We start from the raw sequence: 144179 nt of genomic DNA, 5'->3' as shown, positions 1-144179 counted from the left end.
GATAGTGACCAATGACTTTCTTGGTAGGCTACTGTTTACTGCTAATTTTTTATTTTTTGTTACAAGCCGTGTTTCGTTAAAGCCTATTTATTTTTGTTACAAGCCGTGTTTCGTTAAAGCCTGTGTAAAGTTAATTTGTTTCAATGTACCGGTAGGCACCTGCGGCTTATAGACATGTGCCGCTTATTTATGTTCAAAATAATATTATTTTTTTAATTCAGTGGGTGCGGCTTATATTCAGGTGCGCTTAATAGTCCGGAAATTACGGCACATGGTTTTACAGTGTTTTCCACTAGTGCCGGATGTCGGCTAAACAGACGATTACAGATCGGCTACCTTTTCCACTTAAATTAACTAGGCTACTTTTCAAATCACTAGTCCCAAAAAAAGTAATTCATGCACTCTCCCGCTAGAATGAACGATATGCATCTTATAGCAATCTATTAATTAGACAGGCGACTGTCAGCCACAAAGCGAGCGATGACAGGGGGAAACTGCTGGTTTGACAGTCTGCTGTCTGTCCCGCCTCCCTGTTACTGTGGGCAGTGTGACTGGTTGGTTGCAGTCAAATGTCTTTACATGGAGGGGGAGAGCTCCTTCTTAGTCTCTGTAACCATGTTTCCATCCAGTTTTTATGCGAGTAAAGTCATACCATATATAAAACATAAACACATCAATTGTGATGGAAACAGGAAGTTTCGGTACATTTTTGTAAATGCTGACAGATCATTTGTTCGTTCGACATGGTGGGATCTTTTTGTGCTGGTAAAATTAATTATATGGAAAATAATGGCAAATATTGATATAATAACCATCATATCGAAGTTAACTTGGAGTCACGCAATGATATGGTGTGTGGTCCTTCCACTACGACTCAGGAAACCATGCAGTTTATTAGGTTACAGATGAAATAAGTGATGATGAACTTCACAGGGTGGTGAAAGTGCACGGTGATGAGCTTGATGCTCCTTTCTAATAAATATCGAGGGTCTTATTCTGGTGACATGATGATCGATGCTCGACTGCCATTTGGCAAAAACAAATATTCTTGCTCTTATCCATAATAATGTCATCATGTTGACTAGCCTACCCGCACTGTGTGTGCAAACTGTTAGCTAGAGCGCAAGTGCCAAGACCAGTGTAGGCCCATTTGCTAACAAAACATTTTTTTTTTGTGACAAAACTAATCGCTAGAGTTTAAAATGCAATGGAAACACATAGAATTTTAGATTTTTATTCCGTACATGAAAACTTAAGCAAAAAAGAAAATGTTGTGTGCTCTGTCATCACGCGCTGATTTTCTATCAGCAACAAGTCAGTTTGGTGGAAACACACCAGTGGTGATACAACGCACATATTTCCTTAATGAGGATTTTTGAATATTCACATAGAGAAATCTGGCTTGTGAGTGAATTTCAGGGCTCTAGTGCGACCGTTTCACTCGCATTACGTGGCTAAAAATAGAGACGTGCAAACCACAAAAGTAAAGTATGAGCACATGTGCGAGTTGTGATTTATAGCAAAATAAAATCCTGCCGTAGCTATTTTTTAAGTATTTCAGAAGTTTTTTTTTCATAGCTGGTCACTAATCACACAAAGAACCATATAAATTCTGAATGATTTCTATGCAAAGAACTACATAGAGGCCCATATATTCCAACTCGCGCCAGAGCCGTAACTACAATTTTTTTAAATAATAAAAATATATATATATTTTATGAACTCAGTCAGGTAGTTAGAATAGTCGAATACACCAGGTGACATTTCGAAACGTAAATGCCAGGGATGCAAACTGGTGAGGGCCCAAAAAGGTGACACCTTTTTTTTGTTGCATTGAAACATTCCAAATATCCCTGGTAGGGGAGATAAAATGAAATAAAAAATATCAGCTTTAAAATGCTACTTTCTAGTGGCTTAGGCTGGATCCCTTTTTGAAATGCAGATTTGAACTAATTAAACAACAAAGAATATGATCTACATGATCAGTCTGTGTGTGTAAAATAAAAAGTGGTTCATGTGAACTCACAGCTAAAAAAATATAAGGAAAGGAATCCAATGTTATTTGTTGCCTAGCCTTTACTGCAAATGACACAAGTCTTGAGAAAAAACACAATACACTAATATAGCAGTTAGCCATGACAGCCTTTATAATAGAACGCTTGTGACCACACACATCTAAATATTGGACTTGGGAAAAATACATCTTAAAGTAGAACTAGAATGAAACAGGCATTCTATGTTTGCTCTATTATAGTGGCCACTATAGTAGACATTGATCAAGTGCACAAAGAAAAATAACATTCACTGAGTACAACGTTTAATAATCCCCCCTCACTCACAAACAAGTGTTCCAGTATGTCAAGTTCAACACAACAAAACAATATCTTTGGGCTAGACTGCACATTATTACATTGTACACGCTCTGCCTGTGGACATCTGTTCTACAATGTGACAGCAGCAGAGCATGAGACCTGTTGTTGGTATAATTGATCTCTTTAAGGCAGAGAGTACACCTGGCATACCCCTTTTTATCCACTGTATTGAAAAAGTGAGAAAGAGGAAAAGTGTGTGGTGTTCCTTCACCTCTATAGCGGCATCCAGTTTATTAAGGCAGGCCCAGGTCCAGCTACACTTCATCCCTGAATCCACTTGTTTAACAAGCAACGCCTCATTTTCACCTAATTCTCTCATTCTGAAAATTAACCACATACTGTAGAGGGAAAATATTACTTCATAGATAGTAGTTAGTTCATTAGCTCATGAACTAACTAACATTTCACACAGATTGCCAGGGTCCAGTAAGCAACTAACGTTATAACTTGAGGAATGGCAAGGAGTCGTATAGCAGTTAATACTATAGTGAATTGGTTAGGTTACTAACGTTAGCTCATCTGATGTTGTCACGTTAACTAGCTGTCTGACTTAATTAGCCAGCTAATTTTCACACCATGAACTCAATTATTTGATCAGCTAAGTTGGCTAATGTTGCTCAACAGTTCTCTGGCTAGCTAACGGATAATTTGATCCAGCTAGCAAGATACTTAACAATGCTAACAATTCTTGTTTCACCACACTTGCTCCCTCACTTCAAAATTTCCAAATGTCAGTTGTTTTTCGGGTTACAGCTCATGAAGTATGCTTCATCACCTTCTCACCCCCCGTCGTCAGGCTTCTCACCTACCTCTTCATTATCGTTCAGGGGACGCGGTGCTGTAACTGGCAAACTGCCTTTCCACTCTCAGCTGTCTTTCCAGAGTGCACGCTGATGCTGTACCTAGCAAGTTGTATGTCTCTTCTCTCTTCAGTCGCGTGCTGCATTCTGTTATGTGAACGATTGGCTGAGCCTTGGATACAGCCAGTATTGCTCCAAACGCACATCACTCGTTCGCTTACTGCCAATAGTGATCCAAAGACAGGTTAAACGAGACAGGTTAAAGAAGGATTTTTAAGCCTTGAGACATGGATTGTGTATGTGTGCTTTTACAAAATGTTATGCTGTTTTGAAATGAAACACAATACCTTGCTCTTGTTAAAGCTTTAAGAATTGAGCCACTGACCTCATTTCAAGATGGCTGCTACCTACATTCCGGTTAGGGTTGTGAAGCATAAAAAAAATAAACACGTTGATACACACCGCTGATACACACCGAAAGCCGGTGACCTGCCACTGACAACCGACCCAGACATCACCGGCCCCCATGCGCTTCTCTATCGCTCTTCACATTCAACGAGAGACAGACAACAATATAGTTGTGCGGGTGGGCTGGTGGGGGCGTCCGCGGCCATGGAGGGAGCATCTAAGTCCCCGGCAGAGGCGGGAAATGTTTGTTCCTTTGGACTGTTGGCGTGCAGCAGTGAAAATTTGTTTGAATCTGCTGGGGACTCGCGTGCTATTAAATTTATAATCTGCCACGTTTGTTGTTGTCACGGGTAAATGTCCGATGGATACCTCAATTTGTGAAAAATGTATTGAACTTGATGCAGCTAAAGAAAGGGATATTACTCTACATGAAGAAATAAAACATTTGACCAGGCGTCTTGAACTGAATAAGGATTCTATGAGACTATAAGCACCTTTAAATGCTTCCTATCAAAACATCCAACAGGATGATAATGGGGCCTTCCTGGAATATGAGCTTTGGAGCACCTTAAATAAAATTTTGGGCAAAAAGGCAAACTCTGCTCCCTCATTCATTGAATCAGATGGCTCATCACAAAACCCACTGATATTGCCAACTACTTTTATGATTTTTTCATTGGCAAGATTAGAAAACTTAGGCATGACATGCCATTAACAAACGCTGACACTGCACATCCAAGTATATCTGACCAAATTATAAAAGACAAGCATTGTAATTTTGAATTCCGTAAAGTAAGTGTGGAAGATGTGAAACAATTATTGTTGTCTATCACCAATGACAAACCACTGGGGTCTGACAATTTGGATAGAAAATTAGGATAATAGGGGACGATATTGCCACTTATATCTTCAATTTAAGCCTACCATAAAGTGTGTGCTCTCAGGCCTGGTGTCAGTCGTTGCTAGGAGTGGTGGTAGGAGTCAGGCGCAGAGAGCAGAGGTGAGGAACTGTGTGTTTATTCAATAAAAACACAACACGATCGACGCCAACACAACGGGCGTGAAAAATGCAAAGTGCCCAAACAACAGGTGCACAGCATGCATGAAAATAGAACAGTAGTAGATCGCCAGCACATCCAAATACAAAACACAACCTGACGCTAAATAATCCCGCACAACACTGGGCGGGCTAACCCGGCTTAAATAACCAAAATCAAAAGACAAATGAGGAACAGGTGCAACCAATAAGACAAACCAAACGAAAAAGAAAAAAGGATCAGCGGCGGCTAGTAGGTCGGCGACGACGACCGCCGAGCGCCGCCCGAGCAGGCAGGGGAGCCACCTTCGGTGGGATTCGTGACACCTGGAGGGAAGCAAAAGTTATTCCCCTACCTAACAATAGTAAAGCCCCCTTAACTGGCTCAAACAGCCGCCCAATCAGTCTGTAACCCTTTGGAAACTTTTGGAAAAAATAGTGTTTGACCAGATACAATGCTATTTTATAGTAAACAAATTGACAACAGACTTTCAGCATGCTTATAGGGAAGGACATTCAACAAGCACTTACCCAAATATACTGATGATTGGCTGAGAGAAATTGATGATACAAAGATTGTGCTGTGTTGTTAGACTTCAGTGCGGCTTTTGACGTTATCGATCATAGTCTGTGGCTGGAAAAACTCATGTGTTATGGCTTTACACCCCCTGTTATATTGTGGATAAAGAGTTACCTGTCTAACAGAACTCAGAGGGTGTTCTTTAATGGAAGTCTCTCCAACAAAATCCAGGTAGAATCAGGAATTCCCCAGGGAAGCTGTCTAGGCCTCTTTCAATCTTTACTAACAACATGCCACTGGCTTTGAGTAAAGCCAGTGTGTCTATGTATGCAGATGACTCAACACTATACATGTCAGCTACCACAGCGACACTTAACAAAGAGCTGCAGTTAGTTTCAGAAATGTGTGGCAAGGAATAAGTTAGTCCTAATATTTCAAAAACTAAAAGCATTGTATTTGGGACAAATCAGTCACTACTAAACCCTAAACCTCAACTAAATCTTGTAATGATTAATGTGGAAATTGAGCAAGTTGAGGAGACTAAACAGCTTGGAGTAACCCTGGATTGCAACTGTCATGGTCAAAACATATTGATACAACAGTAACGAGGAAGGGGAGAAGTCTGTCTATAATAAAGAGCTGCTCTGCATTCGTAACAGCACTATCAACAAGGTAGGTCCTACAGGCCCTAATTTTGTTGCACCTGGACTACAGTTTTTAGAAAAATTGCAATTGGTACAGAACAGGGCAGCACGGCTGGCCCTTGGATGTTCACAGAGAGCTAACATGAATAATATGCATGTACATTTCTCCTGGCTCAAAGTGGAGGAGAGATTGACTTTATCACTACTTGTATTTGTGAGAGGTATTGACATGTTAAATGCACCGAGCTGTCTGTTTGAACTACTGGCACACAGCTCGGACACCCATGCATACCCCACAAGACATGCCACCAGAGGTCTCTTCACAGTCCCCAAGTCCAGAACAGACAATGGGAGGCGCACAGTACTACATAGAGCCATGACAACATGGAACTCTATTCCACATTAAGTAACTGATGCAAGCAGTAAAATTAGATTTCAAAAACAGATAAAAATACACCTTATAGAACAGCGGGGACTGTGAAGCAACACAAACATAGGAACAGACACATGCATACAAACACACAATAACATACTGTCAGAAGAATTTTCTATCCCAATGATAATAACTAACAATCAATAAGCTTTGACTAATCCCCAAGGTTTGTAAGACACTGGGTTAATAATAATTAGGCAAAGACTCAGCTTCTGCAAAATGGTCTGTACAGTTTATTCAGAGAACGTTCTGAAGTCCATTATACAAAGACATTCATTTTATGCTCACCCCCTACTTACGCACATACAGTGGGGGGAAAAAGTATTTAGTCAGCCACCAATTGTGCAAGTTCTCCCAATTAAAAAGATGAGAGAGGCCTGTAATTTTCATCAGAGGTACATGTCAGCTATGACAGACAAAATGAGAAAAAAAAATCCAGAAAATCACATTGTAGGATTTGTTATGAATTTATTTGCAAATTATGGTGGAAAATAAGTATTTGGTCACCTACAAACAAGCAAGATTTCTGGCTCTCACAGACCTGTAACTTCTTCTTTAAGAGGCTCCTCTGTCCTCCACTTGTTACCTGTATTAATGGCACCTGTTTGAACTTGTTATCAGTATAAAAGACACCTGTCCACAACCTCAAACAGTCACACTCCAAACTCCACTATGGCCAAGACCAAAGAGCTGTCAAAGGACACCAGAAACAAAATTGTAGACCTGCACCAGGCTGGGAAGACTGAATCTGCAATAGGTAAGCAGCTTGGTTTGAAGAAATCAACTGTGGGAGCAATTATTAGGAAATGGAAGACATACAAGACCACTGATAATCTCCCTCGATCTGGGGCTCCACGAAAGATCTCACCCCGGGGGGTCAAAATTATCACAAAAACGGTGAGCAAAAATCCCAGAACCACACGGGGGGACCTAGTGAATGACCTGCAGAGAGCTGGGACCAAAGTAACAAAGCCTACCATCAGTAACACACTACGCCGCCAGGGACTCAAATCCTGCAGTGCCAGATGTGTCCCCCTGCTTAAGCCAGTACATGTCCAGGCCCGTCTGAAGATTGCTAGAGAGCATTTGGATGATCCAGAAGAGGATTGGGAGAATGTCATATGGTCAGATGAAACCAAAATATAACTTTTTGGTAAAAACTAAACTCGTCGTGTTTGGAGGACAAAGAATGCTGAGTTGCATCCAAAGAACACCATACCTACTGTGAAGCATGGGGGTGGAAACATCATGCTTTGGGGCTGTTTTTCTGCAAAGGGACCAGGACGACTGATCCGTGTAAAGGAAAGAATGAGTGGGGCCATGTATCGTGAGATTTTGAGTGAAAACCTCCTTCCATCAGCAAGGGCATTGAAGATGAAACATGGCTGGGTCTTTCAGCATGACAATGATCCCAAACACACCGCCCGGGCAACAAAGGAGTGGCTTCGTAAGAAGCATTTCAAGGTCCTGGAGTGGCCTAGCCAGTCTCCAGATCTCAACCCCATAGAAAATCTTTGGAGGGAGTTGAAAGTCAGTGTTGCCCAGCGACAGCCCCAAAACATCACTGCTCTAGAGGAGATCTGCATGGCGGAATGGGCCAAAATACCAGCAACAGTGTGTGAAAACCTTGTGAAGACTTACAGAAAACGTTTGACCTGTGTCATTGCCAACAAAGGGTATATAACAAAGTATTGAGATAGACTTTTATTATTGACCAAATACTTATTTTCCATCATAATTTGCAAATAAATTCATTAAAAATCCTACAATGTGATTTTCTGGATTTTTTTTCTCATTTTGTCTGTCATTGTTGAAGTGTACCTATGATGAAAATTACAGGCCTCTCTCATCTTTTTAAGTGGGAGAACTTGCACAATTGGTGGCTGACTAAATACTTTTTTCCCCCACTGTACCTCCACACAAACAGTAATGTCCTACACACATACATACACACGAACAGTAGGTGAGTTGTATCCCTCTCCAGAGTTCTCACCACTGTTAATCACTACCCAGCGCTGTCTGTTCCTTTCCCCCGAGATTAGAGGAACCTTGAGAGTTACTCCCTTTCTCCTCATAAGTTTCTCAAAGTTTCTCGCTAGGTCGGGTCAAACACAGTCTAATTGTTCTCGTTATTTTCTTAGGCACACTAATACACACATTTCTCTTCCTCCCGGGTCTCTCCTAGACCTTATGGGACTTACGTTTAGTACTTTAATTATTCATTATACATGCTACATAACTAACTAATTACTAATTAGTTACGTTTCAGGGCTGGATTCTTTAATCATTTACCTTTAAACCAATTATTCCCTTATCACATACCCACTATACGGAGATGTACACATGTATTTTGTGTTATATAGTTGAAGTCGGAAGTTTACATACACATAGGTTGGAGTCATTAAAACTCGTTTTTCAACCACTCCACAAATTTCTTGTTAACAAACATAGTTTTGGCAAGTTGGTTAGGACATCTACTTTCAACATGAGACAAGTACTTTTTCCAACAATTGTTTACAGACAGATTATTTCATTTATAATTCACTCTATCACAATTCCAGTGGGTCAGAAGTTTACATACATAAAGTTGACTGTGCCTTTAAACAGCTTGGAAAATTCCAGAAAATTACATCATGGCTTTAGAAGCCTCTGATAGGCTAATTGACATCATTTGAGTCAATTGGAGGTATACCTGTGGATGTATTTCAGGCCTACCTTCAAACTCAGTGCCTCTTTGCTTGAAATCATGGGAAAATCTAAAGAAATCAGCCAAGAAACAAAATTGTAGACCTCCACAAGTCTGGTTCATCCTTGGGAGCAATTTCCAAACACCTGAAGATACCACGTTCATCTGTACAAACAATAGTACGCAAGTATAAACACCATGGGACCACGCAGCCGTCATACCACTCAGGAAGGAGACGCATTCTGTCTCCTAGAGATTAACGTACTTTGGTGGGAAAAGTGCAAATCAAACCCAGAACAGCAGCAAAGGACCTTGTGAAGATGCTGGAGGAAACAGGTACAAAATTATCTATATCCACAGTATGTCGACATAACCTGAAAGGTTGCTCAGCAAGGAAGAAGCCACTGCACATGGGGACAAAGATTGTACTTTTTGGAGAAATGTCCTCTGGTCTGATGAAACGAAAATAGAACTGTTTGGCCATAATGACCATCGTTATGTTTGGAGGAAAAAGAGAGAGGCATGCAAATATTTCAGGGTACATTGTACTTTATCAGAGAGGAAGAGGTCGAAGTGAGAGGGATAACTATCGTTATTTTCGCTCCCAAGCGAGGAGTTTTGAGGCAGTGTTGAATTTGGTTAGCAAATAAATAATGACTTATTTGCTACGTGTGGGTTATTTGATCGAATAGAAGTTTTGTGATGCTTAGGTTGTTATGAGTGTACTGACATCCCGGAAACCTTTCGAAAAAATACTTTATATTTGTCAACAGTGTGCGCAACTAGTTAACTGAAGTCAGGTGCAGGAGAGCAGAGATGAGTGAACAGGCACACTTTATTTGGCAGAAGGAAAACAGTCGGCAGGAGTCGTGACAATATTGGAGTTGTGCCAATATTTTTATCATAAAAACACCTTCCCGTGTGTGCCAAAATGTATTTTTGTGCTGCTAAAACGTGCTCCTTGTAATAATGTCAGCATAAAGCCCTGAATGTGCTCCTTGTAATAATGTCAGCATAAAGCCCTGAATGTGCTCCTTGTAATAATGTCAGCGTTAAGCCCTGAATGTGCTCCTTGTAATAATGTCAGTGTAAAGTGCTGAATTTTGCACGTCCCATGTAATGTAGTCTAAGTGATAACAATGAGGCAAAATCCAGCCTTATTATTGTTCTGGGATATTCATTTATTTTCTTTAGCATGTTTCATACAGCAGCCACATGTCATTTATTTTTCAAGATCATTTGGGTCGTGGGCTATTTAAATACTTTTCTGTTTTGAAGAACAAACATCAAACATTGGGACAATTCATATCTTGCAGTAAAAGACTAAATAAGATCTTCATCTCAAGAGAAGACAGGTTAAACGTTAAAAAGGTTTAATGTTATTTTATGTAGAAAATAGTTCTGATCATACAGGCCTAGATGATATCCAAAACAACTAACAATACACTCAATTTAAACATTTTCAGTAATTAAAACTGTAAAGTCATGTCCTTCTACACACAATACCACAACTAATTCCAATCTGGGAGGTACATTTGATGAAGTATTCAATAATCTTGCTGTGTATTTCAGATGGAATCAAGGCATTAGAATGAACTAGATGCCACCAAAATATAGGTTGACCGCCAACATTTTTCAAACCCTGCTCGGGGAGGCCTGACTGGCTACTTTTTCTATTTGGCTGGCTATTCCAGGTATTTGTTGAAAAAAAACTGTTTTTAACTTATTTACAGGTATTGAATTATAAAACAAAAGATGGCAAACAAAGGATACAAACATTTCAACAAATTCATACCCGAGACTCCCAGAACAGAATTTGACAGTGAACGCAGACGATTCCGAGGAGAATTTAACTTTTCAAACAATGGAGAAGGGCAGAAATATTATCCTGGCTCAACATAAACCATTGACTCAGCTAGCTCCCTGTCGATGTATTTAAATCTGAACTGTCTGACAGTATGACTGTTGTTCTGACAGTATCTGTCCCTCTAGAACATTCCACTAGAAATATGTTTCTATCCAGTTCCACACAGGCCCGTTGGCCCATCAGGACTGAGATCTTCCAGCAGTGAAAGAGAAAAGAGCAGAGCTCCACCACTGACACAGATTTACAGTCTAGAGAAAGAACTCTGACTCTCTAAACATCTGTCCCACAAAGTAATCCCTGTCTACTATGCCTCCAAAACAGTCTGTAGGCCAGGAACATCACCAGAGACACTGACCACTGATCAGTCTAATCCCTGTCTACTATGCCTCCAAAACAGTCTGTAGGCCAGGAACATCACCAGACAGAGACACTGACCACTGATCAGTCTAATCCCTGTCTACTATGCCTCCAAAACAGTCTGTAGGCCAGGAACATCACCAGACAGAGACACTGACCACTGATCAGTCTAATCCCTGTCTACTATGCCTCCAAAACAGTCTGTAGCCCAGGAACATAACCAGACAGAGACACTGACCACTGATCAGTCTAAAGCCTGATGTCCATGGACTAATTGAAAAGGCACACTATAAGACCGACCTTAACAGTGCTGTGCCGGCTTGGATATTTTATTTTCGTATTGTCCTTTCAGCACGGTTCCAGAAACTATGGTGGATACATATCCAGGCCAGACCAGTGCAGCTCTACTGTGTGAATCAAACACAAGATTTAGTTTGGGAGAGATAAGACATCAGAGAGATACCCACTAACGTCTGTTTTAGCCATAGAGGTAGAATGACTGGAGCAATGCCCCTCAGACCATCGCAATGTGACAGGATCACTCATGGGAACACTCAATATGGCCGCCGGTCCATCCATCACAGAACATCGACTGGAATGGGATTCCCCATTGTAGTAAACATATTTCTATGGTTTTAGTTGTGTTTAGCTCGCCCATTAAAACAAAATCTTATTTTTTATCCTAGATAAAATTGAGGGAAACAGAATAATGAATCCTGGGTTTGGACTAATTTCCATTGAAATAAGAGTGGTTGCATGTGTCTGTTGTTTACAATGTCTGTAGCATGTTTAACTGGCCATCTTAATTTGAAAAAGACACAAGCTGTTTATTAATGATGGTGTTTCTCAATAGGTCCCAACAGGTTTATCATAACAGGTTATAACTGCTCAATTAGACATGTTTGATCACAATAAGTTGGTCATTGTTTAGAAGTGAACACAGGAAAACTCCAAACGTGAAGTAGGATGTGAATTCAGGAAAAAACTTCAGCTGTAACGAGAAAGTAATCATAACCAACTGAAATGACGTGGCGACGTTTTCCTTTCCTTCAGCTACAGACCAAACCGACACATCCGTTCACGTGTGTATTCATATACACATTCACACAAATAAAACACTGTATCATCGACATATACAATTAATGTCCTCTATATTATATCGCAGATATAAATGGACGTTATGGTATTGGTGCATAAATCCATTTGGTTCTGTTTCCGAGCTAAATCCTAACTTGAAATCTGGCCACACAAGAGGTTTTACTTTTTATTTTTCAGACGTGTGATTAAGTACATGGATGTAGTATGCTGTGCAGGAGAATGGACAAGTTGGGACAGACATCTGAAGTGGTACCCTATTTCCTATATAGTGCACTACCTTTGGCTCTATAGGGAATTGGGACGTGGCCCAGGTCAGGAGTGTACTAGTGTGGTCAGGTCCAGGTTCATGTTGTAGATGATAGAGAACTCTCTAGAGAGGAGCTGGTGGAGACCCATGCCGTCGTGGTAGTAGACCCAGCGCTCTCCTGTCCAGTCATAACGCTTCGGACCACTGGAGGACACAGAAAGGGGGATATGAGGCTAGGGTTGAAAACACCTAAATAGCTATGAAAAACACCTGAATCGCTATGAACTGACTGGTCAAACATTTACTAGCACATAAATGCATGAACTATTTTCAATCAAATGTATGTAATAGTGAATCAAATGTATGTAATATATTATACTGAACAAAAATATAAAACGCAACATGCTACAATTTTAAAGATTTTGCTGAGTTACAGTTCATATAAAGGAAATCAGTCAATTGAAATAAATTCATTAGGCCATAATCTATGGATTTCACATGACTAGGAATTCAGATATGCATCTGTTGGTCACCCTTAAAAAAATGGGCCTCAGGATCTCGTCACAGTATCTCTGTGCATTCAAATTGCCATCGATAAAATGCAATTCTGTTTGTTGTCCGTAGCTTATGCCTGTCCATACCATAACCTCACCATATTGCAAACTGTTCACAAGAGCTCGCCCACACGACGCCATACACGTGGTCTGCGGTCGGGAGGCCGGTTGGGACATGCTGCCAAATTCTCAAAAACGACATTGGAGGCAGCTTATGATAGAGAAATGAATATTCAGTTCTCTCTAGCAAAAGCTCTGGTGAACATTCCAGCATGCCAATAGCACGCTCTAAAAACTTGAGACATCTGTGGCATTGTGTTGTGTGACAAAACTGCACATTTTAGACTAGCTTTTTATTGTCCCCAGCACAAGGTGCACCTGTGTAATGATCATGCTGTTTAATCAGCTTCTTGATATGCCACACCTGTCAGGTGGATGGGTTATCTTAGCAAAGAATAAATCCTCAATAACAGGGAAGTAAACAAATTTGAGAGAAATAAGCTTATTGTGCATATGAAAAATGTCTGGGATCTTTTATTTCTTTACCATTGGGCCATCAGCACTCTATACTCCTCTGTTAACTGGTCAGGTCTGTGTGCCTGTCGCTAGACCCACTGGTTGACGCTTATTTATAAAACCCTCTTAGGCCTCACTCCCCATTATCTGAGATACCTACTGCAGCCCTCATCCTCCACTGCAGCCCTCATCCTCCACATACAACATCCATTCTGCCAGTCACATTCTGTTAAAGGTCCCCAGAGCACACACATCCCTGGGTCGCTCCTCTTTTCAGTTCGCTGCAGCTAGCGACTGGAACGAGCTGCAACAAACACTCAAACTGGACAGTTTCATTTCCATCTCTTCATTCAAAGACTCAATCATGGACACTCTTACTGACAGTTGTGGCTGCTTTACGTGATGCATTGTTGTCTCTACCTTCTTGCCCTTTGTTCTGTTGTCTGAGCACAATGATGTTTGTATCATGTTTTGTGCTGCTGCCATGTTGTATTGTCATGTGTTGCTGCTATGCTATGTTGTCGTCTTACGTTTCTCTTTAAGTAGTGTTGTGGTGTCTCTTGTCATGATGCGTGTTTTGTCCTATATTTTCAATCCCAGCCCCCGTCCCTACAGGAGGTCTTTTGGTAGGCCGTCATTTTAAATAACAACTTGCATAGTTAAATAAGTTTAAATAAAATAAAAATGTATTTATTCCAGCTCATGAAACATGGGACCAACACTTTACATGTTGAGTTTTTATTTTTGTCAGTGTAAATAAAAAGTTTATAAATGTATGTAATACATGAAATAAAAAGTATGTAATGGAGGTGGTGTGTGTATATGTATTTTAACTACCAAATCAATTCAATCAAGCATTGTACACAGCAGAAATAAGCGTCCTGTCCAACACAGACCTGGTAGGAGATGACAGCCAGATCTGTTTGTTAGGAGTCTGTTTGTTGATGACGTATGTTCCATGGTCTCCGCCCACCTTCACTGTCAACACACCACTCTGGAGGGAGGGAGAGAAGAAAACATCAACTGTTGAACTTGACTTAATGTCTATGGCTCATTCTTTCTCTAACTTATTCTAAAAGACAAGTAAGCCTTGTCTGATCTAGAATGATCCATAGGCTCCTGCCCTATCTCCTGCTGATTCTGTGGCATGAGACAACTTGATGTACAAGTACTGTACACCCCCTGGACAGGACGATAGTCTTTAAAGACAAGTCATCCCTCAGATACCTGACCACTGTTATAGTACAAAAAAAGAAGCTTGTTCAGTCTACCTACTATAGCAGCATGTACATATTGGTTATTCAGCCAGACAGGATGCAGAGCAGAGCGTGGCTGGCAGATAGATATACAGCAGTAACACCGCTGTCCTAACACGGCGGCAGCCTGCCAGGACAGCGTCTGAACGCTTCAAATCCTGAAATAATCACAGGAATTCCAGTAACTGCTCTACACAGACACACACACCACCAGCCTCACTGATTAAATTAGGTTATATTTCTTTAAATGAATGCCACTGCTGTTTGATGGGATTTGCCCAGCCACAACCCTCTCTTCCATGTCCTCTCCATCTCCTCCCTTCACCACTACTCTGCTCTTCCTCTAAAATATATCATTTTTCCATGTCCTCTCCCTCCTCTTCATCTCCTCCCTTCACCACTACTCTGCTCTTCCTCTAAAATATATAATTTTTCCATTCCTCTACATTCTTCTCACCCTCCTCTCTCCAAAACCCTCCTCTCATTTCCTCTTTCAAAATCCTTCCTCTCCTCTCCTCTCCCCAGGCCAGAGTTGACCTCTAGGTTGCAGCGCTGCACTATTGGCTCATTAACAGGCGTTAATGAATATGTCCCACTCATTAAGGAGATTAAACAGAGTGTTGTGTATCTGGGTTGTCATGGTAGAAATAATCCTATTTCTATAGGCGTTACAGAGAGGGTGGTGGACTGCATTCTATAATGGAGCATGAAGGATTCAATGAGAGAGGATTCCAAAATGGGCTGTTGAGGATTCCATAGTGACATGTCAGGGATATTGTACTGTAAGCCCCTCAAATGGCCTCCTCTTTCAAGGATGAGATGAACAGCCTTGTGATGTCCTCCTAGTCAAACACACCATCTATAGTAATTGAATTCAAGTGCTGCATGACATCAGTGGCGGTCAGTGTCGTTTAAGACGAGGGAGGACCATTTTTTTCATGAGCATGACCTTATTTCTATTACAGCATATTGGATGACTGTCATTCATATTCCATTCACCCAGCTCAATGTAACATCGATAGGTTTAGGCTACTACATGATACTAGAAGGACTTCCGGGTTTGGAGGGGGTAGTCGCACTTCGCTTCGCTCCACAGGTAATATTACATTTCGTTACATTACAACGGTTTGATTTGTTTGATCTGAGCAATTTATTCTTAGCTAGCTACATAGCCGTCTTTGTATCAAAGATAATTGTGTAGTTTAGAGTAATTATCGAGGTTAGCTAGCCAGCCAGCTGTTTTCGGCCTCCTAACTTAGTCAACACTGCTAGCTAGCCAACTAGCCAACTTCTACCGACTAGCAGCACTGTAGAAACTATTACATTACAACGGAACGACTTGATTAGTGTAGTGCTAGCTAGCTACATAGCTGTCTTTGCTGTATTTGTATCTAAGATAATTGTGTAGTTTAGAGTAATTTATCGAGGTTAGCTAGCCAGCCGCGCCGCGACGCCGTTGTCCAGACTTAGTCAACACACCTAGTCTTCATCAAACCCACTGCTAGCTAGCCAACCTTTACTGACTAGCAGCACTGTAGAAACTAATACACTACAACGGAACGATTTGACTAGTGCAGTGTTAGTTGTCTTTGTCATAGTTTGATAACTGTGTAGTTTAGAGTAATTATGGAGGTTAGCTAGCCAGCTATTTTTCGTCGCCCGCGACGCCATAATTGCTTTTGTATCATGATAAGGTGTAGTACTGAAACTATCGAGGTTACCTAGCCAGCACACATTCAAACAAAGTCAACAACGCAGCCACTGCTAGCTAGCCTACTTCACCAGCCAGCAGTACTGTATCATCTTCGTCATTTTAGTCAATAACATTTTTGCAACGTAAGCTTAACTTTCTGTACATTGGAGAAGTGTAGTCCACTTGTCATTCCAATCTCCTTTGCATTAGCGTAGCCTCTTCTGTAGCCTGTCAACTATGTGTCTGTCTATCCCTGTTCTCTCCCCTCTGCACAGGCCACACAAACGCTTCACACCGCGTGGCCGCTGCCACTCTAACCTGGTGGTCCCAGCGCGCACGACCCACGTGGAGTTCCAGGTCTCCGGCAGCCTCTGGAACTGCCGGTCTGCGGCCAACAACGCAGAGTTCATCTCAGCCTATGCTACCCTCCAGCACCTCGACTTCTTGGCACTGACGGAAACATGGATTACCACAGATAACACTGCTACTCCTACTGCTCTCTCCTCGTCCGCCCACGTGTTCTCGCATACCCCGAGAGCATCTGGCCAGCGGGGTGGTGGCACTGGAATCCTCATCTCTCCCAAGTGGACATTCTCTCTTTCTCCCCTGACCCATCTGTCTATCTCCTCATTTGAATTCCATGCTGTCACAGTTACCAGCCCTTTCAAGCTTAACATCCTTATCATTTATCGCCCTCCAGGTTCCCTTGGAGAGTTCATCAATGACCTTGACGTCTTGATAAGTTCCTTTCCTGAGGATGGCTCACCTCTCACAGTTCTGGGTGACTTTAACCTCCCCACGTCTACCTTTGACTCATTCCTCTCTGCCTCCTTCTTTCCACTCCTCTCCTCTTTTGACCTCACCCTCTCACCTTCTCCCCCTACTCACAAGGCAGGCAATACGCTTGACCTCATCTTTACTAGATGCTGTTCGTCCACTAATCTCATTGCAACTCCCCTCCAAGTCTCCGACCACTACCTTGTATCCTTTTCCCTCTCGCTCTCATCCAACACTTCTCACTCTGCCCCTACTCGGATGGTATTGCGCCGTCCCAACCTTCGCTCTCTCTCTCCCGCTACTCTCTCCTCTTCCATCCTATCATCTCTTCCCTCTGCTCAAACCTTCTCCAACCTATCCCCTGATTCTGCCTCCTCAACCCTCCTCTCCTCCCTTTCTGCATCCTTTGATTCTCTATGTCCCCTATCCTCCAGGCCGGCTCGGTCCTCCCCTCCTGCTCCGTGGCTCGACGACTCATTGCGAGCTCACAGAACAGGGCTCCGGGCAGCCGAGCGGAAATGGAGGAAAACTCGCCTCCCTGCGGACCTGGCATCCTTTCACTCCCTCCTCTCTACATTTTCCTCTTCTGTCTCTGCTGCTAAAGCCACTTTCTACCACTCTAAATTCCAAGCATCTGCCTCTAACCCTAGGAAGCTCTTTGCCACCTTCTCCTCCCTCCTGAATCCTCCTCCCCCCCCCCCCCCCCTCCTCCCTCTCTGCGGATGACTTCGTCAACCATTTTGAACAGAAGGTCGACGACATCCGAGCCTCGTTTGCTCAGTCAAATGACACCGCTGGTCCTGCTCACAATGCCCTACCCTGTGCTTTGACCTCTTTCTCCCCTCTCTCTCCAGATGAAATCTCGCGTCTTGTGACGGCCGGCCGCCCAACAACCTGTCCGCTTGACCCTATCCCCTCCTCTCTTCTCCAGACCATTTCCGGAAACCTTATCCCTTACCTCACCTCGCTCATCAACTCATCCTTGACCGCTGGCTACGTCCCTCCCGTCTTCAAGAGAGAGAGTTGCACCCCTTCTGAAAAAACCTACACTCGATCCCTCCGATGTCAACAACTACAGACCAGTATCCCTTCTTTCTTTTCTCTCCAAAACTCTTGAACGTGCCGTCCTTGGCCAGCTCTCCTGCTATCTCTCTCAGAATGACCTTCTCGATCCAAATCAGTCAGGTTTCAAGACTGGTCATTCAACTGAGACTGCTCTTCTGTGTCACGGAGGCTCTCCGCACTGCTAAAGCTAACTCTCTCTCCTCTGCTCTCATCCTCCTAGACCTATCTGCTGCCTTTGATACGGTGAACCATCAGAACCTCCTCTCCAACCTCTCCGAGTTGGGCATCTCCGGCGCGGCCCACGCTTGGATTGCGTCCTACCTGACAGGTCGCTCCTACCAGGTGGCGTGGCGAGAATCTGTCTCCGCACCACGTGCTCTCACCACTGGTGTCCCCCAGGGCTCTGTTCTAGGCCCTCTCCTATTCTCGCTATTCACCAAGTCACTTGGCTCGGTCATATCCTCACATGGTCTCTCCTACCATTGCTATGCAGACGACACACAATTAATCTTCTCCTTTCCCCCTTCTGATAACCAGGTGGCGAATCGCATCTCTGCATGTCTGGCAGACATATCAGTGTGGATGACGGATCACCACCTCAAGCTGAACCTCGGCAAGACGGAGCTGCTCTTCCTCCCGGGGAAGGACTGCCCATTCCATGATCTCGCCATCACGGTTGACAACTCCATTGTGTCCTCCTCCCAGAGTGCTAAGAACCTTGGAGTCACCCTGGACAACACCCTGTCGTTCTCTACTAACATCAAGGCGGTGACCCGATCCTGTAGGTTCATGCTCTACAACATTCGCAGAGTACGACCCTGCCTCACACAGGAAGCGGCGCAGGTCCTAATCCAGGCACTTGTCATCTCCCGTCTGGATTACTGCAACTCGCTGTTGGCTGGGCTCCCTGCCTGTGCCATTAAACCCCTACAACTCATCCAGAACGCCGCAGCCCGTCTGGTGTTCAATCTTCCCAAGTTCTCTCACGTCACCCCGCTCCTCCGCTCTCTCCACTGGCTTCCTGTTGAAGCTCGCATCCGCTACAAGACCATGGTGCTTGCCTACGGAGCTGTGAAGGGAACGGCACCTCCGTACCTTCAGGCTCTGATCAGGCCCTACACCCAAACAAGGGCACTGCGTTCATCCACCTCTGGCCTGCTCGCCCCCCTACCTCTGAGGAAGCACAGTTCCCGCTCAGCCCAGTCAAAACTGTTCGCTGCTCTGGCACCCCAATGGTGGAACAAGCTCCCTCACGACGCCAGGACAGCGGAGTCAATCACCACCTTCCGGAGACACCTGAAACCCCACCTCTTTAAGGAATACCTAGGATAGGATAAAGTAATCCTTCTACCCCCCCCCCCCCCCCTAAAGATTTAGATGCACTATTGTAAAGTGGTTGTTCCACTGGATATCATAAGGTGAATCCACCAATTTGTAAGTCGCTCTGGATAAGAGCGTCTGCTAAATGACTTAAATGTAAATGTAGAATTTTCCCTGTACCCATCATGAGGTTGCTACAACCTGGCCTATGAATGAAAGTTTACAACGTAGGTAAACACAGTTTGAGAGACATGAGGTGACAGACAGTGACATTCAACAGTGCCTTGCACACTCTTGCCTGCATCTAGCTGATATAGGGTGTAATCAGTTGTCCAACAGTTGAAAACGAGAGTTTCTTTTGGACAAATCCAGGTATGTTTATCCCCGTTTTGTTCCGTTTAAGTAATGTTTTTTTCCCCCCCAACAGAATCGGCGGAATGAATACACCCCTGGTCACAAGTAAACAGTTCACTCTCATAACAGCCACGTTGTATTCCTTCTCTTCCCTTGTGGACTTCAATGCACAATACATCAGCTATATGTGACCAGCCTACATTGTTGTCACTTTTTTAGCTGAAGTAACATAATACTCAGCATAGCTAATAGAACTAACATGTTACTAAACCCGCTACAATCATGCAGTAACGTTAGTGTACAGTCAGTAAGCACAAACCCCTAGTACTGAGTGTGTACACTCAGTACGAGGGGCTCGTGTGTACACTCAGTACGAGGGGCTCGTGTGTACACTCAGTACGAGGGGCTCGTGTGTACACTCAGTACGAGGGGCTCGTGTGTACACTCAGTACGAGGGGTTAGTTTATTTCTTTCTACGCACCAACCTATTGGCAACAGGGACCTTGATCCAGGAGGGGATTGCATGTCTCTAGATAATCGTTGTGATCGGAGGATAGCTGTGAGGGTTATCGAATCAAGATGAACTTCTCAAGGTCATTAATGATAAAATGTTCATATTTGAAGATGGCAGAAAGGCTAGTCTCTTTGGTACACGACAAGCAGTGGAATGTTAACTAAAGAGACTGGTACTCAGGCTAGAAGGGCTCTGCTGTAACCAAGACGACAAGCAGTGGAATGTTAACTAAAGAGACTGGTACTCAGGCTAGAAGGGCTCTGCTGTAACCAAGACGACAAGCAGTGGAATGTTAACTAAAGAGACTGGTACTCAGGCTAGAAGGGCTCTGCTGTAACCAAGACGACAAGCAGTGGAATGTTAACTAAAGAGACTGGTACTCAGGCTAGAAGGGCTCTGCTGTAACCAAGACGACAAGCAGTGGAATGTTAACTAAAGAGACTGGTACTCAGGCTAGAAGGGCTCTGCTGTAACCAAGACGACAAGCAGTGGAATGTTAACTAAAGAGACTGGTACTCAGGCTAGAAGGGCTCTGCTGTAACCAAGACGACAAGCAGTGGAATGTTAACTAAAGAGACTGGTACTCAGGCTAGAAGGGCTCTGCTGTAACCAAGATGCTTGATATTGACATCTAGCCACTTAGCTAGAAATTTCTCAAACCAATGCATAGCTGGAGCTGGATATCATTTATCTTAGATTTCTTATTGTTACACTTAACTCATATTTAGTTAAAAGCAGTGGCGTAGCCCGCACTCCCACAGACCCTGGGTACCCCCAACCCAAACAAATTGTTGGATTTTATAAAAATGTTCAAATGGTAATTGAAAATCATACTATTAAATCACCTCACATGAGAGAGAGAGAGAGAGAGAGAAACACAGAGACAGAGAGACAGAGAGACAGAGAGAACTATAGATATTTGTGGAGAATTTAACCCAGAGGAAATGTAACAGTACCAACAAACACAGCTGTGGGACTGACAGGCATGCCAGTCCAGTGTGTGACAACGTAGCCAGTGAGCTGGTGTTAGGAGGAGACTGGGAGTGAGTGTGTCAGTCTCCTCCTAACCAGCTCAATGTCTACATTGTCACACACTGGACTGCATGCCTGTCAGTCCCACAGCTGAGTTTGTCCTCTCCAGAGCTTATACAACCCCCTCCCCAAGTGAAATAGATCAACAAAACTGAACAGTAAACATTACACTCACAAAAGTGGCTATGTACAAAAGGACAAATCAATCTACTTACAGGGCATTTGGAAAGTACTCAGACCCCTTGTCCACATTGTTATGTTACAGCCTTATTCTAAAATGTATAAAATAAAAACACAATACCCCATAATGACAAAGCGAAAATATGTTATCTTTGCAAATTCATGAAAAATAAAAAACAAATACCTTATTTACATAAGTTCAGACCATTTACTTTGTGACTGTAAATTGAGCTCAGGTGCATCCTGTTTCCATTCATCATCCTTGATGTTTCTACAACTTGATTGGTGTCCACCTGTGGTAAATTCCATTGATTGGATATGATTTGGAAAGACACACCTGTCTATATAAGGTCCCACAGTTGACAGTGCATGTCAGAGCAAAAACCAAGCCATGAGGTCGAAGGAATTGTGCGTAGAGCTCCGAGACAGGATTGTGTCGAGGCACAGATCTGGGGAAGGGTACCAAAACATTTCTGCAGCACTGAAGGTCCCCAAGAACACAGTGGTCTCCATCATTCTTAAATGGAAGAAGTTTGGAACCACCAGACTCCTCCTAGAGCTGGCCGCCCAGCCAAACTGAGCAGTCAGTGGAGAAGGGCCTTGGTCAGGGAAGTTACCAACAACCCGATGGTAACTCTGACAGAGCTCCAGAGTTCCTCAGTGGAGATGTTTGTCCTTCTGGAAGGTTCTCCCATCTCTGCAGCACTCCACCAATCAGGCCTTTATGATAGAGGCCAGAAGGAAGCCACTCCTCAGTAAAAGGCACGACAGCCCGCTTAGAGTTTGCCAAAAGGCACCTAAAGGACTGACTGTGAGAAACAAGATTCTCTGGTCTGATGAAACCAAGATTGAAGTCTTTGGCCTAAATGCAAAGTGTCACGTCTGGAGGAAACCTGGCACCATCCCTACAGTGAAGCATGTTGGTGGCAGCATCATGCTGTGGGGATGTTTTTCAGCGGCAGGGACTGGGAGACTAGTCAGGATCGAGGGAAAGATGAACAGAGCAAAGTACAGAGAGAGATCCTTGATGAAAACCTGCTCGAGAGCGCTCAGGACCTCAGACTGGGGCGAAGGTTCACCTTCCAACACGACAACGACCCTAAGCACACAGCAAAAACAATGCAGGAGTGGCTTCGGGACAAGTTTCTGAATGTCCTTGAGTGGCCCAGCCAGAGCCCGATCCAGAACCCGATCAAACATCTCTGGAGAAACCTGAAAATAGCTGTGCAGCGACACTCCCCATCCAACCTGACAGAGCTTGAGAGGATCTGCAGAGAATAATGGGAGAAACTCCCCAAATACAGATGTGCCAAGCTTTTAGCGTCACACCCAAGAAGACTCAAGGCTGTAATTGCTGTCAAAGTGTAATGTAAAGGTGATTCAACAAAGTACTGGGTAAAGGGTCTGAATACTTATGTAAATGATATATACATTTATATATTTTTTTTTTATACATTTGCAAAAATGTCTAAAAACCTGTTTTTGCTTTGTCATTATGGGGTATTGTGTGTAGATTGAGGGGGGACGATTTAATCCATTTTAGAATAAGGCTGTAACGTAACAAAATGTGGAAAAAGTCAAGGGGTCTGAATACTTTCTGATTGCACTGTAAATATGGGTTGTATTTACAATGGTGCTTGTTCTTTACTGGTTGCCCTTTTCTTGTGGCAACAGGTTACAAATCTGCTGTGATGGCACACCGTGGTATTTCACCCAATAGATAGGGGAGTTTATCAAAATTTGATTCGTTTTCAAATTGTGGGTCTGTGTAATCTGAGAGAAATATGCGTCTCGAATATGGTCATACGATTTGGCAGGAAGTGCAGCTCAGTTTCCACCTCATTTTGTGGGCAGTGTGCACATAGCCTGTCTTCTCTCGAGAGTTGGGTCTACCTACAGAGGCCTCTCTCAATAGCAAGGCTCACTGAGTCTGTACATAGTCAAAGCTTTCCTGAATGTTGAGTCAGTCACAGTGGTCAGGTATTCTGCCACTGTGTACTGTTTAGGGCCAAATAGGATTCCAGTTTTCTATGTTTTTGGAAAATTCTTTCTAATGTGTTAAGTAATTATATATTTTTCTCTCATTATTTGGTTGGGTCTAATTGTGTTGCTGTCCTGGGGCTCTGTGGGGTGTGTTTGTGTTCATGAACAGAGCCCCAGGACCAGCTTTCTTAGGGGGCTCTTCTCCAGGTTAATTTCTCTGTAAGGGAAAGGTGGATACCTAGTCAGTTGTACAACTGAATGCATTCAACTGAAATGCGTCTCCCGCATTTAACCCAACCCCTCTGAATCGGAGAGGTGTGGGGGGCTGACATAATCAACATCCAAGTCTTCGGCGCCCAGGGAACAGTGGGTTAACTGCCTTGCTCAGGGGCAGAATGACAGATTTTTAGCTTGTCAGCTCGGGGATTCGACATGTCGGTTACTGGCCCAACACTCTAACCACTGCTCTGTAGGTGATGACTTTGTTATGGAAGGTTTAGGAATCGCTTCCTTTTAGGTGGTTGTAGAATTGAATGGCTCTTTTTTGGATTTTGATAATTAATTAATTAGAGGGTATCGGCCTTATTCTGCTCTGCATGCATTATTTGGCATTTTACATTGATATACAGTATGTGGCTGTTTTTGCAGCATAATATTTAGAAAATGTAATTTTGGGGTTTAGAAAAATGTCTGCTAAATGCTAACTCCCATTCGTATAAGCTGGTAGCGTAGCTAGCAAACAGAAATAGATGGATGTAGTCAGTCGTTTTTAACTAATGCAGTTGATTGGTGACGAAAACATGAACATGTATTGAGGTTGACATCTATACAGCATTATACTCCGGTTTTTATCCCAACATAGTGTTAAGTACACGTATATACAGTAGCCTAAATGTAGACTAATTTTGATGTCCGTCAATGAGGAGATTCGGGATCTATTACCCCACCCGGGGGATGCGTGGGTGACAATTGTTTCGGTCGAATTCCATCGACCTCTTTACCTCTAACACACTGGATTCATAAACTGTACTGGTAGAGGCAAGATGTCCCCTAGAAGCAGTGATGTCGACAAACACACATCAGCAGTCTGCCAGCCAGACAGTTCTCTGGGCATCAATACATCCTCTAGCTGTCTGGTACAGCACTGACCCAGGTCAAGAGGTCAGCTCATTATCACCATGGACACACTTTTTTCCCCCATAATGTCAGACCAATTTACTCCCATGGATACACACACACACACACACACACACACACACACACACACACACACACACCCACCCCCCCCCTCAGTGTATTGACGTGGTGTTTAGTGCCCTGGGCATGTCTGATGATTTGAGGACACTACAATCATTATTTCCTCCCGTGACCTTTGCCCTCAGGAAGTAATTGGCCTGCACGTAACAGCACCGTCGCCATCCTATCCTACAGCTCTAATGACTCATGGATCCCTAACAGACATACACTCATCATCATCCACAACTAGACACACAGACCCAGGACGACTCATCATCCACAACTAGACACACAGACCCAGGACGACTCATCATCCACAACTAGACACACAGACCCAGGACGACTCATCATCCACAACTAGACACACAGACCCAGGACGACTCATCATCCACTAGACACACAGACCCAGGACGACTCATCATTCACAAATATTATTTTCTGATGAAGAACTCTGGATAAATGCTGCAAATAGGATTGTCCAACTTCCAATGCAATGACATGCGAGTCAACAGCTACCCCTAGTGGACAAAAGAGAGGAGTACAGAAACAGAGAAACTGGTACAGTATGTACAGTATTTCCCTGGACTTACAGAGAAGACAACGTCATACTCTGACCATTTGTCATTTAGTAGATGATCTTACAATTAGTATACAATCAGAAGCCTACTACTTAGAGAGAAGACAACGTGATGTGTACTGACAGAGAAGAAGACAACGTGATGTGTACTGACAGAGAAGAAGACAACGTGATGTGTACTGACAGAGAAGAAGACAACGTGATGTGTACTGACAGAGAAGAAGACAACGTGATGTGTACTGACAGAGAAGAGAACATCAAACTCCGGCCCTGCTAGTGGTCCATCCATCAGATCCTCAAAGTAGTCAGCCAACGAATCCAGAGTCTCATCTGCCAGCTTCTCATAGGCTGCCTCGCTGATCTCACTGGAGAGAGATAAACACACTGGTTCAAAATGAGGGTCAACAACCACAGAGGCTGAATTTGATATGAACTGCATTTGACATGAGAACCGAATGTCCACTGACAAAGTGAGTTAGCCCATCCACAAAGTGAGTTAGCCCATCCACAAAGTGAGTTAGCCCATCCACAAAGTGAAGGAAATAGAATATAGCCTACTGTAGGCCTACTTATTGTAGTAGAGATAAATACTGCAGTTACAAAATCCTTCCTGTTGCCATGAGGAGCTCGATGGTGATAGTACACTTTGCTAGCACTTGCTAGCACTCCTCTAGTCTCCCATAGTACCTTTACCTTATCTGAACAGCGTTTTCCTCTGCATGTACTGATGAAGTGACATGTAGGACTCTCCTCTGTTCTCCTCCTGGTCTGCTATCAAGCCACTGTGACAGAAATACACAGATAGGGATATCATTGCATTGTATAGTAAAATTCTGTGGCAAATCATTTTTTATCAGTATGCTATCATAGTTCCCTAGACCACCAGACAGCTGGCAGTCACCAACCCTGGTACTGGATCTTGCACAGCGTGTGCAGGGTTTTGTTCCTGCCCAGCATTACCAACATCTGTTCAACCACTGGCTTGATGATTAGTTTGTTTAATCGTGTTATTAGCGCTGGCGGGAACAAAAAGCCCACTCACCCTGTTGCTCTCCAGGACCAGAGTTGATGACCACTACCCAAGGTGATAGACACCTGGCTGGCTTCTCCCTAGTCACCAAATGTGGCGAGGCCTTCAAAGTGTAAGCAATGCCACTCACATTTACATAAAAATCTTAAAAAAGGAATGTCTCTTGTCTGTTACAAATGTTGAATCTTACTCTGCCAATTAGTAAGTACATTTACCTTTGATGAACACAGGGCACTCCACGATATCACAGGCTTAAATGTGTCATTTGGTGCAGACCGAGTTCTCAGACAGCGAGAGTTTCCCAGGTGCTAAAAATGAGAGAAGGCCATATCTGTTATTGCATAGTGTATGCATGATTCGGCTGATAAACAACACCCGTATATTTAAAGGTGTTATATTTTGGGGGGGGACATTGTAATTTCAGAAAATGTCCATACATCTGCAGCAATAGTGAAATAATAGTGTTTCACAGTATTACTTAACCACCAGTGTTGTGATATTCGCCTATTGATTTCTCCCACCGGTGCAGCATCCATGTCAAAACAGGAAAGGTCTCCTCACTTTGTTCACTCAATTTCAGTTTATGTGAGAAAATAAGCGCTGAATAGTGTAGGGGGGTCATTATACCATCTAAATATTTTTCCAATAATAACAAATATTGTCTTTACAGCTGTTTGAAGAAGGTGGAACAAAACCGAAAGTAAAATCACAAGTCATTCAAAACAAATCTTACTTTCGGTTTTGTTCCACCAACTTCAAACTGCTGTAAATATTAGATACTTTTGTTAATGAAAAAATATTTCTCAGCTATTTATATATGTTACAATGATTCCCTTCACTATTCAGTGATTGTTTTCTCATATAAACTTAAATTGAGCGAACAGTGTAGAATCTTAGGAAATGACTAGGCGAATATCACAACACTGTAAGTAACTTAATACTGTGAAACACTATTATTCCACTATTACTGAAGATATTATGGACATTTTCTGAAATTACAATACTAAATCCCCCACCCCCCCCCCAAATCCTGTGGCACCTTTAAAAGTCGGTAACTAAGTTTACTTTCCTGTCGATATTTTTGTCTTAAAATTTGAAAATGTCCAACAGCATAAGGACGAACTAACTAGACAAACAGTAACGTTAAGTTTCAATTAGATTTGATTCAACATTCTGCCAAAAGTAAATCTCCCATTTTCGGCCATCTATTTAGCGGCTATAATCCTGCTAGCTAACGTTAGCTGTTACACGATGATTTCAAAACATAGCTAGCGGCGTGGCAAACATTACCTCATTAGACAGATATCTGCTCCCTTGTACACATGTCGTCGTTCTCTGCTCTATTCTATAGCTCTGGTCGCGTATGAATTGATAAATACATCGCTTTTTAATGGATAACCTCTGCATTTTTCGCCTTTCAGTGCTGCTGATCTTGTTATCAACTTGATTGTTTATGTCTGTTCGGGAACCTTCTACTCATGCCTGTTTTAGCGGTTTACCACAGCCAAAAAGTCATAAACCCTGTCTATTTCTTCAATTTCTCTTCCTAAAATGTGATTTTTAACCCTAACCTTAACAACCTGCTAACCTTATGCGTAACATTATCCTTAAATTATGACCAAAAAGCACATGTTTGTTTCATTGCATTTTTGTGATTATAGCCAACATTGACTTTGTGGCTCTGGTAACTAGTGTTAAACGTATTTGGCTACACCGTTATGACGCATGACCGCCACCTGCCAGGCTGGAGTGGGATGGCACATTAGACAACTTTCTCATTTCTTACCGTAGGCACCGAAATAGCAGGGCCCGGGTTCCCAAAAGCATCTAAGGATGTTTTCACACTTGGTTCCTTTCAGACAATTTTGGTGAACTCAGTGCGGTTCGCATATTTTTTTGGGGGGGGTGCATTGTGAACACTCCAAAACAACTCAAACCCCTCGAAAGAGCCCCCGAAGTGAGACCATATCGAGGGGTGGTCTGAGTTCGGTTCGTTTCAATTCCGTGGTCCGATTCACCTTTTTAGGACAATGTAAAGGAAAAACTCCCCAGGTTCATTTGTCATTATTACCGCACCACACACTGCAACACCGTTCCCCCTGCTATAAACCATCACATTGGTGCCACATAAGAGAGATGATGTGCAGGTTCACAGAAAATAAAATGTGTGCTGTTTTTGGATATTGATTAGCGATTGTCAAAGTCACATAGAAATTCCAAAATGTTTGGAGTTTTTAGTTCAGATTATTTGTTTGCAATATGTGATCTATAGGCTGAGAGATCTTCATCAGCTGTGTAATGATTGTGTGGTTTGTATAGTGTGTGATGAGAATCATAACATAGGGTACGAAATCTATTCTAGCTCTTAAAAGGGCAGTACCTACTTTGTGTGTTCAATTTTCAATTACAGCATTATTTATTCTGCAGTTATTCTATTGCTGTTTATTCTGTTTTCAACCAAATGTACATGTTAATAGTGTCTTCTGATTACAATTATTATGTCTCATATTTGAACTAAATTAAATATTTATTCTGCAGTTATTTTATTGCTATTTATTCTGTTACCAATCAAATGTACATGTTAAAAGTATATTTTCATTACAATTATTATGTCTAATATTTGAACTAAATACAATCTATTAGCTTCCAAACTATAAATAGGTATATCTAGCTGTCTGATAACACATTCTGATTGAATGGCTTGTCCTGCAATTTGTAAAAACCCAGAATGAATGTTGGAAAAAGATCTTGGTTCCTTTCTAAACATAGCAAAATCAATACAAAGAGGACTCGGTCCACAAAATAGGTGAAGTGAACTGGTTGAAGAGTTGAGTCCTCATTCAAAGGCTAGGGCAGTGTGAATACAAAGATAACTGAGTTCTTTTTTTTTTAAAGAGGACTGTGATTGTAACCGTGGTTTTGGGACATATAGATTTAACGATGCTCCAACGAAGGTTCTAAGGGTGTTTTCCACATATAGTCCTCTTTAAAAGAACCTAAAGTTGCACCACATTAAACGATAATTACAGTATACGCTGCATAGGCCTACAGTATATACTTCAATCATATTGAAATCAATTTCATGTTCGATCAATTAAGTTATATTTTGATCACTGCTAATTGTAATAATTGCGTTACACATCTAATTTCATGATGTATAACGCAATTATTTGCCAAATGTGTGATTTTGTGCATTATTTCGAGTAAAACCTTAGAATAAGCCACCTTAATATATGCAGCCATACAGGTAAGGGGCTCGATATCTCTCTAGGAGCTGATCCTTTGTTAGTATTGTGGAATAATTCTAATGTTAAGGTAAGATTTGAATGGGGAACTGATCCGAGAGTAGCACAACCTTTCTCTCAAACCTATCAGTATCGCAGCATGGTCTCATAAACTAGACATAACATAGTAAACGAAAATGAGTATGATATGTTAGGTTTGGTATGTTTACATAAAACAGATGGTTTAGGTGGGTGGCAACCCGAAGGTTCCGAGGTCCAATCTCATGACGGACACTACTTTTTTAGATACTTTGCAAGTACTTAGCATGTGTCACACCCTGACCTGAGAGAGACGTTTTATTTCTCTATTTGGTTAGGGCAGGGTGCGGGGTGGGCAGTCTATGTGGTATATTTCTATGTTGTCTTTTTCTTTGATTGGCCTAGTATGGTTTCCAATCAGATGCAGCTGTCTATCATTGTCTCTGATTGGGAATCCTACTTAGGCAGCCCTTTTTTCCCCTCCTTCAGTTGTTCCCTCCTTCAGTTGTGGGATCTTGTTTTTGTACAGCTCAGTTAGCCTGCAGAACGTGATGTTCGTTTTCTGTTGTTTGTTTTGTTTTAGTGTTCTGAGTTAAATAAAGATAATAATGAGCACTTACCACGCTGCACCTTGGTCTACTCCTTTCGACGACGAACGTCATAGCATGTTAGCTAACCCTTCCCCTAACCTTAACCCTTTTAGCTAAACCTAATCCTAACCTTTACCCTTTAACCTAAGTCCTAAAGTTATCCCTAACCCCTAGCCGAGCTAACGTTAGCCAGCTAGCTAACGTTAGCCACGTATTCACCTAGCTATAATTCGTAACACATCATACGTTTTTAAAATTCATAACATATCATACATTTTGCAAATATGTAACATTTTGAAATTCGTAACATATTTTACATTTTGAAAATTTGTAACAAAAAATACAAATTATATTTTGTAACATATCATACAAAATGGGTGATGGACAACGACAAATTAATACATACCATACGAAACGTAACATATGATACTAAATGGACTGTCTCAGATTTGTGTAAACTTCACTAGGCACTTGTCTATGGTGTCAATGCTGCAACCTGGTCTCAGAGCATTTCATATTATTCTTTATGTTTTTATTTTACCTTTATTTAACTAGACATATTCTTATTTTGAATGACAGCCTAGGAACAGTGGGTTACTAAACACAATTACAACTTCTTCATATCACAGGACTCTGTCACTGCGTTGAATTTGCCAGACAAATCCAAGATAATTTACTGCATCAGCGATTTTGTATCAGGGGCAGAACGACAAATGTTTTCCTTGTCAGTACAAGGCTGTCTCCTTGTACCTGCAGATTGAGCTAAGGGCCTCTCATTATCGAAAACAAATTTCTCATCATTTGTTTATTGCTTTTTCGGACTTTTGCTGTACCAATCATTTTTGCTTTGTTAGTTGTGGAAATTGTGGTATATGGTAAAATTGTGGTATATGGTATAATTGTGGTAAATGCATAATATCTGATCATTATAACATAACAATAATAATGAAATAGATTAATTCAGATCCTAATCTTAGTGATCTAAGAATATTTTTGCTGTTGTTGTGAAGTGCCAGTTTCGTGAGAACTGTTTATATGGCATAGACAAATAGCATGTGATGTCTAGACTTTCACAAAAAACAGTATGCTGTAACACCACTTTAACCACATCCTGCCCGTAGGCGCATTTTGTTTCTTGTAAACCCATGTGACGTCTTATTTTTAAGTAGGCCAGCCAACCTGGAAAAAGTGCTTGAAAACACATTGCTCGTTACAGGCTGTAATCAAATAATAAAAGGGTAATAAAAAAAAAAACATTTAAGGCCATTTTCAAGGGGTCAAAGGTGAATTCTGGAGAAAATGGGCAAAAGTCCAATTAGAAATATCCTGAAATGTTAAATGATCTGGATTATCAAAACATAAACACTAAGACTGAGGAATGGATGCATTAATAGTGACGTTTCATACAGTTATTATGCTTTAAAAGGGGAAATCCGAAGTCAAAACAATAACAAAGTGTACTCTCGCCCCTGTTTCAGTAAAAAGCTGAAGGATAAACGCTGGAGAAATGTAACCACTCTCAAATTCATAGACAGAGCTATGGATGCAAGGAATGACCATCCATGATACATTTTACCAGGGCTAGCTTTCGCCAGTTGATGTACCGTTAGTGTCACGTCCTGGCCAGTATAAGGGTTAATTGTTATTGTAGTTTGGTCAGGACGTGGCAGAGGGTATTTGTTTTATGTGGTTCAGGGTGGTGTGTTAGTTAGGAGGGCGTTTGATTTATTATTTCCGGGTTTTGAGTTATGGTCTATGTTTATGTATTTCTATGTGTAGTCTAGTGAGTGTGTTTCTATGTTGAGTTAATTGGGGTGGACTTCCAATTGAAGGCAGCTGTTTGGTGTTGCCTTTGATTGGAAGTCCTATATTAGTTGGGTGTGTTTGTCTGTGTATTTGTGGGAGATTGTTTTTGCACTGCGTATGTATAGCCTGCAAAACTGTCATTTGTTGTGCTTATTGTTTTCTTGTTTTTTCGTGTTCAATGTTCGTTAATAAATTAAGAAAATGAACACCAACTCTGCTGCATATTGGTCCACCTTTTCAGATGACGATTTCGCTATATCGTCCTCAGACGAAGAAAGTGGTGACAGTTAGAGAGAGAGCTGGTCAAAAGTTGCCTAATGTTAGCTATTAATAATAGTATAATGTAATGTAATATAATGTTAGCTAATATATATGCTAGATATCGTTTGAAGAGACTTGCACTTTCTCTTGAGCAATTTTTATAGCCTACCTTTTAGGAGTGGAAAGATTTTCAAAAGAAATATGGGCGCTCAAAATATAGGCCTATTTCTAGGCAATGTAGTAAAGTATAGCCTAATCATAGACCTATTTAGGAAGTACATTTCCTTGTAAAGATAATGTATAAATATACACCAAGGTAGTTCTTTGTCATGCCTCATTTTAGGAGGATCAGATGGTGACAGGAGTCTCAGCAGGGACAGGCAGCCAGGGAAAGACCAGTCTGTGACAGAGGTGAGGTGAATTTTTGAAGATACAACACTTTATTCTCTCTGTGCAGCAAACACTGGACAAGCCAGATGCTATTTTAAGGCAGTCTGACAAACCTCCACAGTTGATTTCCAAACTGTATCAAGGGTTGATATAGGCTTTTTCCAATGACACAAAACATGTCAAACAAAAATGTGAGGAAGACCTGGTAGATGCTATTGATGATGAATGGATACAGATATGTTTAAATGCCCAGTCATGTTCATATCATCTCAGACATAAATTACTGCAGTTGAAGGCCGTCCATAGAACATCCTATATGCCAGTGAAACTGAATTACATGCACTCAGAGACGTCATTCCTATGCTGGAGGTGTAAAACACAAAAGGGGCTGAATTCTGGTAAAGAGTATATTATTTTACCTCAGCATGTTCTCCCTTCTCTCTGTTTGCTTGGAAATGTTGATACTGGAGACTTATCTGAAGAAACTGTGTATCCAAGCATTTATAGCGACTAAGAAATCCATTGCCATTAATTGGAAGGATGGTTATCCCCCCACAATGCCATTATCTATCACTAGATTTGATTCATTACCAGATTTAAGGGTATACTGGGCAACTTTCATAAGGTCTGGATGCCTTATATGGAATACAGTACGGCTAAAGGAGTCTGTATTGAAAACATGCCTACGTCAGGGGAGATACCTATTTAGGCAATCCCTAGCTGCTGGGCTGCTCAGTCCTGGCTCTGGGGTTCTACCGTCCTGTGGGTTGTCGCATATTGGATTGTGTAAAAATGCAGGAAATTATGTTCAGATGGCCTAAAAAATTATTGGGGAGGAGCCCCAGACCCCCCGCCAGGTTATTCCCCCCCCACTTCTAAAACTAAAACTAAAGTGGCGCCCCTGCATTTTACCCCTTAAAAATTACAGTTTTAATATCTCTGGCCCAGAAAGTCAAATTGTTCTGAGAATCTTGGTTCAGTGGGGTCTCTCAGTTTTCCCACAAGGTCTATGTCTTCTGAGAATGGTCCTTAGTGGCACTACATAACACAACTGTAGTTGAAAACATCAGCATTTTCATCATTTCTGTATATTTGCATGTCTTAAAGGGGCAATCAGTTGCTACATCCATTGTTGGATTTCTATGAAATATATGATATGAACCCATTGATTCTTGAAGAATATAACTTATAAATGCGCTTAGTTTATGAGCTTAGTTTAACTTTCGTAACCCATCAGAACCCAAAATATAAGCTTGAATTACTCCAATGTTTGTAAACAAAGTAAATGTATTCAACCAAACTATAGCCTGAAAACATGGTTAACACTATAATTTTTATATCATGGATGGTCAGTCCTCGCATCCATACCACTGTCAATAAATTTAAGAGTGATTACATTTCTCCAGCCCTATCCCTTAACTTTTTATAGACACAGTGTCGGGGGTCACTATTTGTGTTATTGTTTCAACTGCAGATTGGCCCTTTAATATCAACAATTTTATAAAATTGTCAGTATTGTAATACTTACAAAATCAAATGCCTGTGCTAAGATCTGAACAGCGGTTTCGTGGAGGATTCTATCCAAAATACATCAAGGTATGATCATGAACATGACCAAAGTCATCGGATACTGTGGAATAAATGACATCAAGCTTTTAGTGTTTATGAGCAACAGTACAGACTATATATCCCTAAGTTACATAATCGATCTAGCTACTGTACTCAATGAATTAGGAATTCGCTATAAACCAAATAATTATCTCATTGTTTTCTTTTAAGAGGTAGCAATACTACCACGAGGAACATTATAAAATATAAATCTGAAATAAATATCACTTTGAGGATATATTCAGTGAAAATGATCAAAATGTTTATGTTAACTGTGTCTACATGTGGTTCCTTACATATGATATTAAAACTTTTATGTATGGCCGGTCATAATGACAATATCACGGTAACGGAATTACACTGAGACTCTGAATTTTTTCACTTTAAATGTATGCCAAACAAAACACATTGATATCAAAGTGTAAACAAACCGTGCAACTCTTTGACTACTGAAATTACTTTGAAAAATGTAGACAAAACATTTCACTAAAACACATTTACTGGAAGAACTGCAGATACAACGTTTTTTTTTATACGACCACGTTTTCCAAAAACACGAATTGAACTACAGCAAGTGAAGTGGATTTACACCCGGTAACAGAATTGTGGTAACTGAATTACATCATGGCATATAGTAAAGTATAGTTCAGTACAGTAGAGTACAGAACAACACAGTACATTATACTGTACTCTACCGAACTATACTCTACTCCAGTGGTTTTCAACTGGTGTGCCTTGAGGAACTCTCAGGTGTGCCGTGAAACCTTTCCTAATCTTGATACTATTTTGGAACACTAACGTATAAACATGCCCTGTGGAATGCACGTTGCATTTTGACCGGGAGCAGCTGTGCCGCTCAGATAATACATTGAATGTCACATGGTTACATATCGTTGTTTCAATTTGAGGGGTGGGCATCACGAACAAAGTCATTTGTATAATTTTACTTCACCTGTGAGAACCGTTTGCACAGACAAGTCTGATTAGGTTTAGCTGTACCACACGCTCTGCCCGATAAACAAAACAGAGCATTGCTTTGTGTCTGCGGTTGCACATTTTACAATGCAGAAAACCCCTAGTCTCAAACCTTTCAAACCAAATGACCTATTTTACCAGAGTTACACTTTCTCTCTGAGTGGATTTGCGTGACGCTCTTAAAGGTGTACGCGCAAATTCATCATAATGAGTAAGGAACTATGTTTGCACAAACAATGTTTGCGTACTCCTCTGCTCTAATCTAATCTACTCAAAGTTTAAAAAAAAAACTATTTAATCTATAAAAAAAAACGTTTGTCACAGAATTTAAATGATTCAGATGAGAGGATCAGATGAGATGGAGGCCATTATCACAAAATAAATGAATAGGGACATTTTAGAGGATTTTTTTTTATCCCATTAAGGTGTGCCACGGTTCATAAAATGTTGTGAACCACTACTCTACTCTACTCTACTCTACTCTACTCTACTCTACTCTACTCTACTCTACTCTACTCTACTCTACTTTAATGTAATGTTCTGATTCAGAGGGGTTGGGTTAAAACCTCTTGACGGTCGCCTAGGATAGGGGGCGCCATAGCGCATTTTGAAAAAGAATTGTGCCCATTTTAAACGGCCTACTACTCAAACTCAGAAGCTAGGATATGCATATAATTAATACTTGTGGATAGAAAACACCCCAAAGTTTCTAAAACTGTTTGAATGGTGTCTGTTAGTATAACAGAACTCATATGGCAGTCAAAACCCCGAGACAGATCGAAACAGGAAGTGGAATTCTGAATTGCGGACTCAACTTCATCACACCGTGAGGTATGGTTCATTGAGCACTTCCTATTGCTTCCACTATATGTCCCCAGTCTTTACAAAGTGATTTGAGTCTCCTACTGTGAAAACTGACAGAATGACACGCTGTGGAACGTGGTCACACGGAGAGGGCCATCACCATTATGATGCCGGCGCCCCTGGCTACCCTCCCCTTTCGAAACGTTTATAAAGACAATGCAATCGTCCCCCTTGAATCTTATTGGAGCTCTGGTTGAAAAAGGCCCTAAAGATTTATGTTATACAACATTTTACATGTTTGAACGAACCTAAATAAGAAAAAAATGCATTTTGTTGAAAGAATAGTCCCGCGGCCACAGAGCTTTTGGTGCAGTCTTCGACCACCCGCCCGAGGGTAGAGCGGCGGGTGAGTGCCTCTTCCATCTGAGGCAGGAGACGAGGAGCGCCCAGGAGTTCTTCCTGGAGTTTAGGACCCTGGCTGCCAGCGCGGGATGGAACGACAGGGCCCTGATCGACCATTACCGCTGCAGTCTGCGCAAGGACGTCCGTCAGGAGTTGGCCTGCAGAGACACCGCCCTCACGTTTGACCAGCTGGTGGACCTGTCCATCCGGCTGGACAACCTGCTGGCTACCCGCGGACGTTCAGATCGAGGTCTGGGGGTTCCATCCCCCCGCACCCCCTCTCCGATACCTATGGAGCTGGGAGGGGCGGTGCGCAGGGAGACCGGAGGGGGTTCCAGCTCGTGCACCATCTGTGGCTGCAGAGGTGACACTGCCAGTCGGTGCTGGGTTGGTTCCTCTGGGTATCGAGGCAGCAGGCAGGGCGCTCTGGCGTCACCCCAGGTGAGCCGGCAACATTCTCACCCAGAGCCCTCTGTTGCTCATATGTTTGTCTATGTCACTTTTTATGAGTTTGCCCGCATTCCCAGCATAAGGCACTCGTCGATTCAGGCGCGGCTGGGAACTTTATAAATAGATCGTTCGCCCATAGTTTAGGGATCCCCATTGTTCCCGTGGCTGTGCCCTTCCCCGTTCACGCCTTAGATAGTCGACCATTAGGGTCAGGTTTGATCAGGGAGGCCACCGCTCCTCTGGGCATGGTGATGCAGGTGGGGCACAAAGAGAGAATTAGTCTCTTCCTTATTAACTCTCCTGCATTTCCCGTGATGCTGGGCCTACCCTGGTTAGTTTGTCATGACCCCACTGTTTCTTGGCCACAGAGGGCTCTCACGGGGTGGTCATGGGAGTGCTCTGGGAGGTGGTTAGGGGTTTCCGTTGGTGCTACTACGGTGGAAAGTCCAGACCAAGTCTCCACCGTGCGCATTCCCCCTGAATATGCCGATTTGGCTCTCGCCTTCTCTAAAAAGAAGGCGACTCAATTATAAATCTCCTGGTAGACGCTGCACTTCCCAGGAGTCACATGTATCCCCTCTCACAGGCGGAGAAGGAGGCTATGGAAACATATGTCTCCGAATCCCTGCGTCAAGGGTACACTTCACCCATCTCCTCGAGTTTCTTTTTTGTGAAGAAGAAGGAGGGAGGTCTGCGCCCATGTATTGACTATCGGGGTCTGAACCAGCTCACTGTGAGGTATAGTTACCCGCTACCACTCATAGCCACAATTATTGAGTCAATGCACGGGACGCGCTTCTTCACCAAACTAGATCTCAGGAGCGCTTACAACCTGGTGCATATCCGAGAGGGAGACGAGTGGAAGACGGCTTTCAGTACCATCTCAGGGCACTATGAGTACCTCGTCATGCCGTACGGGTTGATGAATGCGCCATCAGTCTTCCAAGCCGTTGTAGATGAGATTTTCAGGGACCTGCACGGGCAGGGTGTAGTGGTATATATTGATGACATTCTGATATACTCCGCTACACGCGCCGAGCATGTGTCCCTGGTGCGCAGGGTGCTTGGTCACCTGTTGGAGCATGACCTGTACGTCAAGGCTGAGAAATGCTTGTTTTTCCAGCAATCCGTCTCCTTCCTAGGGTATCACATTTCCACCTCAGGGGTGGAGATGGAGAGTGACCGCATTTCAGCTGTGTGTAATTGGCCGACTCCCACCACGGTAAAGGAGGTGCAGCGGATCTTAGGGTTTGCCAACTACTACCGGAGGTTTATCCGAGGTTTTGGTCAGGTAGCGGCTCCCATTACCTCACTGCTGAAGGGGGGCCCGGTGCGTTTGCAGTGGTCGGCTGAGGCGGACAGGGCTTTTAGTCACCTGACGGCTCTGTTTACCTCGGCTCCCGTGCTGGCCCATCCGGATCCCTCTTTGGCGTTCATAGTGGAGGTGGACGCGTCCGAGGCTGGGATAGGAGCGGTGCTCTCTCAGCGCTCGGGTACGCCACCGAAGCTCCGCCCCTGTGCCTTCTTCTCAAAGAAGCTCAGCCCGGCGGAGCGAAACTATGACTTGGGGGACCGGGAGCTGTTGGCTGTCGTCAAGGCCTTGAAGGCATGGAGATATTGGCTTGAGGGGGCTTGACACCCTTTTCTCATCTGGACTGACCACCGCAATCTGGAGTACATCCGGGAAGCGAGGAGACTGAACCCTCGCCAGGCAAGGTGGGCCATGTTTTTCACCCGTTTTGTGTTTACCCTTTCCTACAGACCAGGTTCCCAGAACGTAAAGGCAGACGCATTGTCCCAGCTGTATGACACAGAGGAGCGGCCCATGGATCCCACTCCCATACTCCCCGCTTCCTGCCTGGTGGCGCCGGTAGTGTGGGAGCTGGACACGGACATAGAGCAGGCGTTAAGTGCAGAGCCCGCTCCCGTCCAGTGTTCCGCTGGGAGTCTGTACGTCCTGTCTGCTGTTCGTGACCGGTTGATCTACTGGGCCCTCACGTCACCCTCCTCTGGTCATCCTGGGATCGGTCGGACAGTGCGCTGTTTGAGCGGGAGGTACTGGTGGCCTACCTTGGCTAAGGACGTGAGGGTTTACGTTTCCTCCTGCTCGGTGTACACCCAGTGTAAGGCTCCTAGGCACCTGCCCAGAGGTAAGCTACACCCCTTACCCGTTCCACAGCGGCCTTGGTCGCACCTGTAGGTGGATTTTCTGACTGATCTTCCACTCTCACAGGGTAACACCGCAATCCTGGTCGTTGTGGATCGGTTCTCTAAGATCTGTCGTCTCCTCCCTCTGCCCGGTCTCCCTACGGCCCTACAGACTGCGGAGGCCTTGTTTACACATGTCTTCCGGCACTACGGGGTGCCTGAGGATATAGTGTCTGATCGGGGTCCCCAGTTCATGTCTAGGGTCTGGAAGGCGTTCATGGAACGTCTGGGGGTCTCGATCAGCCTTACTTCAGGGTTTCACCCCGAGAGTAATGGGCAGGTGGAGAGAGTGAACCAGGATGTGGGTAGGTTTCTGCGGTCCTATTCCCGGAATTCGTGCCCTGGGCTGAGATGGCACAGAACTCGTTCCGCCACTCCTCCACTAACCTCTCTGCCTTCCAGTACGTACTAGGGTACCAGCCGGTTCTGGCACCTTGGCATCAGAGTCAGACCGAGGTTCCTGCGGTGGACGACTGGTTCAGGCGCGTGGAGGAGACATGGGAAGCCGTCCGTGTCCACCTTCAGCAGGCCGTGACGTGCCAAAAGAAGAACGCAGATCGCCACCGCAGTGAGACCCCAATGTTCGCACCGGGGGACCGGGTCTGGCTCTCGACCCGAAACCTGCCCCTCCGCCTGCCCTGCCGAAAGCTGGGTCCGCGGTTTGTGGGGCCATTTAAAGTCCTGTGGAGAGTGAACGAGGTTTGTTACAGGTTACAGCTTCCACCCGATTACCGTATTAACCCCTCGTTCCATGTGTCTCTCCTCAGGCCGGTGGTGGCTGGCCCGGAGTCTGAGGTGCGGGAGGTTCCGCAGCCCCTCTGGGGGGGGGGGGCGTACTCCGTTCGCTCCATCCTGGATTTGAGACGTCGGGCGAGGGGCCTTCAGTATCTCGTGGAGTGGGAGGGGTACGGTCCGGAGGAGAATGTGCTGGGTTCCGGTGGAGGATGTGTTGGATCCTTCCATGCTGCAGGAGTTCCACCGTCTTCGTCCAGATCGCCCTGCGCCTCGCCCTCCGGGTCGTCCCCGAGGCCGGTGTCGACTCGCTGCTGGAGCCGCGCAACAAGGGGGGGGTACTGTCACGACTTCTGCCGAAGTCGATGCACCTCCTTGTTCGGGTGGTGCTCGGTGATCGACGTCACCGGTCCTCTAGCCATCATTGATCCATTTTTCATTTTCCATTGGTTTTGTCTTGTCTTCCTACACACCTGGTTCCAATCCCATTAATTACATGCTGTGTATTTAACCCTCTGTTTCCCTTCATGTCCTTGTCGGAGGTTGTTTGTGGTTATGTGTTAGTGTATTTTGTATAGGTGTGCGACGGGTATGTTTATCCATGTTTATTTTTATGTACGTTGGTTTCTTGGAGTTTGTTTTATATAAATTAAACTACTCCAGTTCCACCAAGTTGGTTTCTCCTGCGCCTGACTTCCCTGCCACCTACACACACCACAATGACACTATCAGGTGGAGAGTTGAGGAGTGATAGAATGTGGCCAGGTTGGGAATTTAGCCATGACACCGGCTTGAACACCCCTACTCTTACAATAAGTGCCATGGGATTTTGAATGACCACAGAGTCAGGACACCCATTTTAATGTCCCATCCGAAAGACGACACCCTACGCAGGGCCTATGTCCCCATATATACTCAAGGTTTGAAATGATTATTTATTAGCCAAGTATTATATATTTTTGGGCTTCTTGCGTCAATTTGCAGTCAAACATTTTTTTTTATTATGTTCCAGCCCCCTGAACATCCACTCAAGAAAAAATTGCTCCGTGGCTGATCCCTGGCCTAGACAATCCAATCCGCCAATCATGGCTGTGAATGAAAATATACTTAAATTCGTATCAACACGCCCACACAATAGAACTGAGTATTTCAATGGAAAAAAGAGGCTCAGGGAAATAAATGATAAAAAATATACACTGAGTATACCAAATATTAGAAACACCTGACTAATATTGAGTTGCCGTCGAAATAAGGTTGAAAAGAAGCCCATAGCCCTACCTACTGTAAAATATGGTGGTGAATCTTCGATGTTATGGGGCTATTTTGCTTCCACTGGTCCTGGGGCCTTTGTGGTCAACGCCATCATGAACTTTACACAGTAACGTTACCAGGACGTTTAAGCCAAAAAACTGGTTGCCTCTGCCAGGAGGCTGAAACTGGCCGCAACTGAATCTTCCAGCAAGACAATAACCCGAGGCATACATCAAAATCCACAAAAAAATAAATATTTGGAGCACAAAATCAAAATTTGTACAGTCTCTGGACTTCAACCCCATTGAAAATCTGTGACTTTAATTGAAGAGGACAGTCCATAAACGCAGATGAAGGATATCAAAGATCTGGAAAGATTCTGTATGGAGGAATGGTCTAAGATCCCTCCCAATGTGTTCTCCAATCTGATAAAACATTTTAGAGAAAGGCTCTGCAACGCTGCTGTGTTTTTCACGCTCAACAGTTTCCCATGTTTATCAAGAATGGTCCACCACCCAAAGAACATCCAGCCAGCTTAAACACAACTGTGGGAAGCATTGGAGTCAACATGGGCCAGCATCCCTGTGGAACGCTTTCGGCAGCTTGTATAGTCCATGCCCTGATGAATTGAGGCTGTTCTGAGGGTAAAAGGGGGATGAAACTCAATATGAGGAAGGTGTTCCTAATGTTTGGTATAGTCAGTGTATGCATAACAGGCCAACACTTAATAAAAAGGTTTCAAAAGGGTTCTTCAGCTGTCCCCATAGGAGAGCCCTTTTTGGTACCATGTAGAACCCTCTGTAGAAAGGCTTCTACATGATACCCAAAAGGGTTCTACCTGCAACCAAAAAGGGTTTTTCAATGGGGACAGCCCAAGAACCCTTTAAGGTTCTAGATAGCACCTTTTTTTTCTAAGAGTGTATGGGCAGGATGTGGTTAAGACATTTTGGGGGGTATAAACCTACCCTAAGGATAAGAAGTCACATGGTTTGCAATAAACAAAATGTGGGCAGGATGTGTTAAAGAAAAAAAAAAATTTAAAGGTAGAGTTGGCAATGCAAGATGTAAACAGCAACATCAGGACGATTTCTGTAACAGTTAAGAGCGTTGAAGGCCGAGGCTAAACTTCTCAGCTGTTTAGGTCTACAGCCTATAGCTCCCACGTGGTAGCAGCGTGTACCACCCTGCGCACAGTCCCGCGCAGATACTCCGTGGTCCTGCTTTACACTCATCTGAATATCTGCGATGCTGCTCGTGGCAACATCATATCGCTGAGTCTCAGTGTAAGTTATACAACATTTTAATATGCTTCTCGGTGTTACTCTGTTTAACGTTGAACGTTATCCCCTATCAGGATAGAGGATAGAGATTTTACCTTTGTGAACATCTGTGGGTGAATTGTTAATCTTTCTGCCGAATTAGAAGGCCCATCACAGTGTTTGCTTTGATGTGATATTATTGCACATCGGACCTGGGCGGAAAATAGTGGTATTTTGCAGTTTATTCAATTTTTTTTTTTTTACATAGTTGAGGTAGTTTCATGTGAAGGATAAACTAAAGGCAATGTTCCCTTTGATATTCAAATACAGAAAAAAATATAGATTTTAACATATTTTGAATACTTCTCAGAAAAACAAATACAAATACGTTTTTTTATATATGCAAATTGACACCCCTTTATATATAATAACACCTTGTAAAAAATAATTAATAATAGGTTAGTAAATAGTTTATTCATCATTTATTAATCATTACTCCCACATTTGTAGATGTTAGTAAGCTAGTTATTCACACATTTCTAAACAACTTTTAAAGCTGAGATCCGCGGTAGTGGTAAACAGAGCCATGGCTGCCCCACCACAGTCACTATTGTTTTGTTGTTGAGCTCAGGAATGTTTTTTAAAATGTATTTATCAGTACATAGTATTGTGCTCATCTATCGTGCGTACAATGACGCCCGCGGCGGGGGATGTTAATTGTTTTCAGTAACTTCTCTGTTGTTGTAATATTGCACTTTAAGCACTTTTTGATTGCAAATAGTTTTGAATGTCTATGATATCATATAGTGCTTGAAGAAATATTGCTCGTAACAGGCTCTGTCATCCGTGCTAAATCAAACATTGATGTGGTGATACACATTTAATCATACATGTTTATTCTGTGTATTTGTATGTAATAATGAACAACAAATCTTCAATAAATTGATTTGACGTTGCCATTTTACAAGTACATGTATTTAAGTATACTGTACATTCAGATGTTAGTCATATATTTAGTGAATATGGCCGAAATCTATCATTACCTAAAAAATGTTAACATTGACTGCATTTACACTCGTCCCCCTAGTAACTCTGCCCCACAATGTCAGATCCTCACAGGGTAGTGCTTATTATTCAGAAGTGTCCTTCTGAATAGTTAGAGGGGACTTACATTGTCTGAGAAATGTATTTTCATGTTGTCAAAATCTTTGACTATCCTATTTGGGTGCTTGTACATTTTACCCCTTAAATATGACATTAGGCCTACAGTTTTCACATCTCTGGCCTAAAAAGTCAAATTCCTATGAGGTAAAGTTCTCCTGGTTCAGTAGTGTCTCTTCCAGTTTCCTCAGAGGGCTGATGGGGAATATGCTTTGACTTAAAGCATTATGCAAAATGTAAAGTAAATATAAATATGTTTATTCCACAGTCTAATTATGTATGACATGTTTGAATGGAGATTGTGTTTTTACCCTTTTATTCTAGTTTCTGTGGCTTGAAGCATGACTACATCATAGGGAGAACATTTTTGTTTCTGCTTCCTTAGAGGGAAGTCAGTGACACCGTAGAGAGAAGAGAGAAGGAGACGGATGCCCATTGACCATGGCTTCCCATCCAGAGGGGGAAAAAAGTAAGTTCATCCTACAACTACTTGAAGTGAATAATAACAATAACGCAGGTTCCATAGATTTTTCATTGTAATGCTCATTAAATTATAATTTTTTTGTTGACAGTGAATCACTGCCCAGAGGCTTCCAAACTCAACCCAGGTAAATGTCAGCCGTCACTTGATTGATGTAATCTTCATCCCTGACAACTCTGAACCTGTACAGAAGTTTCTCAAGTCTTTTGTCAGGCTAATGCAATGCTGTATGGTGCAATGATGTATAAACATATGCTCCCGAGTGGCGCAGTGGTCTAAGGCACTGCATATCAGTGTTAGAGGCATCACTACAGTCCCTGATTCGATTCCAGGCTGTATCACAACCGTCCGGGATTGGGAGTCCCATAGGGAGGCGCACAATTGGCTCAGCGTCGTTAGGGTTTTGGCCAGGGTAGGCCGTCATTGTAAATAAGAATTTGTTCTTAACTGACTTGCCTAGTTAAATAAAGGTTACATTTAAAAAAAAGTATAAATTAAAAAACATTAGAACGATTCTAGCTAGCTAGGCAAATGCACCAAATGCTGCTACACAAGCAGAGCCTACAATGGATGGGAAATCAACCTAATCCACACATACGTACTTGCCAGTTAATAGTACACTCTTATTTAATATCAGTCAAATATTAAATGAATGGTGGCCAATATGTAATGAAAGAGAGATGTTATGAAGCTGTGTTTTTGTGCTGTAATGCATGAAGCAGGCTGCTATTTACGTGGACTACATATCCTTACCACATTTATTACACATCTATACTGCCCTACCAGGCAAAAAAAGGCAGTCACTAACTCATTTTCGACCAAATGAGCAATGTCATTTTTGCTACATTAAATACATGCTTAATCATGTGGACAAGTATCCCGCCTCTATTGTGTTTTGAAGAAAACGGGGGTCATGTTAGCAGTAACTGCATAAAGTAACTGTGAAACCAAGGTAAATAAAAACCATATTTATCAGTTCCACGCTATGGGCAGTTACTGCCTTTTTGCTTGGTAGGGCAGTATAAGCGTCACATGAGCGTGTTATATCAGGTCCCAGCCGCATTATTACAGGTTAATGAAATACATCCATAGCATATCTATAGCGCATTCATGTCATGCTATGAAAGCGCTTATTTAGATATCTTAACACTGTAAATGCATTATTGCAATGACAGGGTAGTGTCATCAATGACATCGTAGTGTCATCAATGACATCGTAGTGTCATCATTATGGCTGTTCTCAAAAGTGTGCTTCTGCCATACCAGTGTTAGTGAATATGCCAAAAGGCCAAACCACATATTGAAAATTGTGCTGATATATATCCTGTACCAACCCCATTTCCCCCACCTGCTGGTATAGGCCCGTGACTTACCTTCTGCTTCTGAAATACACACTTTTGAGAATAGCCATAATGACGACACCGCTGTCATTGTAATGATGCATCGATTAAGATACCTAAATAAGCGCTTGGGACCTGTTATAACACATTCATGAGACGCTTATAGATGTGTATTAAATGCATAATGGATATGTAGTTAAAGTAAATCCCTACTGAATATACAGTACTTGGCAAAAACAAATGTAGACATTAATATCTATATCTTCTGTATCTTCTATATCTTCCAAAAATGTTTTAAACAATGGAGGAGGAGTACAAATATGGTGGAGCAGGGCTTCAAAACAGCACCCTCTGTCAGTGATCTAGTGTTTATATACATCAATGACAACTTCACTGAGTTTCACTGTTCTTATTTTAGGTCCTCTGAAGACATTACTCCACAAACTTGGTCTGGAAAAACAATATCCTAATAAACTGACTCTTAGATCTTTGCTTGAGATCAACAAGGACAGTATATCTGATGACGCTGTTGACTCACTCAAAGCAGTACCATGGTACTTTCTGAAGAAGCTATTGATTGTCAATGCAAAATGTAGGAGTTGCACATGTTTACCTGAGAATGAAAGTAGCATTGAGCTTGATAGTGATCATAATACAGAGGATAATGAGGTAAATCTTCTAGATCTCATCACTGCACTCTTCCTCTGTGCTGACAGTTTCCTGCAGCAGGAAATGGCCCTCAAGATGTCCATGTGTCAGTTTGCTGTGCCACTCCTGCTACCCCAGGGCACTGGCAGTCAGAGCACCCTCATGTTGTGGGCCTTGAGGGGTATCCTTAAAGAGTGGCGTCCACATGCTCTATCAGAGTCAAAAGGGTTTGAGGAAGGTAATATTGTGCTTTTGCAAATGCCTTTAATCTCCTTTGTCAGGCTTCAAGCCTGTAGCATGTCAAAATCGCGGCTTTTGAATCATGTCCTCAGCAATGACCAACAGAATCACAACATCTTCGCTCACAAAGACATGGATGGAGGGGCAGCTCCAAGGACAATCTCAGGTGGCTTGGTAGAGGCTTGCTGGTATCTTCCATGTGGAAACAGAAATGGGGATAACTTTCCGGAACCACTAACCGTTGCTAATTTAAGAGGAGATATTTGTGCTTCACAAGCACAATTTATTTTTTTAACCCAAGTGTCAACAGCCATCTTCGTCTTCCTAGACAGTGTTGATGAAGATGAACGGAAGTTGTTGCTCTCTCTTGGGGACAGGGGATCCAAGCTGTTCCTCGTGGTCAATTCCAAAGGAGAGGTGAGCCGTAATGTCAGGACATCAGTAAAGGAGATAATGGATGCATTCAAACTAAAGTCAAACAGATTACTGATGCAGAGACCAAATGTCAACCGTGCAAGATTCTCACGTCAGATCACCAAAGCCATGAAAGATATTTTGAAGGAATCTACTTCAAAAATAAGCATAGAAAGTATGTCAAACGAAGCTATCGAGCTGGGGCCATTTGTTGATGAATGTAAGACTGAGGCCTCAAAATCAGCAGCTGAGGAGATTCTGAAAGGCATTGGAGAACAGAGCATAGTGGATTACAAGAGGAGCCAACTGCCATTGCAAGGTGAACACTGGAAACAATTAGCTAAGATAGAGAAAGAGGAGTGCAGGTTGAAAGACTCAGGGGAAAACAGACTGGAAGAGTACAGAGCCAAACTGCAGGAGGGTAAACTGAAGATTAGAAGAGAGCAGAACAAGTACAAGACTACCACAGCTATGGCAAGCTTTCTAGGATTCCTGGCGACAACAGATAAAGAGGAAAAGTCCCTATTTCTGAAATGGTTACAGCTCAAGCTGGATATGCGATCACGGAAAGACTTGTCATCTCTGCGCAACAGATTCAAAGAACAGTCTTTGGTGAAGCAAGATAATAAATGTTTGGAAGAGCTAGATCAATGTATTTTGGACTCGTCTCTGGGAATCGAACATTTCATGAGAGAGATGGGACAAATCTATGAGGCATCCAGGCTTGGAAATCCTCAAGCATCAGCAGAACATTGCCCTCTACCTGCCCTGGCAGCTGAGCTGCTGTTGGATGGGCATCCATTTGAGCTTTTAGATGGAGATGCCTCCAACATCCCAGAGAAGTGGGTGACTGATGTCCTGATGGAGCTTCACAGAAAGGTAGGAGAGAAAAGTAAGCTGCTTGTAGTAACTGTATTGGGGGTACAGAGTACAGGGAAATCAACACTGCTCAACACCATGTTTGGTGTGCAATTCCCCGTCAGCAGTGGCAGATGCACAAGGGGAGCATTCATGCTTTTCCTCAGGGTTGGAGAGGACATGAGGAAAGACCTGCGTTGTGACTTCATCCTTCTAATCGACACAGAGGGCCTCAAGTCACCATCTCTAGCACAGCTGGATGAAAGCTGTGAACACGACAATGAGTTGGCAACTCTGGTGATCGGTCTTAGTGATATCACAATCATCAACATTGCCATGGAGAACTCAACAGAGATGAATGACGTTCTGCAGATAGCTGTTCATGCCTTCTTAAGGATGAAAGAAGTTGGGAAAACGCCAGTTTGTCATTTTGTGCACCAAAATGTGGCAGGAGTGTCTGCACACAACAAGAATGTGACGGACAGAAAATATATTCTGGACCGACTCAATGAGATGACACAGATTGCAGCTGAGATGGAGAAGCGGCCCTCTGTGAATAGATTCACTGATGTATTGGATTATGATGCAGACAAAAACAACTGGTATATTCCTGGGCTGTGGCACGGCACACCACCAATGGCACCTGTCAATACAGGTTACAGTGAAGCTGTTTCGGACCTCAAGAAGAACCTTATAGAAGTTCTTAAAACATGCAGATATGAGGAACCTTCACAGATCCCAGAATTCATTGAATGGATGAAGAGTTTGTGGAAAGCTGTGAAATATGAGAACTTCATTTTCAGCTTCAGAAATACTCTAGTTGCTCAAGCGTATGACAACCTCTGGAAAGAAATGACTGAATGGGAGTGGGAAAGCCGAAAGAAAATATATACATGGCAGACAAAGGCAGACCTACAAATATCAAACCTTGAGGTAAACAGCTTTGAAAACCAGGCAGAAATCCAAGACTTGCAGAAATTGGCAGAATCTTTCAAATCTGAGGCATTAAAAATGGTGGCAACTCTGGAGGAAGAGATGACCGAGAAACTGGATGCATACTACAAAAGGAAAGACAGAAATGTATCCCTGATTGAAAAGAACAAAATAGATTTCTTTCATCATATCCGGGATGTTCACAGAGATATCTTAAACACAGAGAATAATAAACTTGACATGGCCTTAAAGCTTAAGATCAGCACAATCGAGGCCGATGATATTCATAGAAAACAGAAAGTCAGGCTTGAACAGAAGGTATTGCAGCTCCTTCAAAACTCCAATGACAGCAAAACCCCACTCTCAGATGAGCAGCTGGAAGATGAGTTTGGGAAGATGTGGAGCCAAGAAGTAGTGAAGATTTCAGGGTTGGAAGAGCAGGACATTCCTTCTTATGTTTTCAAGCAGTTGAGAGGAGATTTCTCTAATCGCAATGTGAATGAGGAGTTTCAAAATGTAGAGACTCTGACAGACTACGGCATGGAGCTTTTCAAGGCCAGAGACAGACACATTTGTACTATGACAAAATTCAAACTGAAAATAATGATGTTTGGAAAAAAAAAAAAGCGAAAGAAAGTTTGCAGAGATTTTCAGAGAGCGTTATTGACACCTGCAGAAGGTTAATCCTAGATTCCACTAAATCCCAAACAGATTACCATGACTCTCTTACAAAAGAAGTTCTTGAGAAGATAAACGAATCTCTGAAAGAAAACTACAAGGACCTAAAAACAAATACAAAGTTTGAGGTTGACCTGAAACTGCACATATGTGGTATTGCCTCAAGGGAATTCCTTCAAATGCACAGGAATTTCCTTCTTCGTAAAGATCCTCAAAAGCGTCTGGAGGAGTCCAGGAATCAGTACTTGTCTGCTTTCATAGACTTATACAGAGAGAGAGACCATTGCCGACGCAAAGCACAGGATTTTGTTCAGCACGGTCTCCGACCAGCGATCTTACAATACATCAATAGGTTCCTTGGGACTGACATTGTAGATGAAATGGTGAAAAGCAGCCACGCAGCAGAGTACAGCTCGCGGTCATCCTTCCAGTACTCTATCCTCAAGGAGCTGCTGGAAAAAGATGACTTCCAGGCCTTTGTCAAATACTTTCACAGGTACGAGATCTATGTTAAAGATTTGATATGCCAGCACATTAAAGAATGCTTTTCAGCTGAGATGTCTTTTGTCATGTTGAAAAACAAGAGGCTGAAGGAGATCTATCAAAAGATAAAGGAGGCCATTGAAAAAGCTAGCCAACCTCTGCCCAATGACACTAAAAGTGTCACAGAGTTTATGAAAAACCTGTGCAAACATCTTGACAAAGACATCTCCATATCCATGGATGCTGTTGAGGTGGTCCTCTTTCAGATAAGTACTACCTGCGATCCTTTCACCACGAGTCTCCACGAGTCACTAAGTGACTTGAAGCAGCAAATGCAAGATGAATTCTCGAAATCCATTGACATCATTGAATCCCTTTACACCCTTCCCATCAAACCTCAGGACGAGCTCTTCATGCGTGTGTCGGGTTGTGCGAAGCAGTGCCCCTTCTGCAAAATGCCGTGTGATGCTGGAGGTAAAGAACACAGACAGCATCACGCAAATGCACATCGACCACAAGCACTGGGCAACTACAGAAGTGATCAGACTCAAGAACTTGTTGAAACACTTTGCACAACTGATGTAAACAGTGAAAAATCATTCATAAATGGAAACACAAACTTGGAGCCTCACCCTTACAAAGACTATCGTACCTATTACCCAGAATGGAACATCCAACCAGACTCAACTGATGAGGCTTCTGACTACTGGAAATATGTCCTGGCGACATACAACGACAGGCTGGCTGTGAAGCTCAATGCCAAGCCAGCTGTGATTCCAGAGGCATGGAAGAGCATCACAAAAGCGCAAGCGTTGGAAGGTTTGAAGGTAGCTTTTAGTATAAAAGTCTAGGTAGTAGCATAATTTGCCACCTGAGTGCAATATGGGCGACGACTTAAATTAGCAAAATCAATGTTCAGAATGTTATGCTGTGTAAATTAAAATCATGTTGTAAGATTTATTCCCTGAACGCTCAGTAGATGTATAATCCGTGTTCCAGGTACATACGGTATCGCCCATGTTTAGACAGATTAGCCTCCCGCTAGAATGACTGTCCCATGTACCTGCCTTATACTCAATGACAGGAAGCTAAATTACTGTAAAAGAATCCCTTTTTTTTAGCTTTGTAACATGCATATCTGTCTCACTGTCCTAGGTAATATCACTGTTCTAGGCAACATTACTGTAAAATAACCTTCCAGATTAAAAATGATTACGCTCTGTACTAGTCTTATCTGTCTCACTGTCCTACGCAACATTACTGTAAAATAACCCTCCAGATTAAAAATGATTACGCTCTGTACTAGTCTTATCTGTCTCACTGTCCTACGCAACATTACTGTAAAATAACCTTCCAGATTAAAAATGATTACACTCTGTACTAGTCTTATCTGTCTCACTGTCCTACGCAACATTACTGTAAAATAACCCTCCAGATTAAAAATGATTACGCTCTGTACTAGTCTTATCTGTCTCACTGTCCTACGCAACATTACTGTAAATTAACCCTCCAGATTAAAAATGATTACACTCTGTACTAGTCTTATCTGTCTCACTGTCCTACGCAACATTACTGTAAATTAACCCTCCAGATTAAAAATGATTACGCTCTGTAATAGTCTAATCTGTCTCACTGTTCTAGGCAACATTACTGTAACATAATTTGAATCATGTTTAACTTACTTTGAATAGGTTAGAGATAATTTTTGGGGGCAAGATGAGAGATTCTTTTGTATTCATTTCTTGTTCATTTAGTCTCTTGCTGTTATGGCCAGTCTCCCACTCTCTCCCATATCTTTAACATAATAAAATAACAATGATGATCTCAGCAGGGACAAAAGGAGGACTTATACATGGATGAATCATTCTAACAAACTGTTAAATAATGTTTCTAAGTAGTTTCTAAACAGAAAGGGTTACAGTAATGGTTTCACTGAAGTGTGGAGCCACCACACTACATCTTAATGAGTCCAAGGTTTGACAGGGATGCCAGGGATTAGTCAATCACAGATGCAACAGAGAATCAGTCATCATTACAACACCTGGAAAGCCTAACAGATGTACTGATGATATGAGAGGAACACCCAGAGCCTTCTATTAGTTAAGCTGAGTTAAAGGAGCAATCTGTAGTTCAAACAATAACAAAGCGGGCACCCTGCCACTGTTTTGGTAAAAATCTGAGGGAAGGGTCTGTAAAAAATGTAACCACTCTCAAATTCATAGACAGAGCTATGGAGGCAAGGACTGACTATCCATGATATCAAAAGTACTGTTTTAATCCCTGTTTTGAGGATATACAGTTTTTGTTTATAGTTACATTTTGGCTTCTGATGGGTGTGACAGTTGATATGAGGCATTTATAAGTTATATTCTTCAATAATCAATGAGTGCTTAAATGCAGTAGTTGGGAACTCATCACTACATAAATGAGAGAAGATTCAACACTGCTGTTAATCATATTCAGTCAATGATTGGTGGGTATGAAGACCATAACAATAACATTGTTAGAGGTTACTTCCTGTAGCGTTTCACCAACCAATAGTAAGTGGTCACGGGGAAGTGGTGAGGGGTAATATGTCAGGAAGGATAAGATTAAATGTCTTGGGTGTACATTTGTCCAGGACATCAGGATTTCAAATGTGGGTCAAGGCACCATGAAAACCTTTTCTGTTCCTGGGACAGAGCATTAATGCATCACAAACAAACGTGAGAAAATAACTTTAAAATAATGTTGCATCATGATACAAGTTAATCTACAGGGTTAATCTGATAAGCATGTGTACCTGCACGTATTCATGGGTAATAACTGGAGGTAAATATTGTCTTACTATTTGGCAAAAACTGACCATTTGTTGCACTATTTTGCCCAATGCGACATAACAGTTTATTAACGCTTTATAATGCATTTACAAATGATTAAATAACTTAATAACGTAATTATAAACCATTTATAAACCCTTTATAAATGGTACCTTATTGTAAAGTGTTACCAATTGAACTACTGTTGGCTATTTAATATAGGCTCAAAACTTTAAATGAATCCAAACACACCAAGACAGTCGTGAAGAGGGCACGACAACGCCTATTCCCCCTTAGAAGAGTGAAAAGATTTGGCATGGGTCCCCAGATCCTCAAAAAGTTCTACAGCTGCACCATCGAGAGCATCCTGACTGGTTGCATCACCGCCAAATATGGCAACTGACCGTAAGGCACTACAGAGGGTAGTGCGTACGGCCCAGTACATCACTGGGGCCAAGCTTCCTGACATCCAGGACCTATATATACACTAGGCGGTGTCAGAGGAAGGCCCAAAAAAATGTCAAAGACTACAGTCACCCAAGTCATAGGTAGGCCGTCATTGTAAATAAGAATTTGTTCTTAACTGACTTGCCTAGTCAAATAAAGGGTAAATGTAAAAAAAATAAAAAAATTAAAAAGTATAGACTTCTCTCTGCTACCGCACGGCAAGCGGTACCGCAGCGCCAAGTCTAGGACCTAAAGGCTCCTTAACAGCTTCTACCCAGAAGCCATAAAACTGCTGAACAATTAATCAAATGGCCACCCAAACTATTTACATTGATCCACCAAGTATAAACTCTGGGGTATGAAGACATGTTCTGTCACGCCCTGATCTGTTTCACCTGATCTTGTGATTGTCTCCACCTCCTCCAGGTGTCGCTTATTTTCCCCAGTGTATTTATCCCTGTGTTTCCTGTCTCTCTGTGCCAGTTCGTCTTGTATGTTTTCAAGTCAACCTGCGTGTTTTCCCGTGCTCCTGTTTTCTATTCTCTTTTTCTAGTCTTCCCGGTTTTGACCCTTGCCTGTTTTTTCTGGACTCTGTACCCGCCTGCCTGACCCTTCTGCCTGCCCTGACATCGAGCCTGTCTGCCACTGTACCTCTTGGACTCAGAATCTGGTTTTGACCTTTTTCCTGTCCACGACCATTCTCTTGCCTACTCCTTTTGGATATAAATGGACACCTAAGACTCTAACCATCTGCCTCCTGTGTCTGCATCTGGGTCTCGCACTGTGTTGTTATGTTTGCTGTTTCTTTTCATGTTCTACTTTGTTCTAGCACTTTGAAAAGGTAAAGTAGGTAATCCCTTTTTAGATAAAAAATCTTAAGGCAGCAAAATGTGAAGACTGTGCAAGAGGTGTGCAGACTTAAACTAGGCACTGTACCTACAAACCTAAGCTTAACAATTCCAATCATTTGACCAGTGTATCCTGTTTCCTTTGTTCTGTATTTTATCGTGGTTTATTATCTAGGCCCAACAGGCTATGGGTATTTTTACATGGCATTTTATCTTTAAATACCCATTTATTTCTGAATGAATGTATGACCTACATCTTCTGTATACTGTCTTTCTGATAGGAACAACTGAAATCCTAAACAGAAGTCACATAATCCATTAAATTAAATCAAATTTTATTAGTCACATGCGCCGAATACAACAGGTGTTTCTGCATAAATTGGTCATAAAATGTTATCTGATCTTCATATAAGTCACAACAATAGACAAACACAGTCTGATTAAACTATTAACACACAAACAATTATAATTTTTCTCGTCTTTATTGAACACACCGTGTACACATTTACAGTGCAGGGTGAAAAAAGAATGTGAACCCTTGGATTTAATAACTGGTTGACCCTCCTTTGGCTTCAATAACCTCAACCAAACGTTTTCTGTGGTTGCGGATCAGACCTGCATAACGGTCAGGAGGAATTTTGGACCATTCCTCTTCACAAAACTGTTTCAGTGCAGCAATATTCTTGGAATGTCTGTGAACTGCTCGCTTGAGGTCATGCCACAGCATCTCAATCGGGTTGAGGTCAGGACTCTAACTGGGCATATTTTCTTCTGTTGAAGCCATTCTGTTGTTGATTTACTTCTGTGTTTTGGGTCATTGTCCTGTTGCATCACCCAACTTCTGTTGAGCTTCAATTGGTGGACAGAAAACCTAACATTCTCCAGCAAAATATCTTGATAAACTTGGGAGTTCATTTTTCCGTCGATGATAGCAAGCTGTCGAGGCCCTGAGGCAGCAAAGCAGCCCCAAACCATGATGCTCCCTCAACCATATTTTACAGTTGGGATGAGGTTTTGATGTTGGTGTGCTGTGCCTTTTTTTCTCCACACATAGTGTTGTGTGTTCCTTCCAAACAACTGTAGTTTCATCTGTCCACAGAATATTTTGCCAGTAGCGCTGTGGAACATCCAGGTGCACTTTTGCAAACTTCAGACGTACAGCAATATTTTTTTTGGACAGCAGTGGCTTCTTCCGTGGTGTCCTGCCATGAACACCATTCTTGTTTAGTGTTTTACGTATCGTAGACTCGTCAACAGAGATTCTAGCATGTTCCAGAGATTTCTGGAGCTGTGCAGCCGTCTTCATCGACCTGGCCAAGGCTTTCAACTCTGTCAATCACCGCATTCTTATCGGCAGACTCAATAGCCTTGGTTTCTCAAATGACTGCCTCGCCTGGTTCACCAACTTCTTCTTAGATAGAGTTTGGTCTGTCAAATCGGAGGGCCTGTTGTCCGGACCTCTGACAGTCTCTATGGGGGTGCCACAGGGTTAAATTCTCGGGCCGACTCTTTTCTCTGTATATATCAATGATGGTTTTAAAAAATAAAATAAAAAACTTTATTTAACCAGGTAAGCTAGTTGAGAACAAGTTCTCATTTACAACTGCGACCTGGCCAAGATAAAGCAAAGCAGTGTGACACAAACAACAACACAGAGTTACACATGGAATAAACAAGCGTACAGTCAATAACACAATAGAAAAAAACTCTTGCTGCTGGTGATTCTCTGATCCACCTCTACGCAGACGACACCATTCTGTATACTTCTGGCCCTTCTTTGGACACTGTGTTACAAACCTCCAGAAAAGCTTCATTGCCATACAACACTCCTTCCATGGCCTCCAACTGCTCTTAAATGCTAGTGAAACTGGCTTCAGGTCATCTATAAGTCTTTGCTAGGTAAAGCCCCACCTTATCTCAACTCACTGGTCACCATAGCAGCACCCACCCGTAGCACGCGCTCCAGCAGGTATAATTCTCTGGTCATCCCCAAAGCCAACACCTCCTTTGGCCGCCTTTCCTTCCAGTTCTCTGCTGCCAATGACTGGAACAAATTGCAAAAGTCACTGAAGCTGAAGACTTACATCTCCCTCACTAACTATAAGCATCAGCTGTCAGAGCAGCTTACCGATCACTGCACCTGTACACAGCCCATCTGTAAATAGCCCACCCAACTACCTCATCCCCATATTGTTATTTTTTATGCTCTTTTGCACCCCAGTATCTCTACTTGCACATCATCATCTGCACATCTATCACTCCAGTATTAATGCTAAATTGTAATTATTTTGCCACTATGGCCTATTTATTGCCTTTCTACATTTGCACACACTGGACATAAATATTTATATTGTGTTATTGACTGTACGTTTGTTTATCCCATGTGTAACTTTGTGTTGTTGTTTTTCTCACACTGCTTTGTTTTATCTTGGCCAGGTCGCAGTTGTAAATGAGAACTTGTTCTCAACTGGCCTACCTGATTAAATAAAGGTGAAATAAAAAAATAAAAAAATAAGAAAATTCGTAGGGAGAGTAGCAACAGTGCTGAACTTTTTCCATTTATAGACAATTTGTCTTACTGTGGACTGATGAACATCAAGGCTTTTAGAGATACTTTTGTAACCCTTTCCAGCTTAATGCAAGTCAACAATTCTTAATCTTAGGTCTTCTGAGATCTCTTTTGTTCGAGGCATGGTTCACATCAGGCAATGCTTGTTCTGAATAGCAAACTCAAATTTTGCGAGTGTTTTTTATAGGGCAAGGCAGCTCTAACCAACATCTCCAATCTCGTCTCAGGTTAGCTGACTCCTGATTCCAATTAGCTTTTGGAAAAGTCTTTAGCCTAGGGGTTCACATACTTTTTCCAACCTACACTGTGAATGTTTAAATGATATATTCAATATAGACAAGAAAAATACAATTATTTGTGTGTTATTAGTTTAAGCACACTATGTTTGTCTATTGTTGTGATTTAGATCAAGATCAGATCAAATTTAATGACCAATTTATGCAGGAATCCAGGTAATTCCAAAGGGTTCACATACTTTTTCTTACCACTGTACGTATTTATCCCTTACAATGCAAAGATTGAATATTGGTTGTAACAAGAGTGGCCTAATATTTACAAGTAAGACCACAAGAGGCTTGAGCAAATGTTTGGTCACAGCAAGTGAAAACATGGAATTTAGCCAAAAGATATGTGAGAATAGGGTCATATAATCTGAAAAGAACATAACGAAATTCTACACAAAACCACAGCGGCATGTCAAGACATACTTCATCCTTCACAAGACAGACTATTGTCTATCGGTAAGATATCCACATATTTACAGAGTATTAATTCCTTGAGCAAATGTTTGGTCACAGAGAGTGAAAACGCACACATGGCATTGAACAAATTTCCACCCCAACCTTGGTGGAGACGAAACAGTGAGACGAAACAGTGAAGATGGTCATTATTCACATCCAGCTCTCCTGTAACAACTTTAAGTTTTCACTCTGTCTGTGTCTTTTCACTTGGTAATGGTGTGAATACCCCAAAGAGTTTGAACTAGTCCATTCAGGATTTAGTCCATTCACTCTCCTATGGAGAAATTCCATTCAAATTGAAGTACAGGAATTGACCCCAACTCTGGCTGACAGACCTGTGGTTTGAAAACAAGAGGGTGTACTAGCAGTGAAACATGAGCCACATCAGCCCACATGATTTAAATAGGGGAGTTGGAACATGTTAAATTAAGAACTCAATTTAAACGCAATTCATTATTTACATTTCACTCCACTTATTTTCATCTCACACCACACTATTATGAGACCCACAGGACCAGGACCAGGATCTATTATCAGACCTGTAGGACCAGGATCAGGATCTATTATGAGACCTGCAGGACCAGGATCAGGACCAGGATCAGGATCTATTATGAGACCCGCAGGACCAGGATCAGGATCTATTATGAGACCCGCAGGACCAGGATCAGGATCTATTATGAGACCCGCAGGACCAGGATCAGGATCTATTATGAGACCCACAGGACCAGGATCAGGATCTATTATGAGACCCACAGGACCAGGACCAGGATCAGGATCTATTATGAGACCCACAGGACCAGAATCAGGATCTATTATGAGACCCGCAGGACCAGGATCAGGATCTATTATGAGCCCCCGCAGGACCAGGATCAGGATCTATTATGAGACCCGCAGGACCAGGATCAGGATCTATTATGAGACCCGCAGGACCAGGATCAGGATCTATTATGAGACCTGCAGGACCAGGATCAGGATCTATTATGAGACCTGCAGGACCAGGATCAGGATCTATTATGAGACCCACAGGACCAGGATCAGGATCTATTATGAGACCCACAGGGCCAGGATCTATTATGAGACCCGCAGGACCAGGATCTATTATGAGACCCGCAGGACCAGGATCAGGATCTATTATGAGACCTGCAGGACCAGGATCAGGATCTATTATGAGACCCACAGGACCAGGATCAGGATCTATTATGAGACCTGCAGGACCAGGATCAGGACCAGGATCAGGATCTATTATGAGACCCACAGGACCAGGACCAGGATCTATTATGAGACCCGCAGGACCAGGACCAGGACCAGGATCTATTATGAGACCTGTAGGACCAGGATCAGGATCTATTATGAGACCCGCAGGACCAGGATCTATTATGAGACCCACAGGACCAGGATCAGGATCTATTATGAGACCCGCAGGACCAGGACCAGGATCTATTATGAGACCTGTAGGACCAGGATCAGGATGTATTATGAGACCCACAGGACCAGGATCTATTATGAGACCCACAGGACCAGGATCTATTATGAGACCCACAGGACCAGGATATATTATGAGACCCACAGGACCAGAATCTATTATGAGACCCACACGACCAGGATCTATTATGAGACCCACAGGACCAAGATATATTATGAGACCCACAGGACCAGGATCTATTATGAGACCCACAGGACCAGGATCTATTATGAGACCCACAGGACCAGGGTATATTATGAGACCCACAGGACCAGGATATATTATGAGACCCACAGGACCAGGATCTATTATGAGACCCACAGGACCAGGATCTATTATGAGACCCACAGGACCAGGATATATCATGAGACCCACAGGACCAGGATCAGGATCTATTATGAGACCCGCAGGACCAGGACCAGGATCTATTATGAGACCTGTAGGACCAGGATCAGGATGTATTATGAGACCCACAGGACCAGGATCTATTATGAGACCCACAGGACCAGGATCTATTATGAGACCCACAGGACCAGGATATATTATGAGACCCACAGGACCAGAATCTATTATGAGACCCACACGACCAGGATCTATTATGAGACCCACAGGACCAAGATATATTATGAGACCCACAGGACCAGGATCTATTATGAGACCCACAGGACCAGGATATATTATGAGACCCACAGGACCAGGATATATTATGAGACCCACAGGACCAGGATCTATTATGAGACCCACAGGACCAGGATCTATTATGAGACCCACAGGACCAGGATCTATTATGAGACCCACAGGACCAGGATATATCATGAGACCCACAGGACCAGGATCTATTATGAGACCCACAGGACCAGGATCTATTATGAGACCCACAGGACCAGGATATATTATGAGACCCACAGGACCAGGATCTATTATGAGACCCACAGGACCAGGATATATTATGAGACCCACAGGACCAGGATCTATTATGAGACCCACAGGACCAGGATCTATTATGAGACCCACAGGACCAGGATATATCATGAGACCCACAGGACCAGGATCTATTATGAGACCCACAGGACCAGGATCTATCATGAGACCCACAGGACCAGGATCTATTATGAGACCCACAGGACCAGGATCTATTATGAGACCCACAGGACCAGGATCTATTATGAGACCCACAGGACCAGGATCTATTATGAGACCCACAGGACCAGGATATATTATGAGACCCACAGGACCAGGATCTATTATGAGACCCACAGGACCAGGATCTATTATGAGACCCACAGGACCAGGATATATCATGAGACCCACAGGACCAGGATCTATTATGAGACCCACAGGACCAGGATCTATTATGAGACCCACAGGACCAGGATCTATTATGAGACCCACAGGACCAGGATCTATTATGAGACCCACAGGACCAGGATCTATTATGAGACCCACAGGACCAGGATCTATTATGAGACCCACAGGACCAGGATATATCATGAGACCCACAGGACCAGGATCTATTATGAGACCCACAGGACCAGGATCTATTATGAGACCCACAGGACCAGGATATATTATGAGACCCACAGGACCAGGATATATTATGAGACCCACAGGACCAGGATCTATTATGAGACCCACAGGGCCAGGATCTATTATGAGACCCACAGGGCCAGGATATATTATGAGACCCACAGGACCAGGATATATCATGAGACCCACAGGACCAGGATCTATTATGAGACCCACAGGACCAGGATCTATTATGAGACCCACAGGACCAGGATCTATTATGAGACCCACAGGACCAGGATATATTATGAGACCCACAGGACCAGGATATATCATGAGACCCACAGGACCAGGATCTATTATGAGACCCACAGGACCAGGATATATCATGAGACCCACAGGACCAGGATCTATTATGAGACCCACAGGACCAGGATATATCATGAGACCCACAGGACCAGGATATATCATGAGACCCACAGGACCAGGATCTATTATGAGACCCACAGGACCAGGATATATCATGAGACCCACAGGACCAGGATCTATTATGAGACCCACAGGACCAGGATATATTATGAGACCCACAGGACCAGGATCTATTATGAGACCCACAGGACCAGGATCTATTATGAGACCCACAGGACCAGGATCTATTATGAGACCCACAGGACCAGGATCTATTATGAGACCCACAGGACCAGGATCTATTATGAGACCCACAGGACCAGGATCTATTATGAGACCCACAGGACCAGGATATATCATGAGACCCACAGGACCAGGATCTATTATGAGACCCACAGGACCAGGATCTATTATGAGACCCACAGGACCAGGATCTATTCTAGCATGTATTTTCTCCTGACTCCTGTAATATGACAGCTGACTCAGCTACAGTGCTTTTCCAGGAAAAAGTGTGTCAAGGCTGGTCATGGGCAGGGTAACAGGGGCAATGGGCATACATACCTCAGATGCCACGCACACCACGCATACTAGTACACAGTGCCCTGCTGCCAGTTACTCACATAACAGTCAAGATGGGTATTGGGTACCTGCATTGACACTGCAGCAGACCTGGGTTCACATACTATTTCAGGTATTTCAATTGTTTTTCAATACATTTCAAAATAAGTATTCAGATTAGGGTTAAAAAACTACTGGTAATTTATCAAAGTTACAGGAATCTTCAGTAATACTGGTAATTAACAGAAAATCTAGGACAATCTCTTGTAACTTTGGTAATTTATACTTCAATAACTCTTAAAAAATGTTTTCATATATGATATTCATTTTTCATATCTGTCCATATTATCCATGAGTTTCCAGTAGATTTGGAACAATGGAAAGAAGAAAAAAAATTACCTCTGCAACTTATCCAACTATTGACTTTTTTTCACAACTGTCACCAGTTTGACGCCAAAACATTGATAACAAATATTGACGCCAAAACATTGATAACAAATACATACTGACATAATAAAACAAATAAAAGTGTTTAAAAAATGTTGAAGCCTATTTCATGCTGAAACCCTAATATTAAACATCAGTTAATGGTTTATATTTAGGATATAGTTTTACAGATTTCTCATTTAAAAAAAATCGAAATCACCTTATTTGATTATTTCATATATTTAACATGTGATAAGGCCAGAGAGAATTACAGACGCCTGGACTACAGGAAAAGGAGGGCCGAACACGCCCCCATTCACATCGATGGGGCTGAAGTGGAGCGGGTCGAGACCTATTCCCCCTCGGGAGACTGAAAAGATTTGGCACATCCTCAAAAAGTTCTACAGTTGCACCATCACCGTCTGGTATGGCAATTGTTCGCCATCAGACCGTAAGGCGCTACAGAGGGTAGTGCGTACGGCCCAATACAACGCTGGGCCAAGCTTCCTGCCATCCAGGACCTCTATACTAGGCGGTGTCAGAGGAAGGCCCAATAAATTGTCAAAGACTCCAGCCACCCAAGTTATAGACTGTTCTCTCTGCTACCGCATGGCAAGCGGTACCCGGAGCGCCAAGTCTAGGTCCAAAATGCTCCTTAACAGCTTCTACCCTCAAGCCATAAGACTGTTGAACAATTCATCAAATCAAACCCCAGCAGCATATAGCCTCGTTATTCTTATTTTATTGTGTTACTTTTTTGTGAACATTCTTTAGTTTATTTAGTAAATATTTTCTTAACTGTTATTTTCTTAAAACCGCATTGTTCGTTAAGGGCTTGTAAATAACCATTTAACGGTAAGGTTGTATTCGGTGTGTGACAAACACAATTTGATTTGTGATAATCTGAAATACCCAAAATGGCCACTAGATGTCTTGAAAGATACCAAAAATTCTGGGAGTTTACTGGTAAACTTTGAACATTTCCAGTAATAAACATTCCCTTTGCAACCTTAATTCAGATAGCCTTTATCTGAAAATATTCAAATACATTGACTCAATTAAAATCCCATGCACTTAATCCTGGTATTTCAAAATAGTATTTTTAAAAAGTGTTTGAAAATACTTTCAAATACAATTTGCTGGACTATTATTTTATTTTTATTTATTTTGTACAAATAACGATTGAAATACTCAAGAAGTACTTAACGTATTAAAATAATACATACTAAAATACATGAATAAATCAATCAAAAAGATATGTCCAAATGTTCAGAAATATCTTGCAGGTTAGTGGTAGAGCAGTAGATCATCATGATGTCGGTTAGAAATATCAATAAATCAGGTTCAATATCAGAATTTGGGAATCATCTCATCACTCTACAATCAGAGTGGGCCATTTATGTGATGATGGTGTTTACAACCAACAAGGTGCAGTTGACTGCAAATAGGAGCAGGTGCAACACAATTCAGACTTTAAAGTGGAAATCTGCAGTTGCAACATCCATTTTTGGACTTAGAAGTTAATTATATGTACCCATTGATTCTTGAAGAATATAACTTAGAAATGCCTCATGGGCTTAGTTCAACTGTCATACCAGAACCCAAAATAGAACATTGCTGAACTTCAATGTTTGTAAACAAAGTAAATGTAAACAAACACTGTACAGCCGGAAATCATTCATTTTGATACCATGGAAGATCAGTTCTTGTATCCATATGAATTTGAGAGTGGTTACATTTATTTCTGCGGCCCCAAACGTTAACTTTTTACCGAACCAGTGAAAGGGAAAACGCTTGGTTATTGTTTCAAATGTAGATCGCCGCTTTAAACAACAATAACCACTGTTCCATCTCAATAACTAAAATAACATTTATACATGCCACAAATGTTATTGATACCCTTGTGTACGGACACCTTAAAAACAATACTAGCAGTCCACCTTAAGAAAACAAGAGGGGCTCGCTCAATTTTATTACGTGACGTGTCCGGATGCAGATTGGACGCTCCGCAGCATTATGTTAATGAGGGGCGGGCTGTGCAAAGTGCGTAGGTGACGTCATCTCCGAGTTCGCTGAGAGTGAAACAAACATGGCGACAGACTGGAGTGGATGGCAGGGGTATACGCTAACTTTAATCGTTTTACTATGGTGTACGGCGGGCACAGAAGCCGAGACGGGGTTCCAGGAGACCGGTAGCCCCACACAGGTCTTCGGCATGCGGCTGGAGAGGAGCGACAAGCCGGCCACTACCACCGACGACGGGGTGATCCAAGTAACAGAGGAGAGCAACATCTTCATGAGGTTCTACGGGCTGCAGATTCTTCCTGACACCTCGTCACAGATCAAGTTCATGGAACATGAACATGTTGATGTTACCAGCAGTAATGCTCATTTTAACAGGACTTGCGCCGAATATACCAAAGATATCGTTATTCGGGGTGGCATGAACGTGAGCCACCTCGGAACCTCTGGGGTGGTGAGTTTGAAAATCAAGCCGCTACGGAAGCGCGAGCTCAAGAAGGAGTATGGGCTCTGCGTCCGGGACAGTCAAGATGGCAAGTGGTACCTGTTGGGTGAGGATGACGGCAGGCTGCGAGTGGTTGAGGAAAAGAAATCCATGCTTCCCATGTGGTTCCAGTGCATCCTTATCTGCGCTCTGTTGGTCCTGTCAGGTATGTTCAGCGGGCTCAACCTGGGACTCATGGCTTTGGATCCTATGGAGCTCCGGATAGTCCAGAACTGCGGTACCGAAAAGGAGAAGAGGTACGCAAGCAAGATCGAGCCAATTCGGAGAAAAGGGAACTATCTTTTATGTTCGTTACTCCTGGGTAATGTGCTAGTCAACACAACACTCACCATCCTCCTGGAGGACTTAATAGGGTCAGGTCTGGGAGCAGTGGTCGCCTCCACTATAGGTATTGTCATATTCGGGGAGATCGTTCCCCAGGCGCTGTGCTCTCGCCACGGACTGGCTGTAGGAGCCAACACCATCATGGTGACCAAGTTCTTCATGTTAGTGACCTTCCCCCTGTCATGGCCCATCAGTAAACTCCTGGACTGCATCCTGGGCCAGGAGATTGGCACCGTGTACAACAGGGAGAAGCTGGTGGAGATGCTGAGAGTAACGGAACCGTACAATGACCTGGTCAAAGAGGAACTCAACATGATCCAGGGCGCGCTTGAGCTCAGGACCAAAACCGTTGAAGATGTCATGACGCCGATCAGTAATTCCTTCATGATCCACAGCGATGCCGTGTTGGACTTTAACACCATGTCAGAGATCATGGAGAGCGGTTACACGCGCATACCAGTGTTTGAGGATGAGAGGTCCAACATTGTGGATATCTTGTTTGTCAAGGACCTGGCTTTCGTTGATCCGGATGACTGTACGACGCTGAAGACCATCACCAAGTTCTACAACCACCCGGTTCACTTCGTGTTCCATGACACCAAGCTGGATTCCATGTTAGAGGAGTTCAAGAAAGGTTTGTTTGGAGGCTGAATCTCAAATGGCACCCTATTCCCTTTATAGTGCATTACTTCTGCCTGGGGCTCACGTGGAGGGAAGGTGGTTTTGTTTACATTAATTTGTTTGTTTACCTGATCAGTAAACAAGTTATTTACCTAGTTTACTACCTTTTACCTAGTTTGTTTACCTTGTCAGGGACAGTAGTGGCTGTTGGGGGCTCTTCCAATGGAAGAGTGAGGTCAGGTGTTGGGGTCTAATAGGTGTGTGTGTGTGTGTGTGTGTGTGTGTGTGTGTGTGTGTGTGTGTGTGTGTGTGTGTGTGTGTGTGTGTGTGTGTGTGTGTGTGTGTGTGAGAGAGGGAGAAAAATAGAGACTTGTCACTTTTTATCAGACACACACATCCAAATATTTGGGCCCAGAAATGCATGTTTTCTCTCCATCAGTTTCAGTGAACTTTGTGAGAGATGTTATGGATTCTTTGTGGGCTTGTTTTACATTGTTATATGACATTGATCTGACCTTGAGTAGGCTGCATTCTATGAGCCGCTCGACTCTACCCTGTTCCTGGTTCACCCCATTGGATTCCATATCTCACACACTGTAGTGTACACACTTCTCATTCACCTAGCTTCTTTACACACACACACACACACACACACACACACACACACACACACACACACACACGCTCTCTCTCGCAGGGATGTGTTTTAATTAATCGCTCTCTCCCAGGGTTTTGTCTCAAGGTCAGACAACTAGACAGACAGACTGTAGATGGCTTCTTCAGCTCTCATTCGCTGCCAGGCAGACAGACAAACAAACGGTCACACTGTATGTGTTTCTCTCTACATATGAATGGAGGGGTATCTCTGATTCACTGATGTTATGTGATCTCTTCGTTATCAGTCATGTGGCTGGGATGACATTGTGTGTCTAGTTCTCTGTTTTCATTGATTTCAGAATTAGAACACCAGTAGCCTTGTAATTCTCATTCAGACCTCTCACTCAATCTCCAACAATGTAGGCCCATACAGACATAAACAAGGCAATCTGCATCCTACTACTGTCTGGTAGGCTGGCTAGGCTGCATTATCACAATAGGGCGGAGTAAAGTTGTAGTTAATGTCATTATAATTGTCAGTATAGCAGCACATAAGCTCATTCTCTAGAAGGTCTTCAGTGGTGGCTGGCAGGCAGGCAGGCAGGCAGGCAGGCAGGCAGGGCTACGGGACGACGAGGGAGATTTGGCTATGAAACATTGTTCCACCTAATCTCTTGGTTTACCCAGTACACCGTAGAGGGATAGTGGATACACATGACAAGGGTTGACACATTTACAACATGATCCCTCCACTGTGTTGTCTGGCTCTGCATCAGTCCGTTTCGTATCCATGGTGAGTTGGCGAAACACACGACTCCCGCATGGCATGTCGAGTTCCAGAGTTCCACTCCCTGCCATTTGGCATCGGTTGCCATGGTACCCAACACTGTCTGCCATTTGCTGTTGTCCTGAGTGCTTTGTCTGTACGATGCCCCACGCCTTGTCTCTGGTCCAGTCTAAAGGTGAATAGGGTTTAATGTGTTGTCACGGAGAGCAGAGACCAAGCTATTCCATTGTAAGGTAATATCCCACACAGAGTTGTGGTGGAAACCAGAGCTATAGGTGAGCTGGTAGATCAGTGGCCGTTCATGCCTTTCGAGATTAGGGAGGACCATTTTTTTAATGAGCATGGCCTTATTTCTATTACAGCATATTGGATGACTGTCATACATATTCTATTCACCCAGTTCAATGTAACATCGATAGGTTTAGGCTACTACATGATACTCTAATTGTCCCTATACCCACCATGATGTTGTTACAACGTAGCATATGAATGAAAGTTTATAACGTAGGTACACAGGTTGAGAGACAAGTTGGAGTAATCAAGGTGACAGATAGTGACACATGCAATACTGCCATGCACACTTGCCTGCAAGTTCTGGGGTGGAACCATTAGTCCAAACAGTTGAAAAAAAAAAAAAGTTTTCAGGTAGGTCTCTCCCTGTTTCCTTCTGTTTGCTTCTGTATACGACATGTTTTGCTTCAGCACCTGCTCACCCGCACACACAGTTCACTTTCATAGCAGCCACATACAGCGAAATCACTTTGCTCGTTGTAAAATTCCTTCTCGCATTTAACTGCTCTCCATCTCTCACCTATTTTCTTTGCTTGTGGACTTCAGTGCACAACACAACAGCTTACTGTGACCAGGCACAAAAACCTCTCCAAACCAAACCTTCATACCGTAAGCACTAACCACTACACAGGCTACGCTGTTGCCAACCTGTTAACGTTAGTCAACAAACTAACGCGCTAGTAAACCCACAATCCAAACCATGTGTACAATCACGCAGTACAGTGTACAGCTAGCAGTTACACCAGCGGGCCCCGGTGGCAAAAAATAAAACCGGAAGCTTACCTTGACTTGGAAGAGTTGCAGCGTTGGATAGCCTTAGCCAGCTAGCTAACATTCTCACATGTAATAGCCTTCATTTCTTAGAACAAGAATACACTGACGAGTTTCAGAAGAAAGGTCTTTGTTTCTGGCCATTTTGAGCCTGTAATCGAACCCATAAATGCTGATGCTCCAGATACTCAACTAGTCTAAAGAAGGCCAGTTTTATTGCCTCTTTAAATCAGCACAACAGTTTTAAGCTGTGCTAACATAATTGCAAAAGGGTTTTCTAATGATCAATTAGCTTTATAAAATGATAAACTTGGATTAGCTAACACAACATGCCGTTGGAACACAGGAGTGATGGTTGTTGATAATGGGCCTCTGTACGCCTATGTAGATATTCCATTAAAAATCAGCCGTTTCCAGCTACAATGTTAATGTTGTAAATGACTAATGTTTACACTGTATTTCTGATCAATTTTATGTTATTTTAATTGGACAAAAAATGTAGCTTTTCTTTAAAAAACAAGGACATTTCTAAGTGACCCCAAACTTTTGAACGGTAGTGTAAATAGCGTTCCTCTCTGTTTGAGTCAGATTATTGAATGGACTAGCAGCATTAGCTAAGTGCATTTAGAATAAATAAATACTCTCTCTGCTGCTGCTCCTTAATTTGAAGAAATTAATTTATTCAAAACAGTTGTCTTTCTCTCTCTTGAGTCAACTCCTCACCACACTTTATCCACGGCAGTGCTAGCTAGCTGTAGCTTATGCTTTCAGTACTAGATTCATTCTCTGATCCTTTTGATTGGGTGGACAAGATGTCAGTTCATACTGCAAGAGCTCTGATAGGTTGGAGGACGTCCTCCGGAAATCGTCATGATTTCTGTGTAAGTCTATGGAAGGGGGTGAGAACCATGAGCCTCCTAGGTTTTGTATTGAAGTCAATGTACCCAGAGGAGGACGGAAGCTAGCTGTCCTCTGGCTACACCATGGTGCTACCCTACAGAGTGTTGTTGAGGCTACTGTAGACCTTCATTGCAAAACACTGTGTTTTAATCAGTTGTTTGGTTCCCTGAATATATTTTTGTGTAGTTATTACTTTTAAATGTTTCACTATTTGTAATTTTGTAACATTCACTGAATAGGATGGTCCTCCCCTTCAGCTTTTAGCCGATTTAAAAAAATATATAAAAAAAATATGGAAATGTAAATTGTCCGGGAGAAGAAAAAATCTCATTGCAAAATAATGCTTTTTAGCCTATTCATTGATAGAAATACTAGTCGATGTAAGTACATTTGACTGGTCATGCTTATCAGTTTATAGGTTAATTTGCATAATTTAGTGGAATTAAATTGGCGAGTGTGTATAGTATATTCATTATGTAGCTTATTTATCACATTCATACAGACACAGAGCCTTTGAGTGGAACATCTGTCAAACAGCACGAGAGCTGCTGTTACAACATCTCAAACAGCAAATACATAGGCAACGGAAGGCAGGCTTCATCAGCGCATCACACAGCATAGGCAACGGAAGGCAGGCTTCATCAGCGCATCACACAGCATAGGTAACGGAAGGCAGGCTTCATCTGCGCATCACACAGCATAGGCAACGGAAGGCAGGCTTCATCTGCGCATCACACAGCATAGGCAACGGAAGGCAGGCTTCATCTGCGCATCACACAGCATAGGTAACGGAAGGCAGGCTTCATCAGCGCATCACACAGCATAGGCAACGGAAGGCAGGCTTCATCTGCGCATCACACAGCATAGGTAACGGAAGGCAGGCTTCATCAGCGCATCACACACCACATTGCGATGAACTGGAGGCAGTATGCATTTTGAGAACATATACTTAAATGTTTGAAACCTGAATGTTTTACTACATATTATGAGGCATGTCTTACCTTGCTTCAAAGTAGCCTAGCCAAAATCAGACCATAGAATTTCCTTCACAGACATCAACTTTCTTTCATTGTCCTGTAGCCAAAGGCACAATCCTAGTCACATTAGCAACCCATGCTAGTTGTTGCATATTAGATCCCCTGTCTTTCTAACTGTCTATATATTCATTTACATTTTCATTTGTCACATAAAACCGCTCGCATGTGTGGCGCGTGTTTTCCCACTAATTGCATTATGGAATGAACATTCGTGCGCAGGCTGGGCTACTGCTGCCTTGTGTGCATTGCTGCGTTTATAATCTGAAGAAATAATCATTTATCAACATTTTAAGATAAACGTTCTGATATGTTGCATCAGACTCATTGCTTTTGACATTTTGTTTTTAAATGTAGCCTAGGCTTATTGGTTGTCCCGGAGTCTGTTTGGAATAGGCTATTTCTTTCTACACCAGCTGACCAATAGAATAGGTAACCTTTTCTACTATGGGGGATAGTAGATCGACATAGGCTAGTGATTTTGATGTTCGTTACTCGTCTTGTTGGCTGAGGAAAAGTAAATGTGGACAGTTATTCTAACATTTTCAAAGTGCCCTTCAGAATTCGGTAAGGAGGACTGCACATCGTTGCTAATGCGTTGTTGATATGAATTACCATAATGTAAATGTGATTTCTGTCATTCTAAGTACCGTGGGTGGACGCCCTAATCCGGTTGCGCACCCATTGCATATTGGTCATGTAAATTTCTCAAATATCCGGCGCAACATTTTTCCTAACGGAAACCCTGCTCCATTGATGTAGATTGTCTGTAGACATTATATAAATCAATGAAAACACCTGGTCACTGTCCATAAAATTGTAGGGTGATATTACAGAGTTGAGGTGAAACCAGACCTTTAGGTGAACATGTAGGCTATGTACATTGTCTATGGCCCTTTGGCGAAAGGTAATACTGTACATGAACAGACTCAATGAAAACTTCTGGTCACTGTCCAGGCTAGTGGCTAGCTTCCAGTCCTGCTTTCTTGTAATGATAAGGGAAAAACAGGATTTTGCTCTTGAGGTGTGTTGGGGTGTAAGTTTGTGTGGGTGGAGACAAATGTGTGTGTGTGTGTGTGTGTGTGTGTGTGTGTGTGTGTGTGTGTGTGTGTATATAGAGTCAGTGCAAGAGAGTTAGTGTAAAAAGAAGATGCATGCAGGTAGTCCGGGTAGCCATTTGATGAACTATTTAGCAGCCTTGTTCAGCAGATTTATGTCTTGGGGGTAGGAGCTGTTCAGGCTCCTATTGGCACCGCTTGCTGTGCTGTATCAGAGAGGACAGTCTATGGTGTATGTGTGTGTGTGTGTGTTCCTGCTGTGAGTCACCCTGACGATCCTCCATGGTGTCTCATTGTTTCCTCATCAGAGAGAAGGATAATGCCAGCTGACCTTTTAATACCACCATGTGAAGCCCTTCTGTCATACCTTACTGAATCACTGGGAGATGGATAGAGGGAGTTATAGACAGACAGACAGACAGGCAGGCAGACAGATTGCCTATTGTTTATTAACTCTTTAGTAGGTTGACTGATAGAGAACACATTGTCATTTACAACAATGACCTGGGAAATGACCTGAGCTCATCAAATCAAATGTTATTGGTCGCATACATACATTTAGCTGATGTTATTGCGTGTGTGCATAGTGCCAACTGTAAAGTTTGGTGGTGGAGGAATAATGGCCCGGGGCTGTTTTTTCATGTTTTTTTTATTATAGTTGTCGGTTAAGAACAAATTCTTATTTTACAATGGTGGCCTACCCCGGCCAAACCCTCCCCTAACCCGGACGACACTGGGCCAATTGTGCACCGCCTTATGGGACTCCCGATCACAGCCGGCTGTGATACAGCCCGGGATCGAACCCAGGTCTGTAGTGACGCCTCTAGCGCTGCGATGCAGTGCCTTAGACCGCTGCGCCACACAGGGTGGTTGCGGCTAGGCCCCTTACTTCCAGTGAAGGGAAATCTTAACGCTACGTTATAAATGACATTCTAGACGATTCTGTGCTTCCAAATTTGTGGCAAAAGTTTGGGGAAGGCCCTTGCCTGTTTCAGAATGACAATACCCCCGTGCAAAAAGCGAGGTCCATACAGAAATGGTTAGTTGAGATCGGTGTGGAAAAACTTGACTGGCCTGCACAGAGCCCTGACCTTAACCCCATCGAACACCCTTTGGAATGAATTGGAACGCCGACTGCGAGCCAGGCCTAATCACACAACATCAGTGCCCGACCTCAAGAATGCTCTTGTGGCTCAATGGAGCAAGTCCCAGCAGCAATGTTCCAATATCTAGTGGAAAGCCTTCCCAGAAGAGTGGAGGCTGTTATAGCAGCAGAGGGGGGGTGGGACCACATAATTTGTGTGTGTGAGTGATAGGATTTATGGACAGTATGTGGATAGAATATGTACTATATCTGACTAATATGTAGGATAGTGTGTGTGTATGTATGTGTATATATATATATATTAGTTAGTTAGTTAGTTAGTTAGTTAGGCTAACCTGGCAGAGCATAACTAGTGTCATAAAATGTCATGGACAATGAAAAACTTTGGGCTCGGTCAACGTGAAGGAATGTTGTTGAATTGTCTGTGACGCACACACGTACGAGCACACACACAGCGATGTCCCTAACAACTGACAAAAGCACAGTACATGGTGAGACAGGCCTATCTGCCAGCACAGATACAGGCTACAATGTCCATGTGCACAATGACAAACTATAGACACCTGAACACTGAAAAACCCACCAGAACATGATAAAGAAAGGATCAGTCTATAATTTTAATGGTAGGTTTATTTGAACAGTGAGAGACAGAATAACAACAAAAAATCCAGAAAAACACATGTCAAAAATGTTATAAAATGATTTGCATTTTAATGAGGGAAATAAGTATTTGACCCCTCTGCAAACATGACTTAGTACTTGGTGGCAAAACCCTTGTTGGCAATCACAGAGGTCAAATGTTTCTTGTAGTTGGCCACCAGGTTTGCACACATCTCAGGAGGGATTTTGTCCCACTCCTCTGTGTGGATCTTCTCCAAGTCGTTAAGGTTTCGAGGCTGACGTTTGGCAACTCGAACCTTCAGCTCCCTCCACAGATATTCTATGGGATTAAGGTCTAGAGACTGGCTAGGCCACTCCAGGACCTTAATGTGCTTCTTCTTGAGCCACTCCTTTGTTGCCTTGGCCGTGTGTTTTGGGTCATTGTCATGCTGGAATACCCATCCACGACCCATTTTCAATGTCCTGGCTGAGGGAAGGATGTTCTCACCCAAGATTTGACGGTACATGGCCCCATCCATCGTCCCTTTGATGCAGTGAAGTTGTCCTGTCCCCTTAGCAGAAAAACACCCCCAAAGCATAATGTTTCCACCTCCATGTTTGACGGGGGAGATGGTGTTCTTGGGGTCATAGGCAGCATTCCTCCTCCTCCAAACACGGCGAGTTGAGTTGATGCCAAAGAGCTCCATTTTGGTCTCATCTGACCACAACACTTTCACCAGTTGTTCTCTGAATCATTCAGATGTTCATTGGCAAACTTCAGACGGGCATGTATATGTGTTCTTGAGCAGGGGGACCTTGCGGGCGCTGCAGGATTTCAGTCCTTCACGGCATAGTGTGTTACCAATTGTTTCTTGGTGACTATGGTCCCAGCTGCCTTGACATCATTGACAAGATCCTCCCGTGTAGTTCTGGGCTGATTCCTCACCGTTCTCATGATCATTGCAACTCCACGAGGTGAGATCTTGCGTGGAGCACCAGGCCGAAGGAGATTGACAGTTTTTTTGTGTTTCTTCCATTTGCGAATAATCGCACCAACTGTTGTCATCTTCTCACCAAGCTGCTTGGCGATGGTCTTGTAGCCCATTCCAGCCTTGTGTAGGTCTACAATCTTGTCCCTGACATCCTTGGAGAGCTCTTTGGTCTTGGCCATGGTGGAGAGTTTGGAATCTGATTGATTGCTTCTGTGGACAGGTGTCTTTTTTACAGGTAACAAGCTGCGGTTAGGAGCACTCCCTTTAAGAGTGTGCTTCTAATCTCAGCTCGTTACCTGTATAAAAGACACCTGGGAGCCAGAAATCTTTCTGATTGAGAGGGGGTCAAATACTTATTTCCCTCATTAAAATGCAAATCAATTTATAACATTTTTTACATGCATTTTTCTGGATATTTTTGTTGTTATTCTGTATCTCACTGTTCATAAACCTACCATTAAAATTATAGAGTGATCCTTTCTTTATCAGTGGGCAAACGTACAAAATCAGCAGGGGATCAAATACTTTTCCCCCCCACTGTGTGTGTGTATATGTATATGTGTGTATATATGTATATATGTGTGTATATATGTATATATGTGTGTATGTATATATATATATATATATATATGTGTGTGTGTGTGTGTGTGTGTGTGTGTGTGTGTGTGTGTATATATATGTGTGTGTGTGTGTGTGTGTGTGTGTGTGTGTATATATATATGTGTGTGTGTGTATATATATATGTATGTGTGTGTGTATATATGTGCGTGTGTGTGTATCATATAGTCTTTATTTTATTCGCTTTTTATCTCGTTTTTATTTTAAGCATATGTCATAGGTTTTTAAGTGCGGTTTGTGTGTGTATGTATGTATGTATGTATGTATATGTGTGTGTATATATATATATATATATATATGTGTGTGTGTGTGTGTGTGTGTGTGTATGTATGTTTGGACCATATATATATATATATATATATATATATATCAATAGTTGAATAGGATGGCATTGACTAGAATACAGTATATACATATGAAATGGGTAAAACAGTATGTAAACATAATTAAAGTGAGCAATGATTCTGTGTCTATGTACGTAGGGCAGCAGCCTCTTGGATGCAGGGATGAGTAACCAGGTGGTAGCTGGCTAGTGACAGTGACTAAGTTCAGGGCAGGGTACTGGGAGTGGTCTGGCTACTAATGGCCAGAGATTTGAGTCAGTATGTAGGCAGCAGCCAGTCTGTTAGTGATGGCAGTTTAACAGTCTGATGGCCTTGAGATAGAAGCTGTTTTTCAGTCTCTCTGTTCCAGCTTTGATGCATCTACTGACCTCGCCTTCTAGATGGTAGCGGGGTGAACAGGCTGTGGCTCGGGTGGATGAGGTCCTTGTTGATCTTCTTGTCCTTCCTCTGACACCGGGTGCTGTAGATGTCCTGGAGGGTGGGCAGTGTGCTTCATTAAACCATCTCAAATATCCCCCCAAAAAATAAAACCACAGAATGCATAAAAATAAACTAATGACAAGTTTGGAAGCCATAGAGCCTGAAGGTACTGTACAGCTACTGTAGGTGGTTGTATTGATGTTAAAAACACTGTTTCAGATTGAGAATCTCATGACAACCCTCTCTCAATGTTCTGGTGGGTTTTTCAGTGTTCAGGTGTCTATAGTTTGTCATTGTGCACATGGACCTTGTAGCCTGTATCTGTGCTGGCAGATAGGCCTGTCTCACCATGTACTGTGCTTTTGTCAGTTGTTAGGGACATCGCTGTGTGTGTGCTCGTACGTGTGTGCGTCACAGACAGTTCAACAACATTCCTTCACATTGACCCAGCCCATTGTTTTTCATTGTCCATGACATTTTATGACACTGGTTATGCTCTGCCTCTGCCAGGTTAGCCTAACCCTGAGACATAGTGTCTGTTGTAAGACCCTTAAGCTCATATCTAATGAAAAGCAGGTTGTTGTTTTTTTACACACGTGTGTGTGCAAGCTGGAATTAGAATGCATGGCAGTGAATGCGAGAGAACACATGCCGCGAGCGCCAAATCGAATCACATGTTATTTATCACATGCGCTGAATACAAGAGTTGTAGACCTTACAGTGAAATGCTGACTTAAAAGCCCAACAATGCAGTTTCAAGAAAAGTGTTAAAGTATTTACTAAAATATGTAGAAGTAAAAAAAAATAATACACACAGTGGCAAGAAAAAGTATGTGAACCCATTGAAATTACCTGGATTTCTGCATAAATTAGTCATCAAATGTGATCTGATCTTCATCTTGGTCACAACAATAGACAAACACCGTCTGCTTAAACTATTAACACACAAACAATGATACGTGTTCATGTCTTTATTGAACACACCGTGTAAACATTCACAGTGCAGGGTGGAAAAAGTATGTGAACCGTTGGATTTAATAACTGGTTGACCCTCCTTTGGCTTCAATAACCTCAACCAAACGTTTTCTGTGGTTGCGGATCAGACCTGCACAACGGTCAGGAGGAAGTTTGGACCATTCCTCTTCACAAAACTGTTTCAGTGCAGCAATATTCTTGGGATGTCTGGTGTGAACTGCTCACTTGAGGTCATGCCACAGCATCTCAATCAGGTTGAGGTCAGGACTCTGACTGGGCGTATTTTCTTTTGTTGATTTATTTCTGTTTTTTCGGTCATTGTCCTGTTGCACCCAACTTCTGTTGAGCTTCAACTGGCGGACAGATAGCCTAACGCTCTCCTGCAAAATGTCTTGATAAACTTGGGAATTTATTTTTCCGTCGATGATAGCATGCTGTCCAGGCCCTGAGGTGCTCCATCCACAATACTTTACAGTTGGGATGTGCTGTGCCTTTTTTTCTCCACACATAGTGTTGCATGTTCTGTCCACAGAATATTTTGCCAGTAGCGCTGTGGAACATCCAGGTGCACTTTTGCAAACTTCAGACTTGCAGCAATGGTTTTTTTTGGACAGCAGTGGCTTCTTCCGTAGTGTCCTCCCATGAACACCATTCTTGTTTAATGTTTTACGTATCGTAGACTCGTCAACAGAGATGTTAGCATGTTCCAGAGAGTTCTGTAAGTCTTTAGCTGACACTCTAGGATTCTTCTTAACCTCATTGAGCATTCTGCTCTGTGCTCTTGCATCTTTGCAGGACGGCCACTCTTAGGTAGAGTAGCAACAGTGCTGAACTTTCTCCATTTACAGACAATTTATCTTACCGTGGACTGATGAACATCAAGGCTTTTAGAGATACTTGTATAACCCTTTCTAGCTTAATGCAAGTCAACAATTCTTAATCTTAGGTCTTCTGAGATCTCTTTTGTTTGTTGGCATGGTTCACATTAGGCAATGTTTCTTGTGAATAGCAAACTCACATTTTGTGAGTTTTTTATAGGGCAAGGCAGCTCTAACCAACATCTCCAATCTCGTCTCAGGTTAGCTGACTCCTGACTCCAATTAGATTTTGGAAAAGTCTTTAGCCTAGGGGTTCACATACTTTTTCCAACCTACACTGTGAATGTTTAACTGTTGTATTCAATATAGACAAGAAAAATACAATAATTTGTGTGTTACTAGTTTAAGCACACTATGTTTGTCTATTGTGGTGACTTAGATCAAGATCAGATCAAATTTGATTACAAATTTATGCAGAAATCCAGGTAATTCCAAATGGTTCACATACTTTTTCAGGCCACTAAATATATATATTTATATACACACACACACACACACACACACACACAATGCCGGTCAGAAGTTTTAGAACACCTACTCCTTCAAGGGTTTTTCTTTATTTTTACTATTTTCTACATTGTAGAATAATAGTGAAGACATCAAAACTATGAAATAACACATATGGAATCATGTAGTAACCACTTTTTTTTTTTTAAACAAATCTAGATATATTTGAGATTTTTCAAATAGTCACCCTTTGCCTTGATGACAGCTTTGCACACTCTTGGCATTCTCTCAACCAGCTTCACCTGGAATGCTTTTCCAACAGTCTTGAAGGAGTTCCCACATATGTTGAGCACTTGTTGGCTACTTATCCTTCACTCTGCGGTCCATCTCATCCCAAACCCTCTCAATTGGGTTGAGGTCAGGTGATTGTGGAGGCCAGGTCATCTGATGCAGCACTCCATCACTCTCCTTCTTGTTAAAATAGCCCTTACACAGCCAGGAGGTGTGTTTTGTGTCATTGTCCTGTTGGAAAACAAATGATAGTCCCACAAAGCGCAAACCAGATGGGATGGCGTATCACTGCAGAATGCTGTGGAAGCCATGCTGGTTAAGTGTTCCTTTAAATTCTAAATAAATCACAGACAGTGTCACCAGCAAAGCACCATCACACCTCCTCCTCCATGCTTTATGGTGGGAAATACACACGTGGAGATCATCGACTCACACGCACTGCGTCTCAAAAAGACACAACTTATATATATATTAAAAATAACAAATAATTAAGGAGAAAAATTAAAATAACAGTAGCGATGCTAAATACAGGGGGTACCAGTACAGAGTCAATTTGCGGGGTCACAGGTTAGTCGAGGTAATTGAGGTAATATGTACATGTAGGTCGAGGTAATGTGACTATGCATAGATAATAAACAGAGAGTAGCAGCAGTGTAAAAATGGGGGGGGGGGGGGGGACAGACAATGTAAATAGTCCGGTTAGCCATTTGTTTAGCTGTTCAGGAGTCTTATGGCTTGGGGGTAGAAGCTGTTGAGAAGCCTTTTGGACCTAGACTTGGCGCTCCGGTACCGCTTGCCGTGCGGTAGCAGAGAGAACTCTATGACTGGGCTGGCTGTAGTATTAGGCTATTTTTTGGGGCCTTCCTCTGACACCGCCTGGTATAGATGTCCTGGATGACAGGAAGCTTGGCCTCAGTGATGTACTGGGCCATACGCACTACTCTCGGAAGTGCCTTGCGGTCGGAGGCCGAGCAGTTGCCATACCAGACAGTGATGGTCAGGATGCTCTCTGTTGCAGCGGTAGACCTTCTTGAGGATCTGAGGACCCACAACAAATCTTTTCAGTCTATTCAGGGGGAATTGGCTTTATCGTGCCCTCTTCACGACTGTCTTGTGTGGCTCAGTTGGTAGAGCATGGTGTTTGCAACGCCAGGGTTGTGGGTTCGATTCCCACGGGGGACCAGTACTGAATTTTTTTAATGAAATGTATGTGTTCACTACTGTAAGTCGCTCTGGATAAGAGCGTCTGCTAAATCACTAAAATGTAAATGTAAAATGTCTTGGTGTGTTTGGACCATCTTAGTTTGTTGGGGATGTGGACGCCAAGGAACTTGAAGCTCTCAACCTGCTTCACTTCAGCCCTGTCGATAAGAATGGGGGCATGCTCGATCCTCCTTTTTCTGTAGTCCACAATCATCTCCTTTGTCTTGATCACATTGAGGGAGAGGTTGTTATCCTGGCACCACACTGCCAGGTCTCTGACCTCCTCCCTATAGGCTGTCTCATCGTTGTCGGTGATCGGTGTTGGAGTTGTGCTTGGCCACGCAGTCATGGGTGAACAGGGAGTACAGGAGGGGACTGAGCACGCACCCCTGAGGGGCTCCAGTGTTGAGGATCAGCGTGGCAGACGTGTTGTTACCTACCCTTAACACCTGGGGTCGGCCCGTCAGGAAGTCCAGGATCCAATTGCAGAGGGAGGTGTTTAGTCCCAGGGTCCTTGGCTTACTGATGAGCTTTGAGGGCACTATGGTGTTGAACACTGAGCTGTAGTCAATGAACAGCATTTTCACGTAGGTGTTCCTTTTGTCCAGGTGGGAATTGGTAGTGTTGAGTTGAGATCCACAGATTGCGTCATCTGTGGATCTGTTGGGGCGGTATGCAAATTGGAGTGGGTCTAGGGTTTCTGGAATAATGGTGTTGATGTGAGCCATGACCAGCCTTTCAAAGCACTTCATGGCTACAGATGTGTGTGACAGGTTGTTAGTCATTTAGGCAGGTTACCTTAGTGTTCTTGGGCACACGTGAACATCGTCAACGGCATCATGCACTTCAAATTAGAAAGCAAGTTTATTTATTTTTTGCTTCTATGCGAAGCAGTGCTGGTAAAGTTTGGATACATTCCCAGAAAATAGACTGTTGTGCGTTATGTCTGGAACTGTGACATGTGTATTTGCAAAGTGTCTATTTAGTGTTTATTTTAGCTTCCAGTGCCAATGATACATATTTGACAACAATATCTTTATGCCTACCTTTTTTTTTAAATTTTGAGCACAGGGGTATAGCCTAGGCAGGCTACAGTTGGGAAACTCTGTCAAATGAACACCTGCGGGTAGATTTTGGCATTGGTAGGTAAGATGTCTATTTCACCAGCCACGTTGGTTGGTGGGTGGTCAGGGCTCCACAGTTTGAGCATTTCACTAGCATTTGTGATTAAAACAATAGTCAAGTATGATCACAGTTATAGTAAAATAAATGCTGCAGAAGCTGATTTCAAAGTATTTCTGCCGTTTTGTTTCACAGTAAATTAACAGCTGGTAAATTAAATCGCACAATGTCAAAGAACTATGAATTCTATATAGCCTAATCACCTCACGCTGCAACACTGTCAGGCTGGGAGCTGTGCGCGTGTGAAGAGCTGAGTGAAAGATTCATTTTCAGAAGCGCTGGTCTAATTTGCTTGAAACTAAAGTCTACTGAAGTGAGACTTTGTCCTTGTGTTTCTTGGCTATTTACCTTGTTTTGTTCACAAGCTAGTTCATTTTTCACTGTTTGAGTTTCAACTGTTAGAGAAGACAAGGCTGCTACTTGTCAGACTCAATCTCACAGGCACAAACATGACTGGAGTCGCATTACCACGGAATCTTCTGCCCTTAAAGGGGCAGGTAAACATTTTTGTGTCAGTGGTAATTTGTTTAAAAGACTCATGTCACAAAAATTTAATTAAATTTACTGGTAATACACTTATTGTTAAAGAAACATTACAAAGCATGCTCATCCATTTTTTTTTTTGTCTTTTGTTGGTGTAATTCTTCACTGTCTGCCCCCCCCTTCCCTCAGTCTGCCCTCTTGCCTCTCCTTCACTCAGTCTGTCCCCCACCTCCCCTTCCCTCTCCTTCACTGTCTGCCCCTCCCCCTTCCCTCTTTTTCAGTCTGCCCTCCACCCCTTCTCTCTCAATTCAATTCTAAGGGCTTTATTGGCATGGGAAACATATGTTTACATTGCCAAAGACAGTGAAATAGATAAACAAAAGTTATCCCCCTCTTATCTTAAATGGTTTCCCCATTGTCTCATGTTTACTCATGGCCCTCTGACCCTTGTCCCAACATGCCCCACCTGTGCAGGGAACCCCTCCCTCTCAACTCACTAGGGTTAGATTCAGGCACTCCTACTGGCTGACACCCCAGTGGAAGACTGGAAGTTGCTTTTTAGCACAGATCTAGGAAGTTACCTTTCTCATAGCCTATCTTTAGTTCTTTATAGGGGGAAACAAAAAGCTGACCTTAGATCAGGTTCTGAGCAACTTCCATCCTACTTCAGGTGAACAGCCAGCTGGCTGCTGAGTGTTGGACACTTTGACGTACACACACCTTTATGATTGTCTGAGGTTGCCCAACTCTCATACTGATAAGACTAGTCACAGGTCAGTGTGATTCTATTCATTCCTTCTTTCTGCGTTGGGTGTTAGCTAAGAGCGCTGGCTGTTAGCTAAGAGCTCTGGGTGTTAGCTAAGAGCGCTGGGTGTTAGCTAAGAGCTCTGGGTGTTAGCTAAGAGCTCTGGGTGTTAGCTAAGAGCGCTGGGTGTTAGCTAAGAGCGCTGGGTGTTAGCTAAGAGCGCTGGGTGTTAGCTAAGAGCGCTGGGTGTTAGCTAAGAGCGCTGGGTGTTAGCTAAGAGCGCTGGGTGTTAGCTAAGAGCGCTGGGTGTTAGCTAAGAGCTCTGGGTGTTAGCTAAGAGCTCTGGGTGTTAGCTAAGAGCGCTGGCGGTTAGCTAAGAGCGCTGGCTGTTAGCTAAGGTCATTTCCATGTAAAAGGACCCATGAGCACCAACATGTGAAGTTTATAGGAGCATGTCAAATAAAAGCAAAGAGTCTATATTTTTGAGGAATGAATGCATATATACATTTTTACAACCATTTTCCATCCTAAAAATGTGTAATAAGCAAAGGCTTTAATTGAATTGGCTACTGTCCTCCCTTCCACTAGTGTAGTGTTATGTTCAGGTCATAACTATGTATTTTCTCTTTCTGTCATCTGGTGGTCGAAGCAAGTTCTTGGACAACCTCTCTCTCTCTGTGTGTGTGTGTGTGTGTGTGTCTGTCTGTCTGTCTGTGTCTCTGTCTGTGTCTCTGTCTGTCTCTGTCTGTCTCTGTCTGTCTCTGTCTGTCTGTCTGTCAATTTAATTCAATTCAAAGGGCTTGCCTAAGCAAGTAAAAATAGATAATAAACAATTACAAAAATGAACAGTAAACATTATACAAGTTCCAAAGGAATAACAACATATAAAATAGCTATATACTGTACAGTGTTGTAACAATGTGCAAAAAGTTGTACAAAAGGGAAAATAAATGTACATAAATATGGGTTGTATTTACAATGGTGTTTGGTTCTTCACTGTTTGTCCTTTACTTGTGGCAACAGGTTACAAATCTTGCTGCTGTCATGGCACGCTGTGGTATTTCACCCAATAGATATGGGAGTTTATCAAAATTTAATTTCAAATTCTTTGTGGGTCTGTGTAATCTGAGGGAAATATGTCTCTCTAATATGGTCATACATTGGGCAGGAGGTTAGGAAGTGCAGCTCAGTTTCCACCTCATTTTATGGCAGTGTGCACATAGTCTGTCTTCTCTTGAGAGCCAGGTCTGCCTACGGAGGCCTCTCTCAATAGCAAGGCTATGCTCATTGAGTCTGTACATAGTCAAAGCTTTCCCTAATTTTGGGTCGGTCACAGTGGTCAGGTATTCTGCCACTTTGTACTCTCTGTACTTTTAGGGCCAAATAGCATTCTAGTTTGCTCTGTTTTTTTGTAAATTCTTTCCAATGTGTCAAGTAATTATCTTTTTGTTTTCTCATGATTTGGTTGGGTCTAATTGTGTTGCTGTCCTGGGGCTCTGTGGGGTCTGTTTGTGTTTGTGAACAGAGCCCCAGGACCAGCTTGCTTAAGGGACTCTTCTCCAGATTCATCTCTCTGTAGGTGATGGCTTTGTTATGGAAGGTTTGGGAATTGCTTCCTTTTAGGTGGTTGTAGAATTTAACTGTTCTTTTCTGGATTTTGATAATTAGCGGGTATCAGCCTAATTCTGCTCTGCATGCATTATTTGGTGTTTTACATCGTACAGTCGTGGCCAAAAGTTTTGAGAATGACAAATATTAATTTTCACAAAGTTTGCTGATTCAGTGTCTTTAGATATTTTTGTCAGATGTTACTATGGAATACTGAAGTATAATTACAAGCATTTCATAAGTGTCAAAGGCTTTTATTGACAATTACATGAAGTTGATGCAAAGAGTCAATATTTGCAGTGTTGACCCTTCTTTTTCAAGACCTTTGCAATCCGCCCTGGCATGCTGTCAATTAACTTCTGGGCCACATCCTGACTGATGGCAGCCCATTCTTGCATAATGAATACTTGGAGTTTGTCAGAATTTGTGGGTTTTTGTTTGTCTACCCGCCTCTTGAGGATTGACCACAAGTTCTCAATGGGATTAAGGTCTGGGGAGTTTCCTGGCCATGGACCCAAAATATCAATGTTTTGTTCCCCGAGACATTTAGTTATCACTTTTGCTTTATGGCAAAGTGCTCCATCATGTTGGAAAAGGCATTGTTCATCACCAAACTGTTCCTGGATGGTTGGGAGAAGTTGCTCTCGGAGGACGTGTTGGTACCATTCTTTATTCATGGCTGTGTTCTTAGGCAAAATTGTGAGTGAGTTCTTAGGCAAAATTGTGAGTGAGCCTGAGAAGCAACCCCACACATGAATGGTCTCAGGATGCTTTACTGTTGGCATGACACAGGACTGATGGTAGCACTCACCTTGTCTTCTCCGGGCAAGCTTTTTTCCGGATGCCCCAAACAATCAGAAAGGGATTCATCAGAGAAAATGACTTTACCCCAGTCCTCAGCAGTCCAATCCCTGTACCTTTTGCAGAATATCAGTCTCTCCATAATGTTCTTCCTGGAGAGAAGTGGCTTCTTTGCTGCCCTCCTTGACACCAGGCCATCCTCAAAGTCTTCGCCTCACTGTGCGTGCAGATGCACTCACACCTGCCTGCTGTCATTCCTGAGCAAGCTCTGTACTGGTAGTGCCCCAATCCTGCAGCTGAATCAACTTTAGGAGACGGTCCTTGCGCTTGCTGGACTTTCTTGGGCGCACTGAAGCCTTCTTCACAACAATTGAACTGCTCTCCTTGAAGTTCTTGATAATCCGATAAATGGTTGATTTAGGTGCAATCTTACTGGCAGCAATATCCTTGCCTGTGAAGCCCTTTTTGTGCAAAGCAATGATGACGGCACGTGTTTCCTTGCAGGTAACCATGATTGACAGAGGAAGAACAATGATTCAAAGCACCACCCTCCTTTTGAAGCTTCCAGTCTGTTATTCGAACAGTCTGTTCAGCCTTGTCCTCGTCAACACTCACACCTGTGTTAACGAGAGAATCACTGACATGATGTCAGCTGGTCCTTTTGTGGCAGGGCTGAAATGCAGTGGAAATATTTTTGGGGGATTCAGTTAATTTGCATGGCAAAGAGGGACTTTGTAATTAATTGCAATTCATCTGATCACTCTTCATAACATTCTGGAGTATATGCAAATTGCCATCATACAAACTGAGGCAGCAGACTTTGTGAAAATTAATATTTGTGTCATTCTCAAAACTTTTGTCCACGACTGTACACGGAGGATCGCTCTTTCTTTCACACACTCACACACACACACTCTCTCTCATATGTCACCTCTCCCGGCTCTTACTGACACCTAGTAGGGCTGTTACTGTGACCGTATTACCGGTAACTAGTGCCGCGTTCACGTGCTAGTCTGAACTGTGAAATTTCGGACTTGCTAATAGGTTGTAGTTATACATGTGCCGCGTTCAATCAGTTAGCCAGTCGGGAAATTTCTGAGTTTTGACTAGCACGTGAATGCGTCGGCATAGGCTTCTCCAAAACTGCGCTGTGATGCCTCTGATGGTCACTAGTGTACCCAACTTGCTAACTGCCAGGTCCTATTGGCCTGGTACTCAGGGCTCTATTGTCCCTCATTCAGGTCCTAGTGGCCTGGTACTCAGGGCTCTGTTGTCCCTCATTCAGGTCCTAGTGGCCTGGTACTCAGGGCTCTGTTGTCCCTCCATCAGGTCCTAGTGGCCTGGTACTCAGGGCTCTGTTGTCCCTCCATCAGGTCCTAGTGGCCTGGTACTCAGGGCTCTGTTGTCCCTCCATCAGGTCCTAGTGGCCTGGTACTCAGGGCTCTGTTGTCCCTCCATCAGGTCCTAGTGGCCTGGTACTCAGGGCTCTGTTGTCCCTCCATCAGGTCCTAATGGCCTGGTACTCAGGGCTCTGTTGTCCCTCCATCAGGTCCTAATGGCCTGGTACTCAGGGCTCTGTTGTCCCTCATTCAGGTCCTAGTGGCCTGGTACTCAGGGCTCTGTTGTCCCTCCATCAGGTCCTAGTGGCCTGGTACTCAGGGCTCTGTTGTCCCTCCATCAGGTCCTAGTGGCCTGGTACTCAGGGCTCTGTTGTCCCTCCATCAGGTCCTAATGGCCTGGTACTCAGGGCTCTATTGTCCCTCTAACCACTCTGACATCAATGCAAATGCAATGGAAAATCAAAACACTTCCTGAGAGCCCTGGCATTGAGTTTGAGTGGAGTAGGATCACCTGTTGTGCAGCGAGAGCCAGCTCCTCATAGTTGTTTGATTCATAGGCTAACAGCGTTTTGATGACCTCTATTAAAAAGAGGAGGATTTCTTTAGGCTAGGCCTACTATATTTATTTCTCAACTTTCATAATATTAAGCACATTGATTCTGTTTTCAACCGGAGATGCATGAAAATCAACCGCGGGAAAAGCGTCCTCCATTTGCTATTCAAGTGCATACAAATCGGATGACATGTCTTTCCCCCTCCCTGCCCCTGTTCTGACAGGTGCATGATAAAGGCCCATTCTAAATCCAAACTAATTTCACATATTATTTAGTATATGTAAAGACAACATTAAATTGAAAATAGTCTGATGGGTGAGAATATAATTTGTGAATGATGCCCAGGGTGAGCAGTCTAAGGGAATAAATAGACGAATGCATATTCTTTGCGTCTTTTGAAATCATACTCGCGTGCATCATGTAAAAATATTCAATGGTCAATTGTATTCTTCTTACTATAAAATAATGCCAATGGAATTCTAAGCAAATCTTGTCTGCTAAATGAACTACTGTAGCCCACAGCCATGTACTCTACTGAACTGTACTGTACTGTACTATATTCTACTGTACTGTAGTACTATATTATACTGTACTGTACTGTGCTCTGCTCTGCTGTGCACTACTGTCCAAACTTGTGAAACATAGACGTCTATGATTGTTTCAGATTTGGTCTTGTCTGGACCAACCAAATGTGGTCTATTTTGGTGGTGGGGGTGGGGGGGTAGAGCTCATTACAATAATAGCTAGTGTGTAGAATAATACTCTAATATGTGAAGGAAGGATTTTGTATGTTTCTACTTTTGTGTACCTACTTAGGATCCGTCTCCATGAAGAGAATGACATTCATATTAGTGATGTGGGGGGTGACTCATAGCCCGCAGTCCCCACGGTTATATCCGACTAGCATCACTACTCTGAACGGTTCTGACTTAGAATATGTGGACAACTACAAATACCTAGGTGTCTGACTAGACTGTAAACTCTACTTCCAGACTCATATTAAACATCTCCAAACCAAAATTAAATCTAGAATCGGATTTCTATTCCGCAACAAAGCCTCCTTCACTCAAGCCGCCAAACATACCCTCGTAAAACTGACTATCCTACCGGTCCTCGACTTCGGCAATGTCATCTACAAATTAGCTTCCAATACTCTACTCAGCAAACTGGATGCAGTCTATCACAGTGCCATCCGTTTTGTCACCAAAGCCCCATATACCACCCACCACTGCGACCTGTATGCTCTAGTCGGCTGGCCCTCGCTACATATTCGTCGCCAGACCCACTGGCTCCAGGTCATCTATAAGTCTATGCTAGATAAAGCTCCGCCTTATCTCAGTTCACTGGTCACGATAACAACACCCACCCGTAGCACACGTTCCAGCAGGTATATCTCACTGATCATCCCCAAAGCCAACACCTCATTTGGCCGCCTAACTCTGTTGTTGTCTGTGTCACACTGCTTTGCTTTATCTTGGCCAGGTCGCAGTTGTAAATGAGAACTTGTTCTCAACTGGCCTACCTGGTTAAATAAAGGTGAAATAAAAAAGGGTAATGGAATACTGTGTGGATGAAGTGCGGATGGGTGACGGTCGAGTTTGTGTGTGTGAAGCGGGCGTGTGTGTCTCTGTCTGTGTGATGTGTGTGTCTGTCTGTCTGTCTGTGTGATGGGTGTGTCTGTCTGTGATGTGTGTGTGTGTGTGTGTGTGTGTGTGTGTGTGTGTCTGTCTGTGATGCGGGTGTGATGGGTGTGTGTGTGTCTGTCTGTCTGTGATGCGGGTGTGTGTGTGTCTGTCTGTGTGGCGGGCCTGTGTTTGTGGGTGATGTGTTCTATTTTTAACAAGACAGACCCTCAGGTATTCTGCTGCTGTTTGAATATCTTGTGTACACACGCACACGCACGCACACAGACACACGCACGCACTCACGCACAGAGCACGTGGCTAATCAGCTAACTCACTGACCTTGCCTGCAGCACTGTGGTTTTCTCTTTACATATGTATCTACTCTTTTATTACTGGGAAGGAAATAAATCGCTGACAGAAGTTAAATCAGTCATTCTAATTCTTAATAATAATATATACACTGAGTGTACAAAACATTAAGAACACCTACTTTTTCCATGACAGACTGACCAGGTGAAAGCTATGATCCCTTATTGATCACGTGTTAAATCCACTTCAATCAGTGTAGATGAAGGGGAGGAGACAGGTTAAAGAAGGATGTTTAAGCCTTGAGACAACAGACATGGATTGTGTATGTGTGCCATTCAGAGGGTGAATCAGCAAGACAACAGACATGGATTGTGTGTGTGTGCCATTCAGAGGGTAAATGATTAAGACAAAATATTTAAGTGCCTTTGAACTGGGTGTGTTAGACACAACTGTGGGAAGCTTTTCTGAGGGCAAAGGGGGGTTGCAACTCAATATTAGGAAGGTGTTCTTAATGTTTTGTACACTGTATATTGAAACACTTTTAATTAGAACAAGAACCATGAAGAGAAATACACCAACAGGCTAAAGAGGGTAGACGAGTAGAAAAGTAGTTGACTGTGACACCGGTCAACAGTCACATGGGGAAAACACACACAACTCCCCTAAAGCCTTCCGCGTCCTTCGGTTCAGCCGGTACCTAGCCGAACGGTTGTGCTCGTATACTCACTTAAAACAGGGTTTCACTCAGGTCCCCCTTCCAGCATCGGGAACCCCCCCCCCCCCCCGCATGCGTCGTGCACCACGTCTATTTCTGTAGGCACAAGCACTGTTCATGACACAAACTGAGAAAATGTCGTCATGGGGCGCAGAGAATATTTTACACTTTTAAAGCTCATTTAAAACAAAATCTATGGGCTAAAAAAACCTAGTTGAAAAAAAAACGTTAGTCACTTTGTCATTATGGGGTATTGTGATGTTATTATGGGGTATTGTGATGTTATTATGGGGTATTGTGATGTCATTATGGGGCATTGTGTTGTCATTATGGGGCATTGTGTTGTCATTATGGGGCATTGTGGTGTCATTATGGGGCATTGTGTTGTCATTATGGGGCATTGTGTTGTCATTATGGGGCATTGTGTTGTCATTTATGGGGTATTGTGATGTCGTTATGGGGTATTGTGTTGTCATTATGGGGCATTGTGTTGTCATTATGGGGTATTGTGATGTCATTTATGGGGTATTGTGATGTCATTATGGGGTATTGTGTGTAGATTGGTGAGATAAAACATCTATTTAATCCATTTTGAAATTGGTCTGTAACACAACTGTGGAATAAGGGGGTATGAATACTTTCAAGGCCCTGTATTAATGTATTATTTTAGTGTTTCACCATAGTGAGGGAGGGCGTAAGCTAAGATTTTCTGGTTCCGTGTGTTTTTGGTTGAATAGGTTTCTCAATTTCTTTCTTAGGCTTTTGCATTCTTCATCAAATCATTTCTCATTGTTAGCTTTCTTAGGTTTACTTCCCGAATAAAAATGTGAAAGGTTAGTTGGTACAGTATTACAAATATATTGTTCAGGCTTCCTACTGCTAAGTTTACACCTTCACTATTTCAGGGAATTGGATTTATTGTTGGGCAATTGTTTTTTGGTAAGGTTTGGGTATGCTGTCACCTAGGGCTGGGCGATATGGCCCAAAAAAATGGTATCTCGATTTTTTATTACATTTTTTTTTTACCTTATGGGCTGTTCACAATATATCTCAATGTAATGTTTTCTCTAAGCTTTGTTGCACCATTTAAAGGTCAATACACTGCATTTAAAACAGTCAGCAATAATCTAATGTGAAATTATACCTAGGCTAAATATAATCTTTCCACAACCAACTAATAATTTAATTAGTTCATCAAAATAGTTTAACCTGGTATTTTAATTAATTAATTTTTTTGGGTAATAATTACTGATCTGGCTTTCAAGTCTATGAAAATGCCATTTTTGTTACAAATTTAACCAGATCAATGCACACATCCACTAATAATGACTAACTTATTGAATCAGGCATTATAGGAAATTAACACAGATCTCATAAACAATCTCTCTAGCACAAGCCCACGTTGTAGTGAGTAGCCCGCTCATCTTTATATTTCAAGTGTAGACCGCTTGGATCTATTTGTGTGCTAACAAAGTAGAACAGTTGAGCTGTTGTGAATACATCCCCTGCTGTCCGTCTCCAACTGTCTGAACAACAGCCTGTTCACTTTAGATATTGAAATCAAGAAATGGAGTTGCCATTTCCTTATATAAATGCATATACTTAGGCTCATTGCACATTCATCAAACACAGACTAGCACATAACTGTCTGTGGCTAAAATGCTGCTTGCGGTACCACGTACTGCTATGTCACACGCGACAGAAACTAACTGAGCGTTCATTTTCCACACGTTCACTAACCAGGTTTCCATCCAACCTTTTTATGTGAGTAAAGTGCATGGCCAATAAAAAATGTCCTGACAGGCCTGATGGAACGAAATCGGCTAGACAAGGTGGGATCTTTTAGTCGTTTAATTATGCAGGAAATATCTGAACGCTCTTATGCGCAAATATTGATATAATAACCATCATATCGAAGTAAACTTGGAGTCAGGCGATGCTATGGTGTGTGGTCCTCCCACTACGACTCAGGATACCATGCAGTTTATTAGGTTACAGATGAAATAAGTGATGATGAACTTCACAGGGTGGTGAAAGTGCACGGTGATGAGCTTGATGCTCCTTTCTAATAAATATCCAGGGTCTCATTCTGGTGACATGATCATCGATGCTTGGTTAAGTTTGCCAAATAAAAATGATCTCGTTATTTTGTCCATAATAATCTCATCATGGAGTCTATAGGCCTACCTGAACTGTAGCTACGAGCTGTTAGCTAGAGCGCACGTGCCAATACCACAGTGGGAACACTCGCTATACAACAAAATATTATTTGGTGAGAAAACCATCAGTAGAGATGTAAATGTGATGGAAACCCATTTAACTTCTATTTTTTATTGGGTACGTGGGAATTTAACCGCAAAAGGTATTTTTATGTGCTCTACCTCATTACGCACAGCCTTTTATCCGCAACAAGTCAATTTGATGGAAAATCTCTCTGATGGGAAAATGCATATTGTTTTAATTTGGACAAACACAAAAACGAGTGTATCGGTTCAGACCTGTACAGGCCTTTGGTCTATACACTCTAAATCACATGTAAAATAGCCTATAAATGAAGATAAAATATCTCACAGACAAGTGTAACTGCTCGCACCTTAAACAACTCGCTGGCTCCGCTAGGGCCCTCTCTCTCAGCCGGCTGGCTCCGCTAGGGCCCTCTCTCTCAGCCGGCTGGCTCCGCTAGGGCCCTCTCTCTCAGCCGGCTGGCTCCGCTAGGGCCCTCTCTCTCAGCCGGCTGGCTCCGCTAGGGCCCTCTCTCTCAGCCGGCTGGCTCCGCTAGGGCCTTCTCTCTCAGCCGGCTGGCTCCGCTAGGGCCCTCTCTCTCAGCCGGCTGGCTCCGCTAGGGCCCTCCCTCTCAGCCGGCTGGCTCCGCTAGGGCCCTCTCTCTCAGCCGGCTGGCTCCTCTAGGGCCTTCTCTCTCAGCCGGCTGGCTCCGCTAGGGCCCTCTCTCTCAGCCGGCTGGCTCCTCTAGGGCCCTCTCTCTCAGCCGGCTGGCTCCTCTAGGGCCCTCTTTCTCAGCCGGCTGGCTCCGCTAGGGCCCTCTCTCTCAGCCGGCTGGCTCCTCTAGGGCCCTCTCTCTCAGCCGGCTGGCTCCTCTAGGGCCCTCTCTCTCAGCCGGCTGGCTCCGCTAGGGCCCTCTCTCTCAGCCGGCTGGCTCCGCTAGGGCCCTCTCTCTCAGCCGGCTGGCTCCTCTAGGGCCCTCTTTCTCAGCCGGCTGGCTCCGCTAGGGCCCTCTTAAGTATAAATGTGAAGGGAAAATAAATCAGCAGATAAATAACAGTGGTGTTTGTAAATAACAGTACTGTGGTGTTTGTTCTCCACTGGGACCCTGTTCTCATCACAACAGGTCACACATCTTGCTGCTGTGATGGCACACTGGTGGTATTTCACCTAACAGAGATGGGAGCTTGTCAACATTGGAATTGTTTTCAAATTATTTTTGTGTCCTTCCTTGTAATCTGAGGGAAATATGTGTTTCTTATATGGTCATACATTTTGCAGGAGGTTACGAAGTGCAGCTCAGTTTCTACCTCATTTTGTGGGCAGTGTGCACATAGGCAGACCCGGCTCTCAAGAGAAGACGGGCTATGGCAGCCTCTCTCAATAGCAAGGCTATGCTCACTGTACGTTTGTCAATATCTTCCTCTGTTTTCTATCAGTCACAGTGGTCAGATAGTCTGCCACCGTGTATTGTCTGTTTAGGGCCAAATAGTATTTCAGTTTACTTTGACATTTTGTCATGTTTTCGCAGTAGGTTATAGAATTGTATTTTTGTTGGCTTATAATTTGGTTGGGCCAGACTGTCTGAGTGTTGTCCTGTGGCTTTGTTGGGTTGGTAGTGGTTTGTGCACTTAGAATCAGGACCAGCTGGACGAGGGGACTTTTCTCTATGCTCATCTCTTGGCATCACAGGGCTTTGTACAGGGAGGACTGGGTAGCGCTTGTTTTTAGGTGGTTCTAGAATTTGATGGCTCGTTTCTATATATTAGTCATGGTTGTTGGCCTGTATATTAGTCATGGTTGTTGGCCTATATATTAGTCATGGTTGTTGGCCTATATATTAGTCATGGTTGTTGGCCTGTATATTAGTCATGGTTGTTGGCCTGTATATTAGTCATGGTTGTTGGCCTGTATATTAGTCATGGTTGTTGGCCTGTATATTAGTCATGGTTGTTGGCCTGTATATTAGTCATGGTTGTTGGCCTGTATATTAGTCATGGTTGTTGGCCTGTATATTAGTCATGGTTGTTGGCCTGTATATTAGTCATGGTTGTTGGCCTGTATATTAGTCATGGTTGTTGGCCTGTATATTAGTCATGGTTGTTGGCCTATATATTAGTCATGGTTGTTGGCCTGTATATTAGTCATGGTTGTTGGCCTGTATATTAGTCATGGTTGTTGGCCTCTATATTAGTCATGGTTGTTGGCCTGTATATTAGTCATGGTTGTTGGCCTGTATATTAGTCATGGTTGTTGGCCTGTATATTAGTCATGGTTGTTGGCCTGTATATTAGTCATGGTTGTTGGCCTGTATATTAGTCATGGTTGTTGGCCTGTATATTAGTCATGGTTGTTGGCCTGTATATTAGTCATGGTTGTTGGCCTGTATATTAGTCATGGTTGTTGGCCTGTATATTAGTCATGGTTGTTGGCCTGTATATTAGTCATGGTTGTTGGCCTGTATATTAGTCATGGTTGTTGGCCTGTATATTAGTCATGGTTGTTGGCCTGTATATTAGTCATGGTTGTTGGCCTGTATATTAGTCATGGTTGTTGGCCTGTATATTAGTCATGGTTGTTGGCCTAATTCTGCCCTGCATGTGTTATTTGGAGCTTTTCTCTGTACTCCAATAATGCTTTTGTAGAATTCTGCATGTAGGATTTCATTTAAAAATATATATCTTTATTAGTTTGCGGACCCCACACTTCACTTACATATAGGGCAATTAATTGGTTCAATTATAGATTGGAATATTTTGAGCCAGGTTCTATTTGGAATGTTAATTTGAATTTAAAAAAATTGATAGCGTAAAAAGCCCTTCTTGCTTTCTCTTTTAGTTCATTGACAGCCACACATAAATTACCGGTGGAATTTATTTTAAGCCCAGATATAAATAGACGTGTGTGTTATGTCTTTTGTTCCTAACTGTGAAATTGTGTTTGGAGGCTTGGGATTTTGATCTGTTTTTGGAAAATAATGTTTTTTGTCTTGTTGAAGTTTACTGTCAGGACCATGTCTGACAGAACTGATGTAGGATATTTAGATTAAGTTGTAGACCCACTTTTGTGTGTGACAACAGAACTAGATAGTCTACATACAGCAGGAATTTAACCTCCCCCACTCTCTGTCTCCCCCTGTCTCTCCCTATGTCTCTCCCTATGTCTCCCCCTCTCTCCCTCTGTCTCCCCATGTCTCCCTCTGACTCGCTCGATCTCTCTCTCTCTCCCTCTCTGTCTCCCTCTCTCTCTGACTCATTTACATTTTAGTCATTTAGCAGACGCTCTTATCCAGAGCGACTTACAGTAGTGAATGCATACATTTTTTTCCCCCATTTTTTTTTTCTTTCATACTGGTCCCCCGTGGGAATCGAACCCACAACCTTGGCGTTGCAAACACCATGCTCTACCAACTGAGCCACACGCTCTCTGACTCGATCTCTCGCTCTCTGACTCGCTCTCGCTCTCTGACTCGCTCTCTGACTCGCTCTCGCTCTCTGACTCGCTCTCGCTCGCGCTCGCTCTCTGGCTCGCTCTCTGACTCTCTCTCTGACTCTGTCTCTCTGACTCTCGCTCTCTGACTCGCTCGCTCTCTCGTTCTCTGACTTGCTCTCGCTCTCTGACTCTCTCGCTAACTCGCTCGCTCTCTCTGACTCACTCTCTCTCGCTCTCTGACTTCTTCGCTCTCTCTCTCCCTCTCTCTCCGTCTCGCTCTCTCTCCATCTCCCCATGTCTCTCTCTCTGTCTCCCTCTCTCTCTGCCTCCCCATGTCTCCGTCTCCCTCTGACTCGATCTCTCTCTGACTCGCTCGATCTCTCTCTCTCCCTCTCTGTCTCCCTCTCTCTCTGACTAATTTACATTTTAGTCATTTAGCAGACGCTCTTATCCAGAGCGACTTACAGTAGTGAATGCATACATTTCATACATTTTTTTCCCCCATTTTTTTTTTCATACTGGTCCCCCGTGGGAATCGAACCCACAACCTTGGCGTTGCAAACACCATGCTCTACGAACTGAGCCACACGCTCTCTGACTCGATCTCTCTCTCTCTGACTCGCTCTCTGGCTCGCTCTCGCTCTCTGGCTCGCTCTCTGGCTCGCTCGCTCTCTGACTCGCTCGCTCTCGCTCTCTGACACTCTCGCACTCTCGCTCTCTGACTCGCTCTCTGACTCTCGCTCTCTGACTCGCTCTCTGACTCTCGCTCTCTGACTCTCGCTCTCTGACTCTCGCTCTCTGACTCTCGCTCTCTGACTCTCGCTCTCTGACTCTCGCTCTCTGACTCTCGCTCTCTGACTCTCGCTCTCTGACTCTCGCTCTCTCTCTCTCTGACTCGCTCTCGCTCTCTGACTCGCTTTCGCTCTCTCTCTCTGACTTGCTCTCTCTCTCTGACTTGCTCTCTCTCTCTGACTCGCTCTCTCTCGCTCTCTGACTTCTTCGCTCTCTGACTTCTTCGCTCTCTCGCTCTCTGACTTCTTCGCTCTCTCGCTCTCTGACTTCTTCGCTCGCTCTCCCTCTCTCGCTCTCTCTCTCACTCTCTCTGACTCGCTCTCTCTCTCTGACTTGCTCTCTCTCTCTGACTCGCTCTCGCTCTCTGACTCGCTCTCGCTCTCTCTCTCTGACTCGCTCTCTCTCTCTGACTTGCTCTCTCTCTCTGACTTGCTCTCTCTCTCTGACTCTCTCTCTCTGACTCGTTCGCTCTCTCTGACTCGCTCTCTCTGTCCCCCTCTCTGTGTCTCTCTCTCCTTCTCTTTGATCCGTCAATGATCCGTCAGTGGGGAGGGGGTGTCTGTTCTGTGGGGAGGAGGAGATTTGTTTTCTGTCCTGGATGGGTGGTGTACAGGGTTGGGGCTAACTGTGGACCTGTATGTTGGAGGGCCTAGGTATAGTATAGCAAATAGGCTTAGGGACTGTTTAGTAAATGACCAGTTGAGGCAGGAAGAAATGACAGTGTGGAAGACCAGGTAACATGTGATTCAGGGGGCGGGGTCTACAGATCCCAGAGCTGTGTTGTTGGGGCTTCTGCGGGCTCGTCTCACACTGGGACGTATGGTGGGGCTGGTGAACCTTCTGGAAGACTTTAGTGGTGTGGGGGGGGGGGGGGCTGGTGAACCTTCTGGAAGACTTCAGTGGTGTGGGGCTGGTGAACCTTCTGGAAGACTAGTGGTGTGGGGCGTATGGTGGGGCTGGTGAACCTTCTGGAAGACTTTAGTGGTGTGGGGCTGGTGAACCTTCTGGAAGACTATAGTGGTGTGGGGTGTATGGGGGGGCTGGTTAACCTTCTGGAAGACTTTAGTGGTGTGGGGCTGGTGAACCTTCTGGAAGACTATAGTGGTGTGGGGTGTATGGGGGGGCTGGTGAACCTTCTGGAAGACTTTAATGGTGTGGGGTGTATGGGGGGCTGGTGAACCTTCTGGAAGACTTTACTGGTGTGGGGCGTATGGTGGGGCTGGTGAACCTTCTGGAAGACTTTAGTGGTGTGGGGTGTATGGTGGGGCTGGTGAACCTTCTGGAAGACTTTACTGGTGTGGGGCGTATGGTGGGGCTGGTGAACCTTCTGGAAGACTATAGTGGTGTGGGGTTTATGGGGGGGCTGGTGAACCTTCTGGAAGACTTTACTGGTGTGGGGCGTATGGGGGGGTTCTATGTACAGTGGATGAGAAGGGGAGCTTGGTTCTAACTTTCTATGTTTGTTCAAATTAAGTGAAGTTTGTGCTTTTAATGATGTAATTACAGGGCTCAACATTAACACTTGTCCTCATGTCCGGGAAAAGTAAAAAAATACATGTTGGACAAGAAAACTTTACATTTAAGTTGTCTGAATGGACGAGGGAAAAAAATCACATCACAATATCAAACAATTACTCAGATCAGAACTGGATCAGAGAGACCAACTGTGGAATAATATTCAAAAGCTACTGGTCATAGTGTAGATGATGTGCAGGTTGGCTACAGCCTCATGTCCAACACAGGCACCAGAAAAATGGAGACAAACCTTTCTGAGACATTTAGTTACATAAATACAGGCTAAACGCCAGTCATGTTTTAGAAATATAATGAAGGATAATTAACATTAACTTCTAAAGGCTTGATTCTGTCAACATACTCGAAGCTTGGTTCATTCAGATCAATTTGCCACCTGACCGGAGAGTGAAGGACAGTGAGTGAAGGACAGTGAGTGAAGGACAGTGAGTGAAGGACAGTGAGTGAAGGACAGTGAGTGAAGGACAGTGCCTGTTGCACATCACCCACCTTCAATCTAAGCGGAGGCAATCAGCATTTTTTTAAAACTATTTAGGCCTAACCATAAACATAATTGTTTAAAACCCTAGATGTTTTATGACATTTTATGAAGCATGTCTTCCCTTGTTTCAAAGTAGCCTAGCCAAAACACAGCCATATAAATGTTGAGCTAATTATTTTATAAAGACTTAATATGACATTGAAACCAGTATTTTTCTCATGTTCTATTGGTTTTCATATCAACGTTCTTTTATTGTCCAGCACCCAAAGGCATAATTCTGGTCATTATAATAACCCTAATTACTGGAACCCTAGTTACTGGAACCCTAGTTACTGGAACCCTAGTTACTGGAACCCTAGTTACTGGAACCCTAGTTACTGGAACCCTAGTTACTAGAACCCTAGTTACTATAACCCTAGTTACTGGAACCCTAGTTACTGGAACCCTAGTTACTGGAACCCTAGTTACTATTGCTAGTTGTTGCGTTTGGTGTGCTTTTCAGAACAGTGTTTTCCTGCTAATTTAATTTTGGAACATTTGCAGTAGCCTACAGGCATGTGGGCATTGTTGAACTTATCATATGAAGAAATCAAACGTTATCAACATTTTAAGCTCATCTGTTGCATCAGCCTCATTGCTTTACTTATTATTTGTTTTATGTTTGTAGTGGTTGTATGAATTTCGGATCTGCCGTCCCAGAGTCTGTTTTGAAACGTACACATTTTTTTGCGTCCCAGGGATGATGGGATGCCCTTAATTTTGAGCTCTGGAGGGAATTATTTTACAAAGACATAAAAAGTATTTGGTTGTAATTGTAGTGTTGGGTGGCCAACCATCCTCCAGGAGAGCCTTAAAGGGGCAGTGTTGTATTTCGAGACAAGCTTGAATAGGCAGAGTGTAGCCTGCGTTTTAGTCTGAATCTCTATGGTGAAAAAGATAGTCAAGCATTTTATTTTGTAAATTGGTTCCTTGCATCTTACAAAGTAAAACAAACAGTCCATGTCCAAAGGACAAGTGGCAAAAAAAAGTTAATGTCAAGCTCTTAACTATTGGGCCAATAAAGGTATTATTCTTTGTGTGTCTGTGTAATCTGAGGGAAATATGTGTGTCTAATATGGTCATACATTTGGCAGGAGGTTAGGAAGTGCAGCTCAGTTTCCACCTCATTTTGTGGGCAGTGTGCACATAGTCTGTCTTCTCTTGAGAGCCAGATCTGCCTACGGAGAACTTTCGCAATAGCAAGGCTCACTGAGTCTCAGCATAGTTAAAGCTTTCCTTAAGTTTGGGTCGGTCACAGTGGTCAGGTATTCTGCCACTGTGTATTCTCTGTTTAGGGCCAAATAGCATTCTAGTTTGCTCTGTTTTTTTGTTAATTCTTTTTTGTTAATTCCAGGGTCTCTGTGTGGTATGTTTGTGTTTGTGAACAGAGCCCCAGGACCAGCTTGCTTAGGAGACTCTTCTCCAGGTTAATTTCTCTGTAGGTGATGCTTTGTTATGGAAGGTTTGGGAATTGCTTCCTTTTAGATGGTTGTAGAATTTACAGGCTCTTTTCTGCGTTTTGATAATTAGCGGGTATCAGCCTAATTCTGCTCTGCATGCATTATTTGGTGTTTTACGTTGTACATGGAGGATAGTAGAACAGAAGGAACATAATAGCATTGTAGCTTACCCTAGATATTCTTCCAGAACTGTAATGAGAGGATTTCAGTCAGACTACTAGGTTGTGACCAGGACCTGTCGGTAGGCTGCTGGGGCTGGAAAAGCAGGTTGGAACCCCCAACCTAGAAGGAAAAGCAGGTTGACCCCCAACCTAGATGGGACGTAGGTAGGCAAGTCTCCTATCAACATAACACTACAGATAACACTACAGGATTAGCCTAACCTAACGTTCATACTGACCCAAGCCTCCCAGGCAGATGACTATAGAAGTGTGTGTGTGTGTGCGCGCGTTTGTGTGTGTGTGTGTGAGAGATGGAGTAAGTGCGTGCGGTATAGCCTATGTCTAGTCCTATGTCTGTCTTTGTATTCTGTGTTGTGTGTGTGTGTGTGTGTGTGTGTGTGTGTGTGTCCATGCTAAGTCACATACTCCCTGGTCCTTTGTCAGTGATGACACTGGTAAACAGTCATTATCTATTTGAGAGAAGTTTCAAGATGGCTGATGAGGTAATGATGATGATGTGTATTAGATGTTGTGTGGGAAATACTGCCCTGGTTTCGCAGGGCCTAAAATTAACTTTTTGGTCCTCCAGCCACCGTGGCAGGTAGATTTTAAAAATCTACCAGCCACTCAGATTTTTTTACCAGCTAAAATTACACCAACAAAACACAACAAAAAATGATGAGCATGTTTTGTAATGTTTCTTAAACAAATGTATTACCAGTAAGAAGTAATGTGGTATATTGTTTAACTTCATTTCATTTTTTGTGACCTGAGTCTTTTAACCAAAATATCACAGATGAGACAAAAATGTTCATCTGTCCCTTTAAGGGCGGGAGGTTACCGTGGTAACGCGACTCAGACGTGTTTGTGCCTCTGACTGGTAACTGTGTTGTCTTCTCTTCCCTAGCACTTGAAACTCAAAACAGTGAAAAACTACCTAGCGTGTGAACAAAACAATGTAAATAGCCATAGAATCGCAAGAACAAAGTCTCACTTCAGTAGACTTTCGTTTCAAGCAAATTAGACAAACTTTTATGCCTGTAAGCAGCGCTTCTGAAAATGTATATTTCACTCAGCTCTTCACACGCGCCCAGCTCCCAGCCTGACAGTGTTGCAGCGTGAGGTGATTAGGATTCATAGTTAATTTACCAGCTGTTCATTTACTGTGAAACAAAACGGCAGAAATACTTTGAAATCAGCTACTGCACCATTTTTTTTACAGTAAATGTGATCATACTATTTTTATTCACAAATGCTAGTGAAATGCTCACACTGTGAAGCCCTGACCACCCACCAACCATCGTGGCTGGTGAAATAGACATTTTACCTGCAGGTGGCAGGTGTTCATTTTAGACCCTCCTGGTTTGCCACTTGTATCATAATCCCTCTCAACTTCCTGAGACATCTCAACATCCTCCCAACTCCTCACCAGTCACTTGTGACTTTGGCTCACTGACTAGCTGGCTGACTGGCTGACTATTGTGCCCCACATTTTTTTATCTATGTTTTTGGAATATGGGAATAAGTTTATTGCACCGTTAGGCTAGTCTATAGTTATGGTATTATCATATGTCATCAACAGTCATGTCAGCTGATGTCAGTCACACAAACTGTTTGCTGTAGCTCAACCAATAACTGCTGTCCTACTGTTAGCCAGCTGTCCTACTGTTAATCTGCTGTCCTACTGTTAGCCAGCTGTCCTACTGTTAGCCAGCTGTCCTACTGTTAGCCTGCTGTCCTACTGTTAGCCCGCTGTCCTACTGTTAGCCCGCTGTCCTACTGTTAGCCCGCTGTCCTACTGTTAGCCCGCTGTCCTACTGTTAGCCCGCTGTCCTACTGTTAGCCAGCTGTCCTACTGTTAGCCAGCTGTCCTACTGTTAATCTGCTGTCCTACTGATAGCCAGCTGTCCTACTGTTGGCCTGTTAGCTCAGCAAGAGAACACTTTGTGTCGTGACTGTTTTTAAAACTGTCCATAAACTGACATAAGTTGTCATTATTAATTATTATCTGATGTGTCACTGGTATGACAGTTATGTATGTTGTACCCACAGCAACTATTAAAACCTTCCCAAACCAAAAACTGGAATGATGGCAGCATTCGTGCAAAACTGAAAGTGTGAACCACTGCTTTTAATCAGGGCATGGCGACCGGTAACATGACCGAATACAAACAGTGTAGCTATTCCCTCCGCAAGGCAATCAAACAAGCTAAGCGTCAGTATAGAGACAAAGCAGAGTCGCAATTCAACGGCTCAGACACGAGACGCATGTGGCAGGGTCTACAGTCAATCACGGATTACAAAAAGAAAACCAGCCCCGTCGCGGACACCGACATCTTGCGCCCAGACAAACTAAAGAACTTATTTGCTCGCTTTGAGGTCAATACAGTGCCAACGACACGGCCCGCTACCAAAACCTGCGGGCTCTCCTTCACTGCAGCCAACGTGAGTAAAACATTTAAACGTGTTAACCCTCGCAAGGCTGCCGGCCCAGACGGCATCCCTAGCCACGTCCTCAGAGCATGCGCATACCATCTGGCTGGTGTGTTTACGGACATATTCAATCAATCCCTATCCCAGTCTGCTGTTCCCACATGCTTCAAGATGGACACCATTGTTCCTGTTCCCAAGAAAGCTAAGGTAACTGAGCTAAATGACTACCGCCCTGTAGCACTCACTTCCCTCATCATGAAGTGCTTTGAGAGACTAGTCAAGGATCATATCACCTCCACCTTACCTGCCACCCTAGACCCACTCCAATTTGCTTACCGCCCCAATAGGTCCACAGATGACGCAATCACACTGCACACTACCCTAACCCACCTGGACAAGAGGAATACCTATGTAAGAATGCTGTTCATCGACTACAGCTCAGCATTTAACACCATAGTACCCTCCAAACTCGTCATTAAGCTCGAGACCCTGGGTCTCGACCCCGTCCTGTTCAACTGGGTCCTGGACTTTCTGACGGGCTGTCCCCAGGTGGTTAGGGTAGGAAACAACATCTCCACCCACGCTGATCCTCAACACTGGGGCCCCACAAGGGTGCGTTCTCAGCCCTCTCCTGTACTCTCTGTTCACCCATGACTGCGTGGCCATGCACGCCTCCAACTCAATCATGAAGTTTGCAGACGACACTACAGTGGTAGGCTTGATTACCAACAACGACGAGAAGGCCTACAGGGAGGAGGTGAGGGCCCTTGGAGTGTGGTGTCAGGAAAATAACCTCACACTCAACGTCAACAAAACAAAGGAGATGATCGTGGACTTCAGGAAACAGTAGAGGATGCACCCCCCTATCCACATCGACGGGACAGTAGTGGAGAAGGTGGAAAGTTAAGTTCCTCGGCATACACATCACGGAAAAACTGAAATGATCCACCCACACAGACAGCGTGGTGAAGAAGGCGCAACAGCGCCTCTTCAACCTCAGGAGGCTGAAGAAATTCGGCTTGTCACCAAAAACACTCACAAACTTTTACAGATGCACAATCGAGAGCATCCTGTTGCGCTGTATCACCGCCTGGTACGGCAACTGCACCTCCCACAACCGCAAGGCTCTCCAGAGGGTAGTGAGGTCTGCACAACGCATCACCGGGTGCAAACTACCTGCCCTCCAGGACACCTACACCACCCGATGTCACAGGAAGGCCAAAAGGATCATCAAGGACAACAACCACCCGAGCCACTGCCTGTTCACAGCGCTATCATCCAGAAGGCGAGGTCAGTACAGGTGCATCAAAACTGGGACCGAGACACTGAAAAACAGCTTCTATCTCAAGGCCATCAGACTGCTAAACAGCCATCACTAACATTGAGTGGCTGCTTCCAACATACTGACTCAAATCTCTAGCCACTTTAATAATAAAAAATTGGATGTAATGTATCACTAGCCACTTTAAACAATGGCACTTTATATAATGTTTACATACCCTACATTCATCTCATATGTATATACTGTACTCTATACCATCTACCGTAATTTCCGGACTATAAGCCGCAAGGATCATCAGTTTTTTGGCGGCATGAAGCTTTCATTAGACCAATGAAATTGCCGAACGGGTTTTTTGTTTACTGTTTAGATTAAATCGAGCGCTCTCAAACTTCCCATTATTCTGATTATGGTAGTCATTTTGTCACCCTCATCATGGCAAAGACATGGAGAAATGCATATAATGCAGCTTTCAAGTTGGAAAAGGAAATAGAGCTGCTGCACGGGAGCTTGGTCTTAATGAGTCGATGATAAGACGTTGGAAACAGCAGCGTGAGGAATTGACTCAGTGCAAAAAGACAACTAAAGCTTACTGCTAATTTTTCTTTTTGGTTACAAGCCGTGTTTCGTGAAAGCCTATTTATTTTTGTTACAAGCCGTGTTTCGTGAAAGCCTATTTATTTTTGTTACAAGCCGTGTTTCGTTAAAGCCTATTTAATTTTGTTACAAGCCGTGTTTCGTTAAAGCCTATTTAATTTTGTTACAAGCCGTGTTTCGTTAAAGCCTATTTATTTTTGTTACAAGCCGTGTTTCGTTAAAGCCTATTTATTTTTGTTACAAGCCGTGTTTCGTTAAAGCCTGTGTAAAGTTCATTTGTTTCAATGTACCGGTAGGCACCTGCGGCTTATAGACATGTGCGGCTTATTTATGTTCAAAATAATAATTTAAAAAAAATTCAGTGGGTGCGGCTTATATTCAGGTACGCTCAATAGTCCGGAAATTACGGTACTGCATCTTGCCTATGCCGTTCGGCCATCGCTCATCCATATATTTATATGTACATATTCTTATTCATTACTTTACACTTGTGTGTACAAGGTAGTTGTTGTGAAATTGTTAGATTACTTGTTAGATATTACTCCATGATCGGAACAAGAAGCACAAGCATTTCGCTACACTCGCATAATCAGATTTTCTTTTTGTTTTGATTTTTAAAGTTAAATCTTATGACACAGCTATGTAGGGGTTCATTTCCCCTTTAGCAGAATGAGTGACAGAAATGTCTGTGCCTTCACGGCCACTGTCCTCCTCAACTTCCCGTTCTATGTTCTCTTTCTCATTGCACAAGTTCCTGATTTCACTTGTTCTCTTCTCCTTTTTCACCTCTCTGTATCAAATAATACCTTTGACTCCATTTCTTATTTCATTGAGTCGTTTTCAGGGTTGTTTTTCTGCTTGTCTGTTAGTCTATTTCTCTTGAACAAGGTGTTCTCAATCAGGTTAGAATAAAAGTAGAGGTCCTTTCCCGTAAACCTATACCACTTCCTCAACAACACTGTTTGGTCAGACTGAGTAGTGATGAGAAGTGGATATTGTGTCTTCAGAGGGCAGCCTAGTGGTTAAGAGCACTAATCAAAAGGTTGCTGTTTCAAACCCTCGCGCCCGCTTGGTGACACATCTGTCAGTGCCCTTGAGCAAGGCACTTAATAATTCTGTACAGTATGTTTCTAGTTTTAGCCAACTATGCCTTTGTCTAGTCCCTCTGGCTCTGATGGGGCGCTAGCAACAATATCTGTTCCATTGGTAAATGTGTCAAGGTGAAGAGTATCGTTGCCCGAACCTGTGTGTCTGTGTGTGTGTGTGTCCGTGTGTGTCTGTCCGTGTCTGTCCGTGTGTGTCTGTCCGTGTCTGTCCGTGTGTGTCTCTCCGTGTCTGTCCGTGTGTGTCTGTCCGTGTGTGTCTGTCCGTGTGTGTCTGTCCGTGTGTGTCTGTCCGTGTGTGTCTGTCCGTGTGTGTCTGTCCGTGTGTGTCTGTCCGTGTGTGTCTGTGTGTGTGTGTGTCTGTGTGTGTCTGTGTGTGTCTGTGCGTGAGTGTCTGTGCGTGTCTGTGTGTGAGTGTCTGTGCGTGTCTGTGTGTGTGTGTCTGTGCGTGTCTGTGTGTTTGTTCGCCGTTGTCTACGTTAGGGTGTGTCTGTGTTTGTTGTACAATAACGGATTGACTGTGGTTAAAGTCCAGCTACAGACAGTTTGGCAGTCGTTTTAATGCAGTCATGCAGGCCCTTGAGCAAGAACTTCAACTCAGATTTGCAATATTAGATATGAGTTATTAAATATTGATAAATCTTCGAGGTATTAGAAGACTTGTTCAAGTGCAAAAGTAATGTGATAATATTTGAACCCATAAATTAACCTCTCTCTCTCTCTCTCTCTCTCTCTCTCTCTCTCTCTCTCTCTCTCTCTCTCTCTCTCTCTGTCTCTCTCCCCCTCTCTCGCTCTCTCTCGCTCTCTCTCGCTCTCTCTCGCTCTCTCTCGCTCTCTCTCGCTCTCCCTCTGTCTCTCTCCCTCTCTTCCTCTGTCTCTCTCCCTCTCTTCCTCTGTCTCTCTCTCGCGCCGTCTCTCTCTCTCACCAGGTAAGTCCCACCTGGCCATCGTTCAGAAGGTGAATAATGAGGGCGAGGGGGATCCGTTCTACGAGGTGCTGGGATTGGTTACCTTGGAAGACGTCATCGAGGAGATCATCAAATCAGAGATCCTGGACGAGTCGGACCTTTACAGTGAGTCTACTGGGTTATAACATGTTTATTACAACGTGTGTTCATAGAACATGAGCCCATAACTCATTCATTAACCTTTATAGATATTTAGTACATACCCTTAGAATGCAAAGCTGAGGGTGCGGATGCTCATCCCCAGAATGGTTTTACGTGTCTGTTTTCAAAGGATAAAGCAAAGAACATGAACAACTTCACAGTTAAGAACACTATAAGAATATGGAAGAACATGCAATGGTTCTACAAGAACCAATATCACTCCCTAGAAACACAACATTATGGATCAATCCTTGGTTTGCTTTTCAGAATTCATCGATAAATTGGCCCACATGGAAAACTAAATGACGTGGTAATAGGAAATACATTTATTTCCATGACAGAATTAAAAAGCATTTTTGGACTGACCAATGTAGATATTTTCAAGTACATCCAACTTACATTTACATACATTTACATTTAAGTCATTTAGCAGACGCTCTTATCCAGAGCGACTTACAAAATGGTGCATTCACCTTATGATATCCAGTGGAACAACCACTTTACAATAGTGCATCTAAATATTTTAAGGGGGGGGGGGGGGGGGGGGGGGGGTTAGAAGGATTACTTTATCCTATCCTAGGTATTCCTTAAAGAGGTGGGGTTTCAGGTGTCTCCGGAAGGTGGTGATTGACTCCGCTGTCCTGGCGTCGTGAGGGAGCTTGTTCCACCATTGGGGTGCCAGAGCAGCGAACAGTTTTGACTGGGCTGAGCGGGAACTGTGCTTCCTCAGAGGTAGGGGGGCCAGCAGGCCAGTGGTGGATGAACGCAGTGCCCTTGTTTGGGTGTAGGGCCTGATCAGAGCCTGAAGGTATGGAGGTGCCGTTCCCTTCACAGCTCCGTAGGCAATCACCATGGTCTTGTAGCGGATGCGAGCTTCAACTGGAAGCCAGTGGAGAGAGCGGAGGAGCGGGGTGACGTGAGAGAACTTGGGAAGGTTGAACACCAGACGGGCTGCGGCGTTCTGGATGAGTTGTAGGGGTTTAATGGATTTAACTTAAAAGTTTATATCACAAAAACTTTGATTTGAAATCGTTTGGACATGAGAGCAATCTTGAGGGAAACCTATGTCAGAAAAGATATAGAAAACCTTTCAGAGAGCCTATCCAACTGACAACCTCTTAGAAAAAAATATAAACTATTGGAATCAAGACTTTAAAAGAACTGATATTGGCACAAGATGGAGGGAATGTTGAAACATAACGAATGAGATTACAGTTAACGAAAACGTACGCTTAATCCAGTATTTTTACTATACAAGAGACACAATTCACAAATTCTACAGCACAACGTCAGTGTCCTGTCTGAAGTGTAAACCTACTAATGACTCAATAATTCATGCCTTCTGGGAATGTTACAAAAGCTATGGGCGGAGTTGGAAAGATGGCTGTGAAGCGGTATTGCAATGTAAATGTGCTTTTAATACGTCTGGCTGTATTTTTCAAGACATGAGGGTGCAGTGAGATACCCGATGGGTTGGACAAAACTCTTCTCATCAATTATCTTAAAACAACAAAAACCTATACTAAAAAACTGAAAATCAGCCAATCCTCCCCACGCAATGGGTCAAATGCTTTATATTCTAAACATTTTAAAGAGCGTGGACGACGAAGAGAAACAAAATGGTGCAGTTTGAGGCCATGTGGCAGAAAGTGATTAGGGTGGGGGCTAGTGGGTCTTTGTATGACGTAGTTGTTTTTTTAGTATGTGTATGTTTTGTATTGTTTATAAAAGAGCAAATAAAATCATAGAAATCACATTTTTCAAAAGAATGCAAAGCTGACCTGTGGTTCTAAAATCTGCCGTGTGACACAAATTAACAATATTAATCCACTCGGGATAAACTGTTTTGAGATTGGGGTCCTCGGTCAGATGCTTATCAGATGTCCCTCCCCTCTGACCTTCTCCTCCAATGGGTTTTGAGAAGGAGGAGAGGAGAGAGGATTCGAAGAACCAAGGAAATGCAGTTTAGATTCTGCCCTAATCTGTAACCTGTCCTTTTGTGTTCTGTCCTTTTGTGTTGTCTCTCACCTAGCTGACAACAGCAGAAACAGGAAGAAGGTGGCACCCAATAAGAACAAACGAGATTTCTCCGCCTTCAAACAGAGCGAGAGCGAATCCAAAGTCAAGATCTCCCCTCAGCTGCTATTGGCCGCTCACCGTTTCCTGGCAACAGGTTAGAACACTTGACCTCCAAACCACACAATGCAACCCCACACACTGTCACACACTACCCAACCACAATATGCCACAATACAGTGCATTTGGAAAATATTCAATCCCCTTGACTTTTTCCACATTTTGTTACGTTACAGCCTTATTCTAAAATTGATTTTTTTTAAATCCTCATAAATCTACACACAATACCCCGTAACGAAAAAGCAAAAACGTTTTTAGAAATGTTTGCACATTTATTAAAAATAAAAACTGAGGAACTGTATTTACATAAGTATTCTGACTCTTTGCTATGAGACTCGAAATTGAGCTCAGGTGCATCATGTTTCCATTGATCATCCTTGAGATGTTTCTACAACTTGATTGGAGTAAACCGGTGGTAAATGCAATTCATTGGACATTATTTGGAAAGGCACACACCTGTCTATATAAGGTCCCACAGTAGACAGCGCATGTCAGAGCAAAAACCAAGCCATAAGGTCAAAGGAAGTGCTTTCTAAGGGCCTTGGTCAGGGAGGTGACCTAGAACCCGATGGTCACTTTGACAGAGCTCCAGAGTTCCTCTGTGGAGATGGGAGAACATTATAGAAGGACAACCATCTCTGCAGCACTCCACCAATCAGGCCTTTGTGGTAGAGTGGCCAGACAGAAACCACTCTTCAGTAAAAGGCATATGACAGCTCACTTGGAGTTTGCCAAAAGGCACCTAAAGACTCTCAGACCATGAGAAACAAGATTTTCTGGTCTGATGAAACCAAGATTGAACTGAATGCCAAGTTTCACATCTGGATGAAACCTGGTACCATCCCTACGGTGAAGCATGGTGGTGGCAGCATCATGCTGTGGGGATGTTTTTCAGCGGCTGGGACTATGAGACTAGTCAGGATCAAGGGAAAGATGAACAGAGCAAAGTACAGAGAGATCCTTGCTGAAAACCTCCTCCAGAGCACTCAGGACCTCAGACTAGGGCGAAGGTTCACCTTCCAACAGGACAACGACCCTAAGCACACAGCAAAAACAACGCAGGAGTGGCTTTGGGACAAGTTTCTGAATGTCCTTGAGTGGTCCAGCAAGAGCCTGGACTTGAACCCGATCAAACATATGTGGAGAGACCTGAAAATAGCTGTGCAGCGATGCTCCCCATCCAACCTGACAGAGGTTGAGAGGATCTGCAGAGAAGAATGGGAGAAACTCCCCAAATACAGATGTGCCAAACTTGTAGCATCATACCCAATTAGACTCCAGGCTGTAATCGCTGCCAAAGGTGCTTCAACAGAGTACTGAGTAAAGAGTCTGAATACTTATGTTTTGTTTTTTGATTTCTCAAACGTTTGTAAAAATTCCTAAAAACATGTTTTTGCTTTGTCATTATGGGGTATTGTGTGTAGATTTATGAGGGAAAAAATATTTAATTAATTTTAGAATAAGGCTGGAACGTAACAAAATGTTGAAAAAGTCAAGGGGTCAGAATACTTTCCTAATGTACTATGTTTAGCTGAGCTGGTAAAAGTGTGTCGCGACTCGTTAAGAATGCCAATGTTGTTCAGTTCCCTCATTGATTGCTTATTTATAGTAGAAATGTATGTAAAAAATAGAAGCATGGTTGAATGTTATGACGTAAATGATTGACTTGTGTTGCCAGCACCACTAGTCTTGTGGTCTGTTGTAGCGTGCTCAGCTAGAATTACGTTGCAGTTCCCTCTTCTTTCTCTAAAACAGCACAGATTGCAGTATTACAGCATGCCTGTCTGTCTGCCTCTACCCGCTCTGTCTGCCTCTACCCGCTCTGTCTGCATTTAACCCCCGTCTGTCTGCCTCTACCCCCCCCCCTGTCTGCCTCTACCCCCCGTTTGTCTGCCTCTACCCCCCCTGTCTGCCTGCCTCTACCCCCACGTCTGCCTGCCTCTACCCCCCCGTCTGTCTGCCTCTACCCCCCCGTCTGTCTGCCTCTACCCCCCCGTCTGTCTGCCTCTACCCCCCCGTCTGTCTGCCTCTACCCCCCCGTCTGTCTGCCTCTACCCCCCCGTCTGTCTGCCTCTACCCCCCCGTCTGTCTGCCTCTACCCCCCAATCTGTCTGCCTCTACCCCCGTCTGTCTGCCTCTACCCCCAACCCCTCTGTCTGTCTGTCTCTACCCCCCTGTCTGCCTCTACCCTGTCTGTCTGCCTCTACCCTGTCTATCTGCCTCTACCCCCCTGTCTCTCTGGCTCTACCACCTCTGTCTGTCTGCCTCTACCCTCTCTGTCTGTCTGTCTGCCTCTACCCCCCGTCTCTCTGCCTCTACCCTGTCTGTCTGCCTCTACCCCCCCGTCTCTCTGGCTCTACCCCCTCTGTCTGTCTGCCTCTACCCTCTCTCTCTCTCTGTCTGTCTGACTCTACCCTCTCTATCTGTCTGTCTGCCTCTACCCCCTCTCTGTCTGACTCTACCCCCTCTCTCTAACCCCTCTGTCTGCCTCTAACCCCTCTGTCTGCCTCTACCCTCTGTCTGCCTCTAACCCCTGTCTGTCTTCCTCTACTTTCTGTGTCTGTCTGCCTCTACCCCCTCTGTCTTTAACATAATTTCAGTTCAGTCAAATTATAATTTGTGTCCCTCTCCAGAGGTGACATTATTCAGCCCGTCCCAGATATCGGACAAGGTTCTGTTGAGGATTCTGAGACACCCAGACGTCATCCAGGAGATTAAGTTCAACGACAGTGACAAACGCTGTCCTCAACACTTTGTCTACCAGAGAGGGAAGGCTGTCGACTACTTCATACTCATACTGCAGGTAGGCTACACACACACTGTCTTTCTGGCTGTCTTCGTGTGACTCAGTCACTATTTGATTCACCATTGTGACATGGTTTTACATTCCCACATGAAAAGTTCCTTCTTAGTTAAACATTTTTTTTAAGTCCTCACTTCCTCTCTTCATACTGGCCTGGAATAGACCTGAGAAACACTCTCTAACATCTGTGTTGAGCGCAGCCATGTCTTGTTACCTGTAACAGATGGCAACTCCCTGCCCTGCCTCGACAGGGGGTTGCAAAGTATTTACTTATTTAACCATGCACAGGGTTGATGGAAGGAGGCTTTCTGTGTCACAACACTAACCCAGAGGGAGCTAGCTCTAGCTCTACGTTAATCAACCACCACACAGCCAGACTAACCATCCTGTTGAAGGACTGTTGTGAAAGCTGCCACTGGCCTCACGCAAGGCCTTCACTCCTACACGCTCTCCAACATATTGTTCTCTGGAAGCAAGGCCTTCACTCCTACACGCTCTCCAACATATTGTTCTCCGGAAGCAAGGCCTTCACTCCTACACGCTCTCCAACATATTGTTCTCCGGAAGCAAGGCCTTCACTCCTACACGCTCTCCAACATATTGTTCTCCGGAAGCAAGGCCTTCACACCTACACTCTCTCCAACATATTGTTCTCCGGAAGCAAGGCCTTCACACCTACACTCTCTCCAACATATTGTTCTCCGGAAGCAAGGCCTTCACACCTACACTCTCTCCAACATATTGTTCTCCGGAAGCAAGGCCTTCACACCTACACTCTCTCCAACATATTGTTCTCTGGAAGCAAGGCCTTCACACCTACACTCTCTCCAACGGGGGAGGAGAACGGGGGAGGAGACTGGGAGACACCGTGCGTGCCACACTGTCAGTCAGCTGTGTATCAATAGGCTAAAACCAACTTTAATCTAACCCCCAGCTAGCCTCTGCACCACACTGTGTAGACAGACACACGGACATACAGACACACACACAGACAGACAGACACACAGAAACACACACACTGTTTTCCCATAAATCAGTTATGGCATTAGTCCCCAAACAGTCATTAGCCAGCGGCAGTAATCCAGAGATCGTTAGGCTCAGCTCGTTAGCCACCCACCCCACCCTCATCATGATGTTATCTACTCAGTGGGAGGGCCCATAGGTGGAATAATCCATTGAGCTACACTACATGGAGTAAAGTATGTGGACACCTGCTTGTCCAACATCTCATTGTAAAATCATGGCCATTAATATGGAGTTGTTCCCTCCTTTGCTACTATAACAGCCTCCACTCTTCTGGGAAGGCTTTCCACTAGATGTTGGAACGTTGCTGCTGTGACTTGCTCCATTGAGCCACGAGCATTATTGAGGTCGGGCACTGATGTTGGGCGATTAGGCCTGGCTCGCAGTTGGCGTTCCAATTCAGGTGTTTGATAGAGTTGTCAGGGCTCTGTGCAGGCCAATCAAGTTCTTACACGCCGATCTCAACAAACCATTTCTGTATGGACCTCACTTTGTGCATGGGGGCATTGTCATGCTGAAACAGGCAAGGGCTTTCTCCAAACTGTTGCCGCAAAGTTGAAAACGCAGAATCGCCTAGAATGCCATAACGTTACGATTTCCAGAACCATGAAAAACATCCCCAGATCATTATTCCTCCTCCACCAAACTTTACACTTGGCAATATGCAGGTAGTGTTCTCCTGGCATCCGCCAAACCCAGATTCGTCTGTCGGACTGCCAGATGGTGAAACGTGATTCATTCCAAAGTCCAATGGCGGTGCGCTTTACACCACTCCAGCCGACGCTTGGCATTTGGCATGGTGATCTTAGGCTTGTCTGCGGCTGCTCGGCCATGGAAGCCCATTTCATGAAGCTCCTGACGAACACTTCTTGTGCTGACGTTGCTTCCAAAGGTAGTTTGGAACTCGGTATTGAGTGTTGCAACAGAGGACAGACTATTTTTAGATGCTGCACGCTTCAGCAATCGGCGGTCCCGTTCTGTGAGCTTGTGTGGCCTACCACTTCACAGCTGAGCCGTGGTTGCTCCTAGACGTTTCCACTTCACAATATCAACACTTACAGTTGTCCGGGGCAGCTCTAACAAGGCAGAAATTTGATGAATTGACTTGTTGGAAAGGTGGCTCCTATGACGGCGCACAATTGTCCGGGTTTGGCCGGGGTAGGCCGTCATTGTTAAAAATGATTTGTTCTTAACTGACTTGCCTAGTTAAATAAAGGTTAAATAAAGGTTCAATAAATCAATATAAATAAATGGCAGTGCCACGTTGAAAGTCACTGAGCTCTTCAGGAAGGCCATTCTACTGTCAATGTTTGTCTTTGGCAATTGCATGGCTGTGTGCTCAATTTTTATACACCTGTCAGCAACGGGTGTGGCTGAAAAAAGATCAAGGACATCAACCACCTGAGCCACGGCCTGTTCACCCCGCTACCATCCAGAAGGCGAGGTCAGTACAGGTGCATCAAAGCTGGGACCAAGAGACAGAAGATATTTTTCAATCTTAAGGCCATCAGACTGTTAAATAGCCATCACTAGCCGGCTACCACCCGGTTACGCAACCCTGCACCTTAGAAGCTGATGCCCTATATATATATAAATATATATATAAATATATATAAATTGGAATCACTGGTTACTTTAATAATGAAACACCAGTCACTTTAATAATGTTTAAATAATGTTTACATGCTGCTTTACTCATCTCATATGTACATACTGTATTCTATTCTACTGTATTTTAGTCAATGCCACTCTGACATTGCTCAATCTAATATAACAGTTGAAGTCGGAAGTTTACATACACTTAGGTTGGAGTCATTAAAACTCGTTTTTCAACCACCACAAATTTCTTATTAACAAACTATAGTTTCGGCAAGTCGGTTAGGACATCTACTTTGTGCATGACACAAGTAATCTTTCCAACAATTGTTTACAGACACATTATTTCACTTATAATTCACTGTATCACAATTCCAGTGGGTCAGAAGTTTGTTGACTGTGCCTTTAAACAGCTTAGAAAATTCCAGAAAATGGTTTCATGGCTTTAGAAGCTTCTGATAGGCTAATTGAGTCAAATGGAGGTGTACCTGTGGATGTATTTCAAGGCCTACCTTCAAACTCAGTACCTCTGTGCTTGACATCATGGGAAAATCAAAAGAAATCAGCCCAAAAAATTTTGACATCCACAAGTCTGGTTCATCCTTGGGAGCAATTTCCAAACGCCTGAAGGTACCACGTTCATCTGTACAAACAATAGTAAGCAAGTATAAACACCATGGGACAACGCAGACGTCATACCGCTCAGAAAGGAGATGCGTTCTGTCTCCTAGAGATTCATGTACTTTGGTGCAAAAAGTGCAAATCAATCCCAGAACAACAGCAAAGGACCTTGTGAAGATGCTGGAGAAAACAGGTACAAAAGTATCTATATCCACAGTAAAACAGTCCTATATCGACATAACCTGAAAGACTGCTCACCAAGGAAGAAGCCACTGCTCCAAAACTGCCATAAAAAAAGCCAGACTACGGTTTGCAACTGCACATGGGGACAAAGATCATACTTTTTGGAGAAATGTCCTCTGGTCTGATGAAACAAAAATAGAACTGTTTGGCCATAATGACCATCGTTATGTTTGGAGGAAAAAGGAGGATGCTTGCAAGCCGAAGAACACCATCCCAACCGTGAAGCACGGCGGTGGCAGCATCATGTTGTGGGGGTGCTTGCTGCAGGAGGGACTGGTGCACCAAATAGATGGCATAATGAGGGTGGAAACTTATGTGGATATATTGAAGCAACATCTCAAGACATCCGTCAGGAAGTTAAAGCTTGGTCGCAAATGGGTCTTCCAAATGGACAATGACCCCAAGCATACTTCCAAAGTCGTGGCAAAATGGTTTAAGGACAACAAAGGCAAGGTATTGGAGTGGCCATCACAAAGCCCTGACCTCAATCCCATAGAACATTTGTGGGCAGAACTGAAAAATCGTGTGCGAGCAAGGAGACCTACAAACCCGACTCAGTTACACCAGCTCTGTCAGGAGGAATGGGCCAAAATCCACCCAACTTATTGTGGGAAGCTTGTGGAAGGCTACCTGAAACGTTTGACCCAAGTTAAACAATTTAAAGGCAATGCTACCAAATACTAATTGAGTGTATGTAATCTTCTGACCCACTGGGAATGTGATGAAAGAAATAAAAGCTGAAATAAATAATTCTCTCTACTATTATTCTGACATTTCACATTCTTAAAATAAAGTGGTGATCCTAACTGCCCTAAAACGGAATTTGGCTTAGGTGTATGTAAACGTCCGACTTGAACTGTGTGTGTGTGTATATTAATTCCATTCTTTTACTTTTAGATGTGTGTGTATTGTTGTGAATAGTTTTTAAATATTACTGCACTGTTGGAGATAGAAACACAAGCATTTCGCTACACCCGCAATAACATCTGCTAAATTGTGTATGTGACCAATAACATTTGATTTGATTTGAAATAGCAGAAACCACTAATTTGAAGGCGTGTACTTTTGGCCATGTAGTGTATGTTTAGGGGGGTGGGAGAGCACTGACATGTGGACCCTGCCAACAACAGAATGTTAGGTGGATGGAGCCTGCCAACAACAGAATGTGAGGTGGATGGAGCCTGCCAACAACAGAATGTGAGGTGGATGGAGCCTGCCAACAACAGAATGTGAGGTGGATGGAGCCTGCCAACAACAGAATGTGAGGTGGATGGAGCCTGCCAACAACAGAATGTGAGGTGGATGGAGCCTGCCAACAACAGAATGTGAGGTGGATGGAGCCTGCCAACAACAGAATGTGAGGTGGATGGAGCCTGCCAACAACAGAATGTGAGGTGGATGGAGCCTGCCAACAATAGAATGTTAGGAGGTGGAATGGGAATTGTTTGTTGACGGCTGCTCTTGTACTGCTACAAAGGGATTGGTCTAAAGGAGATGGAAAGAGGAGAGATTTGGTTATTTGTGGTTTTATGACATACAGTGCCTTCAGAAAGTATTCAGACCCCCCTGAAGGCATTTAGAGCATTTAAACCCGTTTAATCACCAGGTGCGCGTCTGGACTTAGTCTCTGGAGCAAAAATAAAAAATGGGCACTCATTTTGTTAGGTCAGAGCCTTATTCTAAAATTGATTAAATTATTTTAAATGTATACAAAAATAACAAAACGGAAATATAACATTTACATAAATATTCAGACCCTTTACTCAGTACTTTGTTGAAGCACCTTTGGCAGCAATTACATCCTCGTCTTCTTGGGTACAAACTTGGCACACCAGTATTTGGGGAGTTTCTCCCATTCTTCTCTGCAGATCCTCTCAAGCTCTGTCAGGTTGGATGGGGAGCGTCGCTGCACAGCTATTTTCAGGTCTCTCCAGAGATGTTCGATCAGGTTCAAGTCCGGGCTCTGGCTGGGCCACTCAAGGACATTCAGGAACTTGTCCCAAATCCAAAAATTTGTCTTGGCTATGTGCTTAGGGTTGTTGTCCTGTTGGAAGGTGAACCTTCGCCCCAGGCTGAGGTCCTGAGCACTCTGGAGGAGGTCTCCATCAAGGATTCTTTGATCTTTCCATCAATCCTGAATTGTCTCCCAGTCCTTGCCGCTGAAAAACATCCCCACAGCATGATGCTGCCCTCACCATGCTTCACCGTAGGGATGGTGCCAGGTTTCCTCCAGATGTGACGCTTGGCATTCAGGCCAAAGAGTTCAATCTTGGTTTCATCAGACCAGAGAATCTTGTTTCTCATGGTCTGAGGGTCCTTTAGGTGCCTTTAGGCAAACTCCAAGCGGGCTGTCATGTGCCTTTTACTGAGGAGTGGCTTCTGTCTGGCCACTCTACCATAAAGGCCTGATTGGTGGAGTGCTGCAGAGATGGTTGTCCTTCTGGAAGGTTCTCCCATTTCCACAGAGGAACTTCGGATTCTTGGCCACCTCCCTGACCAAGGCCCTTCTCTCCCAATTGCTCAGTTTGGCTGGGCGGCCAGCTCTAGGAAGAGTCTTGGTGCTTCCAAATGTCTTCCATTTAAGAATGATGGAGGCCACAGTGTCTTTGAAGACCTCCAATGCTGCAGAAATGTTTTGGTACCCTTCCCCAGATCTGTGCCTTGACAAAATCCTGTCTCGGAGCTCTACATAAAATTCCTTCGACCTCATGGCTTGGTTTTTGCTCTGACATACACTGTCAACTGTGGGACCTTTCCAAATAATGTCCAATCGATTGAATTTACCACAGGTGGACTCCAATCAAGTCGTAGAAACATCTCAAGGATGATCGATGGAAACAGAATGCACCTGAGCTCCATTTAGAGTCTCCTATCAAAGTGTCGGAATACTTATGTAAATACAGTATTTCTGTGTTTGTCTTTTAATACATTTGCAAAAAATTAGCAAAAATATGTTTTCGCTTTGTCATAATGGGGTCGATTGCTGAGGAAATAGTTTTTTAAAATCTGTTTTAGAATAAGGCTGTAACGTAACAAAATGTGGAAAAGTTGAGGGGTCTGAATAGTTTCCGAAGGCGCTGTGGTCATGAATGAATGAATTGGCTGTTTTTGGAAATGTGTGTGTTTGTGTGTGTGGGGGGGGAGGGCAGCATTTGTTAATAGCATAGGCGTGGGAGCAGAGTCATGAGAAACGGGACCGTTCTCTTCCAGATAATCTCCCTCCGCCCCAATCTTCATTCCACCGTTATTACAGCTACGTGTGTGTGTGTGTGTGTGTGTGTGTGTGTGTGTGTGTGTGTGTGTGTGTGTGTGTGTGTGTGTGTGTGTGTGTGTGTGTGTGTGTGTGTGTGTGTGTGTGACTGTGTCTTTCCTGTTACACGCCATTACGTAGGCCTATTTTTGGTTGGTTGTTTGTTCGTGTCTGCTCCCAGACGTCAGTCCATTCTGTTTCCAGAATATTGTCATCAGCGATCAAATATTTGCCCCTTGGTGTGAGGGAGGGAGGGAAGGGTGGAAGGAAGGGAGGGAGGGAGGAGAGGAGGGAGGAAGGTGGGGAGGGGTGAATGATTTTTGGTGGGAGGATGGGGTGTGGGTGGTAGTAGATTGTGTGTACTGGAGTTTTGCTGCTCCACTGTAGCTGGCCACTCTCATCACATGATGTGCAGCCGTATGCAAACTTCTGGCAGCCCTATTCAGTAATATATCAGCCATAATTTCATAAAGCCTTATTATCACACCACATGCAGGCATGCACGTGCCTGGTGAGACCGGTCCGACAGGGACTGAGAATTTCAATCGGTTATGAAGGCAGAACGTTTTGAGACACACCCAGCTGGCTGTATGCAAAGTACAGGCCGCCCCGTTCAGTAATATGTCAGCCATTATTTCAAATAGGCTATGATTTTATCACACGCACGCACGCACGCACGCACACACTGGGGGTCATGCAAGTTTGTCCTGTCAACAGATACACCAGCTGTAATCTAGATAACCTCTGCTCCTGGAGATAATAGACCGTGCAGCCTTTTGTTCCAGCCCAGCACTAACACAAATAATCAAGTAATCATGGTCCGAGATTCACCCACACTGCAGGGCTTCTTGGACTGGAGTTGCCGGTCCCTGCTCTACAGGTTCATCAAGTTCTAGTAGACAGTCAGTGGAACACAGAGAACTCTCTTCTCAGGTGGGGTCAGTTCGGGTTCACTCACTGTTGATGATTCATTCATAAACACCTGAACTTTGACCCCGACCTACCTAGACCCATGTGGTTACATGAACACACACTACAAGCACTGCCTTCTGTTCAACGGCTAATGGTCAAGTCATATTCTGGTTGAACCCAATGTGTATCCTACTCAGCCTGATGTTCCTGTGTGACCCGATCTGGTTGAACCCAATGTGTATCCTGCTCTGCCTGATGTTCCTGTGTGACCCGATCTGGTTGAACCCAATGTGTAACCCACTCAGCCTGATGTTCCTGTGTGACCCGATCTGGTTGAACCCAATGTGTATCATACTCTGCCTGATGTTCCTGTGTGACCCGATCTGGTTGAACCCAATGTGTATCCTGCTCTGCCTGATGTTCCTGTGTGACCCGATCTGGTTGAACCCAATGTGTAACCCACTCAGCCTGATGTTCCTGTGTGACCCGATCTGGTTGAACCCAATGTGTATCCTACTCTGCCTGATGTTCCTGTGTGACCCGATCTGGTTGAACCCAATGTGTATCCTGCTCTGCCTGATGTTCCTGTGTGACCCGATCTGGTTGAACCCAATGTGTAACCCACTCAGCCTGATGTTCCTGTGTGACCCGATCTGGTTGAACCCAATGTGTAACCCACTCTGCCTGATGTTCCTGTGTGACCCGATCTGGTTGAACCCAATGTGTAACCCGCTCTGCCTGATGTTCCTGTGTGACCCGATCAATAATGTTCAACTAAGCATATCAATTGAGGCTAAATGTATTATGGTGTTCCCAGCTATCATTAAATGTCTCATAATGTGTAATGTGCTGTGTGTATTGTATTGCACTGTAAACCACACTTGGGTTCAAATACTATTTGAAATCTTTTAAATACTTTGAGCCGGGATGGGCAGAGTTTGCAGTTGTGGGACCATTCTCTTGATTCATTAAGCCAGGCAAGCTCAATCAAGCACAGATAAAGTATTTACATGATTTTGAACATATTTGAACCCAGGACTGGTGTGTGTGTGTGTGTGTGTGTGTGTGTGTGTGTGTGTGTGTCAGTATGGTGTATTGTGAAAGCTGATGGATGGACATGTAGAGCAGGTCAGACTAGAATAGCACCTAGCTTTTCACCCCTCCGGTCTGGATCTATTCTTTCTCTCTCTGACCTCCCCTACTTTAAACATGGAGGTGTGTAAACACGTGTGTGTGTCCTTTGTATACTCTGATGGTCTATTCAAGGGCTGTATGTCCTTACAGAGCTGGGTCAGACTGGCTGAGGAGGTTTCTGTTCTGACAGAGAGCTGAGCTGGGTCAGACTGGCTGAGGAGGTTTCTGTTCTGACAGAGAGCTGAGCTGGGTCAGACTGGCTGAGGAGGTTTCTGTTCTGACAGAGAGCTGAGCTGGGTCAGAGTGGCTGAGGAGGTTTCTGTTCTGACAGATAGCTGAGCTGGGTCAGACTGGCTGAGGAGGTTTCTGTTCTGACAGAGAGCTGAGCTGGGTCAGACTGGCTGAGGAGGTTTCTGTTCTGACAGAGAGCTGAGCTGGGTCAGACTGGCTGAGGAGGTTTCTGTTCTGACAGAGAGCTGAGCTGGGTCAGACTGGCTGAGGAGGTTTCTGTTCTGACAGAGAGCTGAGCTGGGTCAGACTGGCTGAGGAGGTTTCTGTTCTGACAGAGAGCTGAGCTGGGTCAGACTGGCTGAGGAGGTTTCTGTTCTGACAGAGAGCTGAGCTGGGTCAGACTGGCTGAGGAGGTTTCTGTTCTGACAGAGAGCTGAGCTGGGTCAGACTGGCTGAGGGGGTTTCTGTTCTGACAGAGAGCTGAGCTGGGTCAGACTGGCTGAGGAGGTTTCTGTTCTGACAGAGAGCTGAGCTGGGTCAGACTGGCTGAGGAGGTTTCTGTTCTGACAGAGAGCTGAGCTGGGTCAGACTGGCTGAGGAGGTTTCTGTTCTGACAGAGAACCAGGAAGGAGATGTAGGTGACATGTACAGGATATCTCTCATTGTTTTTCACCCTCTCTGTCCTCCCCTTCTCCCTGCACCTCACCCTCACTCACTCCTCACTCTCTTCATCTCTCTCATCCACCTTTACTGTCATCTCCACCTTTACCGTCATACACACGCACGCACTCATGCACACACAGCACGTGGCTAATCAGCTAACTCACTGACCTTGCCTGCAGCACTGTGGTTTTCTCTTTACATATGTATCTACTCTTTTAATACTGGGAAGGAAATAAATCGATGACAGAAGTTAAATCAGTCATTCTAATCCTAATTCTTAATCCCTTTTCTCCTGTCTCTTTCCATCCCCTCCTCCACCTTCCCTCTCTTCTTCTCTCTCCTTCCTTCTCTTCTTCTCTCTTCTTCTCTCCTTCCTTCTCTTCTTCTCTCCTTCCCTCTTCTCTCTCTCCTCTCTCCTCTCTCCTCTCTCTTCTTCTCTCTCCTTCCCTCTCTTCTCTCTTCTTCTCTCTCTCCTTCTCTCTCCTTCCCTCTCTTCTCTCCTCTCTCCTTCCTTCTCTTCTTCTCTCTTCTTCTCTCTCCTTCCTTCTCTTCTCTCTTCTTCTCTCCTTCCTTCTCTTCTTCTCTCTCCTTCCTTCTCTTCTTCTCTCTCCTTCCATCTCTTCTTCTCTCCTTTTCTCTCTTCTTCTCTCTTCTCTCTCTCTTCTTCTCTCTCCTTCCCTCTTCTTCTCTCTTCTTCTCTCTCCTCTTCTCTCTTCTTCTCCCTCTCCTCTCTTCTTCTCTCTCTTCTTCTCTCTCCTCTTCTCTCTTCTTCTCTCTCTCCTCTCTTCTTCTCTCTCTTCTTCCCTCTTCTCTTCTTTTCTTTCTTTCTTTTCTCTCTTCTTCTCCTCTCCTTCCCTCCCTCTGTTTAGATTCCAGTGTCAGTGTTGTATGTGAGTAAGGAATATGAGCGGGGGGGAATTAACTGTGCTGTTGTGTTGCTGCAGTTCACACATTCCTCACCCACTTCCCCCCCACTCACCCACCCACAGCACCCGACTCTGCCAGCTCTGTAACAACACCATAGAGGCCTCCTCACCCTGTCTGTCTCTCTGTCCATCCATCTCTGTCTCTATTCTGGCCATCTCTCTGTAACAACACCATAGAGGCCTCCTCACCCTGTCTGTCTCTCTGTCCATCCATCTCTCTCTCTATGTCTCTATTCTGGTCATCTCTCTGTAACAACACCATAGAGGCCTCCTCACCCTGTCTGTCTCTCTGTCCATCCATCTCTCTCTCTATGTCTCTATTCTGGCCATCTCTCTGTAACAACACCATAGAGGCCTCCTCACCCTGTCTGTCTCTCTGTCCATCCATCTATCTCTCTCTGTCTCTATTCTGGTCATCTCTCTGTAACAACACCATAGAGGACTCCTCACCCTGTCTGTCTCTCTGTCCATCCATCTCTCTCTCTCTGTCTCTATTCTGGCCATCTCTCTGTAACAACACCATAGAGGCCTCCTCACCCTGTCTGTCTCTCTGTCCATCCATCTCTCTCTCTCTGTCTCTATTCTGGCCATCTCTCTGTGACGACACATTCAGAGAGGTCTCCTTTACCCCTCACTTCCCCTGTCCCGTCAGGCCGGCTCTGTGACGACACATTCAGAGAGGTCTCCTTTACCCCTCACTTCCCCTGTCCCGTCAGGCCGGCTCTGTGACGACACATTCAGAGAGGTCTCCTTTACCCCTCACTGGCCCTGTCCCGTCAGGCCGGCTCTGTGACGACACATTCAGAGAGGTCTCCTTTACCCCTCACTGGCCCTGTCCCGTCAGGCCGGCTCTGTGACGACACATTCAGAGAGGTCTCCTTAAACCCTCACTGGCCCTGTCCCGTCAGGCCGGCTCTGTGACGACACATTCAGAGAGGTCTTCTTTACCCCTCACTGGCCCTGTCCCGTCAGGCCGGCTCTGTGACGACACATTCAGAGAGGTCTCCTTAAACCCTCACTGGCCCTGTCCCGTCAGGCCGGCTCTGTGACGACACATTCAGAGAGGTCTCCTTAAACCCTCACTGGGGTTGTTCTTTGTCCCTAATCCATTGTCTGTGTTTCCCTGTGTGTCGCTCAGGGTCGGGTGGAGGTGGAAGCTGGGAATGAGAACATGAAGTTTGAGACAGGACCCTTCTCCTACTACGGAGTCATGGCCCTCAGTGCTCCCACGTTAGGTGAGTCCTCTTTCTCTCCTCTTACTCTGTCTGTCTCTCTTCTATCTCTCTCAAACTCTGTTCTCTCTCTCTCTCCTCCGTTACTCTCTCTCTCTTCTATCTCTCTCAAACTCTGTTCTCTCTCTCTCCTCCGTTACTCTCTCTCTCTTCTATCTCTCTCAAACTCTGTTCTCTCTCTCTCTCCTCCGTTACTCTGTCTGTCTCTCTTCTATCTCTCTCAAACTCTGTTCTCTCTCTCCTCCGTTACTCTGTATGTCTCTCTTCTATCTCTCTCAAACTCTGTTCTCTCTCTCCTCCGTTACTCTCTCTCTCTTCTATCTCTCTCAAACTCTGTTCTCTCTCTCCTCCGTTACTCTGTCTCTCTTCTATCTCAAACTCTGTTCTCTCTCTCCTCCGTTACTCTGTCTCTCTTCTATCTCAAACTCTGTTCTCTCTCTCCTCCGTTACTCTCTGTCTCTCTTCTCTCTCAAACTCTGTTCTCTCTCTCCTCCGTTACTCTGTCTGTCTCTCTTCTCTCTCAAACTCTGTTCTCTCTCTCCTCCGTTACTCTGTATGTCTCTCTTCTCTCTCAAACTCTGTTCTCTCTCTCCTCCGTTACTCTGTCTGTCTCTCTTCTCTCTCAAACTCTGTTCTCTCTCTCCTCCGTTACTCTGTCTGTCTCTCTTCTCTCTCAAACTCTGTTCTCTCTCTCCTCTGTTACTCTGTCTGTCTCTCTTCTCTCTCAAACTCTGTTCTCTCTCTCCTCCGTTACTCTGTCTGTCTCTCTTCTCTCTCAAACTCTGTTCTCTCTCTCCTCCGTTACTCTGTCTGTCTCTCTTCTCTCTCAAACTCTGTTCTCTCTCTCCTCCATTACTCTGTCTGTCTCTCTTCTATCTCAAACTCTGTTCTCACTCTCCTTCACTCCAGTAGCATTTTACTCCCTTGGTTTCAGTGGCTTTCTGTTGTCAGTTGTCATGACTGTTGAGGATTGCCAAACTTCAGTGGGTAATGTGATGACAGTGTTGAGACGTCTCACTGCTAACATCTAGTGGCCAGGAGATAGATTGACAATGCAGATGTGGCCAGAGATATACACTGAGTGTACAAAACATTAGGAACACCTGCTTTTTCCATGACATAGACTGATCAGGTGAATCCAGGTGAAAGTTATGATCCCTTATTCATGTCACTTTGTTAAATCTACTTCGATCAGTGTAATTGAAGATGAATCGCATTAGTGGAAATGAAAACTGCCCTCAGAAGTCTGTTGTGTTGCTTCCATGTTGTTGTCATGTTGTGTTGCTACCATGCTGTGTTGTCATGTTGTGTTGCTACCATGCTGTGTTGTCATGTTGTGTTGCTTCCATGTTGTTGTCATGTTGTGTTACTACCATGCTGTGTTGTGTTGCTACCATGCTGTGTTGTCATGTGGTGTTGCTACCATGTTGTTGTCATGTTGTGTTGCTACCATGTTGTTGTCATGTTGTGTTGCTACCATGTTGTTGTCATGTTGTGTTGCTACCATGTTGTTGTCATGTGGTGTTGCTACCATGTTGTTGTCATGTGGTGTTGCTACCATGTTGTTGTCATGTGGTGTTGCTACCATGTTGTTGTCATGTTGTGTTGCTACCATGTTGTTGTCATGTGGTGTTGCTACCATGTTGTTGTCATGTGGTGTTGCTACCATGTTGTTGTCATGTGGTGTTGCTACCATGTTGTTGTCATGTGGTGTTGCTACCATGTTGTTGTCATGTTGTGTTACTACCATGCTGTGTTGTGTTGCTACCATGCTGTGTTGTCATGTGGTGTTGCTACCATGTTGTTGTCATGTTGTGTTGCTACCATGCTGTGTTGTTATGTGTTGCTGCCATGCTGTTGTTATCTTAGGTCTCTCTTTATGTAGTGTTGTGGTGTCTCTCTTGTCGTGATGTGTATTTTGTCCTATATTTATATTTTATTTTTAATCCCAGCCCCAGTTCCGGCAGGAGGCCTTTTGCCTTTTTGTAGGCCGTCATTGTAAATAAGAATTTGTTCTTAACTGACTTGCCTAGTTAAATAAAGGTTAAATAATGACATAAAAAAACTGTCTCGCTGATTGGTCAGTTCACAGCACTGCTAAACCCTCGTTTCTGATTTCAAGGGGAGGAGACAGATTAAATAAGGATTTTTAAGCATTGAGGCAATTGAGACATGGATTGTGTGTTTCTGCCATTCAGAGGGTGAATGGGCAAGACAACAGATTTGAAGTGATCATTGTAGTATTCAGTGGTTGATCAGTGTAGTTGACGGTAGTTGAAAAGTGGTGTAGTTGTTGGAAGTTGATAACTGTAGTAGTTGACCTGTGTAGTTTGTCAGTGTAGTTGTCAGTAGTTGAGCTGTGTTGTTGTCAGTAGTTGAGCTGTGTTGTTGTCAGTAGTTGATCAGTGTGGTTGCCAGTAGTTGATCAGTGTAGTAGTTGGTAAGTGTAGTAGTTGATCACTGTAGTTGTCAGTAGTTGAGCTGTGTTGTTGTCAGTAGTTGAGCTGTGTTGTTGTCAGTAGTTGATCAGTGTAGTTGTCAGTAGTTGATCAGTGTAGTAGTTGGTAAGTGTAGTAGTTGATCACTGTAGTAGTCAGTAGTTGATCAGTGTAGTAGTCAGTTGTTGATCAGTGTAGTTGTCAGTTGTTGATCAGTGTAGTTGTCAGTAGTTGATCAGTGTAGTTGTCAGTAATTGAGCAGTGTAGTTGTCAGTAGTTGAGCAGTGTAGTAGTCAGTAGTTGAGCAGTGTAGTTGTCAGTAGTTGGTCAGTGTAGTTGTCAGTAGTTGGTCAGTGTAGTTGATCAGTGTAGTAGTTGGTCAATGTAGTTTTCAGTAGTTGGTCAGTGTAGTTGATCAGTGTAGTTGTCAGTAGTTGATCAGTGTAGTTGTCAGTAGTTGATCAGTGTAGTTGTCAGTAGTTGATCAGTGTAGTTGATCAGTGTAGTAGTCTGTAGTTGATCAGTGTAGTAGTCTGTAGTTGATCAGTGTAGTAGTCAGTAGTTGATCAGTGTAGTAGTCAGTAGTTGATCAGTGTAGTTGTCAGTTGTTGATCAGTGTAGTTGTCAGTTGTTGATCAGTGTAGTTGTCAGTAGTTGATCAGTGTAGTTGTCAGTAATTGAGCAGTGTAGTTGTCAGTAGTTGAGCAGTGTAGTAGTCAGTAGTTGGTCAGTGTAGTTGTCAGTAGTTGGTCAGTGTAGTTGATCAGTGTAGTTGTCAGTAGTTGATCAGTGTAGTTGATCAGTGTAGTTGTCAGTAGTTGATCAGTGTAGTAGTTGGTCAATGTAGTTTTCAGTAGTTGGTCAGTGTAGTTGATCAGTGTAGTTGTCAGTAGTTGATCAGTGTAGTTGTCAGTAGTTGATCAGTGTAGTTGTCAGTAGTTGATCAGTGTAGTTGATCAGTGTAGTAGTCTGTAGTTGATCAGTGTAGTAGTCTGTAGTTGATCAGTGTAGTAGTCAGTAGTTGATCAGTGTAGTTGTCAGTAGTTGATCAGTGTAGTTGTCAGTAGTTGATCAGTGTAGTAGTTGGTAAGTGTAGTAGTTGATCACTGTAGTAGTCAGTAGTTGATCACTGTAGTAGTCAGTAGTTGATCAGTGTAGTAGTCAGTAGTTGATCAGTGTAGTTGTCAGTAGTTGATCAGTGTAGTTGTCAGTAGTTGATCAGTGTAGTTGTCAGTAGTTGATCAGTGTAGTTGTCAGTTGTTGATCAGTGTAGTTGTCAGTTGTTGATCAGTGTAGTTGTCAGTAGTTGATCAGTGTAGTTGTCAGTAGTTGAGCAGTGTAGTAGTCAGTAGTTGAGCAGTGTAGTAGTCAGTAGTTGAGCAGTGTAGTAGTCAGTAGTTGAGCAGTGTAGTTGTCAGTAGTTGATCAGTGTAGTTGGTCAGTGTAGTTGTCAGTAGTTGATCAGTGTAGTTGTCAGTAGTTGATCAGTGTAGTAGTCAGTAGTTGATCAGTGTAGTAGTCAGTAGTTGATCAGTGTAGTTGATCAGTGTAGTTGTCAGTAGTTGATCAGTGTAGTTGTCAGTAGTTGATCAGTGTAGTTGTCAGTAGTTGATCAGTGTAGTTGATCAGTGTAGTAGTCTGTAGTTGATCAGTGTAGTAGTCAGTAGTTGATCAGTGTAGTTGTCAGTAGTTGGTCAGTGTAGTAGTCAGTAGTTGTCAGTAGTTGAGCAGTGTAGTAGTCAGTAGTTGAGCAGTGTAGTAGTCACTAGTTGAGCAGTGTAGTAGTCAGTAGTTGAGCAGTGTAGTAGTCAGTAGTTGAGCAGTGTAGTTGTCAGTAGTTGATCAGTGTAGTAGTCTGTAGTTGATCAGTGTAGTTGTCAGTAGAGTTGGTCAGTGTAGTAGTCAGTAGTTGTCAGTAGTTGAGCAGTGTAGTAGTCAGTAGTTGAGCAGTGTAGTAGTCAGTAGTTGAGCAGTGTAGTAGTCAGTAGTTGAGCAGTGTAGTAGTCAGTAGTTGAGCAGTGTAGTTGTCAGTAGTTGATCAGTGTAGTTGTCAGTAGTTGATCAGTGTAGTTGTCAGTTGTTGATCAGTGTAGTTGTCAGTAGTTGGTCAGTGTAGTTGTCAGTGTAGTTGTCAGTAGTTGAGCAGTGTGGTAGTCAGTAGTTGAGCAGTGTAGTAGTCAGTAGTTGAGCAGTGTAGTAGTCAGTAGTTGAGCAGTGTAGTTGTCAGTAGTTGATCAGTGTAGTTGTCAGTAGTTGATCAGTGTAGTTGTCAGTTGTTGATCAGTGTAGTTGTCAGTAGTTGGTCAGTGTAGTTGTCAGTGTAGTTGTCAGTAGTTGAGCAGTGTGGTAGTCAGTAGTTGAGCAGTGTAGTAGTCAGTAGTTGAGCAGTGTAGTAGTCAGTAGTTGAGCAGTGTAGTAGTCAGTAGTTGAGCAGTGTAGTTGTCAGTAGTTGAGCAGTGTAGTTGTCAGTAGTTGAGCAGTGTAGTTGTCAGTAGTTGAGCAGTGTAGTTGTCAGTAGTTGAGCAGTGTAGTTGATCAGTGTGGTAGTCAGTAGTTGATCAGTGTGGTAGTCAGTAGTTGAGCAGTGTAGTTGTCAGTAGTTGAGCAGTGTAGTTGTCAGTTGTTGATCAGTGTAGTTGTCAGTAGTTGGACAGTGTAGTTGTCTGTAGTTGGTCAGTGTAGTTGTCAGTAGTTGAGCAGTGTAGTTGTCAGTAGTTGAGCAGTGTAGTAGTCAGTAGTTGAGCAGTGTAGTTGTCAGTAGTTGATCAGTGTAGTTGTCAGTAGTTGAGCAGTGTAGTTGTCAGTAGTTGAGCAGTGTAGTTGTCAGTAGTTGAGCAGTGTAGTAGTCAGTAGTTGGTCAGTGTAGTAGTCAGTAGTTGAGCAGTGTAGTTGAGCAGTGTAGTAGTCAGTAGTTGAGCAGTGTAGTAGTCAGTAGTTGAGCAGTGTAGTAGTCAGTAGTTGAGCAGTGTAGTTGTCAGTAGTTGAGCAGTGTAGTTGTCAGTAGTTGAGCAGTGTAGTTGGTCAGTAGTTGAGCAGTGTAGTTGATCAGTGTGGTAGTCAGTAGTTGATCAGTGTGGTAGTCAGTAGTTGATCAGTGTAGTTGGTCAGTAGTTGATCAGTGTAGTTGATCAGTGTAGTTGATCAGTAGTTGATCAGTGTGGTAGTCAGTAGTTGATCAGTGTAGTTGGTCAGTAGTTGATCAGTGTAGTTGATCAGTGTGGTAGTCAGTAGTTGATCAGTGTGGTAGTCAGTAGTTGAGCAGTGTGGTAGTCAGTAGTTGATCAGTGTGGTAGTCAGTAGTTGAGCAGTGTGGTAGTCAGTAGTTGAGCAGTGTAGTTGAGCAGTGTAGTTGTCAGTTGTTCTTATTTTCAGTAGCGTGAATCAGTCTCACAAAACCTAAAAGGGTAAGAGGCCATGAATTCGTGATGCATAATTATACTACAACTGTGTCTTCGGTAGCCTGAAATCCAGACCTGTTTTGTGCTAACATTCCAGTCCTCGTACTCCGTGTCAAGGAGTGGAATATTAGTACAAACAGACTGGTACCCAGGCTATATGAGGTTGCATGACTTTGATTTGATTTGTGATTTTGACCAGTTTAAATAAAGGATGAAGAAAAGTATCTTCTACTGTTTCCCAGAGAGAGGAAGACTTGATTCTCAGATAGTTGTCTACTTATTTGTCATCCTCGTAAGGGCTTTGTGCCAATCCCCTCCGTCTGTTCCAATCCCCTCCATCTGTTCCAATCCCCTCCATCTGTTCCAATCCCCTCCATCTGTTCCAATCCCCTCCATCTGTTCCAATCCCCTCCGTCTGTTCCAATCTTCTCCGTCTGTTCCAATCCCCTCCGTCTGTTCCAATCCCCTCCGTCTGTTCCAATCCCCTCCGTCTGTTCCAATCCCCTCCGTCTGTTCCAATCCCCTCCGTCTGTTCCAATCCCCTCCGTCTGTTCCAATCCCCTCCGTCTGTTCCAATCCCCTCCGTCTGTTCCAATCCCCTCCGTCTGTTCCAATCTTCTCCGTCTGTTCCAATCCCCTCCGTCTGTTCCAATCCCCTCCGTCTGTTCCAATCCCCTCCGTCTGTTCCAATCCCCTCCGTCTGTTCCAATCTTCTCCGTCTGTTCCAATCCCCTCCGTCTGTTCCAATCCCCTCCGTCTGTTCCAATCCCCTCCGTCTGTTCCAATCCCCTCCGTCTGTTCCAATCCCCTCCGTCTGTTCCAATCTTCTCCGTCTGTTCCAATCCCCTCCGTCTGTTCCAATCTTCTCCGTCTGTTCCAATCCCCTCCGTCTGTTCCAATCCCCTCCGTCTGTTCCAATCCCCTCCATCTGTTCCAATCCCCTCCGTCTGTTCCAATCTTCTCCGTCTGTTCCAATCCCCTCCGTCTGTTCCAATCCCCTCCGTCTGTTCCAATCCCCTCCGTCTGTTCCAATCCCCTCCGTCTGTTTCAATCCCCTCCTCATCATCCTCAGGTAACTCTCTCTCGTCCAGGACACCAGTCATCATCCTCAGCTATATGGGGGTAATTCCCTGTAGTCCAGGACACTAGTCGTCAGTTACAGGGTGTATAGGCTTGTGGCTCTGTAACAAAAGAACACACCTGATTCAATGAATCATCAAGAGGGGAAAAACCCTATCGCTCTCTGTAGGACCAAGATTAAAGAACACTGCTCTGTCAAGCCTCTGGAAAGGCTTTAGAGTGACAGTAGCATGGTTGTTTTATGTAGCCAGTGCTTTTGAATACCTGAAGTGAAGTCAGCAGGGGCAATGAGTTCAGGAATTATACTCACCAATGGCTCCGCCTTTCTGCCTCTTACACATTTCTCTCTCTCTCTCTACCTCTCTACCTCTCTACCTCTCTCTCTCTCTCTCTACCTCTCTCTCTACCTCTCTACCTCTACCTCTCTACCTCTTTCTCTCCCTGCCTCTCTCTCTCTGTCCTTACAGAGTATTTTGTCTCTCACTCACTTGTCTGTCTCTGTTTATACTTCTCTCCTTTTTCCTTCTCTGTTACCTGTTTGTTTTTATCTGAGAATAATGTATCACGCACCTACAGCTCAAATCAGAGATTCTCTCTTTTACTGTCACATGTGAACATTGCATGCAGACCTGTACTTTTACGTGTATATTTCCCACCTTGTTTACTCAACCACACTGGCCTGTGCTGTCGCTCGTGGGCTTTATGGATCTCTACTATCGTCTAGGCTTGATGTGGCCAGCCGGTAATACACTTGTGTGTCCCGGCGGCCGCTTCGTACATAAAACGTCCTCCATTCAGGCTGCATAGGCTTCGATTTCCTCCATAACTAGATTTAATGGTGTGAAGGCGAGAAAGAAACGGTGAAAATATGCGTACTTTCATTATGAAACACAGTTTTCCACCACAATACTAGAGTGGCTGATGCCTAGGAATGCCACTTCCTGATTTTTGCACCCCGTGTTCGGCTAGAGGTAAACAGACTGCTGTAACTTGTTTGGCTGAATGTGAGGCGTTTGGGACTAGCGTTCCTAATTCGGGAGGAAATTGAGGCCTTTACAGCCTGAATGGAGGACGTTGTATGTACTAACTGGTCGCTGGGAGACATCAGTATATTTATCCAGACTATAGTGAAGATCCGAAATCCCGTTTGGAGGTTTCCTGGATTCAGGAGGGAATAAGCAGCAAATACCGAATCCTCCAACCAGGATTTCTGGAAAACCAAGGATTTTATTGAAATTTCCCAGAATTTGTAACCTTACTCATGCCCTCTCTTTCTCTCTTTGTCTCTCTCTGTCTCTCTCTTTCTGCCTCTCTCTTTCTGCCTTTCTCTCTTTCTGTACCTCTGTTTCCTCACTCTCCTCTCCTCCCTCTATTCTCCTTCTCTACCTTCCTCTGTCTTCTCTTTCCTCTTCTCCCTCCACCTTTCTCTCCTTTTTGTCTTTCATCTCCTACCTCCATCTCTCTTCTTTGTCTTTCATTTCCTGCATCCGTCTCTCTATTTTCTGTCTTTCCTCTCCTCCCTCCATCTGTTTCTCTCATTTCTGTATTTCCTCTCCTTCATCTGTCTCTCTCAGTGGTGTCATCTCGTCCTCGTCACCTCTCTCTAAAGCGGTTCTCTCTGTTCTCCAGGTTGCCAGGTAACCTCCGGCATGTCTGGGCACTGGGGAAACATTTAACTGGATCACCCAGGCTGGGGGGGCTGGGGAAGAATGTAACCGTAACACCCACTACTTTATCCTACTTTATGTAGTCGTTTAATAGAAAATGGTAGTGACTAGTGCGTAGTCTACAGGATCATCAGCATCAGTCACACACAACCCTTCACCAATCAAAAATGCTAACAAACACTAACGATGCGAGGGACATTGCTGTCCTAAATTACTTCTGTTTCTAGCTTTCATCTGCAATTTAAACCAACAAGTCTCAAGCTAACTGCTGACTCTCACTAGCTTTGGTGGAGTGTGGAGGACTGTGTTGTACAAAGACAACCTATACCCTCTTGATAAAACCAGGTAATGTGTCTCCCTGGCCTGCAGAGGGCAGTGGCTGGCAGTTTGTTGATGTGATTAGTGGTTACCTACCTTTAAGGCCTGTGGGGTTGGCAACTGGGCTAAGACTGGCACTGCCCCTTCTCTACCTGGCATCACAGGCCAGGGTTAATGTTGCAGACACTGGAAGCTGGGTGTCTTCTCTACCTGGCATCACAGGCCAGGGTTAATGTTGCAGACACTGGAAGCTGGGTGTCTTCTCTACCTGGCATCACAGGCCAGGGTTAATGTTGCAGACACTGGAAGCTGGGTGTCTTCTCTACCTGGCATCACAGGCCAGGGTTAATGTTGCAGACACTGGAAGCTGGGTGTCTTCTCTACCTTGTTATTGGCTGAGTGGTCGACAAGTGGATGTTCAGCTGTTGGACTGCGTTACTATGTGTTCACCACATGTCTGATAATCATGCACCTCACCTTCAGCACTGCTCTGACACACACACACACACACACACACACACACACACACACACACACACACACACACACTCACATTGAGACACACACACACACACATTGAGACACACACACACACACACATTGGATGTCACACACTCATGCAACATCTTCAGACTGAAATACAGTGTGGTTGGTTTGTAAATGCCATCTCTGATGGTTAGGTCCAGCTGCAGAATGTCTCTAAGGTTTTTAATAAATCCATGTGGATACATTTTAGTGAGGCACTGGCATGGCATCATGTTATTCAATGGGTGCCAGATATTGTTAGCAGTGTGAAATTAACAGATTTCACATTTTTGAGGTGTGTAGAAACTGGTATTAAATATTCTGTCTCTAACGGGTCTCTCTCTAACAGGTCTGTCTGTCTCTCTCTAACAGGTCTCTCTCTAACAGGTCTGTCTGTCTCTCTCTAACAGGTCTGTCTGTCTCTCTCTAACAGGTCTCTCTCTAACAGGTCTGTCTCTAACAGGTCTCTCTCTAACAGGTCTCGTCTCTCAACAGGTCTCTCTCTAACAGGTCTGTCTCTAACAGGTCTGTCTCTAACAGGTCTGTCTCTAACAGGTCTGTCTGTCTCTAACAGGTCTGTCTGTCTCTAACAGGTCTCTGTCTAACAGGTCTCTGTCTAACAGGTCTCTCTCTAACAGGTCTGTCTCTAACAGGTCTGTCTCTAACAGGTCTGTCTCTAACAGGTCTGTCTCTAACAGGTCTCTGTCTAACAGGTCTGTCTCTAACAGGTCTGTCTCTAACGGGTCTCTCTCTAACAGGTCTGTCTCTCTCTAACAGGTCTGTCTCTAACAGGTCTGTCTCTAACAGGTCTCTGTCTAACAGGTCTGTCTCTAACAGGTCTGTCTCTAACAGGTCTCTCTCTAACAGGTCTCTCTCTAACAGGTCTCTCTCTAACAGGTCTCTCTCTAACAGGTCTGTCTGTCTCTCTCTAACAGGTCTGTCTCTAACAGGTCTGTCTCTAACAGGTCTGTCTCTAACAGGTCTCTCTCTAACAGGTCTCTCTCTAACAGGTCTGTCTGTCTCTCTCTAACAGGTCTGTCTGTCTCTCTCTAACAGGTCTCTCTCTAACAGGTCTCTGTCTAACAGGTCTGTCTGTCTCTAACAGGTCTCTCTCTAACAGGTCTGTCTCTAACAGGTCTGTCTCTAACAGGTCTCTCTCTAACAGGTCTCTCTCTAACAGGTCTCTGTCTAACAGGTCTCTCTCTAACAGGTCTCTCTCTAACAGGTCTCTCTCTAACAGGTCTGTCTGTCTGTCTGTCTCTAACAGGTCTCTCTCTAACAGGTCTGTCTGTCTGTCTCTAACAGGTCTCTCTCTAACAGGTCTGTCTCTAACAGGTCTGTCTGTCTCTCTCTAACAGGTCTGCTCTAACAGGTCTCTCTCTAACAGGTCTCTCTCTAACAGGTCTGTCTCTAACAGGTCTCTGTCTAACAGGTCTGTCTCTAACAGGTCTGTCTCTAACAGGTCTCTCTCTAACAGGTCTCTCTCTAACAGGTCTGTCTCTAACAGGTCTGTCTCTAACAGGTCTCTGTCTAACAGGTCTCTCTCTAACAGGTCTCTGTCTAACAGGTCTCTCTCTAACAGGTCTCTCTCTAACAGGTCTCTCTCTAACAGGTCTCTCTCTAACAGGTCTGTCTCTAACAGGTCTCTGTCTAACAGGTCTCTCTCTAACAGGTCTCTGTCTAACAGGTCTGTCTCTAACAGGTCTCTCTCTAACAGGTCTCTGTCTAACAGGTCTCTGTCTAACAGGTCTCTCTCTAACAGGTCTGTCTCTAACAGGTCTGTCTCTAACAGGTCTCTCTCTAACAGGTCTCTCTCTAACAGGTCTCTCTCTAACAGGTCTGTCTGTCTAACAGGTCTGTCTCTAACAGGTCTGTCTCTAACAGGTCTCTGTCTAACAGGTCTCTGTCTAACAGGTCTCTCTCTAACAGGTCTGTCTCTAACAGGTCTGTCTCTAACAGGTCTGTCTCTAACAGGTCTCTGTCTAACAGGTCTGTCTCTAACAGGTCTGTCTCTAACAGGTCTGTCTCTAACAGGTCTCTCTCTAACAGGTCTGTCTCTCTCTAACAGGTCTGTCTCTCTCTAACAGGTCTGTCTGTCTCTAACAGGTCTGTCTCTAACAGGTCTCTGTCTAACAGGTCTCTCTCTAACAGGTCTGTCTCTAACAGGTCTGTCTCTAACAGGTCTCTCTCTAACAGGTCTGTCTGTCTCTAACAGGTCTGTCTCTAACAGGTCTGTCTCTAACAGGTCTGTCTCTAACAGGTCTCTGTCTAACAGGTCTGTCTCTAACAGGTCTGTCTCTAACAGGTCTTCTCTAACAGGTCTGTCTCTCTCTAACAGGTCTCTCTCTAACAGGTCTCTCTCTAACAGGTCTGTCTCTAACAGGTCTCTGTCTAACAGGTCTGTCTCTAACAGGTCTGTCTCTAACAGGTCTGTCTCTAACAGGTCTCTCTCTAACAGGTCTGTCTGTCTCTCTCTAACAGGTCTGTCTCTAACAGGTCTGTCTCTAACAGGTCTCTGTCTAACAGGTCTCTCTCTAACAGGTCTGTCTCTAACAGGTCTCTGTCTAACAGGTCTCTGTCTAACAGGTCTCTGTCTAACAGGTCTCTCTCTAACAGGTCTCTGTCTAACAGGTCTCTGTCTAACAGGTCTCTGTCTAACAGGTCTGTCTCTAACAGGTCTGTCTCTAACAGGTCTGTCTCTAACAGGTCTCTCTCTAACAGGTCTGTCTCTAACAGGTCTGTCTCTAACAGGTCTCTCTCTAACAGGTCTGTCTCTAACAGGTCTCTGTCTAACAGGTCTCTCTCTAACAGGTCTCTCTCTAACAGGTCTCTCTCTAACAGGTCTCTCTCTAACAGGTCTGTCTCTAACAGGTCTCTCTCTAACAGGTCTGTCTCTAACAGGTCTCTCTCTAACAGGTCTCTGTCTAACAGGTCTGTCTCTAACAGGTCTGTCTCTAACAGGTCTGTCTCTAACAGGTCTCTCTCTAACAGGTCTCTCTCTAACAGGTCTGTCTCTAACAGGTCTCTAACAGGTCTCTGTCTAACAGGTCTCTGTCTAACAGGTCTCTGTCTAACAGGTCTCTCTCTAACAGGTCTCTGTCTAACAGGTCTCTGTCTAACAGGTCTCTGTCTAACAGGTCTCTGTCTAACAGGTCTGTCTCTAACAGGTCTGTCTCTAACAGGTCTGTCTCTAACAGGTCTCTCTCTAACAGGTCTCTCTCTAACAGGTCTCTCTCTAACAGGTCTGTCTCTAACAGGTCTGTCTCTAACAGGTCTCTCTCTAACAGGTCTCTCTCTAACAGGTCTCTCTCTAACAGGTCTCTGTCTAACAGGTCTCTCTCTAACAGGTCTCTGTCTAACAGGTCTCTCTCTAACAGGTCTGTCTCTAACAGGTCTGTCTGTCTCTCTCTAACAGGTCTGTCTGTCTCTCTCTAACAGGTCTCTCTCTAACAGGTCTGTCTCTAACAGGTCTCTGTCTAACAGGTCTCTGTCTAACAGGTCTCTGTCTAACAGGTCTGTCTCTAACAGGTCTGTCTCTAACAGGTCTCTCTCTAACAGGTCTGTCTGTCTAACAGGTCTGTCTGTCTAACAGGTCTGTCTCTAACAGGTCTGTCTCTAACAGGTCTGTCTCTAACAGGTCTCTGTCTAACAGGTCTCTGTCTAACAGGTCTCTCTCTAACAGGTCTGTCTCTAACAGGTCTCTGTCTAACAGGTCTGTCTCTAACAGGTCTGTCTCTAACAGGTCTCTCTCTAACAGGTCTCTCTCTAACAGGTCTCTGTCTAACAGGTCTGTCTCTAACAGGTCTCTGTCTAACAGGTCTCTCTCTAACAGGTCTCTGTCTAACAGGTCTCTGTCTAACAGGTCTCTCTCTAACAGGTCTGTCTCTAACAGGTCTGTCTCTAACAGGTCTGTCTCTAACAGGTCTGTCTCTAACAGGTCTCTCTCTAACAGGTCTCTCTCTAACAGGTCTCTCTCTAACAGGTCTGTCTCTAACAGGTCTGTCTCTAACAGGTCTCTGTCTAACAGGTCTGTCTCTAACAGGTCTCTGTCTAACAGGTCTCTCTCTAACAGGTCTCTGTCTAACAGGTCTCTCTCTAACAGGTCTCTCTCTAACAGGTCTGTCTCTAACAGGTCTGTCTCTAACAGGTCTGTCTCTAACAGGTCTGTCTGTCTCTCTCTAACAGGTCTGTCTGTCTCTCTCTAACAGGTCTCGTCTCTAACAGGTCTGTCTCTAACAGGTCTCTGTCTAACAGGTCTGTCTCTAACAGGTCTGTCTCTAACAGGTCTCTCTCTAACAGGTCTCTCTCTAACAGGTCTGTCTCTAACAGGTCTCTGTCTAACAGGTCTCTCTCTAACAGGTCTCTCTCTAACAGGTCTGTCTCTAACAGGTCTGTCTCTAACAGGTCTCTCTCTAACAGGTCTCTCTCTAACAGGTCTCTGTCTAACAGGTCTCTGTCTAACAGGTCTCTGTCTAACAGGTCTGTCTCTAACAGGTCTGTCTCTAACAGGTCTCTCTCTAACAGGTCTCTCTCTAACAGGTCTCTCTCTAACAGGTCTGTCTCTAACAGGTCTGTCTCTAACAGGTCTCTCTCTAACAGGTCTCTCTCTAACAGGTCTCTCTCTAACAGGTCTCTCTCTAACAGGTCTCTCTCTAACAGGTCTGTCTGTCTAACAGGTCTGTCTCTAACAGGTCTGTCTCTAACAGGTCTGTCTCTAACAGGTCTGTCTCTAACAGGTCTGTCTCTAACAGGTCTCTGTCTAACAGGTCTCTGTCTAACAGGTCTCTCTCTAACAGGTCTCTCTCTAACAGGTCTCTCTCTAACAGGTCTCTGTCTAACAGGTCTCTGTCTAACAGGTCTGTCTCTAACAGGTCTCTCTCTAACAGGTCTCTCTCTAACAGGTCTGTCTCTAACAGGTCTGTCTCTAACAGGTCTCTCTCTAACAGGTCTCTCTCTAACAGGTCTCTGTCTAACAGGTCTCTCTCTAACAGGTCTGTCTCTAACAGGTCTGTCTCTAACAGGTCTGTCTCTAACAGGTCTGCTGCTCTAACAGGTCTCTCTCTAACAGGTCTCTCTCTAACAGGTCTCTCTCTCGGTCTCTCTCTAACAGGTCTCTCTCTAACAGGTCTCTCTCTAACAGGTCTGTCTGTCTCTGTCTACCAGGTCTCTCTCTAACAGGTCTGTCTGTCTCTCTCTAACAGGTCTCTGTCTAACAGGTCTCTCTCTAACAGGTCTGTCTCTAACAGGTCTGTCTCTAACAGGTCTCTCTCTAACAGGTCTGTCTCCGGTCTCTCAACAGGTCTCTGTCTAACAGGTCTGTCTCTAACAGGTCTCTCTCTAACAGGTCTCTCTCTAACAGGTCTGTCTCTAACAGGTCTCTGTCTAACAGGTCTCTCTCTAACAGGTCTGTCTCTAACAGGTCTCTGTCTAACAGGTCTCTCTCTAACAGGTCTCTGTCTAACAGGTCTGTCTCTAACAGGTCTCTCTCTAACAGGTCTCTCTCTAACAGGTCTCTCTCTAACAGGTCTCTCTCTAACAGGTCTCTCTCTAACAGGTCTCTCTCTAACAGGTCTCTGTCTAACAGGTCTCTGTCTAACAGGTCTCTCTCTAACAGGTCTCTCTCTAACAGGTCTCTGTCTAACAGGTCTCTCTCTAACAGGTCTCTCTCTAACAGGTCTGTCTGTCTCTGTCTACCAGGTCTCTCTCTAACAGGTCTGTCTGTCTCTCTCTAACAGGTCTCTGTCTAACAGGTCTCTCTCTAACAGGTCTGTCTCTAACAGGTCTGTCTCTAACAGGTCTCTCTCTAACAGGTCTGTCTCTAACAGGTCTGTCTCTAACAGGTCTCTGTCTAACAGGTCTGTCTCTAACAGGTCTCTCTCTAACAGGTCTCTCTCTAACAGGTCTGTCTCTAACAGGTCTCTGTCTAACAGGTCTCTCTCTAACAGGTCTGTCTCTAACAGGTCTCTGTCTAACAGGTCTCTCTCTAACAGGTCTCTGTCTAACAGGTCTGTCTCTAACAGGTCTGTCTCTAACAGGTCTCTCTCTAACAGGTCTCTCTCTAACAGGTCTCTCTCTAACAGGTCTCTCTCTAACAGGTCTCTCTCTAACAGGTCTCTGTCTAACAGGTCTCTGTCTAACAGGTCTCTGTCTAACAGGTCTCTGTCTAACAGGTCTCTCTCTAACAGGTCTGTCTCTAACAGGTATCTCTCTAACATGGATGGATATGTGTGAGTTTGGTTGTGTGTTTGCTCAGACTAGTTCCTTCTCCAGACCATGTCTCTTGTCTCTCTCTGTCCGTCCCATTGACATGTCCGGTACTGAGTTAACTGTGTATTGGCCTCTAGAAGGCAGCTCTGCCTGGTTCGCCCATTGTTCAGAGTTAGCCTTCCATTTCACTAACACTTTTACCTGTGTTCGTGTGTTTACATGTTTTGTGTACCATTGCCATACCTTTTTGTTTGTGTGCATCTGCATGTGTGAGTGTGATTCTTTTCCCTTGTTGCTCACTCTAACGCTACGACCCTGTGTGTTTCAGAGTTCCGCTCCCCGTCACACATCAGTGGTTTGAACAGGACGGCGTCTCTGAGCGCTGCAGATCGGACAGAGTCGGCGTCTGTCAGCGGCAGTAACAGCCAGCTCAACACTCAGTTCACTGTCCCCTCACCGTCATACACACCTGACTTCTACGTACGAGCTCTCTCAGACCTGCAGTTCGTCAAGGTGAGGATACCCGGCCATACATTGATACCTCCTGCACTGAGCTTTAATGATTTGTTGAGGAGAGAGACCGTGTGTGTAGGCTTTTGTCCTATCACTACACTACAACACCTTGATTCTCTCTCTCTCGTCTCTCCCCTCGCTCTCTCTCCTCTCTCCCCTCGCTCTCTCTCTCTCTCCTCTCTCCCCTCGCTCTCTCTCCTCTCTCCCCTCGCTCTCTCTCCCCTCGCTCTCTCTCCTCTCTCCCCTCGCTCTCTCTCCCCTCGCTCTCTCTCCTCTCTCCCCTCGCTCTCTCTCCCCTCGCTCTCTCTCCTCTCTCCCCTCGCTCTCTCTCCCCTCGCTCTCTCTCCTCTCTCCCCTCGCTCTCTCTCCCTCTCTCTCTCCCTCTCTCTCCCCCTCTCTCTCTCCCCTCTCTCTCTCTCACTCTCTCTCTTTCTCTCTCTCACTCTCTCTTTCTCTCTCTCACTCTCTCTTTCTCTCTCACTCTCTCTTTCTCTCTCTTTCTCTCTCTCTCTCTCTCTTTCTCGCTCTCTTTCTCTCTCTCTTTCTCTCTCTCTCTCCCTCTATTTCTCTCTCTCTCTATTTCTCTCTCTCCCCTCTTTCTCTTCTCCCTCTTTCCTCTCTCACAGATCACACGTGCCCAGTACCAGAACGGTCTGATGGCGTCTCGTCTGGATTCCTCCCCCCAGTCACCTGATTGCGGCCACCCCCGTCTGGAGGGTACCCCGCCCCCCGTGGGCACCGCCACACTCGGCTTCCTAGCTGACGACACCCCCACTCCGGAGAAAAGCCCCCTCCTGGCTGACGAGACCACCTCTCTCCTCAACGAGCAGTACGGCCCCCTCCTGGCTGACGAGACCACCTCTCTCCTCAACGAGCAGAACTCTCTGCCTCACAACCACCACCACAACCAATCAGAGAGCAGCATATGACACACACAAAAACACACTGACATTATGCCAAACTGTCTGGAGGAACGACTCTCCCCCCCATTTTAAAAGTCAACCCTGTGGCTGGTAGTGTGTACAGTGTCAGCTATCCCCCCTGTACCTCCTCTTCTTCCAGCATGGTCAGCTATCCCCCCTGTACCTCCTCTTCCAGCATGGTCAGCTATCCCCCCTGTACCTCCTCTTCTTCCAGCATAGTCAGCTATCCCCCCTGTACCTCCTCCTCTTCCAGCATGGTCAGCTATCCCCCCTGTACCTCCTCCTCTTCCAGCATGGTCAGCTATCCCCCCTGTACCTCCTCTTCTTCCAGCATGGTCAGCTATCCCCCCTGTACCTCCTCTTCTTCCAGCATGGTCAGCTATCCCCCCTGTACCTCCTCCTCTTCCAGCATGGTCAGCTATCACCCCTGTACCTCCTCTTCTTCCAGCATGGTCAGCTATCACCCTGTACCTCCTCTTCTTCCAGCATGGTCAGCTATCCCCCCTGTACCTCCTCTTCTTCCAGCATGGTCAGCTATCACCCCTGTACCTCCTCTTCCAGCATGGTCAGCTATCACCCCTGTACCTCCTCCTCTTCCAGCATGGTCAGCTATCACCCCTGTACCTCCTCCTCTTCCAGCATGGTCAGCTATCCCCCCTGTACCTCCTCTTCTTCCAGCATGGTCAGCTATCCCCCCTGTACCTCCTCTTCTTCCAGCATGGTCAGCTATCACCCCTGTACCTCCTCTTCTTCCAGCATGGTCAGCTATCCCCCCTGTACCTCCTCTTCTTCCAGCATGGTCAGCTATCCCCCCTGTACCTCCTCTTCTTCCAGCATGGTCAGCTATCCCCCTGTACCCCCTCTTCCAGCATGGTCAGCTATCACCCTGTACCCCCTCTTCCAGCATGGTCAGCTATCACCCTGTACCCCCTCTTCCAGCATGGTCAGCTATCCCCCTGTACCCCCTCTTCCAGCATGGTCAGCTATCCCCCTGTACCCCCTCTTCCAGCATGGCACAATGTCATTATTGGTCTGTCTGACTGCAATGTCTGTGTGTTTCTGCAAAGTGTGTTCTGTCTGTCTGCAACGTGTGTGCGTGTGTGTGTGCGTGTGTGCATACTGTAACAGAGTTAGGGACAGAGATGTCAGAAGCTGTGCTGTTGGAGAGAAGGAGGCCATGTGGAGGAAGGGGCAGAGCTATGAGAGAGCAAAGTGGAGCGAGATGGAGCATAGAGATAATGTGACTTGGTAGTGGTGTTGGGCTCAACAGGACTGGACTGAGAGAGGTCCCCTATGACCATTTGTTTTCTAGACTGACTAAACAAGTGATTTTTTTTATATGGATTAACAGTTGTTTTTCTTCTCACTTTTCTATAAAAAGTCCATCAGTGTTTCAGATATAGACAGGTCGTAGCTAGGTACAGATGCCTACAGGGAGAGGTGTGTGTGTGTGTGAGTGTGTCCTCCGCCTTGCTGTTTCCTGGTCTGCTCTGTCTCCACTGTAAAGCCACACCACTCAGGGAGACTGAAATAAACAGATAGAAGCACCAACAACAACAGCATGTGTAGTAACCCCCAACCATTAACTAACAGCAACAATACAGCTAAAGACAAAGACCAATCAGAACAAAGCATGTCAAAGAGGAAACTAATATATGTTATAAATATGTAATACGATATTGAAAAAGAAAATGCTATTTATTAATTCCATTTATGCTGAGAGAGGGGAATAAGTGTCTGTCGGTTTGTATTTGTGGATATTCATGTCAAGGTGTATAGTAGATTAGTGGTCTTTATGAGTTTCCTCAGACCTCTATGGGGAAGGCATCAATAAAAGACAGCTAGTCTTTTAATTAGAGGCTTCTCCTTTTCCCCAAAGATGCCAATGGATTCATCAGTGATGGACCTCCAGTGTGTGTTGTAAGACAATCAATATGATGATGATGAATGTGGCTGATGTGTAGGGTACGTTACTATAAAGGGGACAGAGAGCCCTTTCCTGCTTTCAGATGGACTGGGGACTGGGGTCAGAGGCCCTGGGTCTAAGATTTTGGGGTGGAAAAACTTAAAGGTTTGTTTCTGTCTGTGTGACCAAGTGGCAATCACATTCGGAACAGTAACCTAATTAGAAAAAGGCCTCCTGTCCTGACAAATATACCTATATATATATATAAAATAATTGACTATTTATTTTGCATAAAATTCAAGTTGTATATTTTTGAGATTTTTTTGGGTTCGTTTTTTTTGCGTTGTAAATTTTGTTGTCTGTGTTTTATAATCTAGCGTTTTCATTGAGAATATTGTCATTATCACGATGAGATTCCTTTTAAATGTAGCAGTTGAACGCGGTGGTTGACAGCCAGTCCAGTGCACAGTGAATCCATTCTATGCTTTAGTCCCTAGACCCATCTCATCAGTCCTAAATCATATATTATATTTCCCAGACCTGTCTTGCACATTTGTCCATGTATCGATCTATTGAATAACACTGTGATATTATCATTTTACCAAGGCTATAGTAGTTGTCCAACTTAACAGCATTTGTTTTACCAAATAATCAATTCATCTTTCCTCTCAATTTTATATAAAATGTTTTACACACAAAGAAAAGCACAGTAGCACTGCAGATTGCACAACAAGGACACAGTCACCAAAGGGATATATTCTCTGTCTAAAACAATATCTTTGTGCTGGACTGGTATGGGCCAACCCTCACCTCCTTTAAAACAAGTGTTCACATTGATCATGGAACCAGAACTGGACTGTAACTCTCCTGAAGGGGAATGATCAAGTACTTTTTTCTACAACTTTATTTTTCATTTTTAATAGTTGGGATGTGGTGTTGTTATGAAGGATGGGGATGAATTCTGTAAAAAAAAAAAAAAAATTTTTAAAAAAATAATAAATTGGAATGATTCAGGGTTAATATGTTATGTTGAACTGTATGACTTGTTCAGAGCTAATGTGACTCTGAGTGGTCTAGACAGACACAGGAAATATTAAAAATAACTTCAAATATATGTTTCCCTGTGACATCAATGCATGATTTAAGATTACATCCCAATTATCCTTAATTCTTTTGCACACTCGTCGTGGATGTAAAAGCATAGGATTGATGTAAACATTGGCAAAAGGGAGTTTCCACCATTGCTAAATCCATGCAAGAGACTCCACACACTCCACACTTGTGGAGAATTGGGACATGACGTATGTGACAATTGGACATAATTAAGTAGAAGGATAGGATTTGGTCTGACGTGACCTGCAGCTCATTTGATCATTTTGATTATATTCCAAAAGTAATATTTCTGCTCAGTAAATTACATTGACATTGAAAGCTGCCGTTGTAAGCTGGTGTTTTCAACTGAGTTTAAATATGGGGCCTGTCAGTCATGATTACAGATTACATTGTAATGTATATGGTGTATTGATTGGAAAAGCCAAAATGGTCACTGGTGAATAACTTCCACTCATCGAGTGGTAGGCTTTCCGATGAAATGTTCTTGAAGAAAAGCCTAAGAATAGATGGCTTAGTCATTTTATAACGATTCACTTCAACCAACAAATTGTGAGGAAGGCATGATGGACTAGAATGTATGATGGAATGAAATTCTTCACATGGTGCAGTCCAATGTGCATGTTCTTCACACTGCCTTCAACACATTTAGCTAATCTTGGGTCGGTTTCTTGGACACAGATTAAGCCTTGTCCTGGATTAAAAAGCATATTTCACTGAGCCTATTTATTCCAGGACTAGGCTTAATATGTGTCGGGGAGACTGAATCCCTTCAGACTTAGTGGTAGTACCTGTCTACTGTAGCAATGTGACCACTGACCAGGTGAACCCCTCATACAGGACAGTAGCTCTCCAGGAACAGGGTTGGAGTGGAAACCTACAGGACAGTAGCTCTCCAGGAACAGGGTTGGAGTGGAAACCTACAGGACAGTAGCTCTCCAGGAACAGGGTTGGAGTGGAAACCTACAGGGCAGTAGCTCTCCAGGAACAGGGTTGGAGTGGAAACCTACAGGACAGTAGCTCTCCAGGAACAGGGTTGGAGTGGAAACCTACAGGACAGTAGCTCTCCAGGAACAGGGTTGGAGTGATAACCTACAGGACAGTAGCTCTCCAGGAACAGGGTTGGAGTGGAAACCTACAGGACAGTAGCTCTCCAGGAACAGGGTTGGAGTGGAAACCTACAGGACAGTAGCTCTCCAGGAACAGGGTTGGAGTGGAAACCTACAGGACAGTAGCTCTCCAGGAACAGGTTTGGAGTAGAAACCTACAGGCCTGTCAGTCATGATTACAGATTACATTGTAATGTATATGGTGTATTGATTGGAAAAGCCAAAATGGTCACTGGTGAATAACTTCCACTCATCGAGTGGTAGGCTTTCCGATGAAATGTTCTTGAAGAAAAGCCTAAGAATAGATGGCTTAGTCATTTTATAACGATTCACTTCAACCAACAAATTGTGAGGAAGGCATGATGGACTAGAATGTATGATGGAATGAAATTCTTCACATGGTGCAGTTCAATGTGCATGTTCTTCACACTGCCTTCAACACATTTAGCTAATCTTGGGTCGGTTTCTTGGACACAGATTAAGCCTTGTCCTGGATTAAAAAGCATATGTCACTGAGCCTATTTATTCCAGGACTAGGCTTAATATGTGTCGGGGAGACTGAATCCCTTCAGACTTAGTGGTAGTCCCTGTCTACTGTAGCAATGTGACCACTGACCAGGTGAACCCCTCATACAGGACAGTAGCTCTCCAGGAACAGGGTTGGAGTGGAAACCTACAGGGCAGTAGCTCTCCAGGAACAGGGTTGGAGTGGAAACCTACAGGACAGTAGCTCTCCAGGAACAGGGTTGGAGTGGAAACCTACAGGGCAGTAGCTCTCCAGGAACAGGGTTGGAGTGGAAACCTACAGGACAGTAGCTCTCCAGGAACAGGGTTGGAGTGGAAACCTACAGGACAGTAGCTCTCCAGGAACAGGGTTGGAGTGATAACCTACAGGACAGTAGCTCTCCAGGAACAGGGTTGGAGTGGAAACCTACAGGACAGTAGCTCTCCAGGAACAGGGTTGGAGTGGAAACCTACAGGACAGTAGCTCTCCAGGAACAGGGTTGGAGTGGAAACCTACAGGACAGTAGCTCTCCAGGAACAGGTTTGGAGTAGAAACCTACAGGCCTGTCAGTCATGATTACAGATTACATTGTAATGTATATGGTGTATTGATTGGAAAAGCCAAAATGGTCACTGGTGAATAACTTCCACTCATCGAGTGGTAGGCTTTCCGATGAAATGTTCTTGAAGAAAAGCCTAAGAATAGATGGCTTAGTCATTTTATAACGATTCACTTCAACCAACAAATTGTGAGGAAGGCATGATGGACTAGAATGTATGATGGAATGAAATTCTTCACATGGTGCAGTTCAATGTGCATGTTCTTCACACTGCCTTCAACACATTTAGCTAATCTTGGGTCGGTTTCTTGGACACAGATTAAGCCTTGTCCTGGATTAAAAAGCATATGTCACTGAGCCTATTTATTCCAGGACTAGGCTTAATATGTGTCGGGGAGACTGAATCCCTTCAGACTTAGTGGTAGTACCTGTCTACTGTAGCAATGTGACCACTGACCAGGTGAACCCCTCATACAGGACAGTAGCTCTCCAGGAACAGGGTTGGAGTGGAAACCTACAGGGCAGTAGCTCTCCAGGAACAGGGTTGGAGTGGAAACCTACAGGACAGTAGCTCTCCAGGAACAGGGTTGGAATGGAAACCTACGGGACAGTAGCTCTCCAGGAACAGGGTTGGAGTGGAAACCTACAGGACAGTAGCTCTCCAGGAACAGGGTTGGAGTGGAAACCTACAGGGTTGGAGTGGAAACCTACAGGACCGTAGCTCTCCAGGAACAGGGTTGGAGTGGAAACCTAAAGGACAGTAACTCTCCAGGAACAGGGTTGGAGTTGAAACCTACAGGACAGTAGCTCTCCAG

General features: G+C 44.0%; 4 protein-coding genes across 7 annotated transcripts in view; 2 read left to right on the top strand and 2 right to left on the bottom strand.

Annotated features, from left to right (window-relative positions):
* tjp2b (tight junction protein 2b (zona occludens 2)) overlaps nucleotides 1-3378 on the bottom strand; it is a 302522-nt gene extending 299144 nt beyond the window's left edge. Inside the window, exon 1 of one of the 2 annotated variants that reach the window (XM_082961546.1) lies at nucleotides 3182-3378. The gene's annotated coding sequence lies outside the window, so the exon portion shown is untranslated. The remainder of the gene's footprint in view (nucleotides 1-3181) is intronic. The other variant, XM_082961550.1, reaches the window with a different exon arrangement.
* Nucleotides 3379-10056: 6678 nt separating this feature from the next.
* fxn (frataxin) lies at nucleotides 10057-28209 on the bottom strand. 2 transcript variants are annotated; one of them, XM_045695320.2, is made up of 6 exons: nucleotides 27846-28209; nucleotides 26771-26863; nucleotides 26219-26307; nucleotides 25740-25890; nucleotides 14435-14532; nucleotides 10057-12672 (listed from the first exon to the last, which is right to left on the bottom strand). In XM_045695320.2, exons 1-6 carry the CDS (start codon nucleotides 27960-27962, stop codon nucleotides 12534-12536), a joined length of 687 nt encoding a protein of 228 aa, XP_045551276.2. In that variant the 5' UTR covers nucleotides 27963-28209; the 3' UTR covers nucleotides 10057-12533. The 2 variants fall into 2 exon arrangements, with proteins under 2 accessions (XP_045551276.2, XP_082817671.1); XM_082961545.1 differs by having other exon boundaries at nucleotides 25770-25890; nucleotides 27846-28200.
* A 14111-nt stretch (nucleotides 28210-42320) lies between these two features.
* Nucleotides 42321-51248, top strand: LOC106570812 (interferon-induced very large GTPase 1). The gene is made up of 4 exons (XM_014143356.3): nucleotides 42321-42578; nucleotides 44040-44184; nucleotides 44288-44323; nucleotides 45955-51248. The coding sequence occupies exon 4, from the start codon at nucleotides 49487-49489 to the stop codon at nucleotides 50639-50641; it is 1155 nt and encodes a 384-aa protein (XP_013998831.2). The 5' UTR covers nucleotides 42321-42578; nucleotides 44040-44184; nucleotides 44288-44323; nucleotides 45955-49486; the 3' UTR covers nucleotides 50642-51248.
* A 12359-nt stretch (nucleotides 51249-63607) lies between these two features.
* On the top strand, nucleotides 63608-141193 carry cnnm4b (cyclin and CBS domain divalent metal cation transport mediator 4b). Of its 2 annotated transcripts, XM_045695316.2 has the most exons (8): nucleotides 63608-65037; nucleotides 104157-104300; nucleotides 106369-106509; nucleotides 109106-109275; nucleotides 121013-121109; nucleotides 129597-129659; nucleotides 137068-137252; nucleotides 137879-141193. In XM_045695316.2, exons 1-8 carry the CDS (start codon nucleotides 63642-63644, stop codon nucleotides 138179-138181), a joined length of 2499 nt encoding a protein of 832 aa, XP_045551272.1. In that variant the 5' UTR covers nucleotides 63608-63641; the 3' UTR covers nucleotides 138182-141193. The 2 variants fall into 2 exon arrangements, with proteins under 2 accessions (XP_045551272.1, XP_045551273.1); XM_045695317.2 differs by lacking the exon at nucleotides 129597-129659 and having other exon boundaries at nucleotides 63610-65037.
* The last annotated feature ends 2986 nt before the right edge of the window (nucleotides 141194-144179 follow it).

This window comes from Salmo salar, chromosome 15 (assembly GCF_965601325.2).
Source record: "Salmo salar chromosome 15, fSalSal1, whole genome shotgun sequence".
In the NCBI taxonomy this organism is placed as follows: domain Eukaryota; kingdom Metazoa; phylum Chordata; class Actinopteri; order Salmoniformes; family Salmonidae; genus Salmo; species Salmo salar.
Note: the sequence above shows the minus strand (reverse complement) of the source record. Positions and strands in the feature narration are given on the sequence as shown.

Excerpts from the sequence above, each read along its gene's own strand:
- fxn (XM_045695320.2), bottom strand. The coding sequence starts at position 27,962 with ATGCAGAGGTTATCCATTAAAAAGCGATGTATTTATCAATTCATACGC. Across the intron at positions 26,864-27,845 it reads GCAGATATCTGTCTAATGAG|CACCTGGGAAACTCTCGCTG; the intron begins GTAATGTTTGCC and ends TCTCATTTTTAG. Across the intron at positions 26,308-26,770 it reads GTGCCCTGTGTTCATCAAAG|TGGCTTGATAGCAGACCAGG; the intron begins GTAAATGTACTT and ends TTTCTGTCACAG.
- LOC106570812 (XM_014143356.3), top strand. The coding sequence starts at position 49,487 with ATGCACAGGAATTTCCTTCTTCGTAAAGATCCTCAAAAGCGTCTGGAG.
- cnnm4b (XM_045695316.2), top strand. The coding sequence starts at position 63,642 with ATGGCGACAGACTGGAGTGGATGGCAGGGGTATACGCTAACTTTAATC. Across the intron at positions 109,276-121,012 it reads ACTTCATACTCATACTGCAG|GGTCGGGTGGAGGTGGAAGC; the intron begins GTAGGCTACACA and ends TGTGTCGCTCAG. Across the intron at positions 137,253-137,878 it reads CAGACCTGCAGTTCGTCAAG|ATCACACGTGCCCAGTACCA; the intron begins GTGAGGATACCC and ends CCTCTCTCACAG.